At 43.9% G+C, this 144,179-nt stretch overlaps 1 long non-coding RNA gene across 1 annotated transcript; it reads left to right on the top strand.

The window, feature by feature from the left end:
• Positions 1–46,277: 46,277 nt before the first annotated feature.
• Positions 46,278–116,998, top strand: LOC149436035 (uncharacterized). Its single transcript, XR_016308339.1, has 2 exons — positions 46,278–46,460; positions 115,924–116,998. It is a non-coding gene; the product is annotated as an uncharacterized LOC149436035 (long non-coding RNA).
• The last annotated feature ends 27,181 nt before the right edge of the window (positions 116,999–144,179 follow it).

Below are 144,179 nucleotides of genomic sequence, written 5' to 3'. Positions count from 1 at the left end.
CAAAACCTGATCTCTATAAAAAATGAGTAGCACCCTCCTAGCTAGGTGCTAGGATGTGTATAGTTAGGTTAAGATTAGTTGCGTTTCTCTGCTTACCAGAGAAGCTGTCAGTTAAATTCAGTGTAGTATACTGCTTAACAGAGTGCTGTTATTGATTAGTCAGGTCTGCTCATGCTGCTCTGGTGCTGTTGGAGTTTGTCTGAGTTCTGCCCACCTTCGGGAAGCGATGAGAGCCTTCCAGAACATGGGAAGGGTCTAGGCAAATGAACGGCATGAATATGGATACAGCCCTGGCCAATAGCAAGGGAAAGCAGTCCCATTGGACCGTAGGAGTGGTATTTATGTTATAGGAGCACATGGGTCCAGGGTCTTTCCCAGGGGTGGATTGCACCAGCCAGGCTGGAGGCAGGCTGCACACTGCACTGCACACTGTGGCCCCAGGTGGGTCAACCTGATGGCCTGAATTTAGAGAGAGTGACCCTGGGTCTTCAGTAAGCTGAGGGGAGCTGTTCACCAAAGCTCTGTCTGGTATCACTGGAGGGTTTTGCCTGGATGATTGGAAGAAGGCAACCATTCTGTCCGTGAGCATTGTAAGTAATGACATTGAGAAATTTGAGGACTCTGTGTTCTTGCTACCTCCCCTAGTGCTTGATAGTCAGTGTGGGTCTAGAAAAAAAAGGACCACTGGCTAGTGTTCCGAAGAGTACTGTCCAAGTGCTACTACTGCAAAGGACTTTACCTAGCTACGTTACCTTTGGGCTGTCGCAGTCTGTCGTAACTAGCTTATTAGTTGAGGAGCTCAGCCCTATAACTAATACTGCTAAAGCGACTTTGCTAACTCATAAATCACTTGCTGCTATATGTGACAAAGGGAAGTCTGCTATCTATTGTCAGTCAAGACTTCTACAGTGCTCAACTAAGAGATCAGCTAGATATCCTCAGTGTGAATAGTTCTGATATGGAGTTTTCTACTACAATTCCCCATCCCTATCCCCAGTTCTACAATAATCTCTTTAAACAAAACATCCCCTAGACTGGACATTTAAGGTAAATAGTAGGGCAAAAAACATATTTCTTATTTTATTTTTGATATAGTAAGTAGCTTATGAACAGAACTCAGAAGGGTGAGAAACGAGAATGGGTAGCTACACACACACACACACACATAAAATTGACTCAATGACATTGACAGCAGTGTGACAACACCTCACAGACATGCCGCCACTTGCTTTTTTTTACCAATAAGCAGGAAACGTTCCCAATATCAGCAATAGCAACTTGTGATGTTAAAATAAACATCTGTAACACACACTGTCACCAGAGACAGGTATGTTCAGAGATTTATACTACAGTAAGCGCTGTTCAAAAGACAAGAATTCTTTTAGTTTGTATTAGAGCATTAGAGACAATTTTAACACATTTCAAAATATGGTTTAACCACTTGCCCTCCTAAGGATTTAACCCCCTACCTGACCAGGCCATGTTTTGCGTTACAGCGCTGTGTTACTTTAACTGACAATTGCGCAATCATGCAACACTGCACCCAAATGAATTTTACATCCTTTTTTTCCCATGAATTGAGCTTTCTTTCGGTGCTTTTTGATTGCCTGTGCTTTTTTCATTTTTCGAGCTATAAAAGAAAAGGCCGACAATTTTGAGAAAAAAAACATTATTTTTTTACTTTTTGATATTAAACATGTCCAGTAAAAAAAATGTAAAAATCTAATTTCATAATAAATTTAAGCCAAAATGTATTCTGCTATATGTCTTTACTGGAAAAAATCCCAATACGTGTAAATTTGTTGGTTTACATGAAAGTTATAGCCTTTACAAATGGCGGTATAGATACTGGATTTTTTATTTTTACTAATAGTGGCGATGATCAGCGACTTATAGTGAGACTGCAGGACCGCAGCAGGCATTCCAACACTGGGGGGAACTGACTTGGTGTCACTGGCATCCCCAGTGACACCAATACAGTGATCAGTGCTATAAAAAATCACTGACACTGTACTAATGGCACTGGGCAGAAAGGGGTTAACATGAGGGGCAATCAAAGGGTTAACTGTTTGCTGGGAGTGTTTTACTGGGGGGCAGTGTATTGGTGCTTCACTGTAAGGACACTGCTGTGCACAGCCATCCAGAGCAGTGTGCCCAAGCCAACAGGGACGAGGACTGTTAGCAAACAAAGCAGCCCTCCTCCCCATCAAAGATCCTCAGTAATCACTGGGTGCCGGCGGGTAATCACTGGCCAGGACACGGTGATTGACAGATGAGGCCGCGGGGATAAGAGGCACGCAGCTTGAACACGCCCCCTACCCAGAAATGTGAAATCACGTATATATACGTGATTTTGCGCACCCTTGTAGCAGTATATCTGCAGGGCTGTGGTTAATAATCAAAATGGTAAAAAATGTGGCAAAATAAAATATTTACAGAAAAAAGGTATTACAAAGAAACAACAAGCAACAGAAATTTAAAGGGGTGAAAAAAAACAAAAAATGCTTGCAAGTTCTGTTTCAGCAGACTTCAGTCCCAGAGCTAGGTGATATATTGGCTCTCATAACTTGACAGGTCTTTATTTGTTTGATGGTACATGCCTGCCAATGTACATATAATTGTCCAGTGTGAAATTAGCTTCAGAATGAATAGAAATTTTACAGGTTTCAGATGTCTACTTTACCTAGGAGGGATAAGGGGTTCCATTGGCTCCCCATATGGTCTGGCATAGGGGTATTTGGATGTTAAAAATTAACTGAGGAAAGTAAAAATGTCCTTACTATGGCTGGGATGTTGTTATTTCATGAGTTATGACACATACTGAAGGTTTAGAGTCTTTGCTAATAATAACCAGTAAATCAGGAATTTGTATTCCCCCCAGCTGAGCTACTTACGACACGTTATCTGCTAGTTCTTCAAATTTCTCAAGCTTGCAAGAATGTTTAATTAGGGTTTCCACCAGGGGCTGACTGACCATTTGGAAACTCGGGCTCTGCCAGAGGGCCCGGGGTCAGTAGGGGGCCCCATGAGATGCCCCTGGTACCTTTTTCATAGGCTTTTTTGAGTTTGGGCTAGGACACAGGGCCCATGATCCCCTATTGCCCGGGGGCCCCATGAGTTGTCAGTCCGCCCCTGGTTTCCACACCGAAATGTGGATTTGGCTAATAGACGTGAAAGGGTTTGCATATGTCCCTGTGAAGGATCTGATAAGGAGGTTCTGGCATGGCTAACAGTTTGTTTATTGCATCAACTGGAGGAGAAAGGAGGGGTAAGGTCACTGTGACTATGCCTCTCTCATGAACAAAATGGATGCTGTATACAGTTTTTCATGGGCCCATTGCACACAACCATTGCATCCTGCACATACTGGCTTATGTCACAACCATGGTACTCCTATCCTGCTCTTACTCATCCCAGTCATAACCTTGGAACTCCCTCCACTCCCCCACATACTGCTTCCTATCACAACCTTGGTACTCCTCTCCTGCACATACTGGTCCCTCTTATAACCTTGGCACTCCTCTCCTTCACATACTGGTCCCTGTCACAACCTTGGTACTCCTCTTCCCCACATACTGGTCCCTCTCACAACCTTGGTACTCCTCTTCCCCATATACTGGTCCCTCTCACAACCTTGGTACTCCTCTCCTTCACATACTGGTCCCTGTCATCACCTCAGCATTCCTCTAATGCACATACTGGCTCCTGTCATAATGTCAGCATTCCTCTCCTGCACATACTGGCCCCTGTAATGCTCTCTACACTTTTCTCCTCCACAGACTGCCAATAGTCATATCATTCTTATGCGTCTCCTGCAGAACTGCTACACTCCTTAACATATTAATTTAAATATTTTTTTTAATTTATGTATTACTTTAGGTAGCAATGACAAAAAATATATATATTTCATGCAGCGCTGGACATACATCAGGGTTAAGTTTAAGGGAATCCTTCTATATTTGTGCTGTATGTAGATTTTTTAAAAATCTAAAATACAAAAAATGCCCAGCATGTTTGTAAATGGCCTGTGGTTCTCTCTCTCTATGTGACAAATTGCAAACTGAGGAATATTTATACATACAATGGGTAAATTGTTAGCACTTCCACCTGGCAGTACTAGGGCCGTTGGTTCAAATCCCAACCACGGCACCACCTGCCTGGAGTTTGCATGTTCTCCCTGTGCTTCCGTGGGTTTCCTCCGGGTACTCCGTTTTTCTCTCACACTCCAAAGACATGCTGGTAGGTTAATTGGCTCCTGTCTAAATTGGTCCTAGTATGTATATGTATGAATTAGGCACCATAGATTGTGCCCCTTGAGGGTTAGGAACTGATGTGAATGCACAATATATATGTAAAGCGCTGTGTAAATTGATGGTGCTATATAAGTACCTGTAATAAATAAATATTAATATAAAACACTGTCTTACTAGGATTTCTTGTCTAAAGTATCTTTTGTCTCATGGCATAGGAGTGTTTTTTCCCCACATACAGTATATATTTTAACTTTCAGGCTACTTTGACAAGAAATGTAACTCCTTCAGTACTATTCCTGCCGTAAACTTTCGTAATCTCAGTAAATACCTTCCCTTCAAGCTTAGCCAAATGGAATTTAAATAAACACATACACAGTATATTTGAAGTTAATTTTATTTTGTTGGTGAGCAAACACTGACTATGTTGCGTGTTATTCTTTCCAAAGTTGTGAAAGAAAAGTAAAGCATTCCAATATTTTTTCGTATATTCTGAGTGATTTTTCATGACACAGTGACAACAAAAATATTACTCATGCAGTATTGATTATGCAGCAAGCGTTCAGCATCTTTTTTTCTCTCTCCCAGACACTCAATAACCTACACATGCTGTGTCAAGTGATATTAAAAAAACACAAATCCTATTAATTAACTGAAGTTGTCTGTCTATTAACACAAACAGTTTTTTCCAAGAGTTCTGACACAAAAATTAAAAAATTAAATAAATAAAATTGTATATATATATATATATATATATATACTGTATATACACACACAGAATATACTGTATATAACATGTTTTATATTCCTGTGTTGGTCATGCAGGAAACGTAATTACTAAAAATCAATATATTAGCCAAATTAAAAAAAAACACTAACAGAAAAAGCTAACTCAATCTTATTGATCAATCTATTGTGATTACTACTATTAGTGCTATTGTTACAGATGTCATGAATCTAATGGAGGAACTTTCTAATGGAAAAAAAATCTACCGATACTCTAAATATAATTTTGTAGCTTCCCTTTATGGATAAGCATGGCACGTTTCCTTGTATGCTGTACATTATTAAATATATATGTAGCCATGAAGATGGTGATGTAGATCTCTGAAATGTGTCGGGTTTTCATTCAGCCTTTAACAAACATTTTACATGTCTAGAATGGTACTTTTTTCAACCTCCTAATTTACTTTGGCTATGGAGTTTTCCCTTCCAAAGTATATAAAGTTGTGCAATCCTTAATTAATTCTTTATTATACACAAATTTGGACCAGTTTGTGTCTTTTTTCAGTATTAAAGCAGCCTAATACATTCATTTTGGTTTCCACTGCTTTGTGCTACGCTGTTACTCCACTAACTTTGACTCTGTCAGCAATAGTATCCACTACAATTCAAGCTAAATAATGGAAACGGGTTTCCAATTTGTTCCTGGCTGCTTTGCTACTTAAAGGCACCCAACCAAAACCCTAAGCTCAAATCATCCCCATTGCTTGTAAAACAGAACAAAAGACCATGTACTCCTGGTGTGCAAGATGCACTAATGATCTGCACTGGCCAAGCTTGCCATCCAGCAGCTTGCTTACCCACCCTAAAGCATCTATAAGAAAAGGAATATAGCATTAAAAGTGGGCCCATCGTCTTAAATGTTGCTAGTTAGCCTTCCAGCCAGTGGCTACATGTGCTGTGCTTTGCCCTTACACTTCAGGGGTTTCCCAAAAAAAGTGACTTTTCCCTTGCTTGCAGTTTTCAGGTCTCACCAGAATAAGAAGCGGCAGTTGCATCACTGCAACTTAATCATTTTCCAGGGAGTTGTAATTCTTTACTAGAAATCCCCTTTAAATCAGCCCTGAAATGAAAATGCAGACCAAATTTACTGCACAATTTTCTGTCACAAATAAAAGAGTTCTTTTGTACATCCCAAGTTGCTATACTGATATTTTTTTGCAGTTCTCTAAATTTGTGGGCTTATTATTGTTTTATTTCTTCTCTGTTGATCTCTGCTGAAGAATATAAATGTGTGGTTATATTCCCTTAAAATATGTATAATGCTGCAATGTGTGACTTATTCAGTTTCACATCACAAGCCTCTCTATTTCCCATGCAGATAAATCTCACTCCCAGACTATGCTCAGCTCCAGTAAATTTGTTTGATAGGAACAATTGCATCGTTTTAGTTAGGTACAGATAGTTTAGTATCATGAGCATACTTTCCAAACTTTGTAACATTAACAATGAATTATCTTTTTTTTTTCAAGAGTTTATGTTTTTGAGAAAAAGTGTTCAGATAATAGAAATCAGCTTTTCCTTATACAGCTCTTTCTGGAATGGGAATGTGCAGACCACTGTTCATTTTAATTAAGCTATAAATACTTTGCATACAGGAGATTTATGCTGAGTATAAATACAACATTAAAGACAATAGCTTCTAGGCTCAGCTTCTAATGCACACATTGGGTAGATGTTATTGCTATCATTTTATTTCTAGAAAATTGGATAAGATTATTGAGGTATGTTTTTTGAGCCAAGCAGAGATGTAAAATCAGAACTACTTTTTATGTACATACAAAAGAAGACGACCAATATGGCATATTTTGGAGAACTAGTTTCTCTTTAAATGTATGCAAACTTGTCCATTCTTAAGCAGAAATGGATGGTCAGGAAAGAGTGTCATATAGATGAAAATAATGAAAAACAAAAAAAGACCAGTTCTCTTAGCAATCACATGTAGACTTAAAGATGTGGAGTTTATTAACGTTTTTACTGTGCTGAGGTATGTTGAGAGTCCATTCAGAATGGATTGGGTTGCTGCAACACAATAAGCCTCAATGCAAGAAAATGTGGGAAGGAACCCATAGGTTTAGTACTTCAAAGTATTCTTCCTCAATACTGGAATGTGTTCTAACCACTTGCCCTCCAGAGGATTTACCACCCTTCCTGACCAGGCCATTTTTTGCAATGCAGTACTGCGTTGTTTTAATTGACAATTGCACGATCATGCGACGCTGAACCAAAATAAAATTTATGGCAGATGACCAAATTCCACTGAAAGAAGAGCATTCTTTCAGTGGAATTTGGTCATCTGCGCATTTTTATTTTTGGCGCTATAAACAAAAAAAGACTGACAATTTTTTTAAAAAAAACTATATTTTTTACTATTGGATATTAAAGTGGAGTTCCACTCACCCTGTCAAAAAATAAAAGTCAGCAGCTACAAAAAAATGTAGCTGCTGAGTTTTAAAAAACAGCCACTTACCTATCCCTCGGTCCCGCGGTGTGTCCCCCGCAGTCCATTTCACCGACCATCCTGTATTCCTGGAGGCTGGCATCTTCATTGTGGGCACCCGGCTGTGGCTGCTTGCAGCTAAACAGCCGGGTACCCACTGCGCATGCGCGAGTAATGCTGCGTTTCATGAATGGTCCTGTAGTCTTCTGGGACCTGCCACATGTCCCAAAAGACTACAGGGAGGGAGGACACCTTCCGTTTCCGAACGCCTAGGCGATCAGACCGGACGTGGGAGCGGGTATCTGTCACATTTGGTACCAACTCCCCCTCGCCCCCCAAAGGTTCCAATCCTTAATGGGAACCAGGGGAGCAGTCCTTAAAGCGGAACTTCCCCTTTTGGGTGGAGCTCCACTTTAAACATGCCCAGTAAAAAAAAAATTAAAAAATCAAATTTCATTATAAACTTAGGCCAAAATGTATCCTGCTACATGTCTTTGCTAAAACAAAATCCTAATAAGTGTAAATTAATTGGTTTATGCGAAAGTTATAGCAGTTACAAATGGCGGTATATATGTACTGGAATTTTTTTTTTTACTAGTAATGGCGGCGATAAGCGACTTATAGCATAACTGCAGGACTGTGGCGGACATTCTGACACTGGGGGGAACTGACTTGGTGTCACTAACATCCCTAGTGACACCAACTAATAAAAAGCACTGACACTGTACTAATGGCACTGGGCAGGAAGGGGTTAACATGTGGGGCCATCAAAGGGGTAGTTGTGTGCTGTTTTACTGTGTGCTGTGTGTGTGCTTTACACTGTAAATGCAATATTGCACCCAAATGAAATGTATGTCTTTTTTTCCAAAAAATAAAGCTTTCTTTTGGTGGTACTTGTCTTTGCTAAAAAAAATCCCAATACGTGTAAATTAATTGGTTCACATGAAAGTTATAGTGTTTACAGATGGCTGTATAGATACTGGAATTTTTTTTTTTTACTAGTAATGGCGGCAATCAGCAACTTATAGCGGGACTGCGGGACTGTGATGGGTATTCTGATACTGAGGAGAACTGATTTGGTGTCATTGACATCCCTAGTGACATCAATACAGTGAACAGTGCTAAAAAAAAGCACGGACACTGTACTAATGGCACTAGGCAGGAAGGGGTTAACATGAAGGGCGATCAAAGGGTTAACTGTGTGCTGTTTTACTATGTGGGCTGTGTATGTGTTTCACTGTAAGCACACTGCTTTGTATGGCACTGCTATGCTGGAGCTGCCACAGGAGAGATCTGTTTTGTTTGCGTACAGGTCTCTCCCCCGTCGGAGATACTCGGGTGCCGGCTAGTAATCACTGGTGATTGACAGCAGAGGCCGCAAATTGTGGCGGGGGTAGGGCGTGTGTGCAGCGCGTGCGCGCCCCTTACCCAGAGATGCAAAATCGCATATATATACGTGATTTTGCACACCCCTGCCGCCCTGTAGCACTATTTCTGCTATAGGGCGGAGGGGAAGCGATTAAAGATTTAGCAGATATTATAGAAATGATGATTATTCCGATGATGTGCAGTCTTTTTGTCCTTGAGTGTGTATGATTTACATCTGTTTGATTGGTCAATGGTAGATGCAGAAACTCAGTTTGGATTTTTTATCCCTTTTGAACACTCCTTGGCAGGGGTAGACTGACCATTCGAGCACTCGGGCACTGTAGGGAGCCCCATGAGATGCCCCAGGTACCTTTCATTGGTTTTTTTCATAGGCTTTTTTGGTATGGGCGAAGACACAGGGGCCCCATGATCCCCTATTACCCGGGGGCCCCATGAGTTGTCAGTCCGCCCCTGCTCCTTGGTAACTTTTTCTATGCATTTTTAGGGATCCTCATTCCCCACTGTATCTACAATCATTCGAGGCCCAAAATATCACAGGGGCTGATTTACTAAAAGTGGAGAGAGCAAAATCAGGTGCAGATCTGCATAATAGAAACCGATCAGCTTCCAGGTTTCATTGTCAAAGCCACTTCCATACCGAGCACTTTTACCCCCTTCCTGCCCAGGCCAATTTTCAGGTTTCAGCGCTCTCACACTTGGAATGACAATTGCGTGGTCAAACAACATTGTACCCAAACTAAAATTTTATCATTTTCTTCACACAACTAGAGATTTCTTTTGGTGGTATTTAATCACCTCTGGGTTTTTTTATTTTTTGCTAAATTAGCAAAAAAAGACTGACATTTTAAAAAAAAACACGTTTCTCTTTGTTTCTGTTATAAGTTTGCAAATAAATAATTGTTCTTCATAAATTTAGGCCGAGATGTATTCTACTACATGTCTTTGGTGAAAATAACCCAAATTAGTATTTATTATTTAGTCTGTAGGAATGTTATAGAGTTCATAAACTATGGGATATATCTGAAAATTGATCAATCCTGAAGTACTGACAGCCAATCTAATTTCTTAAGGTCCAAGAAAGTCAGAACAGTACAGATATCCCCAAAATGACTCCTTTTTGCAAAGTAGACAGTCCAACGTATTTCATAAGAGGCATGGCGAGTTTTCTGAAGTTGTAATTTTTTTGTCATACTTTTTTGAAAAATGAAGAAATTAAAAAAATGATTTTCACTATTTTTTTTTTACATACTGTCACCAGTGCAGTACAGCATCATCATATAACTGGAATGGCAGTGATCAGGGACACTGACTGGTGACAGTATGAAAAAAAAATGATAATTTTTTTTTTTTAAATATTTTTAATTTTTTATTACATTTTTTCTTTTTTTAAGATTTTTTTTCATATTTCACTATGACCAAAGTAGTATAATGTTACCATAGTAACATTGTACTACTTTGGGGAAGTGATCAGTATTTTTTTTTACACAATTTGCTTATAGCAAAGAATTACTTTGCTATAAGCAAGAATTTACCTGAATGAAATTGATTCATTCAGGGTTTTTTCTTTGTGCTTAGCTGTGATTTGGCCATGGCTAATCACATGACACAGCTGGGCTGTGATTGGCCCAGCTTGTGCATGTGATCTCTGTGACCATTCACAGCTAGACACACTCATATACAATGGATGGCATGAAAGGAAGCCATCCATTGTATACAACTGCCATGTGACCTGCTATGATTGGTCACACCAGGTCACATAGTACTGGCAACGGGGCCGGTACACAGATCTGTCATTGGCCGTGTTCGAGGTACACGGCCGGTGACAGATCACACCACAGCGCAGCCCTGCGGGCATGCACAATGCATGTTCCTGAAAGGACGCTGTATGGTGTCCACCCGGAGGGACGAGCTGTTCGCCCAGCCGCCATCTGACTATAGGCCGGGCAGAAACTGGTTAATTGAACAAACTTAAGTTAGCAGCTGATTGGCTTCCATGCTGCATTAGATTTTGCACTCTCCAGCTTTAGTAAATCAACTCTACAGTGTCTAGTCTGTCTATGTGCTACCACTCATCATCCCATTTACTAGAAATTACAAGTTCCATTTGCATCACTTGTGATGTCTCTTTATCAATCTGCTTCATATACAAAAATTAAAACAGCTGTCCATTCTCACTTGATGGATGCTTCCTTTGTACTTTCAGTTATCGGTGTAGTTTTACAGATTGGCCACCTTTAGCTGGTGTACCTGTTCATACTGTTGCAATCCCTCCATTATGCAGAAGTAAATCTTACAGTGAAAATGTCTTAGTAATTACGTAGAAAGATGTGGATATCTTGCACAGTACAGTATGATACTGACCAAACCAATAATACATTTGTGTAAGAATCTCTAAGAAAACCTAAAACACACCCTATGGTTTTTCAGCATCAGAGACATAAGTGGCAGAATAATATGAGTAAGGGTGCATATGTGCACGGTTTGGACAAATATGCATGGTCTATTTATACTATTTCAAATTTAAATTCCATCATTTTAGAAAGAACTGACTTATTTAAATAAGTAGACATGCTTTGATTTTAAAGAGTGTTGCATACAGCAGACACTTAGCATATTGAGTATAACTTGGATATCACCAGGTAACTTTAACCACATTTATCTACATCAACATTTTTGGAATTGTGGACTATATCAAAAGCAACCAATCCCTATATTTCCTGGGAAAAAAATCTGATCTGATTGGTTATTCTGCAGCATAGCTGTTTTTGCACACTGCTATTTATTTATCCCTCTTGACTATAGTTTTCTAGTACAACCTAGAAACTTTTTTATACTTTGGTCTAGATAACATTAGGTCCATGAAAAATGTATTGCCATTCAAATGTAACATATTCACTTACATATGCTATGCCACTTCACTTCTCTTATTCAGTGCAGACACAATGCTTATATTGACAAAAACCATGGAAGCAATCATATTTTAGTATACAGTCATGAGATCAGTAAAAAAAAAATAATTGACTGGATGTTATGCTTCATGCATAATCACTGCATTTTTCACTATCTTGTTAAATTAGCCTACGTTTGCCTATGTTGATATAGTCCTTGAAAGCCATTTTGTCCTAAACATGCCTGGATCATTACCATAACCAGCCAGAGCTGAAAAAGCCTCTCTTGTTCCTGACCACATGCTCATATTTTCTGGCATGTGCTATTTGAAATAATAAGAGTGTAAAAATTGTGCCTCTTCAAACCCTGAAGGCTTATATATCTTTATATAGTTAATAGGAAAATAAAAGTGATGCCTGCCACTTCTCCAAGACATTTCAAAATGCTTTCATAATTAAACTTTCTATAATGCAATAGGACTGTGCAACGGCCTCTTTGCAATGTTTTACAATTTTCTGAAAATCTACTGAGCACCACTGAGCAGTGAAAAATCCATTTATTTAGAATCTGAAAAATATGGAAATATGTTCTTCTTTTACAATAAATCTTCAAGTCACATTTTGATTCCCTTGCTTTATTGTGCTGGCACACAAGTACGGTTATTCATGGGTTGTAAACATACAAATGACAGCTGTGTTCAACAATAAGAAGCCCATATAAGTGACCACATAAAAATAAAAGCGATTCTGATTGAAGCAATCCATCTTTGCTTATGTTTGAACTTCTTGACAAGAATTTTGTCTGATATGAACAGTTCCATATACCTGAGTCACACAACACTGCTTTTCTCTTCTACTTTACACAAATATACATAAATTCTCTTCTCGGTACAGTTTCCCTTTTTCTTCTCTGCTACTGCTGTGCTTCAACATTTTAAGGGTATATATATAACTCCTATTTAGGTGAGCAACATTTAGTAGTCTTAAGGCCCAGGTATGGTGGCATCCCTAATGATCCCTAATGAATTGATATGTTTGAGAACGTACCACTTCACATCAATTTTCCAAAAAATAGCTAATCTCAATTCTCGAATTTCTGACATTTATTAAGCATTTGTGCAATTGTTATCACATTGGTGAGTGTACTTATAGTTCTTAACTTCCAGCCCAAAAAACTATTTATCCACCCTCTAAAGCAGCTGTCAAGTACCAGGAGCGCAGAGAAAGAGCACACGGAGACAGACTGCACAGAACCCGACATGCGGTGTTTATTGGGGAGTTTTTCGGGGTACAGACAAAAGATTCCTTAGTCCACAGATCAACACCAGACACAGCAACACAGTAGAATTCTCTGGAAGGCAATATGGGACAACAGGGGGCCAATAGTCCACAGGGTTCAACAGGAGAGAGGAGTGGAGGTTCCGTGGGAATTGGGGTTCATGGGGAGAATTGGGCTCAGTCTTTCGGGTAGCACGGGGTTAGTCCACTTACTGGACGCAGGGAGCAAGATATGGAGGGTTACAGTCCACACAGGCAGTTCCAGGCAGCAAAGGGTTACATCCGCCAGGCTCACGGGCAGCAAAGGGTTAAGTCCGCCAGGCTCACGGGCAACAAAGCGTTGTCTGCCAGGCTCACGATCAGCAAATGGTTAAGTCCGGGCACACAGCAGAGGGCAGTTCAGGCAGGTAATGGGTAAGTCCAGGCACACAGCAGAGCGGCAGGCAGGCAGGCAATGGGTTAAGTCTGGGCACACAGCAGAGGGAAGGCTGGTAGGCAATGAGTAAGTCCGGGCACACAGCAGAGGGCAGGCAATGGGTATGTCCAGGCACACAGCAGAGGCAGAGCACAGGGGGTGGTACACAGCAGATGGGCAGAGCACAGGGTAGCAATTCAGGGACTCACCAGCCAGCAGTGGCCCCAGCAGAAGTCTAGGCAGATAGGCAGCAACTCACCACGGGTCTTCAGAGGGCTGTGTGTCTTGGCTGCAGCTTCAAGACCACACAGACAATGTACAACCACATATCCCAGCTGTGCACAAAGCAAAGCACAGTTCAATGCATCTCCTAGCAAGGCCTGCAGCCATCAGCTGCTTTCTCCATCCTCCCTCAAAACTCTTCACATTCTAAGAGTCCTTCTTCCCACATAGGTCCTTTCCATTTCCCCAAGCCTCCAGCCCCCAGTGCCAACACATCTGGCTTTTCACAGCCACAGGAAGCCATGCTGTCTGGGCCCCCTGCCGAGATCATCCTGATCTTCCACCCCCTGCGGGGTATAGGAACTCTGAGATTTCATTAAGCAGACATGCTGACTGCTTGACACCCTTGTCGAGTTCAACAAACAACAGAAAAGCAAAACAACATTTCAGTTGTCATGCAAACAGTGTGCAGGAGCTGACAGGGGAGAGAACTGTTTTGTTTACCAGGAAATGCGTAATCATGTATATATAAGTGATTTTACGCACCCGTGCCGCCCAGTAGCAGTACTTCTGCTATAGGGCAAACAGGAAGCGGTTAAAGTGTGTCTACCCCAACAAAAAAATGCAAAACCCAACAAAAATAACAAAAATAAAATATAGTGCAGTTTACCAGTTCTTAGATGTAGCAGCTGCATTTGTTTTCTTTTTCATCATCTTCCTTTATTTTCACTTGTTAATCCTGTCAGTAGTACACTTCCCATCCTAAGTAGACAACACTCATTAATACCCTGGGAAATAAAGTTTTTAGGACTATAAAACATCCCCCGATTGTTGCTTATCCATAGCACCGGGAGGGTATTCTGTAGATCCCCGAGAGATCTAAGAACAATGCTAACTGATAATAGTCAGAGGAGACAGAAAGTACAGGAAATACTGGAAGTTATTAGGTCAAAGTATGTTTGGCAGGATCAGTTATAAAATTAACTGCAATTATCAAACAAATACAACAAAACCTTAAGGCAATCTAAAACCCTTAATAGAATCTTTGCATTAATGCAATATTCAATTAGTCTACCACATGGGTAGCTGATTAGCTTACAAGTTTTTTATTAACTCCTGAACTGTGATCATGAGATCTTTGTCAACCTTTCACAACCCTAATGAAAGATGTTTGCTTTTCCCAATGGATTTTATTCATATTATGTATAATGCAGTAGGAAGAGTCAGTCTCTAAGTGAAATTACTGTAAATTACCTTGCTGAGTTCTCTGTAATCCCTAGATGTTTTCCCAGAGTTCCCAAGAGATAATTTACAAATACTTATATTTATTTATTTATTTCAGGTACTTATATAGCGCTGTCCATTTACTCAGCGCTTTACATATACTGTATATATTGTACATTCACATCAGTCCCTAACCCTCAAGGAGCGTACAATCTAAGGTCCCTAACTCACATTCATACATACACATACTAGGGACAATTTAGACAGGAACCAATTCACCTACCAGCATGTCTTTGGAGTGTGGGAGGAAACTGGAGTACTCTTCTATTATCACTATATAGCAAATTGTATATACCATGTTTCCCGAAAATAAAACTGTGTCTTATATTAACTAGTTGCCAACCGCAGATAGCTGAATGACTGCTACACTGTGGCCGACCAGTTCTGGAAGGGCGTCATATGACGACCTCCCAGAATGCGCTCTCCTGCGCGCCCCCGGGGCGCGCACCCGGCGATCTCCGTGATCGCTGTGTCCTATGGACACAGCTGATCACGTGATGTGGTAAAAGGCCAATCACAGCGGCCTTTTACCACGTGATCAGCTGTGTCCAATGACACGCTGATTACCGGGAAATGCAATTGCCGGTTCTCGGCTGCACTTTCCTCACGCTGTCAGAGCGTGAGGAAAGTACTGCCAAGAACCAGCAGTTGTCAGAGCAGGAATCGGCACCGATCATCAGGGCACTGATGATCAGTGCCCTGATGATCGGTGCCCAGCAGTGCCACCCACCAGTTTCGCCCACCTGTGCCCAGCAGTGCACCCATCTGTGTCCAGCAATGCACCCGCCTGTGCCACCCAGCAGTGCCACACACCTGTGCCTAGAAGTGCCACCTACCTGTGACCAGCAGTGCCACCCACCTGTGCCCACCAGTGCAACCCACCAGTGCCCATCAGTGCAGCCCAGCAGTGCTGCCAGTCAGTACAACCAGTCAGTGCCCAGCAGTTGTGCCAGTCAGTGCCCAGCAGTTGCGCCAGTCATTGCCTAGCAGTGCCGCCAGTCAGTGCCCAGCAGTGATGCCAGTCAGTGCCACCTATCAGTGCCGCCTATCCGTGACACCTCATTAGTGCCGCCTATCAGTGCCACCTCATTAGTGCTGCCTATCAGTGCCGCCTATCAGTGCCCATCAGTGCTGCCTCATCAACGCACATCAGTGAAGGAGAAAAATTACCTGTTTGAAAAATTTTATAATAGAAACAAAGAAACTTTTCTTTTTTTTTGTTTATAGCGCAAAAAGTAAAGTGCCCAGCGGCGATTAAATACAACCAAAAGAAAGCTCTATTTGTGAGAAAAAAATTATAAAAATTTCATATGGGTACAATCTTGCATGACCACGCAATTGTCCATCAAAGTGCGACAACGCTGAAAGCTGAAAATTGGCCTGGTAAAGAAGGGGGTATAAGTGCCCGGTAGGCAAGTGGTTAATTTTAGGTTAAAAAAAATGGACTAGGGCTTATTTTCGGGTAGGTCTTATTTTTAATAGAAACAAAGAAACTTTTTTTTCACATTTTTTGCACTTTTTTTGTTTATAGCACAAAAAGTAAAGCGCCCAGCTGCGATTAAATACCACCAAAAGAAAGCTCTATTTGTGAGAAAAAATGATAAAAATGTCATATGGGTACAATCTTGCATGTTCGCGTAATTGTCAATCAAAGTGTGAAAGCTGAAAATTGGCCTGGCAAAGAAGGGGGTATAAGTGCCCGGTAGGCAAGTGGTTAATTTTAGGTTTAAAAAAAATGGACTAGGGCTTATTTTTGGGTAGGTCTTATTTTTATTGACGACCAAAAAAAATGGTACATTCATTCCAGTTCAACAAGTACAAGTATACAGTACAAATTACTGGTACGTTAACACCTGTCAAAAAGCCCCTCCTCTCTCTCTCTCTGCCTTCTCTCTCTCTGCCCTGTTTCTCCCCCCCCTCTCCCCCCCCCTACCTACTACATGAAGCTACAGTGCTGTCACCAGGGTCGGGGGATTACTTACTTACCTGCTGCATATTCTGCCCGCCCATCCAGCACTCCGAATTCAGCACCCATAGCAGGGATGTGGACCCGCCCCTCTGCTGAAACTCCGAGGAGGAGAGGTGTCCAAAGTGCTTGCCTCACTGTCCGTCCCCTCAATGCCTGCTTATTTCAGAATTCACATACAGGGATGGACTGAGCCTCTCATTGGGCCCTGCAGTGACCCAGGGCCCTCGGGCAGTGCCTAAATGGTCAATCTGCCCCTGGTTGAACGGGTCCGGTGTCACCCCATGGAAAAGGTGTCACTCGGTGCAGCGTGCACCCCCCCCACACCTGCCTAGGGACTCCCCTGCTCTTGTAACTACTTGTAAAAGGGCCTTACCTTGTAACAAGGGATGTTTCTAGGCTAAATACGGCAGCTCTCAGGACACATGCAAAAATTAGAGGTAGGTCTTATTTTCAGGGGAGGGCTTATATTAGCAGTACATCAAAAAGTACCGCTAGGTCTTACTTTCGGGGTAGGTCTTACTTTTGGGGAAACACAGTAGTAAAATATTTGGTTTGGGTGTACAGAATTTTTTCCAGTTTTATGCATGTAAATCTACTGTTCGGTATATGTTAATGTTTGCCACTGTCTTTCCCAAATCATGGAAGACCTGTCACTTGGTATAAATCAAAGGATCTATAACAACAATTCATAGACTGTTTTTAATCCACTCTGCTTTCCAATTATTCTATTCTTCATGATTCTCTTCCTCCAGTTGAAATATTCATACAGCTTTGTGCCACATAGCTTATAACTATTAATCAAGCAGCAATTGTGTTGGCAGAATCCAAAATGGACTGGAAGTGGCACATGGAAGTTATGGAAGACAGAAAGAAAAGATCTTTGACAGGTGAAGATTGAGGAGGGTGATGGATTAACAGAATACAGATTTGTTTATTTTGCAGTTAAACAGGTTTTGGATTTGTGACATTCTGTTCTAGCGAAAGCAATAAATCAGGTGGGGAGAACATGTAATAGTCCCACAGGGTGAAAAAGCTACAAGTGCAAGTTAGTGCTGTCCTGATTCTAATCATGATGTATTCATCCATGCACGCCAAGCTAGCAATGTCACCGCTAGCATAATTCATCATTTTCCCACAATTTTACAACATTCCAGCAAACATTTGTATAATTTACTCCAGATTGGATTCGTTACTACCTTATACTTACAGAATGAATGGCAAAAAATGACTTTTCAGTTTAGTTGTAAGACTCTAATTACTGTGCCCTCCTATCCCATTAAAGTGAATCTGACATTAAGCTAAACATCTTTCTAAGGGAAGCTGCCATTTTCTGCATTTTAATTCCAAGGCAGTGAAGCACCTTTTCAGCATCACCTCCAGTAAGTTGACAGCCTTGGAACTTAAATGCATCTTGTCCAACAATGGCAGCATCCAGCAGACAAGTTTTGTTTAATGACAGATTTAGGTTTTTGAAATGATTAAAAGTACAGACAAGGCACCAGCTGTCAGTGCAATAAGCCCAGTGTATATATGAAGGTAACAGCTGCTCCATTAGGCATGTGATAGGTTCATTTTAAGGACCCATTTATTTCTTTGTGGTGCTTTAATATGTTAACGTGCATTGGGCTAACACAACACATTCATTTGAATACATTCTAAAGTCTTAAAAATTATCCTTGATGCTTTTTTCTAATGTAACGCATTACCATGCATTACTGTGGGCTAGCATGTGCTAAAACATAGGCATGTAACTGTAGAGTGTTGGGGTGTACCATGCATTACTGTGGGCTAGCATGTGCTAAAACGTAGGCATGTAACTGTAGAGTGTTGGGGTGTACCATGCATTACCGTGGGCTAGCGTGTGCTAAAACGTAGGCATGTAACTGTAGAGTGTTGGGGTGTACCATGCATTACCATGGGCTAGCATGTGCTAAAATGTAGGCATGTAACTGTAGAGTGTTGGGGTGTAGCATGCATTACCATGGGCTAGCATGTGCTAAAACGTAGGCATGTAACTGTAGAGTGTTGGGGTGTACCATGCATTACCATGGGCTAGCATGTGCTAAAATGTAGGCATGTAACTGTAGAGTGTTGGGGTGTAGCATGCATTACCATGGGCTAGCATGTGCTAAAACGTAGGCATGTAACTGTAGAGTGTTGGGGTGTACCATGCATTACTGTGGGCTAGCATGTGCTAAAACGTAGGCATGTAACTGTAGAGTGTTGGGGTGTACCATGCATTACCGTGGGCTAGCATGTGCTAAAACTTAGGCATGTAACTGTAGAGTGTTGGGGTGAACAATGCATTACCGTGGGCTAGCATGTGCTAAAACGTAGGCATGTAACTGTAGAGTGTTGGGGTGTACCATGCATTACCGTGGGCTAGCATGTGCTAAAATGTAGGCATGTAACTGTAGAGTGTTGGGGTGAACCATGCATTAGCATGGGCTAGCATGTGCTAAAATGTAGGCATGTAACTGTAGAGTGTTGGGGTGTAGCATGCATTACCATGGGCTAGCATGTGCTAAAACGTAGGCATGTAACTGTAGATTGTTGGGGTGAACCATGCATTACCATGGGCTAGCATGTGCTAAAACGTAGGCATGTAACTGTAGAGTGTTGGGGTGAACCATGCATTACCATGGGCTAGCATGTGCTAAAACATAGGCATGCAACTGTAGATTGTTGGGGTGTACCATGCATTACCATGGGCTAGCATGTGCTAAAACGTAGGCATGTAACTGTAGAGTGTTGGGGTATCATTCTTGAGCTTTTTATGTGTAGGCTTCACATGGGTGAGCTGATCTGTACGCCACTGCGAATGGCCATCTTTAGCTGCTTGTGATGTACAGGTGTTCCATGCAACGGCATGCAGGCAGCCTGTTGAAACCAATTACATGTGCATCCTGATGTGTAAATCTCTGTGGGTTCAATGCACAGATTAGGACACAGACAGCCTGCTTTCTGATCTGTGCAGTGGACCCGCACGGATTGCGCACTCCAGGATGCACATGAAGGTCCAAGCAGGTCCATACAGCTGGCCACTTATCATTGATTTCAACAGGATGCTTGTACATTCCAGGCAAGTGAAAATGGCTCTTTGCACCAGCGTATGGATCAGTATACCCATGTGAATGAGGCCTACAGATAAAAAGCCCATGAATGACACCCTAACACACTAAGGTTACACACCTACGTTTTAGCACCTGCCCTCACATGGTTATGCATGTTAGTGTGTTACATTACAAAAAAAGTGTCAGGAACAATATTTAAGGCTTTAGAGTGAATTGAAACTAATGGGCTGGATCCCAGGTGGCTAAAAACTGCCCTTTGCGCAAACATACAGATCAATACACCCATGTGAATGAGGCCCTAAAGTGTAAATGGGCCCTGAGAGTTCCTACCCAAAGTAATACTTTAGTTCTGGGTTGATTCTGAAGAAGTAAATCACTACCAGCTTCTTATGATTATAGTTGACTCCCACACTTTTTTTTCTGATATTTACCTGAAGGATGGGATTTACATTTTTGCCCATCAGCTGTAGGTGGGAAACTCTTTTTGCTGCAATGAAAGATAGAGTTCATGACTGTGAGGGATAGCACAGCTCCAAACTTCAGCAGCTGAGGAATCATAACAGAATAAATGCACTCAATGGATTAGTCCAGCCCAGGGGCGGACTGACAACTCATGGGGCCCCTGGGCAATAGGGGACCATGGGGCCCCTGTGTCCTTGGCCAAACTCAAAAAAGCCTATGAAAAAGGTACCAGGGGCATCTCATGGGGCCCGCTACTGACCCCAGGCCCTCGGGCGGTGCCCGAGTTCCCAAATGGTCAGTCCACCCCTGGTCCAGCCACAACCACTGTTTGTATAGCAATAGATGTACTGGCTGTTTAAAGCTGAACTCTGAACACACAAACTTTCAATGAAATATACTCAGCAATAGCCACACAGAATATAACCACTTGCCCTCCAGAGGATTTACCCTCCTTCCTGACCAGGCCATTTTTTTTGCGATACGGTGCTACGTTACTTTAACTGACAATTGCGTGGTCATGCTACACTGCACCAAAATAAAATTTATAGCCTTTTTCCAACAAATAGAGCTTTCTTTCGGTGGAATTTGGTCGCCAGTGCATTTTTTCTTTTTGGTGCTATAAACAAAAAAAGACTGACAATTTTGAAAAAAAAACTATATTTTTGACTTTTGGCTAATAAACATGTCCAGTAAAAAAATAAAAAAATCTAATTTAATTTTAAATTTAGGCCAAAATGTATTCTGCTACATGTCTTTGCTAAATTAAAATCCCAATAAGTGTAAATTAATTGGTTTATGTGAAAGTTATTTACAAATGGCGGTATATATACTGGGACTTTTTTTACTAGTAATGGCGGCGATAAGCGACTTATAGCGTGACTGCGGGACTGTGGGGACTGTGGTGGACATTCTGACACTGGGGGGGACTGACTTGGTGTCACTGACATCCCCAGTGACACCAATACAGTGATCAGTGCTAATAAAAAGCACTGACACTGTACTAATGGCACTGGGCAGGAAGGGGTTAACATGTGATGCCATCAAAGGGTTAACTGTGTGCTGTTTTGCTGTGTGCTGTGTATGTGCTTTACACAGTAAGCACACTGCTTTGTATGGCTCTGCTCTACAGGAGATGACAGAGGAGAGATATGCATTGTTTACGTACAGGTCTCTCCCCCGTCGGAGATACTCGGCAATCACCAGGTGCTGGCTAGTAATCACCGGTGATTGACAGCCGAGGCAGCAAATTGTGGCACGGGTAGGGTGTGTGTGCAGCTTGCGGGCGTCCCTTACCCAGAACTGCAAAATCGTGTATATATGCGTGATGTTGCGCACCCCTGCCGCCCTGTAGCACTATTTCTGCTATAGGGCAGAGGGGAAGCGATTAAAGATTTAACAGATATTATAGAAATGATGATTATTCCGGTGATGTGCAGTCCTTTTGTCCTTGAGTGTGTATGGTTTACATCTGGTTGATTGGTCAATGGTAGATGCAGAAACTCAGTTTGGATTTTTTATCCCTTTTGAACACTCCTTGGTCTTGCTATGCAGAGCCATACATAGCAGTGTGCAGGAGCTGACAGGGAAGAGATCTATGTTGTTTATACACAGGTCTCTCCCCCATCGGTAATACTCGGAGATCACCGGGTGCTGACATGGAATCACCGGCCTGACCTGGTGATTGACAGCCGAGGCCACGAATGGCGGTGCGGGTAGAGTATGAGCCCTTTGCAGGCACACCTTCTACCTAGAACTGCAATATCATGTATATATACGTGATTTTTGCACACATGTTCCACCCTGTAGCAGTATTTCTGCTATAGGGTGGCACAGAAGCAGATAAAACCTCTTTGTGTTCACCAAATGCATTTGCAAAAACAGTTATTACCTTGTAAGTGTATCAATGACATCATTACTGTGCTATTTATAGCATGTGCAGAGAGGACAGTTGTGGGAGGGGCCCATCAGACTCCACCCCCTCTAGGCGAGGGTGGAAACAAGACCAGTAATCCTGCACAGGCAACAGTGACCAGTCTTTATTACAAAGCACAGAGGTAAAGTCTCACACTGGATTACTGCACAGATCTAGAAGAAATACACAAAGCACACCAAGAATCAAGTAAGAATACACATGACAAATGTATTTAGACAATATTCGCTTATCCAGGAGTTAAACTTGAAATATATTCCTTTGTTTCATAAGTAGCTTTTTTGGTATGACTTCCTGTACAATCAACATGAATGTTTTATGGACGATCCTGTCTTTCTTGTCCCATAGTAACAGCAGTTTTACAGATTTGAAGCCACAAGAGGAGACATAGCCGAAGGCAACAGACACAAACAAATCCTTATTGCATGTTCATTTGTAATTCCCTGGAGTGCCTGGCTGTCTTTATTTACCAAACAACTGTTATGTTCATTACATAACCAAACTTTGCATTTTCATAATCTGTGTGTTAGGGATGGTTCATTTACTGGAACTACTGGACCAAAGAAAGGTAATGAAAACAAAACAAACTGGTTGTGAATGAAGACAGCAGGATCTGATGGCAAAACATTTAACTGTACTAGAGGCATATATTTAAGAGCTCTGGTATGGGAAATACATGCCTGCATTCCCTGTAACCAATGCCCCTGTATAATCTACTCCATATCAACGAACTCTCTTCCTGCCACCAAAGACATGTCTTTACATATATTGGCCCCTTAAAGTGACATTGAGACATTGAACTCTCAGGTTTCAGCAGTCGATTTAATCACTTGCTGAATATACAGTACATCTTCTTCATCTTTTAATCCTTGTCTATGTTCCTGTTTAAGGTGGTCCCATCATTAACATTCCAAGCTTCTTGTTTCAGGATGGCTCCTTTCTCTTGTAGCATCCTATAGAGTCACCTTAGCATGCTGGGACTAGAGCTGTGTCTCCCTGCACTGTGTGCATCAATAAAAACCACACAGCACCATGGAATAGGATGGCAAAGCACTCCCCTGTTCTCCTCCCCCATCCCTTATCTAAACCAACAGACTGACTGGAGACTGCACTGTCCTTTGTTTACTCTTTCCTGTAGAGACCAGAAGTTCAGGAAAGTAGCACTGAGAGAACAGGAGCCTGCAGCATTGAAGGCTGCAAACTGGAAGTGCTAGGGTAAGAATTTACATAAAACAATAAACAAAAAAGTTTACTGGGGAATGTTTAGGTGTTCAATGTATGTTGTATTAAAGTAATTGTAAAGTATAAATTTTTTTTTCATACAATAAAAATGTTATACGGCGGGGGGTGGTTCTGGCAGCAGCCTAGATGGACGTTCTGTAGAGAAGCTCCGATACCGAGCGAGAGAGGTTAGCCACCCTGCAAAGCTCCCTAGGCACAATCGACCATGAGGAAGATAGGAAGAGCTCCCTCTCAGTCCCAATCGCCTCATTCTCAATTGGGCTGGCAACTTCCACCTATGTTCCGTTCCCAAGAAGGATATGCACCTCCGCAGAGCTCTCAGGCGCCTCCGTCTGCAGTCGCACAGGCCTCTGCCACGAGTTCTAGCATAGGGGAACCACTGACCTCCATGTGCGATATCTTTCAACAGATGCCACGGATGGCGGATTTACAAAATATTACAGCCGATATCAAAACCACCTTAACGTCGGCTATTACTGAACTTCAAGAAGACCTCCGCTCAGTTACTGACAGAATCCCAGACGCCGAACACACTGTCATACACCATGACACAGCAATAATTGACCTACAATCCACAGTGGCACTTCATAACACACAGCTATTCAAACTGCAACGCCACATGGACGATCTAGATAACTGTGGTCCCAGAAGGAACCTGAGGGTCAGAGGCATTCCAGAATCTGTAGCAGTAGTACAGATACCCCAGGCAGGCACTCCAAGCTTTATTTAGTGACCTGCTATTGCGACCCCTGGACTCCCCAGTGACTTTTGAAAGGGCACATAGAGCCTTATGGCCTAGAGGGAGAGACACAGATCCACCTCGAGACATTGTTTGCTGTTTCACTGACTTTCATCTTAAGGAAGAAACCATTCGTGCAGCTCGAGACCAAGATGAGTTTACATTTAATGGGTCTGAAGTCCAGGTATATCAGGATTTATCCCAAATTACCCTCAGTAATCGCAGAGCGCTTAGGCCCCTGTTAGAGTACTCAGGGAACGCAAGATTCAATATAGATGGAGGTTCCCATTCTGCATGGCAGACTCACACGGCTGTTCTCAGAGACCCGGAAGATCTTCAACAATTTTGCGATACCCTACTTATTCCATTCACGGCAGTGCCGGACTGGGACTGTGAATTCCGTATACCTTTTAGTGGGCAGGGTGGCGATTGGCAGGACCCCAGCACAACTTCCTGAAATCGCACAACATCTCGAAATCCCCATAGATCTCGCTCTTCTCGCCGGAGTCCCCGGAGATGAGCAACGGAGAACGCGGATAAATCTTTAGATCTCCCACAACCGTAGATGGGCATCCATTTTCTTTTTCGGTAGCTCTATACCTGGTTTGTTAACATGGATCAGATCTTCTCACTCGAAGAGTTGACTTGGCACACTCCTGTTTTGTTTTTTTTTTAATTTTCTTTCTGCTCACCCTCCTGTGTTCCCATGTAACTTTGTCTCAGGATGGAATACAAGAGTGAAAGGGAGTGTAAATGGAGGAGTGGGGAAGAACAAGAGGAAAGAAAGGAGAAATATTTGTGCGGGACTACTCCTGGCACCAGGAATGAAATAACAACAGATTTCTGAGAACCCTCTATCTGTATGTATACTGCATGTTTCCATTGTCCCTGCCTTAAGGTAGGACAAAATAGCCAAACATGGCTTCTTATGGCTCAGCTTTCTAGCATTTAGAGGAACCCACCTAGAAGCTTTAAAGTTTTATAGTGTATCTATGCCTCCAAGTTTTCCTTCCCCCCCTCACATTATCGGTAATGTTATTGTGATGAGTATATTTCTATACGCGTATTACTTACTTTTATGCTATTATGAAGATTCTTGTTGTCGGCTTATTACAAACAGTTATCAGAGGCCTGTCTTACATCACATGTGCTCTCTCCCATCGGAGATTTATTGGAAATGGAGAAATAGACTCCATAAATAACCTTATAGGTGGAACCAATATACTTCAAAAACTGAGTATCAGGCGATTATTGTAACTCCTGGTCTCTGATAGCGCTGAAGAGGTAAGACAGTCCTTCTGTTTCACATGTCCTTAAATGGCTAGTTGAGAGCCAACTGCATCTATTCCAAATACCACACATGAGAACTGTAATTTCCATACCTAGGGCACCCCAGGCACTGGCCGATTTCTGATGACTCAAAATAATTGAGAATGTTGCCTTTACTTAGGCTATACAGTATATCCTCAAAGTTGAATGTTGACAGATTGTGCTGATACAGTAATTACTGTTACCCCATTGTATTAAGCATAGTTTATTTGTTGTTAGCTCAATTTGTGTTATGGCTGATGTTTAAGCTAATCTGGCAGGGTGGCTTTCATGCTCTGTTTCTCCCGATACACTAAGTAATTTGAGACATCCAACTTAAGTCTTAGATTGTCTCTTGCGGTTGTCTACAACTTTTCACACCCCCCACAACGTGGCAGAACTCTATTAGAGGGACCATTGTTCCTCGGGATACCTGCCAACGTTGACCGTCTCCGGAATACCACCCCTTTTTTTTTTAGACGGATTGGTTTTTACCAAGGTCTTCGAGGAGTAGTAATATTCCTCCTCCTCCCTTTTTTTTTCCCTTCGCTCTTCAGTTCTTGTTGCGCGGGTGGGGCCAGTTGGCGGAATAAGTTTTTACATTCTTTCTCTGTGGTCACGGGGGCCCTGGAGAGAGGATTCCCAGAGCCTTCCCGGACTACATATACCTCATTGACATTAGCTACATAACTACAGAAAGTGCTCTCTTCTCTTTCAACTCAGAGAGATATGGCCCACAGTAGCTCTATGGCTTCTGACCTGGAATACAAATTCCTTTCTTTTAACATTAAAGACTTAAACACACCAGAAATGAGAATCATGGTCTTACAAGATCTCTGTAGAAAACACTGTCAGATAGCTTTTCTGCAGGAAACTCATTTCTGCTCTGACAATGTTCCCAAGCTTTCTGATCATTGCTTTCCTACAGTCTACCACACTACAAATCCCCTTGCCAAGACCAAGAGAATTGCTATTTTGTTTTCCCAGCACACACCATTCAAACTGGAAGACCAACTCACTGACAAAGGCGGTAGGTTCCTCTTCCTGAAGGGGACATTATCTGGCAAACCGATTACCTTAGCTAATATATATAGCCCTAACTGTAACCAGGTCACCTTTTTTAGACAGTTCTGTAATATCCTACTCAACTTCCAGAAAGACATTTTAATTTTGGGAGGTGATTTTAAAATCCCCTTAACTCTGATATTGGATACTTCCAATGGGGCTTCAGCCCTACCATACAGAGCTCTAAGAAGCATCAAGAAGTCCCTGACCGAGTTAAACCTTCATGATACATGGAGAACACTGTATCCTACATCGAAAGAATATACATTCTTTTCTTCTCCACATAACAAACACTCCAGGATAGATGATTGGTTTCTATCTCAATCTGATCTATATTACCTAAAGGAGGCAATAGTGAAACCAAAAGTTATTTCGGACCATCATTCTATTTCAATGACATTGAACTTTCTAACCAAGAAGTGGAGCACAAAACATTGGTGCTTAGATGCCTCCCTTTTAAAAGATTCAATAGATTTTAGTAAGCTCCAAAATGCTCATGGAGCTTACAAAACTCAGGGAAGAACTGAGGGAAACTTTGGATCTTAAAGCTAGACGCAGAATCACCCTACGCCGGAAATTTTTCTGTGAACATAGCAACAAAAGTGTCCGCCTCTTGGCATGTATGTTGGTCCCTAAACGGACCATGATAGCAGTAGAAAAAATCCACGGTGCTTCAGGTTTGGGGCATGCAGCCACCACAGACATAGCAAAACAATTTCAAACACATTATGAGCATCTTTATAATATCAGAGATGATGCAACCGTTTGTCTCTCAATGGAGCACAAATCTCAGAAAATATGATCCTTTCTCAAACAATTTGCACCCCCCGGCCCTATCGGTTACGGATGCTCAGACAATAGAAGCTCCCTTGACCGAAATGGAATTTCACCAAGCCTTGAAACTCCCAGCAAATCCTGCTGATTTATATATGAAAAACTATATCCTGTTGGTGAAAAACATCTCCCAGAACCTTTCACAGCGGCAGTCCCAACCCCTATCTTGGTTCGGGTAGGTAGGCAGCTTACCATGCTTACTGTATGTAATGCAGACTATTCCTATTTCTCTCCCCAAGCAGTTTTTTTTACACATCTTAGCAAAATGTTTAGCAGATTTATTTGGCACCAAAAAGCTCATAGCATTTGAATATCTATCCCTGCCTAAATCTAAAGGAGGGATTGGCTTACCTGACATTCAGAATTACTTCTGTGCCATCCAGTTGGTGAGAATAGTCAACTGGTCAGTTCACAGCCAGTCGAAAGACTGGGTGGGACTGGAACAGGCTTTCTTCAACACACCTCTGACCACCCTTCCTTGGACACCATCGCTCCACTGGAAAGCTATTACAAAGGAATATCCTTTTACTATGTCTACACTTTTACAATGTTTTTCTTCAGCTGTAGCCAAATGCCAAATCTCCTCGAACCTGGGCCCTCTAACCCCTGTTCGTGTGAACCCGGATTTCCCCCCCCCGGTTAGTCTGCCACTTTTCCCCCATCCTCAATGGCCCGAATCCTCCTTATTGGCACACTGTTACTTTTGTAGAGAGAGCAACCTTATTGGCTCAACACCATGATTCCCCAATATCTTTTCGGGCATATTTTCAAATTGGGCACTTCCTAAAATCCTAGAGTCACTCTATAGATTTTGGGCGGCCGCTTCTTCCTTTTGAATCCATTTGTTCTCGCAATACACCTTAGCGCCATACGATCTCCACCATCTACACACTTCTATATGCTCAAAGCTCCCTGTGCACAGGCCCGCCATGCAAAGCATGGGAAAAAGACTTGGATTGCTCTTTCAGTGAAGAGGAGTGGGAACGAATAAATATTAAGGCCCATAAAATACAAACTGAAAGAAAGATGGTGCAAAGTGCCACAAACTATACATAAATTTAACCAATCATCAACTGATAAATGTTAGAGGCGCCAATCTGAGGAGGGTTCATTCCTTCACATTTGGTGGTCTTGCACTCTTTTTATCAAATTACTGGCATAGAGTCCATGATATTATCGTACAAGTGACTAGTGACTCAGTAACATTCTCCCCAGCTCAATACTTACTTCATGTGAACAATCAACCACTTGATAGCTACAAAAGATCATTGACGTCTCACATGATAAATGCAGCTCAAATGTGCATACCTATACTCTGGAAAACAACGCGAGTTCCTACTTTGAGGGATTGGCTTGGTAGACTGAAAAGAATAGCCGAAATGTAAGAGTTGCTTTATATCTCCCAAGACAGAATAGCATCTTACACTTCCGTGTACACTTTTGATAATGTACGTCTTGTACAAAACACGTTAAGGAGGAGCCCTGCACGCCGTGACGTCACGCCGCCGGATCACAGGGGTCCAGCGGCCATCTTGAGAACCCAGCTGGTTAGTGCACAGAGCAGCTTTATGCTGCATGTATCTACTTTTTTGAGGATTATATTGTTATTTCATACCATCAATTCTTTGACCCATGGGAAATCATTTACAAATCTGTGTTCATTTCATTTTAACCAACACTAATAAATTTACTTCAATGTGAAATATTACACTATGGGCACCATTTCTTGCTCTGCACTGAGCACTTAATCCCCCAGGATCCCCAGGTGACCATCCCAGGGCCCGGAGGAGAGAAATCCATAGAAGACCCCCATAGCAGCTTACCATTAAAGGGGACCTCTAGAAGTGACATTCCATCGCCCTTATCCACAGAAGAGGTTATCCACTCCAGGCTGCATTCTTTCCAGGACAGAGGAGACCTCTGGCTTATTTGATATAAATGCGCATGTATATTGCGCCTCTGGTGAGTGTGCAATTTTTCCATTTTCCCTGCACGTCACCGGATCACATGTGTTACTGGGATTAGTGAAGTCACCCATCCAGAATAATTTTTTCCTGTACCATTAATACTTCCTGCACCTATATTGGACATTTATTGATGTATCTGTTTATTTACGTATAGTGCACGGTTGTTGGGATATATATCACATATTCCACATATATCACATATATCACATATTCCACATATTAAAGGGGTGTCACCTGAGAACAACTGACCAATCATCCAGTATGGGGATGGGTGCTAGACAGCCCCCGAGTTAATGACCAAGTCCCAACTGCAGTTTCATACTAATATCAATAACCTCCAGTATGTGCAGGTGGTATTCTAGCAGCTGGCAGATTAATATTCAGAATTATATTTCAAACCCAGGGATACCAAACACAGCGTACCCTTGTCATCCAGGAGGGAAGAGACTGCTTTCTTCCCCTTCCTATGTGCTAACATAGTCATGTATGACCTCGTTTGACTCAACACAAAATGACCTTTCCAAATATATACCTAATATTAATGTGCCCAGTTCCTGTTGAATGTTAATGAATTGTATGTAGACCGTTAGTCAAGAATACTGCTAGTTTCCTGCAAGACACAACTGACTTTCTGAACAGGATCAACAACATACAGCAATTACCATCTAACACACTTCTAGTGACTATGGATATAGTATCCCTGTATAGTAATATCCCTCACAAGGATGGATTAGCTGCATGTCACAGATCCTTATCATCCTCCCCAAACCACAAATACACTGCTGAGGATGTTACACAGCTCATTAAATTCATACTTACACACAACTACTTTACTTTCAATAAAGACATCTATCTTCAATGTATGGGTACTGCGATGGGAAGTAAAATGGCACCCCAATATACCAATTTATTTATGGCTGACCTGGAGGAAAAATTCCTGAACAGCATGGAACAAAAACCATACACATACTATCGCTATATTGATGATATTTTCATCATATGGACAGAAGGTGAAGAATACCTAAAACTATTTTACTCATTGATCAACACTTTTCATCCATCAATCAAACTAAAAATGGAATACTCAAACACACATGTCAACTTCCTAGACACCACAGTATACATCAGGGATGATACGCTTCACACCTCAATATACAGGAAACCCACTGACAGATGCAACTACCTCCACAGTTCTAGCTTCCACCCCCAACACACGAAATGTGCCATCATACACAGTCAGGCTATTAGATACCACCGAATATGTTCTGACCTAAGAGACAGAGATAAACATCTCGAGACACTAGCAGACTCCTTCCATAAGAAAGGTTACAAGGACAAAACTATCAACACCAGCATAAACACAGACTTGAGAACCCGAAGAGAAAATCTACTTCAGTACAAGGAGAAAAAAACAAACCGTGTACCTCTAGTAACCACATACAACCCAGCACTAGAAGGAATAAGAAAAATAAAGATTTACAACCCATCAGAAATAAACTAATCAGTAGGAAACTTCCTTCTGATTATGAGGTCACAAATAATGGAAGCAAACCCTGCAATAAGAAACGCTGCAAACTGTGCAACCAAATCAATCCATCAAAATGTGTCAGACACTCAAAAAAGATCTTCAATATCTCCGGCTCATACAGCTGCACCTCTAGTAATGTTGTGTACCTTATCCAGTGCAGAAAATGTAGCAAAAGATCTTATGTTGGCGAAACAGGACAGAAGTTGCAAACAAGGATGAATTTGCACAGACATACCATCAAGGAACATAAAGAAGATGACCTTTGCACACCTGTGGAACACCATTTCACACAACCAGACCGCACTTTGGGAGACCTCAATATTTTAGTTCTTAAAGGAAATTTCAAGTCCATTCAGGAAAGAAAAACTTTTGAACTAAGAATGATAATTCTATTTGACACATGAGATAACGGCCTGAATTTGGACATGGGATTCCTCAATCATTATCTAACAGTTTTATGACTATCAGCTCAAGCATGACTGCCTCTGCTAGTGTTGTCTCCCCCCCCCCCCCCAGACTTTGCTTTTGCTGTGTCTTATCTCTGTTTTTTTTTTCCCATCCCCTACATCTCTTCTAACATTCTGATAAATCTTTGTTTCAGTACTGCTTAGACCTGAAGAAGGGGACATTCCCCCGAAAGCTTGTCCTCAAAATTGTATGTTAGTGCAAATAAAAAAAGTATCACGGACAGTACTCAATTGTTCCTGTTTTACGATAGGGCAGAAGAAAGTGTCTCTGCCATACAGACATCCTGCCAAGCCTAATTAGCGGTTTACAGCTCTTGGAGCTTCATCTAGCTGTGTTTTATTTAAGATAAGAGGCCCGTTTGAAGTCTGTTAACACTTACAGCTACAGATTCCATTGCAAGAGGAGGGAGGAGGGAAGAGGGAGGAAAGGAGAGACAAAATGGCTGAGACCTTAACAAGATTGCTGTCGCATACAGAGTCCATGTCTCTATTGCGCACAATCGTCACAAGTATAAGGAGGGTGAAGAAGTGACACAGGTACTGAACTGTAACATTCTTTACCTTAGTACAGGGAATGCATTAAGGTAATAAACATTTCTGCTTTAATAGCACATTAAATTAGAAAATGCTGAGGGTTAAATATTACTTTAATCCCACACCAATAACCCTCTAATAACCTTGTATAATTCACTTACTTTCTGTAGGTGTATGCTCTATGTACATGCACAAGCAGGATCAAATGATGATGTCATAACACGCATCATGTGATGTCTTTGAACATAAGTTTGACATGCACTGACTGGCATGATGAAGGGAAAAAGGAAAAACATCCAATCACTCTTATAGATTGTTAAAGTATAACTAAAGGCAAAATTTTTTATTTTAGTTTTGGATAGAGTGTAGAGGAGTTAGTCCACCTGCCAGGTTTTATTTCTGTCCATTTGGGGTTATTCACCCTGTCTATTTTGGGTTGTCCCTAGAATAGTAATACAGAAGAACTCCTCATATGGAAACACTAGTTCTGGTGACCCTGGTGACAACCAGGGATTCCATCACTTTGGAGGGATTTTCTCTCACTTCCTATTTTGACTAAAGTAGAGGAAGCAAAGAGAAATCTCCCCAATGGGGCACAGATGACCAAAAAAACCTGTATTCAAAATATAAAATGTTTTGTCTTTATTTCTTATTTAAGTGACTCTGTTGGTTTAAAAAAACAAATTGAAATTAAAAAGCATTCTGTATTACCGTAAATCCAAAACAATTTTTTGTTTTTTCATAGAGTAGGGAATTGTCAGGTTTTTTTGTGCGTCTGTGTCCTTTGGATCGATTTCTTTCACTTCCTGTTTTGAGTAATAACGGGAAGTGAGAGGAGATCTTTCCAAAGAAAGGTAGTCCTATCTTACACAGCAGTCACTGAAGCACCATTGGAAGATTTCCCCTATATTTGAATTGTATTATTATTATACAGGATTTATATAGTGCAAACAGTTTGCACAGTGCTTTACAAAATGAAGGCAGACTTTACAGTTAAAATACAATTTGGTACAAAAGGAATCAGAGGACCCTGCTCGTTGGAGCTTACAAAGAGGATGTGATACAAAAGGTAAAGCTGTGGGGGATAAGCTGATGGAGAAAGTAAAAACTCAGTACATTAGTTAGAAGTAGGATAGGCTTCTTTAAAGAGAAGGGTTTTCATGAATTGCATAAAGGTGGATAGAGATAGGAGATAGTCAGATAGATTGGAGTAGGGAGTTTCATAGGAGGGGAGAAGCTCGGGGAAATCTCGGAGGCGAGCATGGGAGGATGTGACACAGGAACTAGAGAGCAGGAGGTCTTGAGAGGACCGAAGAGACCAGTTTGGTTGGTATTTTGAAACAAAGTTAATGATGTAGCTGAGGGTCAAGTTGTGGATGGCGTTGTAGGTTGTTGTTGTTTTTGTAAGTACCATGAATTTTATTGGTTAGGTAAGTGGAAGTCAGTGGAGGGATTGGCAGAGAGGGGTGGCAGACACTGAATGGTTGGCAAGATGGATGAGTCTGGCAGCAGCATTCATGATAGACTGAAGGGGGGATAGCCTATGTAAAGGTACGCCAATGAGGGGGGAGTTGCAGTAGTCGAGGCAAGAGATAACCAGGGAGTTAGAAGCTTTGTAGTGTCATTGGTTAAGAAGGGGCATATTTTGGAGATGTTTCAGAGGCTGAGGCAGCATGCTTTGGACAGGGTTTGGATGTGGGCTTGAAAGAACAGTTCAGAATCCAGGGTTACACCTAGCACCCTGGCATGCAGCATGCCGGGACAGGTTCATAGTTGTGCCATTGATCTTGACTGAGAAATCAGGGAAAAGGGGGAGGAAATATTGTGAGCTCAGTTTTGGATAGATTAAGTTTGAGGAAGTGGTGTGACATCCAGTCTGATATATCTGTTAGTAAATCAGTGATACGTGAGGAAATGATGTATGTGGTGAGCTGAAGGGTAGAGAGATAGATTTGTGTGTCACCAGCATAGAAATGGTATTGGAAACCATGGAAAGCTATCAGCTGACCCAGGGAAGAGGTGTAGATTGAGAATAGGAGAGGTCCAAGGACAAAACCTTGGGGGGACACCAACGGTAAGAGGAAAAGAAGAGGAGGAAGTTGTAAGTGACACTGAAGGTGCAGTGAGATAGGTAAGATGAGAACCAACGGAGAGTACAGTCACAGAGGCCAAAGAAATACAGTTTTTTGAGGAGGAGGGGGTGGTTAACTGTGTCAAAGGCAAAAGAAAGGAACAAGAGTTCTATCAACATTGGTTCTATCAGTTAGTAAATTGTTTGTGAGTTTTAGGAGAGCGGTTTCTGTGGAGTGTTGTGGGTGAATATAGACTGAAGGGGATCTAGAAGGTCATTCTCAATGAGGTGGCAGCTCAGCAGGTTGTAGACTAGACGTTGAAGGAGTTTGGAGGCAAAAGGGAGTAAGGAGATGGGTCTTAGGTTGTTAAGATTGGTGAGGTCCAGTGAGGTCTTTTTAAGTATCGGGGTGACTAGTGTATATTTTAGAGGGTAGGGGAAGATGCCATTATAAAGAGAGAGAGTGAAGATATGAGTTAAAGAGTGTAGGATAGAGCCAGAGAAGGACTGTAGTATTGCAAGGGAACAATCCAGGGGACAGGTGGTTAGGTGGGCATTAGAAAAACATTTAGTGACTTCCTCTTTGGTAACTTAGTTAAACAAGGGAAGTATTGATTGAACAGGTAGACAAGGAATGTATGGTGAGGGAGATATCTATACAATGAAAATCTCATCACAAATTGTATTGGCCAGGTGACAACAGTTATCTAAACTAACAGAAATACTAACTCTCCCTAGCAAGAGCACATAACACAATAAACCTGACTTCTTTTTCCAAAATGAAAAAATAGTTTAGATACCCAATAATAACACTTTACAGTCTGCTCTGCAAGAGAGCGACAATCAAGTTCACCGAAAGCATGACTGTAAGAATTGCAGGTTTCTATTTTTTGTGACAAAATTGCTGTTTAAATCATTTTTTTAAATTAAAAAAAAGGAAAATGAAAAAGGAGTTTAGAGGAACAGAATAGAAAAACTACAATGGTATAATGAGAAAAGTTAAAGTGTATATAAACTCTAGCAATGAACTTCCCTTGGTGCCTTTTGGTCTGTTAAATATGCAGTTGAAAGAGTCTGCTTATATCTGTTCAATAAATGGAAGAAATACCCATTCACCTACCAGACATGATATGAGATGAAAACTTCCTGTGCTCTCTGTCTGTGCTCTATTCTTATCAGCTATGTTGTAGTCAACTCTCTCTAAATCCTTGGTGCCCAACAAGCGACTTGTGGGACGCATGTGGCCCTCCAGCACTCAGTGTGCAGCCTGCTGGGCTCTAGACTTCCAATCATATCTGGAGCACAGCACAATGAGTGATGGTGGCTCCAGCGTGCTATAGGGCTGGAAGTGTCAGCAAGGAGCTGAATCAATCAGCTAGAGGGCTTTGGCTCCTGCTACCAATCATTTCAAAGGAGAACTGGCAAAAGGTATTTTAAACACAGTTCAGAACATTGCTTATGCAGTGTTTACATCGGACATGTAGGCAGGAGTAAGTCTTCTTTGAAGAATATGTAAACCCAACATTCTGATATGTGCCTACTGTACCATGTACTTGTATTTTCTCTTTCTATTGTTTCCTTTGTGTGAAAGCCCTACCAGGGGCTACCAGCCCCTATTAAAAAAATTATCACACTAGGCATGAGAGCAAAACATGGTCAATTCTCTAGCTGTGCTGGGAACTCAGCCTGCTCTCCTCCAATGATCAGAGTTCTACTCACACACCCACCCTGCACAGCCAATAGCGGGGAAATTCAGTATTCTGCTGTTTCTCCTCTCCCAGCTCTCTGTTCTCAGCTGCATAAGCGCCTTAAAGGGTATGTGTTTACCTATAAAACTGTGGGAAAAAAAGGTTTTTATAACCTGTATATATATCTCTGTACACAAATGTTTTGTCTTTTATTTCTATTTTAAACTGAATGGGTTGTTTTACTAGGTGAGGGTTTACAAATTACAATCACTTTAATTCTTACTCCCCCTGGTAGGAGAAGATTTAGAAAGGATGCCTATTTAAAGCATGGGTGGAGTCTACAAAAGAGAGACAGCCTGGAGTCACAGAAGAGAAAGCAATAAAGTGGGCATTGAATGTGCTCAATGTCTTTCATTTCTATTTTAACCATTTGCCGCCCGCCCTATGGCTGAATGGCGGGCGGCAAATGTCATCAGCGTTCCGGGTGGACGCCATATGGCATCCTCCCGCACATGCGCAGATTGCGCTCCTGCAGAGCGGCGCAGCGGCGCGATCTGTAACCGGCCGTGTACCTCGGACACGGCTAATGACAGATCAGAGTATCGGCCCCGTTGCCGGTACCATGTGACCTGCTGTGACCAATCAGTTGTATACAATGGATGGCTTCATTCATGCCATCTATTGTATACTAGTGTCTAGCTGTGAATGGTCACAGCTAATCGCATGCACATGTCATGTGATTAGCTGTGGCCAAATCACAGCTAAGCACAAAAAAAAAAAAAACCCTGAATGAATCGATGTCATTCAGATAAATGCTTGCTTATAAGAAAGTAATTCTTTGCTATAAGAAAATTGTGTAAAAAAAAAATACTGATCACTTCCCCAAAGTAGTACAATGTTACTATGGTAACATTGTACTACTTTGGTCATGATGAAATATGAAAAAAAAATCTTAAAAAAAAGAAAAAAAATGTATTAAAAAATAAAAAATAATAGAAAAATTAAAAAAATTAAAAAAAAATATATATATTTTTTTTTTCATACTGTCACCAGTCAGTGTCCCTGATCACCGCCATGCCAGTTATATGATGACGCTGTACTGCACTGGTGACAATATGTAAAAAAAAAAATAGAGAAACGACTTTTTAAATTTTTTTATTTTCCAAAAAATTATGACAAAAAAAATACAACTTCAAAAAACTCGCCATGCCTCTTATGAAGTACGTCGGACTGTCTATTTTGCAAAAAGGGGTCATTTGGGGGATATCTGTACTGTTCTGACATTCTTGGACCTCAAGAAATTAGATTGGCTGTCAGTACTTCAGGATTGATCAATATTCAGATCTATACCATAGTTTGTGAACTCTATAACTTTCCTACAAACTAAAAAATACATCCTAATTTGGGTTATTTTCAGCAAAGACATGTAGCAGAATACATCTCGGCCTAAATTTATGAAGAACAATTATTTATTTGCAAACTTTTATAACAGAAACAAAGAAAACTTTTTTTTTTCAAAATTTTTGGTCTTTTTTTGTTAATTTAGCAAAAAATAAAACCCCAGTGGTGATTAAATACCACCAAAAGAAAGCTCTAGTGTGAAAAAAATGATAAAATTTTAGTTTGGGTACAATGTCGTATGCCCGTGCAATTGTCATTTAAAATGTGAGAGCGCTGAAACCTGAAAACTGGCCTGGGCAGGAAGGTGTAAAATTGCCCGGTATTGAATTGGTTAAACTGAATTGGTTGTTTTACAAGGTGAGGGTTTACAATCACTTTAATTCTTACTCCTCCTGGTAGGAGAAGATTTAGAAAGGATGCCTATTTAAGGCATGGGTGAAGTCTACAAAAGAGAGACAGCCTGGAGTCACAGAAGAGAAAGCATGTGCTCAACCCTGCAGGGGAAGGGCTGGAGAGGAACGCAAATCTAAGACTTAGGACTGGCATTCTAAAACTGCTGACAGTGTACTGTGTGAGTACCCAGTGCTCCCTCCCTTCTCCATTAAGAAATATGTGACTGTTCTGAATTATCAAATTATGACCACATTTTGGAGACTGTGAATACTAAGGGAATAGAATGTTTATTTATTTATTTATTTATTTTTTAAGTAAAGACGTTACTTTTGCCAAAGAAAACCTCTTTGTGATGTTTTACCAGGAATTAGGTAGACTATATGATTATATTGGTGTAAGCTTGGTCAGCTCAGGAGGAGGTGGTGATGGAGGAAAATGAGTCTCCTACCTAGTGGTGAGAGAAAACCCCCTCATGTGTCACATGTCAGGTGGCCCGGGGTCCTGCTCACCTGTCAGGTTGCCCATACTCCTGTGTTACATGGGCCCCGGGTGGTCGGTTGGTCTTCTGGAGCCTCTATCTAGACCACAGGAAACATAGGGTGTCTAGGGATTAATGTGTAAAGTGAGCAGGGGGATGTGGCATGAAGGTCTAGGACATGCATCCTTGCATGTGAACAAAGTGTGGAGCGTAAGCCAGATGCCCTGAAGACCCCATATGTAGGTGGAATCCAGCTGCATGTGATAGCTATGTGGTCTACAGAAGTCATTTTTTATGATAAATGACTTCTTTTCGCCCTCCTGCATGATTTTTCATATATTTGCACAGTCATATAGATATGTGATAATTGACTTTGGATCTTTGATGGACATACCAGTAAGTATATTCTCTCTGCCCTATGAGTACATTTATATAGAGTTATAGCCAATACATACCTTTTATTTAATGATAAATGTTAATTATTAATCAAGTGGCCTTTTGATGCATAGGGACACACACCCTCATCCAGTCAGTAATGTTCTTTGCCACATGAGATTATTTTGGATACAAGGCTTAGTTGTTATTTTGACAGCTACGAGGAAAGAAGATGGGTTCCCCCGCTATCAAATTTGCCTCACATGACCTTGATATGGAAAGCTTGATGAGTAACCCTGCCAGCAACATTTATGGGTCCTATTACTTGGCCCCACTCCTCCTTCTCCTTGCTTGCCTCTAGCCCTCCCATAATCTCAGCTAGTTGACATTGGAACACTTGGTTGTCCTGCACTGCTTTTTACCAGGTCCCTCATGTCACCACTCTTTAGTCACAAGTCATCTTCTGCCAGATCTGAGGATCATTTTGCTAGTCCCAGCTGAGCTGTCACCCAAAAATGTAGAACCAGTAAACACTCCAAGCTCCTGCGCTTGGGGATGGACTCGATGCAGGCTACAACCACATTAAGAATGTCCTGGAACATACACACCTTGCTGCCCTCAATAGACCGGGGAAATCCAAATATACTAAATGAGGAAAGAACAGGCCTAGTGCATTACCATAAAAAATGTTTAATAAGAAATAAAGTAGGTGTTGTACTCACAAATGACAATAAAGTCAAGGCACCTCATAAAAGCACAGCTGGGTCAACACCGCGCTGAGTAACAGTCCGCAACAGGGAGTGTAGACATCCAACAGGCTAATGCGTTTCAAGGACTTGCCTCCTCCTCAGGGCTCTGTTTTGCAGAGTCTAAAACTACATGACCCTCCCCCATACTCTCCGCCCATCCACCCCCCCATACCCTCCCACCCCCCCCCCTCCCTTTTTAGGCATATAATTAGCCTATGAATCATTTGTGGTCTAAGTACCACCCTTGATTCCACTTTAGGGTGAAGCTCTTGAGCATGCCCACTTCGACCCATTTATACTCCCCCAGCATCTCGTCAGCTTACCCAAAAGGAGGAATATTTGAAAGAAGAAAAGAAAAGAAGAAAGAAAGAAAACAAAAAAACAGCCCTCCAAACATAAAGGAAAGAAAAAAAGAAAAGCAGACATCTTCCAAGGGAAAAAGAGGAGAGGAGGAGGGCAGCAGGGAGAGAAAAAAAAAAAAGACACACAAGGGGGGAAAAACCTCCCTTGACACCCTCCTCTCCCCCTCCCCCATCCCCCTCAGATTTCAAGTTCTCTTCTGGACCCCCTGCCACCCTTCACTTTCTATATTCCCACTTTCTTCCTCCTCCCCAATCCCATCCAGGAATATCTATATATTGCAACTCTAGTCTCTCACAGAAGTCCCTCAATTCATCAGGAAACCTTAATTTGGCAGAACGTCCATTTCTCCAACCGATTAAACATGCTGGGAACCCCCATCTGTATTGAACATTCTGCTTTCTCATTTGTTCTACTAATGGTTTCAAAGTTATTTTTCTTAACAATGTCTCTGCAGCAAGGTCCGCAAAAAACTGTATATTTAATTCACCATATTTTATAGCTGTTCTTCCTTTCATCCTCTTCCAGATCTCTTCTTTATCACAGTAATGATGAAGTTGAACTATAACATCTCTTGGGTTACCTTTTCTACCTTCTTGTTGGAGTCTCCAAATTCTGTACACCCCATATATTTTATACGGTTCCGCTGCAGTTCTTTCCATTATTCTGTCTAACATTTTCTCTATTGTTTCCCTCAAGTCTTCTCCTTGAGAGATCTCTGGGAAACCTCTTATCCTTAGGTTATTTCTTCTGAGCCTATTTTCCTGATCTTCAAATTTGTATAGCAGATTTCTGTATTCTTTTTTCATTTCCAACATTTGTTTGCCTATGGACTGGATCACTTGGGCATGTTCGTTTATTTTTTCTTCTGTCTCCTCTAATCTAGATAGCACCTACCCCAGATCTTTATGTAACTTCGCCATTTCCTGTTTTATAGATATTTCCAAACTTTTAAACATTCCTGCAATTTCTGATTTAGTTGGCAGATGTGTGTCCTGCTCCTCTAAGATCTCCTGCAGACTTGTTTTCTCAGCGTCTGCTTCCTCCAAATTTTGGCTAATATTAGGTAGTCCCAAGGACAATCTGGAGCTTTCTCCAATACTGTTTTCCAACAAACACTTTTCATTTGCTCCTTTTTGCCTCTCAGGAGTCTGTTTTTCCTGCCCGGGAATATATTTTTTAATTGAACTTGATTGTAGGGCCTTTGACCCGCCTCCTTTTGTTGCTTTGTTTTTCATTTTTAATATATATCTGATAATTTAGGTACTCCGATATCCAGATATCCACTTCTCCAACCATATATTTTTCCTTCTCCTCCTTCTCCTCTCCTTCACCTCCCCTATGTCCTCCTCTCCTCCATCCCCCTCCTTCCCTCACAGGAACTCAAGATCTTTTCAAAACTTCTCTCTTTTGTATAACCTTCAACCGATTGTATCCAAGTCCCTCATTAGTCACCAAAATGACCCCCTAAGTGCAACCCCCATAATCCAGTCCATCAGCATTTGCTTCCATTACATAGTAACTAGTTAAATCATTTCAATTATTTCAAAATATCTTCTGCCACTCTCACTCACCCATGTTGTTCTTCTTCCTTCACTTCAAAGAGGGGGGGGTGTGGCATCCAGCTGTTCGACCACAAAGGGGGTTGCAAGTAGATAGAGCTCTTAAATTCAGTTCAGCATTGGGGATCTTTTGGTTCTGAGGCTCCCCTGATTCCTCGTATAAGGAATGATTTCCACTTTAGGGGGTGAGGGAGATAGAGAGGACCGAGGCGGTGTGTGTTCCTCTATGCTGGCCGGCATCTCTCTCCTTCTGACACTCCTCCTCTACCGCCGGTCATGTGCCCGTCCGGCTTCCAGGACTCACCGCTTCCTCACGCTCCTCTGGATCTACCCGCTCGACCACATCATCCCTTCACTGAGGTCTGCGCGAGACAAACCAGACAGCCCCGGAGCCACTGCAGGTGAGTTCCCTCTGCTGTCCTCGATCGCCGTGCTTACTTGGCGAGACGCTGGAGGAGCTGGATGCCGTGAGATCTCACCTCGATCTCCCAATCAGCACCATGCCCAGGCTCCTCCCCTCATTTTTTAATGAAATCATTGAGGGAATATGAAGAGATGGCAAACTTAAAAATTAACCCAACTAAAACAGAGATTTTAAATATTAATCTTTTAAACAGCGAGAAAAATATACTACAGGAGGAATTTCCCTGTGTATGGAAAGAAAAAGAATTAAAATATTTAGGTATAAAATTAACTGTATCTTCCAAAAATTTATATAGATCAAATTATATCTCATTATTAAATGAGATTAAGGATGAATTAAGAAAACTAGGTGGGGGAACCCTGTCATGGATAGGTCGTATAAATCTGATAAAAATGGTAATTGTTCCAAAAATTCTATATAAATTCTAAATGATACCAATCAAAATACCAGAAGTATGGTTTAGAATAATTAAAAAAATGTTAACAAGATATATTTGGAGGAAAAAAAAGAATAGAATAAGTTATGAAATTCTAAGTAGAAATAAAGAGAAAGGTGGATTGGGAGTTCCAGACTTAAAAAGGTACTATAATTCAGTAATACTGACAAGAATTTTTAACTGGACACATAATTCACATGGGAAAAGTTGGGTAAAAATAGAAAATACACTAAGTCATACAAACCTTAGTAGAATTGTATGGTTACCCCCACAATTCCGAGGATTAGCAGATAGCAAAAGTTTTTTTCACACGAAATGTGTTAAGAGTATGGGATGTTTTACATAAACAAAAGGGGTGGGAATATAATTCACTGTTAATGCCATTATGGTCCACAGATTATTTTCCTCTGGGTAAAGAAAGTGTTGCTGGGAAGTGGATAAAGAAGGAAGACGCACGGTTGAGAGATGTAATGGTGGGGGAGGAAATAGGTTCATTTAAGGATTTTGGTTAACAATCAGATATTATGACAAGCAAATCTGTGGTTGTTTTATGTGTTTATCTTTTTATGGCTTGCTGTATAAATTTGTATTTTTTTTTAATTTAATAAAATATTTAAATAATAAAAAAAAAAGAAACTCCCTGAATCCTCAGTGGCACCCAAAGGTGAAGGTTTAAAAATAAGTGAAACAGTAATTATGGAACATTGTTTGATTTTAGAAATGGCGTGCATACCTTCCTGACCTCACAGACGAGAATTGGATGAAGCTGCTGAAACTTTTTTGCAAGATGTTATTAGTACTGCTGACAAGTTTACACACTTTACATTTATTCACCAACTGCACTACACCCAAGACAAGTTGAATCGAAAAGGTGTAATGACTCAAGCTTGTTGCAATAGATGTGGGGAAACCTCAGCTAATGTCTTACATATGTTTTGGTCGTGCCCTAGACTGTCTCCTTTTTGGGCTGAACTGTTTCATATGTTGATAAATCATCTGGGTTTACAAGCTCCCAGGACCCCAGACCTGGGCTTATTAGGTGTTCCTGATGAGTATGTCCCTCTAACCTATAGCCGTATTATTTTTTGATCTTTTTCCATGCCAAGAAGGTGATTTTGTTATGCTGTTGGACCTATTTCCACCTTCATTGTCATACACTTGATCAACCAGGTACTGCCTATGTACAAACTTATTTACAGTGCGTCCAGAAAGTATTAACGGAGCTTAACTTTTGCCACATTTTGTTATGTTACAGCCTTATTCCAAAATGGATTAAATTCATTTTTTCCCTCAACATTCTACAAACAATACCCCATAATGACAATGTGAATGAAGTTCGCTTTGAAATCTTTGCAATTTATTAAAAATAAAAAACTACAAAAAAACACGTACATAAGTATTCACTCAATACTTTGTTGAAGCCTGTTTAGCACCAATTACAGCCTTAAGTTTTTTTGAGTATGATGCTACAAGCTTGGCACACCTATTTTTGGGCAATTTCCCCCATTCTTCTTTGCAGTACCCCTCAAGCTCCATCAGGTTGGATGGGGAGTGTTGGTGCACAGCCATTTTAAGATCTCTCCAGAGATGTTCAATCGGGTTCAAGTCTGGGCTCTGGCTGGGCCACTCCAGGACATTCACAGAGTTGGCCGGTAGCCACTCCTTTCTTATGTGGGCTGTGTGCTTAGGGTCGTTGCCCTATTGAAAGATGAACTGTTGCCCCAGTCTAAGGTCCAAAGCGCTCTGGAAAAGGTTTTCATCAAGGATGTCTGTGTACATTGCTGAATTCATCTTTTCTTCAATCATGACTAGTCTCCCAGTTCCTGCCGCTGAAAAACATCCCCACAGCATGATGCTGCCACCACCATGCTTTACTGTAGGGATGGTATAGGCCAGGTGGTGAGCGGCGTCTGGTTTCCTCCAGACATGACGCTTGGCATTCAGGCCAAAGAGTTCAATCTTTATTTCATCAGACCAGAGTTTTGTTTCTCATGGTCTGAGAGTCTCTCAGGTGCCTTTTGAAAAACTCCAGGCGGGCTGCCATTTGCCTTTTACTGAGGAGTGGCTTCCGTCTGGCTACTCTACCATACAAGCCTGATTGGTGGAGTGCTGCAGAGATGGTTGTTCTTCTGGAAGGTTCTCCTCTCTTCACAGAGGAATGCTGGAGCTCTTTCAGAGTGACCATCGGGTGCTTGGTTACCTCCCTGGCTAAGGCCCTTCTCCCTCGATCGCTTATTTTGGCCATGCAACCTGCTCTAGGAAGATTCCTGGTGGTTCCAAACTTCTTCCATTTATGGATGATGGAGGCCACTGTGCTCTTCAATGCTGCAGAAATTTTTCTGTACTCTTCCCCAGATCTGTGCCTTGATACAATCCTGTCTCGGAGGTCTATGGACAATTCCTTGGACTTCTTGGCTTGGTTTGTGCTCTGACATGCATTGTTAACTGTTGAGCCTTCCATAGATAGGTTTATGCCTTTCCTAATCATGTCCAATCAACTGAATTTCCCACAGGTGAACTCCAATCAAGTTGTGGACACATCTCAAGGATGATCAGTGGGAACAGAATGCACCAGAGCCCAATTTTGAGTGTCATGGCAAAGGCTGTGAATACTTCTGTACATGTGGTTTTTTTTTTCGTTTTTTATTTTTAATAAATAAAAAAAGATTTTAAAAGGAACTTTTTTCACACTATCATTATGGGATATTGTTTGTAGAATGTTGAGGAAAAAATGTAATTTAATCCATTTTGGATTTTGGAATAAGGCTGTAACATAACAAAATGTGGCAAAAGTTAAGTGCTGTGAATACTTTCTGGATGCACTGTACAAGGGCCATGCTTGCCCAAGAAATTTATTAGAGTATTGCAATATCTGCAATCAAGACTGATACTTCAGTCTTTCAAATGGCAGACCTGGCTCCTTCACAATCCTCTGTTTAAAAATTGGGTCACTTTTACCTTCTTGTCTTATGTCCTGTTCCCAGAGTGCATTCCCTTCTGAGGACTTTAGGGTCAAGATTGACCTGTGTGATAATTATATGTTGTTTTGCATTTGTTTGTGGTCATGTTTATTTACAGATTGGTTGTCTGTTCTCTTGTGCCACCTACTGGTTAGATTTCAGAGCTGTGTTATTTAGCTAAGCCAGGATGTGATGTAAAGGTCATCGCTCCTCCCACAATAAAGGAAGTGAGATACAGGAAGCGAAACACCTCCTAGGAATCCATGATTCTCTACATGAGAGAAGCACCAAACTCTGTCTCCTTCTATCTGACGACATTAATGTCCATTTTTCCCTTCTGTAGGTAGCTAGGATTGTACAGAAGAGCTATATATTAGCTATATTGAGTGTTATTTTATCTGTGATGTTTATTGTATAGTGATTGTATGTTATCTTTCTTGTTATAGTTTTACCATTTATCTGCAACGTGCCAATAAAGTACAGATCAGTTAAAACCGTCTAGTATTGTGTGCACAGAGAAGGTTATCTGCTTGAATAGCTTCCCATAGACTCCGGAAGTACGGGGAGCGAGTTCAGGACATTTTGGGGTTTATTTACTAAAGCTGGAGAGTCCAAAATCAGACTCCCTTCTGCATAGAAACCAATCAGCTTCTAACCTCAGCTTGTTCAATGAAGCTTTGGCAATGAAACCTGGAAGCTGATTGGTTTCTATGCAGAAGTGAGTCTGATTTTGCACTCTCCAGCTTTAGTAAATAAACCCCCTTATGTCTGGAGAGAGTATGGGTGTGTATGTGTGCATACATTTTGGTGACTGATTTGTTTTTGTTTCTCTTTTCTGGCTGCATTACTCTGTTTATATATGTGGCTCTACTGTTCTCGGTTATCTCTGGTGACGGCTGCAGCGATATACAGGCGGCTTAAGTTTTAATGTCTTGTTGCTTAGATGCTGGGCTCTGCGCAGCCAACTCTTACACCATCGCACTGTTAGATGGTTGCTGTTCTGTACCTTTTAAACTAAAAATAAAAATAAACACCTGTTAAAAAAAACATGGTTTCATAACCATGGAAGACTGTATTTCACAATTGTGTATTACTAAAATAAAAATGTAATTGTCTTCTGCTGCAGTATATGGTAAATTGGTTGTAATGGCAGAACATTTTTCACTAAAATGCATTCCTCACATTATAGTAAAAAATGTTCCAGTATGTGTATCGCCCCCTCACCCTACCCTATACCTACCTGAGCCCTCTCTCAATCCAGTGCTGTGCCTGTCTGTAGCAACACAGGTCTCTCTCTTTCTCTTCACAGGACACTGTGGCAGAAGCCATTTGTTCCTGCTGCTATCAATAAAATCCTGTGAGGGATGGGGTCAAGCCACGCTATGCATCTCTATGGATGCACACAGCCCAGCTCGGGAACAAGCCCACATGTGCGCCTGCATGCCAGTGTATTGCTATGCGGAAGAGGTGGAGCCAATACCACTGCACAGAACAAGTAATTATAAACCTGTTATTTTTTTAAAAAGCCTTTACAACCTCTTTAAGATACAGCAAATATCAGACACTACTATGCTTGGATGATTCTGTATGTCTTTTCTTTTTCTAGTGATAAGTTTGCTTCCAGTTCATCTTATTATAAGCAAATTCATTGTTACTTGTTTTTCTTCCCCATAAGCATGTTTATCCACTGTTAGAGCTCTTCTGGCAGTCTTTTTGAAGTGTGGTAATCCTGAAAATGCAATTTAGCCCAGTAGCAAATAATATGTATGATATGCGAATAATTTGAAACTGCTTATAATATTAGTTTTCTTTCTTTCATAGGTTATGAATGCTGTTGGATTTGTCATTTTCTATACACTTAACAAAGTAGGACATATAAAGGTAGTTACATACCATGAGCTTAGATATAATGTAATTATGTACAAACATTTGATTCTCAAGCACTATTTTTAAATGTCTTTCTAGACAGCTGGTAGATTTTTAGTTTCTCAGTGACCAGGCTGCTGTCAAACAGGGGTGATCACAGATAAGAAGGCCAGGGCTATTCAATGCTTTGGTTCTGCCATTGTGAAGGCACTTATAAGTATGTCTGATTGGTCTGCACATACTCAATTTTAGTAGAGTGGCTCCACTTTAAAAAGAAATATAATAATAAATTAGACATGGTTAGTAAAGTATTTCCTTCCACTCTTACAGCATCAGAAGCTTCCAGGCCACACACACTCAAGCTACATCCTGCAGCTCATAATGGGTTCTATGCTTTTGAAACGTAACCCCATCTTTATGCAGACACAAACTGGCCTTCATCCCTGGCCCAGATATATAATTTCAGGAGGCATTAAACATATTCATTAAGTAGTCCTGTGCTCCAAGACTCTGTCTCATTCCAGTGGCCTAGAACCAGTTTAGCATCTTTACCACTTTTGGTGCAGCTGTTTACACAGCACCCAATGCCCCACCTTCCTTCCCTCTCAATCACTGCTCATTGTATGACCCTTACACTGTTTTTTTTATAGTGCTTCTGGAGATAATAGAGCCTCAGGCATCTGAATGCTCAAGGCCTTAACTTAAGACCTCTCAAATGCAGAACAGAAGAACATCTTGATTAGCAGGTCAGATTTATCAACATTTGCTTTCATTCTTTGCAGCTTAACAGTTTATTTGCATTCAAGAATCTTTTAAGCTCCTAGGGGAGCAAAGTTGTAAGCTCCATGCTATGCCTGGAATGGAAAGCCTCACCCCAAATTCACTCTTTTTGGTCTATCTGTCTACTTCAAAAGGTTGTCGCTGCTGAATACCCTCCACACCTCAACCACAACAGGAGCTCCTTCTGATTATGAAAAACTTTCCTTCAACCAAGAAGTATAACCTCTTTTACTATACCACATTGGGAACATTCATTCTTTTAAAAAGATAATAATTTTAAAGACTCTCTTGCACCTCCATACATTCTTGTACATGTAATATATTAGAAACGTTTTTTTTTAAAATCCTTTAGCTGGATCATTTAATTAATGCATGTATTAAGTGAATTTTACATAGACATTCTTTTTTTTATATTTTAGAAAAAACTGAGGTAAAGGGGCATAATAAATATTTGATGAATGTCACATTGACTACTTTATAACTGAAAGCATCCACGTTGGTGTCCACAGAAATGTTACATACATACAGTCATGGCCGAAATTGTTGGCACCCTTGATATTTTTCCTGAAAATCAAGTATTTCACACAAAAAAGGTATTGCATTAACACATGTTTTGCTATACACATGTTTATTCCCTTTGTATGTATTGGAACAAATATAAAACAGAGGCAGAAAAGCAAATATGACATAATGTCACACAAAACCCCAAAAATGGGCTGGACAAAAGTATTGGCACCCTTAACTTAATATTTGGTTGCACACCCTTTGGAAAACATAACTGAAATCAGTCGCTTCCTATAACCATCAATAAGCTTCTGACACCTCTCACCCGGAATTTTGGACCACTCTTCCTTTGCAAACAGCTCCAGGTCTCTCTTATTGGAAGGACACCTTTTCCCAACAGCAATTTTAAGATCTCTCCACAGGTGTTCAATGGGATTTAGATCTGGGCTCATTGCTGGCCACTTCAGAACTCTCCAGCGCTTCTTTGCCATCCATTTCTGAGTGCTTTTTGACGTATGTTTGGGGTCATTGTCCTGCTGGAAGACCCAGGATCTTGGACGCAAACCCAGCTTTCTGACACTGGGCCCTACAGTGCGACCCAAAATCCTTTGGTAATCCTCAGATTTCATGATGCCTTGCACACAGTCAAGGCACCCAGTGCCAGAGGCAGCAAAACAACCCCAAAACATCATTGAACCTCCACCATATTTTACCGTAGGTACTGTGTTTTGTTCTTTGTAGGCCTCATTCCGTTTTCGGTAAACAGTAGAATGATGTGCTTTACCGAAAAGCTCTATCTTGGTCTCATCTGTCCACAAGACGTTTTCCCAGAAGGCTTTTGGCTTACTCAAGTACATTTTGGCAAACTGTAGTCTTGCTTTTTTATGTCTCTGTGTCAGCAGTGGGGTCCTCCTGGGTCTCCTGCCATAGCGTTTCATTTCATTTAAATGTCGACGGATAGTTCGCGCTGACACTGATGCTCCCTGAGCCTGCAGGACAGCTTGAATGTCTTTGGAACATGTTTGGGGCTGCTTATCCACCATCCGGACTATTCTGCGTTGCAATCTTTCATCAATTTTCCTCATCCGTCCACGACCAGGGAGATTAGCTACAGTGCCATGGGTTGCAAACTTCTTGATAATGTTGCGCACTGTGGACAAAGGCAAATCTAGTTCTCTGGAGATGGACTTGTAACCTTGAGATTGTTGATATTTTGCCACAATTTTGGTTCTCAGGTCCTCAGACAGTTCTCGTCTCCTCTTTCTGTTGTCCATGCTTAGTGTGGCACAGACAGACACACAATGCAAAGGTTAAGTGAACGTCTCTCCTTTTTATCTGCTTTCAGGTGTGATTTCTATATTGCCCACACCTGTTACTTGCCCCAGGTGAGTTTACAGGAGCATCACATGCTTGTAACATTCTTATTTATCCGCAGTTGTGAAAGGGTGCCAATACTTTTGTCCAGCCCATTTTTGGAGGTTTGTGTGACATTATGTCGAATTTGCTTTCTTTCCTCCCTTTTTTTGTTTTGTCCCAATACACACAAAGGGAATAAACATGTGTATAGCAAAACATGTGTTAATGCAATACGTTTCGTGAGAAATACATGATTTCCTGGAGAAATATCAAGGGTGCCAACAATTTCGGCCATGACTGTATTACTTGTCCTTGTGTAGAACCCTCCTAGATTGGTGCTAGTGTAGCCATACCCCTGTAGGAGCCACTTGGATTTTGCCCAGGTCTTCCCCACGTTTGTCTAGCAGCCAGGCACAAAGAAGCTTCACAGCCAGGTGCACACACAAAATCACTCGTTGTCTTCAATAATCAGTCTAGAGGTTGGGGTTTTATAGTTTTATTATTTGGGAACCTGGATAGGGAGACAGGGATTTAGTAGGATACACCTATATATAACTATATACAACTGAGGATTCTATCTGATCTTTGGTTGTGCTCTAGGTGAAGTCCTTGCTGGGAGCAGATAGATGACCTCTCCTTGTAACTAGTAGCGACAGTAGCAGTAAAGTCAAGCAAAGTCCCTTAGTAGCTGTGCAAGTTGGACAGAGCTCTTTGGAACACTAGCCAGTGTTCCCTTGACTGGACCCTAAACTGACTAAAGCACATCAGAGGGGGGTTAACAGCAACAGTCTATGAGATCCTTAGCATGTCTGTACTCACAAGGCCCAAAAGAACAGCCATCAGCCTCTGCTCTGTGATATCATACCAGATCAGAGAGAGAGAGAGAGAGACACCCCTGTAGCCAGCTCTCTGTAGAACCAGGGTCACTCTCTTCAGGCCCTCAGGTTGCCCACCTAAAGCCGAATGGCAGCAGGTGCCAGGGGAGGCTGCGTACATTCCCGTGGCCAGGTACAATCCACTCCTGGAAAGACCTAGAGCTCAGAGTGCCTAAACAATAAAAAACTGCTTCCAGAATTCATCCCTGTGATTGGCTAGAGGGATAATAATATTCATACTGTGTTCTGCATGAGTTCCAGTTATTCACCAAGAACTTTCCTAGGTTGCCTGAATACAGAAGAAGTCAGAAGCAGAATTCCCAGCACTTAAACACACTGAGCAATTTTCACTAAACAATTGCAGCTTTCTGATAAGCAGAGAAATGGACTACCTTTCCCTAGCAGTTTTCTTATTGCAGTTTTCTTATTGGGCAGGGGAACCAAACAATATACACTAATGCAGGCCATAGACGGGTCGAAAATCGGCTGATTTTTAAGTCGGAAAAAAATCAGCCGATTTTCGCACCGTTAATGGGTTAATTGGTTTGGGGTTTTGGCACATATTTTCTATCGGTGAAGTTGGAAAAAAATCGTCCGGCAATGATGAGCAAATCGGTTGATCTTTTTACCGATAAAAAATCTGCGCATCCGAAAATGGATACAAATGGATACATTGTTGCAACTGCGATACTTTTTCATGTCAAATATAATAGCGGAGCTCTCTGCAGAGACAGAAGTAATTAAATGCCGGCCGTAGACGGGCTGAAAATCGGACGATTTTTTTTTTTTTTTAAGCGTTGTTGGTAACGTCGGCCTATTGAATGACCGATTTTTGTTTTGTTTTTTTGTTTTTTGAAATGGCCGGTTTTCGGCCCGTCTATGGCCTGCATAACTTTCTAATAATCCTAGCACCTACCTAGGAGGGTGCTACACTAGGATTAGGTAGATTTAATTCTGGCTCATTGTTTAATGGAGCTTTATTTTTGTTGTTAGATAAATTTAGTCTGTTTTACTATAATCAGTGTGGCTGAAATCCCTGGGTTAAGCAAATTCAGTTCTAACTCACTTTAGGCAGCTGCATGTGATTGGTTAGATCTGTTCTATGTCTCAAAGACTGCTGGTTTGATTGCTCCCTCCCTTTCCTTTCAGAACTCTCTGGTTAGTTCTGAAACATAGGTGTACAGTAATGTAAATGCACAGCATAAACATTTATACTGTCCCAGCCACACAGGTTGCTGTTGTAGAATTGGTATAAATAGTCTGAGACCTGAAGCAGAAATGTCTTGTCCTGGAGAAGGGAAGTCCAGCCTCCTGGACAGCCAGAATGTGCTTCTGCTTTCTGCTGCTCATCATGTTCCTAGCCCCACTGGCTGGGAACCCATTCTACAATTACTGAAGCTGACCAAAAGGATTTTTCTTCTTCAGGATCTAGTCTGGTATCACTGGAAAAAGAACTAGGAGATAGTGGAAGGGGGTGGCCAATTATCCAAGGACTTTTAGTGAGTACAGGCCTGTCTCAAATATCCCCGAGACTGTGTGCTGCTGCTATACTTTTTGCGATAGAGTCAACTTATTTCAGTTCTACCCAAAGGGATTGCGCTAGTTTAGTGTTTCCTGAAAAGCTCAGTCCAACATTTGTTGCAAGCAAAGATGTTTCTAAATGGAAGAGTAGAGTCGTCAAGTTGTTGTTGTTAGGGATTATGGAAGTACTCATCCAAGTGCAAGATTTCATTAAAGCATCAAAAATAATATCCCTAGACTAATTAATGAGCATGAAGAGTGACTGGAACAGTGTGTTTGACTGCAGTGCAACTACTGGAAAAAGAATCCTGGGCATTCACACTGCAGACCCTGCGGGGTTGAACACTACAACTGTATGAAAATAAAAAAGACATACCTACTAGTATAAAAAATGTCAGCATTGTCTTGCTTGCAGGCAATAGTCTTCCTACACTGCTCTTTACCAGTGCCACCATCTTGAGGTAAGATCCTGCAAACTGCCACCTGGGATGCATAGTGCAGAAATTTCACAGTTTGTAGGATCTTGCACATTTACAAAAATACTGTGGGGGCTCATGGAGAGACCTACATTATGTCTATGCATGTGTGGGGTCCAGATACCTCATCTTTGCCTAGGCAAGATTGAAAGACAAGAATTTAAAATTTAAAGAAAAAGGTATTGACTTAAAAAAACCTTTTTGTGTAAAAGGGAGGAAGAAGAAGACCGGAAACAGAACCTTAAAGTGACACTAAACACTGGTTTAAAAAAATATATTCAAGTATGTAATCTTAACTAAAAAAAAGTACCTTCTATTGATATCATCCTCCTCAAAATTTTCAAAGTCCTTTTTATCTGCTGCTGTGGTCTGACTTCCTGTTAAAGGGTGACTGTTTATTCTCCATGGTCCCACTGTATGTAAGAATGTAGCTACCCTCTCTTGCTCGATCCCAGGATAGACTTAAGAAAATGGGATTTGTAGTTTGCATAGAGCAGTGCATATGACCCTAACTAGCATGCACTGCTGGTTCCAAACAAATGGAAGCGAGGGGGGAAGAAGAGCTTCAGGAATTCACAGAGGGCATTACAAAAAGTCACAATAACACAGAAAGAAAACATTTTGTTTATAATAAGGTGAAAGTCTGCTCCAAGTGATATACTTGGAATTGTTGGACTTCGGAGATTTTAGCTATCTAGCTTTATGTCCCCATGACACATACTTTGGAAATGTGATCCTGCCAGGTCCTGAGACACCAATGATGTTTTAAGAAGTGTAAATTTGCAGCTAAGTACAAAAGCTTTACTGATTTCCACTGATCTTGAAAAACATCCCAGTGACGCATTAGAGGTTTATAAAGCAGTAAAGGCAGGTCACTTAGAAAACTAAGTAATCACTTTGTAAAGTGTATTCTCAGTTACCTTAGTAATTAAAGCTTAAGTTCACTTTTTGGGAAAGAAATTGCACTTATTGTTACAGGTAAAAAATGTGCTTTTATTTTTTTTTTTCTATGGAGCCTGCAGAGCACTGCACCCGTGATCGGTAGATCATGTGTACAATGTCAGGTTCCTGCAGACTCTCAGGATAGCTTCTGCCTTGTACGGACTGGCAGTTACTTGAGAGCAGGAAGATCAATGAACTATGAGAGCACTCACCAGCACCCTCGTAGTTCGCTGAGCAGCAGCAATGGATAATGGTACTTGTAGTCTATTCATTCACAGGAAATTGACAGGGTGTGCAGAGAGAATCACAAGGGGAAGGATCGGAGGGAGAAAGTACAGATGCTGGAACATGTTACATGTTCCGCCCTAAAAATGGATGGAACATTTAACATGTTCCAAAGGTGAACTTATCCTTTAACCGCCTCCCGCCTGCCATATAAGAAAATGACGGGCGCAAGGCGGTTCTCTCGTTCTGGGAGGATGTCATATGATGTCTTCCCACTCCCTCGGACACAGCGGATCACCGAACAATGGAAAGAGCTGAAGACGTCGGCTCTGTCATGTGATCAGCTCTGTCCAATCACAGCTGATTGCATGTAAATAAGGAAATGCCGGTTATCGACATTTCTCTCCTCACGAGCTGTCACGCTGACAGCTCATAAGGAGAGGAGAACCGGTAATCGGCATTCCTCAGAGGAGACATGTACACTGATCATCAGGGCACTGATGATCAGTGTGCCCTGATGATCAGTGTAGCCATGTCAGTGCCACCTGTCAGTGTCCATCAATGCCAGCTGTCAGTGCTCATCAGTGCCACCTGCCAGTGCCCATCAGTGCCACATCAATGCCACATATCAGTGCCTGCCAGTGCACATCAATGCCACATATCATCATCTGAGCTGCCTTTCAGTGCCACCTATCAGTGCAAGTCAGTGCCACCTATCAATGCCAGTCAGTGCCACGTATCAGTGCTGCCAATCAGTGCCACCTATCACTGCCAGTCAGTGCCGCCTATCAATGTCAGTCAGTGCTGCCTATCAGTGCGACTCAGTGCTGCCTATCAGTGCCAGTCAGTGCAGCCTATCAGTGCCATATATGAGTGCTGCATTTCAGTGCCCATCAGTGATGCCTGTCAATGCCCATCAGTGCCACCTACCAGTGCCTCCTCATAAGTGCCCACCAGTGCTGCCTATCAGTACCTATCAGTGCAGCCTATCAGTGCCCGTCACTGCAGCCTCATTAGCGCACATCAGTGAAGGAGAAAAATCACTTATTTACTAAATTTTATAACAGAAACTAAGAAAAAAAAATTTTTTTTCAAAATTTTCAGTTGTTTTTGGTTTGTTTAGCAAAAAATAAAAAACCCAGAGGTGATTAAATACCACCGAAAGAAAGCATGCTACAGTGTTGCATGACCGCGCAATTGTCATTCCAAGTGTGACAGTACTAAAAGGTGAAAATTGGCCTGGGCAGAAAGGGGGTAGAAGTGCCCTGTAGGCAAGTGGTTAAGGGAAGCTAAATTCACTCTGAATACAAAATCAAGTGCTGGGGAAAAATAGCATTTTTGCTTACACATGATTTGATGATAGAGGTAAACACAACTTCACCTTAACTAATAAGTAAACTACAGTTCAAAGTGTACAGTCTCCCCCTTTAGAAAATCAAGCCCACAGAACATAAAATTTTTGTAATAATTTACAATAACTACTGTAAAATGTCATTTGGCACAAGTCTTGCATCCCAAAATCTATAAAAGGAAAATTAAGACATTTAAATTCATTCCCATCCTGCCAATATTTTATTCATAGTGTGGCCAGTTCACACATTAAGCCTTTTCCCTCTGAACATCCATTATCTCTTTATAACCGTACCACCAAAATAAGGTCAGCAGTGTTCACATTTACTTTAACTGCACAAAAACATAAAAGCAAATCTAGAATCATAGAATAATACCTATGAGTGGCTGTTCCATTTTGTCATCTCAAAGGATAGCTTCATTGTAAATGTGACAAATGAAATCCATCCCAGACAAAGATGATTTAAAAAAACAAGGTGTTCATAAGATTCATAACTATAAAAGAATCCTATTGAAATGTGGCATAGAAGAACTGTTGTTTGGAACATACAAAGTTGTAGCTAACCTAGTACCAGTGGTTGTTTTCCTAAAATGAACATGTGCCCAGGTTATAGGCAATTAAATATGTACATAATCTAAAGAAAAGTAAATCAGCTTTTAAACAAGCCCTCACAGACCTTTGTAGCTGCAGGCATTGTCACAACAAAGGCACTGAAATATGCCAACACACTGAAACCTGCCAGTCACTTCCGGTTCCGGCACCGCATATGAGGGACACAGGACTGGTGGCTCCGGTCCCTCCGGCATATAAAATCGTCTCCCCGCTCCTGGAACACCTGCCACGAGCCCCAAGATCACCTTCCCTGCACCCCGGCAGCTCACTGCATGGAGCGGTACCTTCTGCCAGTTCCTCCCGGCTCCATCCCCGCTCCACGGCCCAACGTGTGCAGCTCTCCCTCTTCTGCAGCCAAAATGGCCGATGGAATGGAGACAGGTATGCCAGAGACACAGACACAAACAGTCTCAGCACAAATCCCAGCAGATATGATAGCACAGGCTGTGGCTGTGGATGAAGTTCATTCTGTACAAGCGGGGACAAACCAAGTCGCACGCACGCAATCAATTTTAGAAAAGTTAGACGGGTTAGAAAACCGCTCGCGTAGAAACAATTTGCGCAATATAGGCCTCCCTGAATCGTTTAGCTTAGGAGCTCTAATGGATCTTTGCTCTACATGCGTCCCCGCAGCCCTGGGCCTTGTCTCGCCATGCACAGTGGAAAGAGCACACTGCTTAGGCTCACCATCAAATGACAGACGCATGCCGCTGTCTGTAATTACCAAATACCTCAATTACGCAGATAGAGTGCCTATCCTCAATTCATTCCAAAACTCCCGCTCATTACTCGTTACCACTCATATCAAAATGGGTTCCAGTGACCTAGTCCTCTCTAACAACGCTCCCAATTCGCCCAGTAAACAATTTTTTCAAATGTTGTCCTCACGGATATCAAACTTTGTCTACCTTCCTCTCATTATAAGAGGAGACTTTAACCTCCTTTATGAACTGGCAGAAAGACAAATCGAAGAGCAACAAGCATCATCCGATGTCTCTCTCACGCTTGCCCTCTGCTCCTATTAGCCAATTTTGTAGAGGCATTACAGCTAACAGACATCTGGCATCTATCCCACCCAGACAGTAAAGAATATACATTATAATCCCATGTCCACCATACTTTATCCAGAATTGACTACTTTTTCTGCAATTCCACATTGCTAAACTACATTACCAGATCCACCATCCATGACATGGCTATCTCTGCTCACACGCCGATCTCCATCTCCCTGGATCATCTTAACATAATCTGTCCTCCTAGAATCTGGCACTTCCCATCTTCCCATCTTATTTGGCCGACGACCAAGATCTATTCCAGGTGATCTCTGCAACCTGGGCAGAATTCATGACCACTAACGGGGCCCACCAAACTACCCCAAATTTTTGTTGTGGGCAACAGGCAAAGCTGTGCTCAGGGGTAGAATATTAGCTTTCTCAACGACATACAAAAAAAAACTCCTACACAAATTCAAAAAGGCAAGCGAGACAGGGTCAGAGATATTTGACAGAATCAAATTTACATGAAAACAGGAAAATCTGGCTAGAAGCAAAAAAAACTATTTGACACTTGGACGACAGCACACGAAACCATGCACCAATCTTATTTGGACCTTCAGTATCACAAATTTGACAACACTCCGGGTAAACTACTTGCCCGATTATGTAAAAAACCTTTTACCCCAAGCCATTTCACAGCTTTGAAAGACTCCCAAGGCTCCCTTAAAGACACACCAGAAGAAATTATATCCATCGTAGAACAATTCTACGCTCAATTATACGGTCCAGGTCCAATAGACATTACATGTGTCAAGACATTTTTGGAACAACTCACCTTCCCACAAGTTGACCCATCTGCATTAAAAACTCTCAACGCCCGTTATCAACGTCGGACATCAACTCGGCAATAAACTCACTAGCCAATGGTAAAGTTCCGGGCCCCGATGGATACACCACTGAATTCTGTAAACTAACAGCCAAAATACTCACCCCGACTCTACAATCAGTTTTCCAGAAAATACAAGAAGGAAGCAACTACATCCTGTCGGGCTTTCAAGCGCACATAAAACTGAAAGCAAAAAAAGGCAAAGACCCCTCAGAACCCCGCTCTTATCGTACAATCTCCCTATTAAATCTAGATTGTACGATCTACAATCAGATTGTACGATCTACAATCAGTTTTCCAGAAAATACAAGCAACTACATCCTGTCGGGCTTTCAAGCGCACATAAAACTGAAAGCAAAAAAAGGCAAAGACCCCTCAGAACCGGGCTCTTATCGTACAATCTCCCTATTAAATCTAGATTGTACGATCTACAATCAGTTTTCCAGAAAATACAAGAAGGAAGCAACTACATCCTGTCGGGCTTTCAAGCACACATAAAACTGAAAGCAAAGAAAGGCAAAGACCCCTCAGAACCGGGCTCTTATCGTACAATCTCCCTATTAAATCTAGATGCCAAAATATTATCGAAGAATTGCAAATAGATTAGCTGCCATCCTACCCTCTCTTATCCACCCATCCCAAGCAGGATTTATCCAGGGGAGGTCAGCGGCTTCCAACATTCGTAAAGTCCTAGCCGTCCTAAACTATGCTAAACACAACCCACTTCAAGACTAAGCGATTATATCCCTTGATGCCAAGAAAGCTTTTGATAATGTAAACTTTACCTGGCTACAATTAGTTCTTCAGAAATTTGGCTTTTCTGGCCCCTTTTCTCACTTGATCCAATCTATGAATTCCACACCCATGGCACAAGTCATAGCAGCAGGACACATATCTAATCCTATTTGCCTACAGAAGGGGACGAGACAGGGCTGTCCTCTCTCCCCCCTCTTATTTAATCTAGCCCTAGAACCACTTGCATGTTTTCTACTATTCAAATCTCACCTCCACGGAATTAAGATAGGCCAACAGGATATTGTGCTATTTGCGGATGATATACTGGTCTTTACCTCTAATCCAACTCTGGACATAACCCAAATTCGCGATATATTCTCGGACTTCAGACACTGCTCAGGCCTTCATATAAATTTCTTCAAAAGCTAAATACTTCCACTATATCACGCTAGGCCTCCCCCTTGGACGCTAACAGTATTTACTCTAGCCAAAAACCATATTACGTACTTGGGTATAAAGATAGGGAAGCTCCCTCATCACTATATACACTCAACTATACACCAGCAATAGACAGAATCATAGGAGAAATGGAGATGTGGAAAGATCTGCCACTATCACTTCTTGGGACCTATTTAAAATGGTTAGCTTTCCAAAACTTTTATATCCTCTCCAGACCATCCCACTCTTACTCCGGCATGGAGACATAACAAAATTAACAAAGCTATATCTAAATTTCTCTGGAAGGGGCACCACCCTCGCATAGCATTACATAAACTCTATCTCCCAAGGTGCGAGGGGAGATCTGGTTTGCCAAATGTCAGAGTATACAATCTCTTGTTTATTAAGAGTCTGCTTAGACTGGCTGTCCCGGTCGTCCAAATATTCTAACTACCAGATCGAAAAAGATATGGTTCACCCATATAGTCTGGCTGCAATATTACACTGTAATGTCAACTCACTTCCACCTCACCTAACACAATTCACTTATTCGAGACAGCCTCATAGCATGGAGAGAGGTCAGACGCAAGTTAGGGGTATCCACATGGGTATCCTGGTATCTCCCAATTCAAAACAATCCTTCATTTCCTCTTTCACAACAGTATGCAGCATATGTAATCTGGAATACCCATGAACTTGTAAATGTATTGCAACTGTATGTTGCTTCTTCTGGATCACCTAAACCACTCCAACATACCTTGACAAGTCTAAACCTGCCTTCCCACCATTTTATATATGTTCTACAAGTACTGAACTATGTAAAAAATCTTATTCCTGATAAATCTGTCAGGTTTCGCAACTCATTAATAGATATCCTCATGCAAAGACGAAAGTTCAAGATATCGGACATCTACACCCCACTAAATCTACACTTTTCTAAACCCTTAGAACTTTCGTCAACAGCATTTTGGGTCAAAGAGTTCCATAACTCAATCACAGTAGACCAAATACTAACGGGATTCAATTCTACCTGCACCTTCATAACAAACAAATTTTGGTGTGAACAACTTAAGATCATGCATCGTGCCTATATGCCATGTGCCTTTTCAAAATCTACTCCAACCACATCACACTGTCCACTTTGCAACTGTTATTTGCCTTCTCTTAAACATAGGCTTTGGCTTTGTTTCACATATCCAGATTCTGGGACCAAGTAAACAGTTTTGCAGAATTTGACACTGGTATACAACTGTCAAAAGACCCGCTGCACCTTCTCTTCGGCAACTTGGAACATACATCCTCTAACCCCCTCAACTCGCAACTTACACTCATCAGAAAAAATAAGCCATGGTTAACAACCTGCTTTCTAGTGGCAAGAAGATCTATCTTAAAAAATGGGTCTCTAATACACCTCCAACCGTATCAGATATTAAACCAGATCCTAAATATCTTCTCCACAAGGACAAACTTGATCTACTTTCATCCTGCCCTCGCAAAGCTGACTCTTTTGCTAGAAAATGGCACCTATACATCGCCAGAACTCTCCCTACATCGAAACAACGAGAACTTCTAACAGGCACCTAAGTACTGAACACATACTACAAGTCCTACAAATGACCACATAGCCTACTGTTCCCATATGTATGGCATAACTTCTGTACTATTGTGATTGTAACTTATTGCTTCCTGACTACCCCCTGCTCAGATGTATGCAATATTCAAAATTGGTTTTACTCCAGCTACAACATGCACAGGTACCCAAGTTATATACACATAATACGAGACAACCACCTCCGAGGCAGCTTGCCTCCATATCTCCAAGTCACCACAAGAAAGCACATTGGTTCTTTCATATGCCGTCAGCTCCCATACATTCCTGCTTTTATTTCCAATCTCACCCTCCATTTCCTTTCTCCCCCCCCCCCCCGGTTTATCTTCCACCATTTTCGTTGTCCTTTTATTTTCTTAGTTCAAAGCATGCAAGCCAACATACCCCTGAAGAGCGGATATGGTACACACACTTTTCCAGTAACGAGCAACCTCTATCCAGGTCTCAAAACACACCTTCCAAGCCTGATACAGCCCGTACTATACTCATGATTATTAAAGCAAACACCCCATATGTCCCCCTACAGCGAGCTAAGCTCACAATGATGTAAATCATTTTATACTGTGTACTATTATTCTCTGCACCAATAACATGTATTGCATCTTCACGCTTTTGATCTTTGTTAATGTATAGACAAAACCCAATAAATATTTCTTTAAAAAAAAAGAAACCTGCCAGCCTTCCAATGATAACAAACAGTAAGTGTTTCTAAGCTGATAGAAAACAAGTGAAAGTGGACTTCAGAGTCCTTGAACCTTTTGTGAATAAGCACAGCTGCACTAAAACTGCATAGTGCTATTCGTTTTCATGCATGGGAAAACATGCTAAGGTTTCTAATGCATGCGGGTGCGTCTGCTGTGTTTTTGCCAGAGGAATGCACGTGACTTACACACAGCCCCACACCCACATAGATGTGAACCTAGCTTTAGAGTTGTGATCTGTGAGGATATTTGAGAATTAATTACTTCACAGTACATGAGGCTAAAGTGGTCAGTGAAGGCTTGTTTTAAAGCTCTTTTATGCTTGTTAAAGCGTATCTTCACCCTCCCCCACTCATTTTTTTTAAACCCCTGCTTACCAGGTTGTTTGTTCTTCAAAGTTCGGATACTCACCCACCCAGTGGATCCAGCTTTGTCCTGCAAGATCTTCGTCTCTTCTGCCACTGATCAAGTTCAGTCCATGTTTTTGTGTAACCTCATCAGGAGGCTGCAGGTACTAGGCATGCCTCCTCATCCATTTCTGAATTAAAGACTATGCCTTCTGTGATAGCTGATGTGCATATCCCAGAAGACACAGGGAAGTCAGTGCACTTCATTCCTCTAGGCCAGTGGTCTCCAAACTGCGGCCCTTTGCTTGCTTTTGTCTGGCCCTTCGAGTCCTATTCCATCCACTGCCACCAATAATTTGGCATGTGCCCTCCCATTGACACCAAGAATTGAGCATATGTGTTCCCACTGGCACCAATGAAGGGACACAATTCTTCTCACTGACACCAAAAATGGGGCACAATTCTTTCCAATGACACCAACAATGGGGCACAATTCTCACTAACACCAACAATGGGGCACAATCCCTCACAATGACATAAACAATTGGCTATATGTCCTCCCATTGACACCAATGACGGGGCAAAATTCCTCCTAATGACACAAATGATGGGGCACTATTCCTACCAATGACACAAGGACATGTTCTACTCCCCCTGTCCTCAGTCCGACAACCCCCCCCCCCCCCTTCGCAGTCTGAAGGACAGTATACTGGCTACTGGCCTTTTGTTTACAAAGTTTAGTGACCCCTGGTCTAGGCGATTGATGTTCATGGGGGGGAGGGGGTGGGATCGAAGCCTTTTCATTCATAAAAGGGAGGGAAGGAGGAGGGCAGATTGATTCTTAGGGAGAAGATCTGCTTTAAGAATATGTAAATGTTGATAGTGTAGCCAAAGGTGCACCTTTTTAACTGCAAACCTAAAGGGAACAACTTCGGTACTGCATAAGGAGCTCTCCAAAGTCCTCTACAGTCCTAAATTTTCACATACTGCTTATTATGTAGCCTAGTGGAAGCGACAATGACATACAGCAAACCATATCAACCAATGAGAACAGTTTATTAATCTTAGATCTGTGAAAGAAAAAAATTGGTTTATTGCTAACAATAACTGCATTTACACAATGTATGTTTTTTGTCCCTTGAATAAACCTAAAGGTCTGATAGCTTTGACATTGTAGTGTTCTTCACCCACAGTAAATCTGCACTGATAGCCTTAGCAGCAGGTACTGTTAACTGTTAATCTTTAAGAAGCCCCTGCTCTGAATGAGTTAAGGGACCAATAAACTGGTACAAATTATATAACAGCTCATTTCACAGCAACTGGAAAAACCTCACTACTGTGCTAAGTGGATCATGTATTTTTTTCTATTCTTTCCTGACTCATTATCATATATAAAAGCTCTGTGACTGCAGTACTCACTGACAGGCTCCCTCATAACAACAATATTGAAAGGCGGTGAATGGCTGCAGACACAGAGAATGAGATGAGCTTGGTTATCATCCCCCCCTCCAAAATTCAGTTGAGTGTATAATGTGTGAAGCCTGTACACCCAGCGGATATGTGCTTGTGTCTCCCCTAGTGAGCTTTTTAATCAACAGTAGTCTACTGCTAAGCATATTGATATGCCTTTGTTAGCAGTGGATTGGGTTTGATTTATTCCTATGCAGTACAACATATGTTGCTTCTGCTGCAGTAAATGATGTTTCCAATTTTAAATTAGTGTTTCAATTTTTTTGGCTTAGCGCCGCTTCTAAATCCTGCTCACAGTTCGTCTAGCTCGAGGGACTCATTTCTACTTCAACATTGCGATACCTTTTTGCATCCAATTTTTCCAAAAAACAGCATATGGAGCACAAAAGTCAATTTTCAGTATTCAGTAACATTGCAAAGAATAAATAAATAAATAAATAGATACAGTGGATATAAAAAGTCTACACACCTCTGTTAAAATGTCAGGTTGCTGTGATGTAAAAAAATTAGACAACGATAAATCATTTCAGAACATTTTCCACCTTTAATGTGACCTATAAACTGTACAACTCAATTGAAAAACAAACTGAAATCTTCTAGGGGGAAAGTAACCATACAAAACTAAAATAATGTGGTTGCATAAGTGTGCACACCCTCTTATAACAGGGGATGTAGCTGTGTTCAGAATTAAGCAATCACATTCAAAATCATGTTAAATAGGAGTCAATACATACCTGTCATTATTTAAAGTATCTCTGATTAACCCTAAATAAAGTCCAGCTGTTCTAGTAGGTCTTTCCTGACATTTTCTTAGTTGCATCCTACAACAGAAATCATGGTCCGCAGAGAGCTTCCAAAGTATCAGAGGGATCTCTTGTTAAACGGTATCATTCAGCAGAAGGGTACAAAAGAATTTCCAAGGCATTAGATATACCATGGAACACAGTGAACACAGTCATCATCAAGGGTAGAAAATATGGCGCAACAGTGACATTACCAAGAAATGGATGCCCCTCAAATTGATGAAAAGATGAGGAGAAAAAACCTGGTCTGGGAGGCTGCCAAGAGGCCTACAGCAACATTAAAGGAGCTGCAGGAATACAGTATCTGGCAAGTACTGGCTGTGTGGTACATATGACAACGATCTACCGTATTCTTCATATGTCTGGGCTATGGGGTAGAGTGGCAAGATGGAAGCCTTTTCTTATGAAAAAAACATCCAAGCCCGGATAAATTTTCTCTTATGGTCTGATGAAACCAAGGTTGAACTTTTTGGCCATAATTCCAAAAGATATGTTTGGTGCAAAAACAACACTGTACATCACCAAAAGAACTCCATACCCACAGTGCACCATGTTGGTGGCAGCATCATGCTTTGGGACCAGGGGCGGACTGACAACACATGGGGCCCCCAGACAATAGGGGATCATGTGGCCCCTGTGTCCTTGCCCAAACTCAAAAGCCTATGAAAAAGGTACCAGGGGCATCTCATGGGGCCCCCCACTGACCCTGGGTCCTGGATCCTGAGATTGGATGGAGGTAGATTGTATAGTTAGTCCTTTTATTACATAGTTTTGGTCAATCTAAAGTTAATCGTTCAAAGATTGTGTTATCAGATTGTAATGTCTATGATGAACCTAAGGCCACCCAATCAACCTCAAGAATCAACATAAACATTGTGTTCCTGAACAGTTCATGTTCCTTTGAATGAGAATTGACAGGGAGTAAGATTAGAGTTGAACAGGTCAATACTCCTGGGGTTGCATGTCACAGGGGGAGCAATAGCAATCCGGACAGGTTGTCAGATCTGAATTATCAGGTTTATCCCACAAAGTAATCAACTGGCTGGGTTATGGACATAAAATCTTCATCTTACCTGACAAAAAGTGGCAACATTGTGCCACTGTCATCTCATGTGTATCTTAAACTAGACATAGTCAATTATATATTTTTAATGCATGGATGGGACAAAGGGTGGGCGGGAGGGACAGCTGTTCTGGGTGCATTGGTTTACTGTAGGGATGGGGGTGCCTTCTTCCTCTTACAAGGTTGACAGCAGCAGTGATTTTGACAAGCGAGTGACTGCTGGCCATAGAATCCCCTAAACTTGCACATTTTTTCAGGCATCACCCAGGATAAGTCGATACCTCCAAGACTAAGATACTTCCAGGACTGAAAAGCTGGTCCAGAACTGACTCAATCATATAAAAGTGTATGTTTAAAGCAATTATGATTAATTTTTTTTTGTTAAATAACAAACATGTCTATGCTTACCTGCTGTGTGCAGTGGTTTTGCCTCTTCTCGTGTCCCCTGCAGGCTCTCCTGGCTCCTCCTGTCTGTAGGGTGCCCCCACAGCAAGCAGCTTGCTATGGGGGTACCCACTGCACCATGTGTCCATTCACAGACAGAGCCGCGGCTTTGCCCCACCCCCTCTCTTCTCATTGGCTTGCTGGCTGTGATTGACAGCAGCAGGAGCCAATGGCTACCACTTGCTGTCTCAACCAGTGGGGAGGCAGAGGCCTGGGACAGCCAAGACTGTTGTTCACATCACTGGATCGCGATGGGGCTCAGGTAAGTATTGGGGGTGCTGGAGGCACTGCTGCACACAGAAGGTTTTTTACCTTCATGCATTGAATGCATAAAGGTAAAAATCCTTCAACCTTTACAACCACTTTAAGCAGTAGCATTTTTTCTTGGTATGTACAGTATATATACACGAAGGCCACTGTTACTGTACCCTTCGGTAATCTGAGGAGCACACCAGGGATAGGAGGTGATGCAGTGATTGCAGGATCCCCAAATCATTTCCGACTTTAGGGAAACCCATAGGTAACCACAAGAAAAATACAGGCTGCTCTGGAAAAAGACAGTGTGGTTGTTTTGAAGGAGCACAATATGATGACACTTGAACAAAAATGAGCTGCATGGTCGAGGTGCCAGAAAAAAGCCTTTACTGCATCAATGACACAAAAAGGCCTGGTTAGACATGTCATGGTGTTGTCAGGCATATTGTAACCGGGATTTTTTGTGGCATTGGTGCAGTAAAAGCTTCTTTCTGGCACCTCGACCAAACAGCTCATTTTTGTTGAAGTATCACCTTATTGTACTCCTTAAAAACAACCACACCCTCTTTTTCCAGAGCAGCCTGTATTTCATTTGAGGTAGCCTGTGGGTTTTACTTGGAATCCCGGACAATTCTTCTGTCAGTTATGGCTGCAATCTTTCTTGGTCTACCTGACCTTAGCTTGGTACCAAGAGATCCCGAACTTTCCACTTCTTAATAGGTGATTTAACAGTACTGATTGGCATATTCAAGGCTTTGGACATCTTTATATGTCCTTTTCCATCTTTATAAAGCTCCATTACCTTGTTACGCAGGACTTTTGACAGTTCTTTTCTGATCCTCATGGCTCAGTATCTATCCTAGTCAGTGCTTCCACGTAAGAGCTAACAAACTCATTGACTATTTATACACTGACACTAATTGCAATTTAAAAAGCTATAGATGTGGGACATTAACCTCTAATTGGCATTTTAACCCGTGTGTGTCACCTTGTGTGTCTGTACCAAGGCCAAACATTCCAGGGTATGTAAATTTTTGATCATGGCCATTTGGGTGATTTCTGTTATCATTATGATTTAAAATGGAGCCAAACAACTATTTGATAATAAATGGCTTCATATGATCATCATCCTTCAATAAAAGAGCATTTTTTGGCATGATCAGTCATATTTTCAATATCAATGCCACAATTTCACAATTTCTGCCAGGGTATGCAAACGTTTGAGCACAACTGTATGCTGAGCACTATATATATATATATATATATATATATAGAATAGTGCATTGTATTACCTACTGATTACTTGTTAGAATTTAAAATACTTTAATCTCTGCCACCTGGTTAGCCAGAGCAGCCCCTCTTGGTGTTGCCTCCCAGTCTTTGTCTAGCCAGTATACAAAACCATTACTGTCAAATGGATGGCTCAGTCCCTGTGCCATCTCTCACCCTGTAATGTGCCAGTGTAAGTGTAAATGTCTATCACTACCTTATACGAGTCGCACCAAGAAAGGGGATACTGAGGATTTCTTCCTTCCTGTAGCAAACTATAATGAGATCACATCAGGCAGACATTGAGTGACTTCACCTAGGTATAATCAATTAAAGTGTCTTTAAACCCATTATATCAAAATGAATAAAAACATAGCCACACATATTATAAATTGATATTGAATGCTTTTTGTTTGCAGTAATTTCCTTACTTCACAGGAACATTTATTAACAGCCCCTCACTACCCTTCCTTTGCTGTTGTGCCTCCTATCATTAGGGGTGTTTCTATGGAGTCACTGCAGTGTGCACATTCCCTATTTTAGGGTTACAAAACTATATCCACAGACTGCACAGGGAGGCAAAGTGACTAAGGCTGGCCATACACTATACAATTTTCTGTCCAATTTCTGCCCAATTTCCTTTAGATTTACCTTCAACTATGTAGTGCAATGGCCTGCCTAATTGGATACAATTGAAAGTATTGTTTAGGTTTGACCTCATATTATATGGTTTTTGGTAAATCTAAAGCAAAAATCTCAAGAAAATTGTATAATGTATGGCCAGTCTAACAGAGAGGTCATTGATTAACTACTTGCCGACCGCAGATAGCCGAATGACGGCTACACTGTGGCCGGCCAGTTCTGGGAGGGCGTCATATGACCCCGGCGATCTCCGTGATCGCTGTGTCCTACGGACACAGCTGATCACGTGATGTGGTAAAAGGCCAATCACAGCGGCCTTTTACCACGTGATCAGCCGTGTCCAATGACACGCTGATCACCGGGAAATGCAATTGCCAGTTCTCGGCTGCACTTTCCTCACACTGTCAGAGCGTGAGGAAAGTACTGCCGAGAACTGGCAGTTGTCAGAGCAAGGATCGGCACCGATCATCAGGGCACTGATGATCACTGCCCTGATGATCGGTGCCCAGCAGTGCCACCCACCAGTTCCGCCCACCTGTGCCCAGCAGTGCACCCACCTGTACCCAGCAGTGCACCCTCCTTTGCCACCCAGCGGTGCCACCTACCTGTGCCCAGAAGTGCCACCTACCTGTGCCCAGCAGTGCCACCCACCTGTGCCAACCAGTGCCACACACCAGTGCCCATCAGTGCAGCCCAGCAGTGCCACCAGTCAGTGCCCAGCGATTGCGCCAGTCAGTGCCCAGCAGTTGCACCAGTCAATGCCTAACAGTGCCGCCAGTCAATACCTAGCAGTGCCGCCAGTCAGTGCCCAGCAGTGATGCCAGTCAGTGCCACCTATCAGTGCTGTCTATGAGTACCCAGCATCAGTGCCACCTATCCGTGCCACCTCATTAGTGCTGCCCATCAGTGCTGCCTATCAGTGCCCATCAGTGCTGCCTATCAGTGCCCATCAGTGCTGCCTCATCAACACACATCAGTGAAGGAGAAAAATTACCTGTTTGCAAAATTTTATAATAGAAACAAAGAAACTTTTTTTTTCAAATTTTTTGCACTTTTTTTGTTTATAGCGCAAAAAGTAAAACACCCAGCGGCGATTAAATACCACCAAAGGAAAGCTCTATTTATGAGAAAAAAATACTAAAAATGTTATATGGGTACAATCTTGCATAACCGCGCATTTGTCAATCAGAGTGCGACAGCACTGAAAATTGGCCTGGTAAAGAAGGGGGTATAAGTTCCCAGTAGGCAAGTGGTTAAATGAGGCATGCACATGCTCAAAGTGCATGAGGGGTCATGGGGCTTGTAGTCCCATTAGTAGCCATGCAAGAGATAGGATGTGAATGCTCCCCCTAATGGAAGTTGAGGAAAGCAGTCCCCAGAAGAACAAGATGCATTAATCAAATAAAAAGAAAATATTAGCTTTAGAAAATAATACTTTTGAAGACATTGAATACTTGAAAATATAGAACATGCTTTTAATACAAGGGTGAAACACTACTTTAAATGGATCTCAAGGACTGTTTTTTAATGGTAAAATGTATTTTTTCAATGATGTGGCTGCTGAATATTGTGACATGTGAGCACTTTATTTACGCAGACTTGTAAAAGCTCTGCTTTAATGGAGATTGTAAAGTGAATCATCTTGTGCCAGACACAGAGAAAACTGAATTCTACCTTGGTGTGTCCATTTTTTCAGATTTATTCAAACCTTCACTTTAACAGGCCCCAGCTGGCTGAGCACCCATTTCATCTACCTGAAACAGGTGCTTGTCCGTGATGGCTGAGAATGGTGAGAATAATGAGAAAAGTAATATATTAATACATTTTTTTTGTATCACTATTGCTAGTAGCCAAGACATGAACAATTATGTCATCACGAATATTTGTACATCGTTTCAATAAAATGCACTTCTGATTGTGACATGCACTGTATTTACATTGACACAAACCCCATACCTACAAGGGTTTAGTATTCTAATATTTGTTATACATTTTGTAAAAAAAAAAAAAAAGAGAAAAAATTTTTGAAAAAAATCTAGGTTACATTCTGACTTTGGGGTTCATTTACTAAAACTGGAGTGTAAAATCTGGTGTAGCTCTGCTGCATAGAAACCAATCAGCTTCTAGGTTTTATCATCAAAGTTTAATTGAACAAGCTGCCATGCACAGCTGCACCAGATTTTGCACTTTCCAGTTTTAGTAAATCAACAGCAATATATGCAGTATTGTGTAGTGAGGTAAGATAGCCTATTTATTTCAAATGGAATGCCAACACACCACAACCCAGGTTTTATTGGATCTGCAGTATTTCTGGGTACAACTGACCATGTGTGCATTGTGGTGCACTAAATCACACATGCACTGTGCACTGCCTATTTGCAGGGGGATGTCATTCAAAATGAATGGCAATATGCTTACCTATTACTGTATATTGCTGTAATGCAGAGTAAAACATGCACAACAGTCTGATACAACTGCCATGTAAAAAAAAGCGTTTAGCTGCGTTTTGCCATGTTTAGCGCCGTTTTCCCATGTTTTTTCCACATTTTCATTTTTTGCGGGTTTTTTTGGGTCAAAAACAATCCAAAATCACCGACATTGATCAATGTGTATAAGTCCTCATGCACACTGGACGTTTTGATAACGCTGGTAATGTTAGCTGTGTAAAGACACATTAAAAACATGATTTTTTTCAGCTTTTTTAGCGTTTTTGCATTAGCTTTTAGCAGCGTTTTTCTGCATTTTTTTTTTGGGTCAAAAAAAGTCAAAAAATACCAGTTTGTGGCGTTTTTCTGCGTTTTCATGCGTTTTTCAGCGGTAAAACACTTTACAGCTACAAAACTCCTCTAGAAACCCACTAGTCCGGGGGTTTTTTTCCCAGCCAAAAAACGTTGATTACAGTCTGTGTGTGCATGGACACATAGGATAACATGCTGGGGGGTTTACTAGCTGTAGAAAAAAATGTCAAAAGCCAAAAACAGCAGCTGTAAAAACGTCCAGTGTGCATGAGGACTTAGGGTTGGTTCATGCTGATGTAGTGTGGGATTCACAGTGATTCCTGTGCATTTCCCAATCCACATTGATTCACAATCACATTCCGTTCATGCAAACCTCTGCAGGTGTCTATGCTAACAACATCCCAAAAAGGGTTCACAAAACACAGTGCAATTGGCTGAATCGGATTGCAAGTGATCATCCATTCCTGTGTGGGGAAAAAGGGGTCCTGCACAAATTCAAAATGAATGGCTCAAATCTGCAAAAGAATTGCATGTGGTTTGAAGAGGAATGTGGTGCGATTCCTGTCTGAATCACATGCGATTTCCAGCATTGCATCAGTGTGAACCGACCCTTACAGCTGAACTCTTGATCTTGGCTTATATAAACACAAATTAATACAGCTCTGTAATTATTAAAGCGGTAGTAAACCGCAGTAAAGGGGACAAAAAAAGTCCCCTGCAAGGTAATATCATAATGTACTCGTATGCATGGCATACGAGTACATTATGTAAAACTTACCTTAAAACGAAGCCCTCCAGCGGTGTGCTGTGACGCTGTAGAGGCTTCCATCTTCCTTCCGAGTTCATGGGCTCCGGCTGTCTCACAGGCCAGACCGCGATGACGTCACTTGCTCTTTCTTCATAAATTTAGGCCAAAATGTATTCTGCTACATTTCTTTGGTAAAAATAACCCAAATTAGTGTATATTATTTAGTCTGTAGCAAAGTTATAGAGTCTACAAACTATGGGATTTATATTTGAAAATTGATCAATCCTTAAGTAGTGTTGGCCAATCTTCTTTCTTGAGTCCCTATAATGCCAGGACAGGACAAACTCCCAACAAATTGACCCCTTTTTGGAAAGCAGACAGTCCAAGGTATTTAGTAAGAGGTATGGCGGGCTTTTTGAAGTTGTAATTTTTGGAAAATTAAGACGTTTTAAAAATAGTTTTTTTCACAATTTTTTTTTACATACTGTCATCAGTGCAGTACAGCGTCAGCATATAACTGGGGTCTGGTGGGCACAGCAGGTGACAGATTGCGCCTACACGAGGGGCATTCTGGGGTGGACATCATATGACATCCACCAAGAATGTGAGAGCTCCGGCCCGAAAGTCATATGTCTATAGGCTGGGCAGGAATTAGTTAAAGAGGTTGTAAAGCTTTACATATACGCAATTAAGTGAACGGCCTCAGGTGATACACAGAGATGAGACAAATCCTCCTACATAAGTTGTACCTGTTTATCTACTGATATCTGTCTCCTACATCCATTCAAAGTGCAAAATTTACACAGGATCTCTTAGCTCTTTACACAGGAGCTCTTAGATCTCTATTACACACTGCTGAAGACCTCTGAGAGCTGACTGGAGGAAAGAGGCACATCCCCCTTCATATAGCACACAGGAACAGAACTGAGGCTGTCAATCACAGGCTGTACTCTCCCCTGTCACCATTTTTGTCTTGGTGTCAGTAAAACTCCTCAGAGGTGACTCACGCAGATAGCATGAGGAACGAGGCAGTGCACTGGATTTCATTGTCTATCTTTGCACTGATTTCTTTTTGTAATCCAGTGTTACTACAATTTGTTTAACCACTTGCCCTCCTGAGGATTTACCCTCCTTCCTGACTAGGCCTTTTTTGCATTATGGCGCTGCATCACTTTGACTGACAATTGCGTGATCATGCAACACTTCACCCAAATTAAATTTCTGTCCTTTTTTCCCACGAATTGAGCTTTCCTTTGGTAGTATTTGATTGCCTGTGCATTTTTTATTTTTTGCGCTATCACAATTTTGAGAAAAAAACAATATTTTATACTTTTTGCTATTAAACATGTCCAGTAAAAAAATTAAAAAAATCAAATTTCATCATAAATTTCGGCCAAAATGTATTCTGTGACATGTCTTTGCTAAAATAAATCCCAATACGTGTAAATTAATTGGTTTACGTGAAAGTTATAGTGTTTACAAATGGCGGTATAGATAGTGGAATTGTTTTTTTTATTTTTACTAGTAATGGCAGTTATAAGCGACTTATAGCGGAACTGCAGGACTGCAGTGGGCATTCTGACACTGGGGGGGAACTGACTTGGTGTCACTGACATCCCCAGTGACACCAATACAGTGATCAGTGGTAACAAAAAAGCACTGACAATGTACTAAACGCACTGGGCAGGAAGGGTTAACATGAGGGGCAATCAAAAGGTTAACTGTGTGCTGTTTTACTTGTGTCTGTGCTTCACTGTAATCGCACTGCTTTTCATTGCTGTACTGTGCACAGTCATACAAAGCAGTGTGCACAGGCTGACAGGGAAGAGAACTGTATTGCTTACATACATTCTTCTCCCCGTCGGAGATGATCGGCAATCACTGGGTGCCGACGAGTAATCACCAGCTAGGACCCAGTGATTGACAGTTACTGCTGCAAATGGCAGCGCCCCTTACCTGGAAATGCAAAATCATGTAGAAATACACCTACTAATAGTTGCAAAGCATATAAAAAACATTGTGTCAAAAAAGGAAACAAAAAGACAATTTTTTTTGACACAATGTTTTTATATGCTTTGCAACCTTGTATTAGGCTGGCCATACACTATACAATTTTCTGTCCAATTTCTGCCCAATTTTCTTTACATTTACCTTCAACTGTGTAGTGCAAGGGCCTACCTAATTGGATAAAATTGAAAGTGTTGTTTGGGTTTGACCTCATATTATATGGTTTTTGGTAAATCTAAAGCAAAAATCTCAAGAAAAGTGGAAAAATGTATGGCCAGCCTTAGTAGGTGTATCTCTGGGACTCAGGAATGCTGATTAGGGCATGTATTCTTTATTGATCAATGCCTATAAAAGACAGCATTTCTGATTCTCTCTTTGTTATGACTAAGCACGTGATCGTGTGAACAGCCATGTCTATGTCCTGGTGCTTTTTGTGTCCTATGGATCAATAAATAATTTGCACGTTTTTCATCAATCCTCCGGGGTGTGGCCAACCCTTCTTCTTATTTGCATGTCATGTGGTGACGAGCCAGGGTTTGCACCTGTTTTGGCTTGATGCTGATCGTTTTACCTGAGCGGTATTTCCTTTGTCCATGTGGATATAAGTACCTGTAATAAACAATAAATAGTTGGTTTAGTCATTAGATGGACCCCTCCCTTCTTCTTCATGTTCCCTCAGTAAGATAGTAGCCTTTATTGTGAGACACATTACTATCCCTTTCCAACTCAAATGACCAGTGAACATCTATGTTGTATTAAACGTCTATGTCTTATTAGATGTTTGGTTGTATAGTACTCCTGCAGGAAGGATGGGGGTCCTGATGGTTAGTACAGGCTGGAACAGAAACCGTGGTGCCCACAGGCAGTTGGGGCCTGGGAGTAATTCCCCCTGGAAAACCAGAGGGGCCCAGTTCCTCCTGGTTTGAACAGACCTACCTTGTCTGGCCAGGGGCCTGGGAGGCAGAAAGTCCGTGGAACAGTGCCCCCTGAGTGGTCGCCTCAGGGGTGCTCTTAGTAACACATGGGGGTGGGATCCCAAGTGTGAACCGTGCACATGGTCATTGCTCCAAACACTTTTCCTGCACTGCGCCTTTTAGGGCTAGGCCTTTTGGCTAAGTCCAGGGCAATTTTTATGCTACGGGCCTCAGGGCCTAGCCAGTGCACAATTGCACGGCCACTTTTTTATTATTACTTATTTATTTAATTTATTTTTCTTCCACGTTTGTTCACTTTTCACTTATGTGTGTGTTTTTTTCCTAAGGGGTGGTAGGGTGTGGGTCCTCGGGCCTACCCTGAAGTCTAAGGAGAGGATGTGTGGCCTTTTGCTTCCTTCCTCCCCTGTCCCTAGGGGGGTCTCTCTTTGGGAGAGCCCCCCTGACCAAGTACTTGGTGGTTGGCTTATGCTAGCCACAAGGAAAGGGGTCCGCCAGGCCTTTTGGCTAGGTGGACCACATGGGAACCTTGTCCCTGTCAGGAGCTTCGTGCCCCGGGGGATCAGGGTAGAGGTCCTACCCCTTCGGGGGGTGGACAAAGCACACCCCTAAGTGCACTTTTTTGTGTTTGTTTTGCACTAGCACATTTTTTGTTAACTTACGGGTTTTCGTTTTTCGCACTTACGCAGACTTAAAAAAAAAAAAATTAGAGAGTTGCCCACATGGAAGAAAAATATATTTTAAATATATTTTAAAAATATTCTTCCCAAATATATTGACATATATTTGAAATACTACAATTTTGGCCATATTCAATATATTTCAAAATATACTTCAATTAAAAAAAAAAAAAAAAAATATATATATATATATATATATATAGAGATATATATATATATATATATATATATATATATATATATATATATGAAAAATATTTTTAAAAATGCATCTTCAAATATACTGTATTTGTCATATGTTTTGTAATATATAAAATACGCATTTCAATGTGCATTTTATATATATATATATATATATATATATATATATCCTGTATGTTGAAATGCATTTGTATTACAAAATATATGGAAAATATTTTTAAAAATACATTTTCAAATATACTGTATGTCTTTAAAAATACATTTAATTTACATTTTTGGAATGCATTTACAAATATTTGTAAAAAAAAATTTAAAAGCATGCTTTTTTTATATGTTAAAAAAAATCTGAAGAATATATTTTAAAAAAATATATTTTTAAAAATATTTTTCATATGTTTTGTAATATATAAAATACGCATTTCAAATATGTGTCAATGTATTTGGGAAAAATATTTTAAAAATATATTTTGCTTCCATGTGGGTGATCTGTCTGTAGAGGGTGTTTATTCAGCAGGTGACCATACTGGCTGGATGGACCGAGGTCTAACAGAGGTATATCAATGCATAAAATGGTGCTTGAAACAAAACAATCTGACTGAGAAGTAAAGACTTGTTGGGAAATCTTTGGATTGAAGGTAAATATTGCAGCAAAAGCCGCTTTTGTTATTTTTTTTTTAACCTTGTTATTTTTGGCTGCAGTTGTACTTTGCAATGCAGTAGATTTATGTAAATAGTTTTGAGGCATACTAACGTACAGCAGGTGCAAGTATTCAGTTGTTAAACTATACTTCCCAGGGTGCTCTCGCAACCACTGTTTGCTCGCCTGTGATACGAAGTGTATATTAGACTGTTTCCGCTGGCATATGGAGATTTTGATTTGCTACTCAGCACGTTAATGCATTGTCACATGCAACACAAATTTAATCAAAGCAAACATATTGAAATGGCTTTGAAGAACAGGAACTCATGTGGATACACAGATGTTTACTGCTTCACTCATATCTCTGAACAATTAAAGTAGATGAGATTGTAGTATATATGCAGTGCTATATCCCTTTCTATCCAGTATTTAAAACCAAAACTACTTTAGCTGTACAAAGTTCCAACATGACTGACTGCTGATAAAATAGTCTAGTAAATGTGATAGGTCCTAAAGAGAGCTCACAGTCACTATGTGCATTTGGATTAATGTTACAGACACAGTATATTACTGTCAATTTTCATGCTAGCAAGCCTGCGCTAATGGATATTTAACTTCTGCAAATAAGGAAATGTCATGTTAACATGTGGAATAGGCAGATAAAAAGGCACAGCTTTACTATATATACATTTAAAGCATAGGCTTATTCCTATTTAGAGTAGCAGGTTTTCTGATATGCATTGGTGAAAAGCAATATTGTGGCCCCTTGGAAAACAAACTAAATAAATGAGTGACATCAAAAATGTAGGTGGTGCCAGCTTTAAGCCAGCAGTGATAACAGCTGCCCCTAAATAGTTAAATACACGTGTGATATGAAATCGTGAATAGGTAGGCGCTGAATCAATGAAACATGTGACAAATAATATCAAAAGTACTCTCACAACAACATAAAGTGACTTAAAGTCCCAGACAAAATATATAGAACATATGGTGAATGGCAGTCCCATAGGATAATATCCCATAGATCAAAAAGAATTTTCTTTTCCACCATGTGTGCACAATAAATTCCTCACTCACCAGAAATTATTGTCCCTTGTTAAGGTGGTGAAACAATGCTCTGTGGTCATGCAATATGCAGGTAGCCGACTGCAGGCTCTCATGGAACAGGCCTCCTGATCTCCTAATATGGAATGGTGATCCAAGGATCTCTTCTGCAGAAGAGACACGGAGGAAGAGACGGAGCCTACATGCTACTATCTCTATTGACAATTCGCGGGGAGACTCCTAGTTGCATACTACTTGGAGCACTACCAATATTTTGAGGAGAGCCTGGGATTGGGAATCCATCCAATATCCATTTGCCCTGAGCTATGCAACCACCTATCTGGTGGTCATTATCCTTTGTTCCTTGGATCACCATTCCATATTAGGAGCTCAGGAGGCCTGTTCCATGAGAGCCTGCAGTTGGCTACCTGCATATTGCATGACCACAGAGCATTGTTTCACCACCTTAACAAGGGTCAATAATTTCTGGTGAGTGAGGAATTCATTTATTGCGCACACATGGTGGAAAAGAAAATTTGTTTTGATCTACGGGATATTATCCTACGGGACTGTCATTCACCATATGTTCAATATATTTTGTCTGGGACTTTAAGTCACTTTATGTTGTGAGAATATTTTTGATATTATTTGTCACATGTTTCATTGATTTAGCGCCTACATATTCACGATTTCATATTTCTGATATGAATGTCACAATGGACACTATACACACATATGTGTGTATATGTGTATATATATATGTATATATATATATTGAGAATATGCAGCAGACAGGAGAATAGGTAGTGCACAGCAAAGAACTGAGAAAAATCAGGGGTAGAGGTAAAAATCTGGCAAATGATCCTCACTTTTCCATTCTATACAATACTAAAACAAGGTGTGGCTAGGTACCACGTCCACATTTTCCTGCCCTAGGCATATTGCTAGTCTAAGGCAGGCACATGGAACGTATGTTTACAGCACTTAGTTCCTGTGTGAAAAAAATATTTTTTTCCCCTTTATTTTCATGTGGTGATCCAGGCAGTAAGTCTGTTGTTTTTCAGATTCCTTTAACAGGCCAAATTGTCCAGAAAAGTGGTAGTTAGAGGGTTTTGATTGAATTCATTTATATAAAACATTTATCCCAAAAGGAAAAAAAAAACTGTGGCTGTAACTGCTTAGCAACCTCCAGACTGCACCATAGCCAAAAGATGGCTACAGCGCAGTCATCTAGTTCTTGGAGGTCATCTCTAAATGTCCTCCCAGAACCCTGCTCCCTGTGCGCCCCTGGGGCACGCATCAGGCACTCTCTGTGATTGCTGTGTCCTTAGACACAGCTGTTTACAGATCGAGGTAAAGGGCCAATCACAGTGGTCCTTAACCATGTGATCAGCTGTGTCCAATCTTAGCTGATAACATGTAAACAAACTTGTTGATTATTGTCATTTCCTTTCCTCATGTGCTGTCACTGTGCAAGGAAAGGAGTACCAATAACTGGCATTTCTGACAGCACACATTTACACTGATAATCAGGGCACTCATGATCGGTGCCCTGATTATTAGTGCAGCTCCATCAGTGCCCATCAGTGCAGCCCCATCAGTGCAGCATATCAGTACCCATCAGTGCTGCCTCATCAGTGAAGCCTCATCAGTGCTTTTCAGTACAGCCTCATCAGTGTCCATCAGTACAGCCTATCGGTGCCCATCAGTGCAGCCTCATCAATGCATATCAGTGAAGAAGAAAAATAACTTATTTTCAAAATTTTATAACAGAAACATTTTTTTTTCAAATAACTTTTAAAGAGGTTTTAATAAAGAAAACCTTTTTTTTTAAATGTTGGTCTTTTTTTGTTTGTTTAGCAACAATTTAAAAAAAACCGTGGTGATATCAGCCTAGATATAGACATACAGTAGATATAGATTTAAACATAAAACATCAAAAGAAAGCTCTATTTGTCTCAAAAAAAATTATAAAAGTTTCATGAAATTTCTGAAAATTGGCCTGGGCAGTAAGGGGGTGAATGTGTCCAGTATTGAAGTGGTTATAAAGGGTCAATTATAGCTCAACTTTAATTAGTAAGTAAAAGGATAAGTTCACCTTTTAGAAAAAAATCATAAATACACATTTGTTGCAGGTAAAAAAATGTGCATTTATTATTTTTGTCTGCAGGAGCCTGTAAACCATTGCATCAGCAATCAGCAGATTGCTGGTGCCATGCAGGTCTCCTGAAGAACTGCCAGTATATCTGCTTGCTTGTACAGGATGTACAGCAAGCAGATATACTGACAGGAAGAATGAATGAACTACCATGGCTCTTCACGGTGCTGTGGTAGTCAGGGGTGGACTGACAACTCATGGGGCCCCTGTGTCCTTGCCAAAACTCAAAAAAGCCTATGAAAAAGGTACCAGGGGCATCTCATGGGGCCCTCTACTGACCCCGGACCCTTGGGCAGTTTCCAAATGGTCAGTCTGCCCCTGGTGGTAGTTAATTGAGGACTACAAGCTGACAGGTACTAAGGTTGTCGGGACTTGTAGTCTCTCATTCACAGATGACTGCAAATGAGTGATGCAGCCATGTGGGCAGAGCCCCACATGGCCACGTTTTTTTTTACTTGACAGCTAGTGAGGGGGGAGAAGATCCCCTGCTAGCTGCTAAAGCAGGGATCGGGGGGGGCGGTCTGATCGTAACATGTTACATCCTGAATATGAGTGTAACATGGAACATGTTACAAAAGGTGAACTTATCCTTAAGTCCATCTAAATTTGCTAGTTTAACCCTTTGGCACCGACACCTCCCGGCCCTTTAAGGGTTTCAGAAGCCAGGAGGCGGGATGGGGTTTTAGAGTCATGTGACCGCTGTGATTCGCCGTCACAGCGGTCACATGATTGGGAAAGGTCCCGATCGAAAGAGGAGAGTCGGTACTCTCCTCTTTCGATCGGGACCTTTCCCAATCATGTGAAGTGTGCTGGGAGCGCACAGGGAGCGCGCTCTCAGCACATATGGTTTTCTTAATTGCACACAAATGTGCGGCCGCTCGGCGTCAAGGCCCAGATGCCAGGAGGCCACACATTTGCGTGCAATTAAGAAAAACATATGTGCGTGAAGAGGTTAACATTACCCTCTCCCTAAGACTGACTATGCTGCAGTCCAAGGGTGGCTCCATTGCTCCCACATGTATAGTAGAGACTCCCTAAAATATATCACCAGGTGAAAATAATGTAAAAGAAGCCTAAAAAAAAAGAAAACTAATGCAATGACCACATTTAATGAATGATAAAATAAAATGTATTTTTGTTTTTGGGTTTAATACCGCTTTACCTCCAGTACTTAACCATAATCCTTTTACTTATATCCCAACATTTAACGTTGCTTTAACATGAGAATAATGACCTCATCTAGCGTCACAGCTGTCAGCCCAAACAATAAGCTGCAAATATTGTAACACGGAAACATTATGATCCATACAAATTGCCCATAATATACTGCAACTGATGACATAAAGCTGACATACCATCGTGTAACATCAGATACATTTTATTTGCCCTACAATGATAGTGAAAACAGGAGGTGATGAGATGTTTTCCTGATTTGTTTACACCTTAGCCAACACAAGGTACAAAACAATATAGCGGCTGCTGGTAAAATGTGACAAATTCCACTCGAAATATTTGTTACTTTTGTTGTGGCTAACATGGTGTCTATTAAGTGACAAGCCAAGGTGCCAAATTGTGTTTGGTTAACTATATGTAACTGCTTTTGTTTTTTTCTGTCATACATATCAAATCTAATTGCACCACCTCCACAAACATGCTACTAATGTGCGCTCTTCAGCATGCCAGGTTTACCTGACAGGGAGCTCAAAATGACAAAAACGCATCAGATTGACTCCAGATCAATAGGACTCAGTAGCAGTCTGTAGTAACTGACAGACCTGCGGCGATGCCTCACAAATTGTTACTGACCCTTCCTGGCCAGCACTGATGGAGTTAATGAACCTTTGTCAGCTGGCTATTGATTTTTATGCCTGAGAGTTCTCAGTGAATATTGCAGTCATTCCGCAAGCTCTTTTTATTATATGTCTTGTGTGTCACTTACTTCCCTTGGTTGAACACTTTGAACCGAACGGTGATTATTTCAGTCATTTAGTTGAAAATATTATCTATAACAATACTGCCAATGTTCCTGTCAATGCAATTTTTAGAAAATGAATCCTGTCCATGTAGTTTTATGCTAGTTTTCTGCAGGTGAAGTGCTGTCTGTGTGGTGATATTTAACCGTGGCAGAAAGGTTCAATCTAGAAATGAGCCAGGACAGAAGCAGTTTAGAGTGAAAGAGACAAGAGAAGTGTAGTGCCATTCCTTTTTGATATAGACACACACATACAGTTGCAAGAAAAAGTATGTGAACCCCTTGGGATTACGTGGAGTTTTGCATGAATTGGGCATACAATGTGCTCTGAACGTCATCTAAGTCACAACAATAGAAAAACAGTCTGCTGAACATAATACTACACAAACATTAGATGTTGCCATGGTTTAATTGCACATAACATGTAAACATTCACAGTGCAGGGAGGAAAAAGTATGTGAACCTTTGGACTTAATAACTGGTTGACCCTCCTTTGGCAGCAATAACCTCAACCAAATGTTTCCTGTAGTTGCAGATCAGACCTGCACAATGATCTGGAGTAATTTTGGACCACTCCTCTTCACAAAGCTGTTTCAGTGTAGCAATATTCTTGGGATGTCTGGTGTGAATCGCTCTCTTAAGGTCATGCCACAGCATTTCAATCGGGTTGAGGTCAGGACTCTGACTGGGCCACTCCAGAAGGCGTATTCTGTGCTGTTGCAGCCATTGTTTTGTTGAATTACTTGTATGCTTTGGGTCATTGTCCTGTTGCATCACCCATCTTCTACAGAGCTTCAGTTGGCGGACAGATGGTCGTACGTTTTCCTGCAAAATGTCTTGATAAACTCTGGAATTCATTTTCCCATCAATGACAACAATTCGTCCAGGCCCTGAGGCAGCAAAGCAGCCCCAAACCATGATGCTCCCTCCGCCATGTTTTACAGTGGAGATGAGGTTTTGATGTTGGTGTGCTGTGCCTTTTTTTCTCCACACATAGTGTTGTGTGTTCTTCCCAAACAATTCAATCTTGGTTTCATCTGTCCACAGTATATTTTCCAGTAGTGCTGTGGAACATCCAGGTGCTCTTTTGCAAACTTCAAACGTGCTGCAATATTCTTTTTGGACAGCAATAGCTTCCTCCGTGGTGTCCTCCCATGTACTCCATTCTTGTTTAATGTTTTCCTTATTGTAGATGTGTCAACAAAAATGTTAGCATGTGCCAGAGATTTCTGTAGGTCTTTAGCTGACACTCTGGGATTCTTCTTTACCTCATGCAGCATTCTGCGCTGTGCTCTTGCAGTCATTTTTACAGGACGACCACGCCTAGGGAGAGTAGCAACAGTGCTAAACTTTCTCCATTTGTAGACAGTCTGTCTTACCGTGGACACATGAACATCAAGGCTTTTGGAGATACTTTTGTAACCCTTTCCAGCTTCATGCAAGTCAACAATTATTGATCGTAGGTCTTCTGAGAGCTCTTTTCTGCGAGGCATGGTTCACATCAGACAGTGCTTCTTGAAACCAGTAAACCCAAAACAGGTGTGTGTTTTTTAAGGGCAGGACAGCTGTCAGCAACACATCCAATATCATCACACTGATTGGAGTCAAGGTTGGCTCACTCCTGGCTCCAATTAGCTCTGGGAGAAGTCATTAAGCTAGGGCCTCACATACTTTTTCCTTCCTGCACTGTGAATGTTTACATGTTATGTGCAATTAAGCCATGGCAACATCTAATGTTTGTGTAGTATTATGTTCAGCAGACTGTGTTCTTCTATTGTTGTGACTTAGATGACGTTCAGAGCACATTTTATGCCCAATTCATGCAAAACTCCACGTAATCCCAAGGGGTTCACATACTTTTTCTTGCAACTGTATATATAGTCAAGTCCATAAATATTGGGACATCAACACAATTCTAACATTTTTGGCTCTATACACCACCACAATGGATTTGAAATGAAACGAACAAGATGTGCTTTAACTGCAAACTGTCAGCTTTAATTTGAGGGTATTTACATCCAAATCTGGTGAATGGTGTGGCCAGTGGGAAGATTGCCCTTTACATTGGAGGCCAGTGGGAACAATGTCCTGTACGTTGATGGTCAGTGAGAAGAATGTCACTTACATTGGAGGTCAGTGGGAGAAGGAGGACACGCTCTCCCTACGAAGCAGCATTTTCAAGCCTGGGCCTTGCCTGCTAGCCCAGGAACCATGGCTGATCCAGGAGGAGGCCCTGGGTGGGATCCCCCTGATGACACTGGGCCTAGTGAGGAGGAGGAAGTGGAGGACCTGACTGTGGGTCCAGGCCCTGGTGAGGGTGTGTACAGACAGAGGATTATCGATCGTTTTATGGCAATTGGAAGAGCTGAGGAAAAACTTAGTTTTGAAAGCTGAGCACAAATATTTCAGAGACAAATACTGCCAGGCCTGGAGTAAGAACAGTTTGGCAAAAAAGCCAGAGTTACAGCAGATGGAGGAAAAAGTAAAGAAACAATCTTTATTGTTGGAAAAGTTGAAAGCCAGAAGTGGAGCTTTTGCAGAGAAGTTTGATAATGAAAAGAGATTTGCCAGCCAGACATTAGCAAGTCCTGTGGATCAGCAGCCTCAGGTAATGGATGACCTGGATCCATCTACCTCTGCGTCTCTCCCCCCATGTCAGGCTGCGGAGTTGTCAGTGGCGACCAGCCAGGGGGTGAGAGTGAGCAAGGAACCCTGAAGTTCATTCAGCAGATGGAGTCATCCCTGAGGGCAGACAAGTTTGCCTTTTCTAATGATCCATCAGAAGTCACTGAGGATGGCCACAGGAGGTATACACCAGCAAAGCCTGTAATGGTAGAGAAGTCCCAGTACACCAAGATGGCTGCTTCCAACATGTCTGCCCCACCAACTGTGGTGGATGGTGTCCTGGCTTAGGAACAGAAAGGGAAGCTCTGCAAACAACCTGCTGTGGAAGTTTCTGCTGTGGAGAAATCCTTTGCAGACACAGAGGGAAAACCCCTGACAGACCATCAGAGGAATGTGGATGGATCTGTGCCAAACACCTCGGACATGGATTTTGTTGTTCCTGCCTTTTCTGAGACCAGTAGTGCCTCTGGGAATGCTGAAAGCAAGATGGCCACTGGCTGTAAGGAGTCTGCTGTACCTGAACTCCCATGTGTTCCAGAGCTGATTGATGCTGGTGGGGGAGGGGAGCAGGGCATTGCACCATGTGGAGAGCAAACATGGATGTCTGTGATGTTTTACCTGCTGTTGTGTCTGAACAGCCCGTACATTCCTGGGCTGAAAGTTCTGATCTGGAGGAGGAGATGACAACTGGAGCTGAAGTTTCTATCACTGCAGCAGTGAGTGTGAACATTGCTGTGAAGATTATGGATGTGTCAGCCAATAATATGACTTGTGAGACTGGCAAAACAATGGATGTGGTGGATGGTGGTGAAGGGGTTAATGTTGCTGACAGGAGTAAAAGTTTAATTTCTCCCCCTGCTCAGCAGAGAGAGGATTCATCATCCAATCTTGTATCTGTACAATCGGTATCTGCTAGAGTTTCACCAGATGTTTCCAAACACACAAATGTTTCTGCTGTTGGGAGGAATGTGGGGAGCTATGCTTCTGTTTTGGGGAGTCGCTCCAAGGGGAGTGGAGGGAATGTTGGAAATTCTAGTAGTCACAATTTTGGGAGGTTTGGTGGTGGGATGGTTGGTGGGTTCAGGAGGAGGAATGTTGTGCAGTTGAGGTGGGAGGGGGAGGGAACCCCACCAGTAAGGGGAAGGGTGGCTGAGCTGATTTTGGAGATGGGGTTTAAAGCCTGTGATGTTTTTGCTTTGATCTGCCCAGTTGGCAGTTATGAATATGATTTGTCATTTCTGAAACCTGAAGGTCTGTATATTTTTGGGGAGAGATATAGGAGGTGCCTTCAGCAGTGGAGAGGTTTGGTGGCAAAGGTGGTTTCAAGGCAGCCTTTGAAAAAATTGGTGACGATCCTGGTCCGTAATGAATCCATACCAGAAGCTGATTTGGTAGTGTGGCTACGCCGATATGGCGAGGTCCTCAACCCACTGAGGAAGGTCCTGGAGGAGCATGGGATATGGACAGGGGCCCCTGGACAGTGTTGCTGCAATTGATGGTGATGGGCAATGTGGTTCAGCACCTGCCCTGCTCAGCCTTTCTGGGGAGGGACAGGCTGGCCATTTTCTATCAGGGTCAGCTTAAGGTTTGCAATAAGAGAGAGAGGCCATTTTGCAATGTCCTGCACCATCAAGAAATGCTCACTGCGCCAGGATTTAGGCCATTTGGCCAAAGAATGCACTCAGATTCAGTGCAATTTTTGCCAGCAGCTGGGTCATCCATATAGTCAGTGCCCAGAGGCAATACACAACCTGTCAGGATTGGAGGCTGAGCTGCCGAGGCTGGATAAAAAAGATGAGGCACCTGATACTAGGGAGGAAACTGTTGTTGCCCCTCTTGTGTGTGTTCCGTCTGTTGTGTCAGATTCTTTTTGCCCTAGTAATGTCATCCCTGAGTCTGTTCCTGTCCCTGTTCCTAATCCTACTGTATGTAGATCCTCCAGACTAGCGGAAGCTGCTGGGGGGGCGGGTTTAGCGGATCTTCCTTCTCGGCCTACTCCACCTCTGGTACCTGTCGCACGTCAGTGCAAATGTGGTCAGGAGATTGTGGGGGTGCTGGAGGGGGGTGGAGCTGATGGGGCTAAGGAAGGGGTGTCCATGTCCTATGTCTCGCCTCCTGCTGAAGGGAATTCAGCTGATTTTGGGGTGGGAGAGGATTAAGGGGAAGAAAAAGAAGAAGAAGAGGATGAGAAGAGCTGTCCTTTCTTCCTCAGAATCAGACAATGGAGGTCTCCCTCTTGGCAACACCTGTCATGATTGCAGCGTCAGACCCCAGCCCTTCTCACCAAACTCGTGACCGAAGGACTAGCCGATCTAAAACCGCGATGTCACGTGCGTAACAATCCCACACCCAGCTGCACCCTGCACAACGATTTTCCCGCTAATTGGACCACAATCGATGTACCGGCAGCCTGAGCGATTGTTACTGGGTCAGGTTAATTACGCAATTAACCCTTCACACTGCCACCACCTCCTTTTTGTACAGAGAAAGAGGAAACTCGGCGATATCAGTTATAACACTATAATGGTTGAGGTAATCATCTGTATAACATGGTTATACAGAGGGTTAAACAATCACAGTAGCGTTCTCTTTAGAGGCAGGAATTCGTAAATTGCAATATAGAGCTATAGAAACAGTTCAACACTTTCAGAAGGAAAGATTTATTACTAAAAGGTCAAACGGGTGCAATAAAAATATTTACAGAAAGAGATGTAACTAAGATATATATATATATAAACATACAGAGACCAACAGCACAGCAAAGAGATATCAGAGAGAGGTGAAAGGGTTAAAGTACTTGCCAAGGTCCTGGGTTAGCAGATCCAAGTTTCAGAGCAAAAGGGCATGGGTCTCCCCAGGTGGTATTGATGTTAAAATGGGAGATGTCTTCAACTTAGCTCTCTTAGGCCTGATAGCCTATTTTGTAGTTCCCCACCATGGGGTGTCTCTGAAGTCAAGGACCAATACCCCGTTTAGGCGTGTAGGTATGGGCGGATACCTCAACTAGAGCCAAAATCTCCCATAACTCATATTTTGGCCCATAACTTTCCATCTGCACAAGTGACATTCCACCCGCAGGTAGATTATTATGCAGACACGTCTGAGGATTGATTAGATATGAATTATGAAATTATACACTGAACAGTTCACGAGATCTTTTTTACGGCTTTCCTATGTATTTGAGACAATGCGAGTGACCTACCAAACTGTTCGCCTTCTCGTGGCCAATCTGACGATATGTCCGGTTTTTATGTAAGTCTCTCATATTCCAAGTTGTGAGACATAGGGGAAAACTGGATTTTAACAAGTGTTAGCTGGTCCCGCCTTCCTTGGAATGTCTTGAACTCCAGGGAAAGCTTGCCTTATCTTATACAAGGTGTTACATTTTACAGGTTCTTCGGACAGCTAGGCCCCAGCTCCCTTGGGGAATGTATAGCTCCTAGCCCCCCTGCTGGGCCCTGGCCTCCTGTGACACTCCTACACACATACACACTGGCCAAATGTCGCTGGGACTCTCAGAAAGGGAGGGGGAGAATGAGGGGGAAATATATTTGTCAGGATGGTTAACCCCTTTGCCAAGATGGTGCTTCTTAACGAAATGGAGGACTGCGTCAGTCTCTGGGTATACGCTGTTACACCTCCCCCCTCAGGTGGTTGCATTGGAGGGGACTGCAATTTCCCTCCTGACACAACCCACTTCTGCCGCAGGCTGGCCTGACCAGGGCACAGGGCCACTGTGCCCAGGGGTTCACCTTGGGGTGATATGCACTGCGGGAGACCTAGGTTCCTTCTGAAAAGGAAGCTGTTCCCCCCAGCAACACTGCTGTAGCAACCAAGTGAGTGGTCGCGGGTGAGCACCAGTTGGCTGTGGCTATCCGAATACCGTGGCAACTGCTGGGGTTCCCACCTGTTCACAAAACACTTCGGCTCAAGGGTGTCATCTGCTAACATATTAATATGTAGCTTCTTTTCGAGGTAGAGAAGGAGATTTCCCTCTCCCATCTTCTTCCTCAGGCCTAGGACTACATTTGGCCCGAAGTTAGTGGCGCCTGTGTGCACCGAAACCAGACAGGCGAATTCTGGAACTCGCCTCCCTGATGTGTCCACAGGTACCTTCATCCAAGATGAACAGTCCTCTTTACCTGCTAGCATCCAGGACACCAGTTCCTCCAGTTTCCTGTCTGCTAGGTCAGTCACAGGTCCAGCTAAGCCATGATAGTTGCACCCAGGCATCTTACCGTAGCCAGCTGCACCCACGACTGACGTAACCTGCTTTTTGGCCTGGGGAGCAGACCAGGCCACAACTGCCTCAGTCTCCCCATGCCCAGACCTCTGGGGGTCTCTTTCTACCGGTGGTTCCCAAAGCTGAACTACTGACATGCCCCTCTGACAGTTACCCTTCTCGACTGTCAGACTATGCACCAGCAGTTGGTTCCTGACTAGTGACAGGTGCCCAAGTTGCTCTTCCCAGACAGGGTCGAACACCGCAAGGCCTCTAAAGTGGGCAACTGCACCCAGTTCAACTCCGCATTGCAGGTCATTCCTGACCCCTGGGGAGGTGGTTGGTGCGTTCTCAACCCCAACTAGCTTTCCCGTGAATTCAGGCAAGCCACATGGGGTAGTGAAGGCTGACTTGTCCTGAGCCTCCTGCGTTAGAGATGGTGGTCCATACCCCCTGCTCATGTCCATGATGGTTAAACAGCGGGCACCTTCCGGATGCTTCATTACCTCATGGCCCCCGGGCATGGGGTGTGCCACACCCACAGGGCTGGCACTCAGTTTTCCAAGGTCCTCAAAAAGCCTGGTCATCGGATCCTGTTTGGGGATCGAGACTATCGGGGATGCCCAGACTCGAGCTGACGCCTGGATTCCTGACTGCGCCATTCCCTCTGTCTCTTTGGCCCATTCAGCCTGCACCTCCTGAATCCAGACACCATCTATCAGAGGCATTGCCAGCAGCTTCGGGACCTGAGTGGCAAGGAAAGGTGATTGGAGCTGAGGACTGCAACCCTCTCTCTGAAATCCGAGTATCAACCCCAATAAGGCCCCTTGCACTCCCAATCCAAGTGTGCTGTCCTTGCCTAGGACACATGTTTGTATGCCTGATGACACACCTTGACAGGTCAGATCAGATGACATGCTTTCAAGCTTCCAGCCCCCTGTGGATAGGCCATTCTTCCTGTCAGGCCTGTGTTTACTCTTCCCAGCAGGGAAGTTCACACCTAGCCAGAGGCTGAAATCCCTGTGTGAATGGCTTTCCAGTGCTGGCCTGAATGTGGGACTACAAGGCCCAGCCAGCTGTTGTTTACCCTCCTCAGCAGGGAAGCCCTCAGCTAGCTGACCTCTGAAGTTCCTTTGTGGATCACTTTTCAGTGCTGCCTTATGTGTGGAACTACAAGTCCCAGCCGGGTGTTGTTTACCCTCAGCAGGGCAGCTCACAGCTAGCTGACCTCTGAAGTTCCTTTGTGGATCGCTTTTAAGTGCTGCCTTACGCGTGGAACTACAAGTCCCAGCCGGATGCCCAGTACCATGCAAGGCCAACAGCTGGGCACTTATCAAGGCACGATCTTTTGGGCCTGGGCAATGAACAGGCCTATCCAGACCATCCCTTTGCTCAGCCCCCAGAGATTGTACCTCTGCCCCCTTCGCAGCACTGTGGGTGACCCCCAACACTGAAAATGCATCATTTGTTTCACCATGACCATCATAATCATCGTTAGCATTACCAACATTCTCATCAACATTACTGACATTATCAATAACAGTGTCATCGTCATCGTTATCATTCTCATTATCAACAGTTACGTTTGGAATATCAATGACACATGAGTTCGATACCTCCCCAGCCAAGGGGATTTCTTCTCATTCTCCAGCTAATGGAGAATCCTGTAGCCCCACTCTATTCCCAGCCCCCTCCCTCTGTCCATCCACAGGTTGACCAGACATTACCCCAATATCTGCACACAGTACCTTGGCATGTCCAAAGAGTTCCAGGGGGCCCTTCTGGGTATTCTCGGCAAGGGCATAATAAGAAACAAGAGTGCCTAGGTCAGCACCCAACAAAACAGGTGTGGGAATTTAATCCGAGACCCCCACCTCCCTCATCCCCCTTCCCGCACCCCAATCTATGAATACCTTTGTACAGGGTATGTGTGAACGGATCCCCCCAACTCCTGTGAGGGTAAGGAACTTTCCTGGGATGAGGTTCCTTTGCTCAATCACCTGTGGTCGGATCAAGGTGACTTCTGCCCCGGTGTCCCGGAAACCAGTTACAGACCGGTTGCCCACAGTGACTGGCTGCAAGTTGGTGGGGGTTACCCGCATCTTCTTGCGGACAAACCGCATGGAAGAAGAGTTGCTGGCCGGCTGGCCAGATGATGTTGTCTGCTTAGGACACTGCGTTCGGAGATGTCCAGCTTTCCCACAGGGGAAACATCTGCGGTTGTCAGGAAGGGATGGCTTGGCTCCAAGTGCTGCAGGTGTGGGCAGAGGGGAAGCTTGACTCACCAACGTGGGAGGATTTGCTAGGGGTGACTTCCCTCCTTTCCAGCCGTTCGGAGGAGCCTTGCGACGGTCAGACACTCTCGTGTGGAGGAAGGTATCTGCCAAATCAGCTGCAGCTTTAGTGAATGCTGGTTCTCTCTCCAAGACAAACTGTCTGACGTCGGCCGGGCAGATGTATAAGAGTTGGTCTCATATAATGAGATCTTCCAAAGACTCGTAGGAGTCGGCTTTCAGTCCTTTAGTCCACTGTCGGAATGTGGTGCGTAAGCGACTCGCCACATCCGTGTAAGAGTCCCCAGGCCCCTTCTGCATTGACCTGAACCCCTTGCAGTACACTTCCGGGGTCATCTGGTACTTCCGGATTATGGCAACTTTTAAAGCTTCATAATCGTCATCCTGCCCCTCTGGCAATTCAACAAACGCGTCCAGGGCCTTGCCTCGTAGCCCTGGTGTCAGGTACCGAGCCCATTGAGCTGGGGGCACATTGTACTGACGGCATGTTTTTTCAAATGATAGTAAATACGTGTCAATGTCACTATCTTTTTCCATCACTGGAAACTTGGCTGCGCCCACGGCCAGAGTGGTGTCCCTGTGCTCTAGGGACCCGGGGTTCTGCACCTGTCGCTGGGGCTGGAGCCTTGCCATCCCCAGCTCATGCCGACAATCAGCTTCCCTCTGCACCGCCTCTCTCTCAGCCTGGCGTTCCGCAACCTCTGTCAGCCGCTGCTCGGCGTTCCTCTCCGCCGCTGCTTGGCGTTTAAGGAACTGCAAGTAGGCCAGAGGATCTGTCTCCTGGATGCATTTCAGGGCTTCCTGCATCTGAGGAGAGTCTCTGCTAGTTACAGGCACTCCGGTGCTGGCCCACTCAGGCAGTGGTGTGACGATACCATTCGGTGATGCCCATCCTGCGAGGCAGTCTCTGAGCCACTGGGAATGTAGGTGGTGGGAACCCTGTCATGCTCAAGTTCCCCAAAGTTCTGATCTGCTCGGCAACCGTGCTCCTGTAGATCCCAAATCAAATCTTCACGGGTTTTGCGACCAACGTCCATTCCCCGTGAGGCACATTCCGCACTCAAATCACTTTTGCTCATTTTCTTGTGTTCTGCGTCACCAGGCATAATTGCAAGCAAAGATAGAATAAAAAGTAGTAAGAGGAAGGAGCTGTTGCTATATGTCTCTCTCTCTCTATATATATATATATATATATATATATATATATATATATAAATATGCACCGCTTGTTTCTAAGGACTGTTTCCACAAAGGTTACAATCCTTCAGTGCAGAGCTAGTTTTTAACACTGCACTGAAGCTCTTAATGCAACTATCCCACGTACGCTGCCAGCCAATATGTCACGATCGCAGCGTCAGACTCCAGCTCTTCTCACGAAACTCGTGACCGAAGGACTAGTAGATCTAAAACCGCGATGTCACATGCGTAACAATGCCACACCCAGCTGCACCCTGAACAACGATTTCCAGCTAATTGGACCACAATCGATGTACCGGCAGCCTGAGCAATTGTTACTGGGTCAGGTTAATTACGCAATTAACCTGTCACACTGCCACCACTTCCTTTTTGTACAGAGAAAGAGGAAAATCAGTTATAACACTATAATGGTTGAGTCTCTGGGTATACGCTGTTACAACACCTTTTCAGTTTTGTCAGGTGATGAGATGTAGTCTGATTTATCCATTTCTTTATCATCTATGGATGATGGGGAGTCACATAACCTGAAGACAACTGTTTCGGGTGATGAGAGTGCAGTAGAGGTTAAGAAAGGACTACCCCAATCATCCTGATGGCAGTTCCTGCTCCATTAAAGGTGGCGACCATTAATGTCACCAGCATTAAATCTACAAGAGCTTGTGATATGACCTTACTTTTGCTCAGTGAGTTTGATGCTGAGATTTTATTTTTGCAAGAGACCTGGCTTAATATATTGGCTGATGTCTATCTAGCAAAAAGGGAGTGGAGATGTGGTCCCTCCTTTTGGTCTCTTGCAGCTGAGCCTTGCAGTGGAGTTGCGGTGCTTTTTAAAACCAATATGGTAACGTGCTGGCAGGTAATTGAGATAGAAATGGGGAGATGCATGGTCTTAGACGTCTGTTAGGGGAAAGGGCCTGCGCCTGATCAATATCTACAGACCTCAGTCAAAATGGGACAAGAAATGCCTCCTCACAAAGATCAAGCCCCTCCTTTTTACGTCCCAGCAGGTTGTCTTTGGAAGTGACTTTAACACCATAATTAAACCTGAAGACAGGAGAGGCTTCATAGACCGACTGGGTTATGATAGCATTTTTCTCTGAGATATGATTAGAAAGGCAGGCCTGGTAGATGTGCTCGTTAAGCACTGCCCTGGCATCACTGGTTTAACATTTCAGAGAGGGAATAGTCAGAGCAGAAAAGACAGGTTTTTTAAAGGAGAACTTTGCTTTCTCAGCTCCTCAGTTGAAAGCGGTGGAGTTCTCTGACCACTGTATGCTGTCTGTGACTCTGAATGTCTCGGACACTCCACCCTGGGGAAGGGGTGTCTGGAAACTGAATTCGGCTCTCCTAGAAGATGTAGAGGTAAGACAATCCTTTGAGATATTTTCAGGCACAGGTTTCTATTCTGGACCTTTTCAGCAGTAAGTCAGAGTGGTGGGAGCTTGTGAAACAGAAGGTGATTGGACTTTTTAAGGCCATAAGTAAGAAGAAGCAGCTTGGTATATATATTGCCTACCAGCATTTGTGGAGGAAGCTTGATCGTCTTGTCTCGTATGGAGGAGATCCACGGGAGATCTCTGAAGTGAAGCTTCTTCTTAGGAAGTGTCAATACGACCGGCATGTCTCCTTGGTTCTGGAGAGGGATAATGGGAAATATCACTCGCCTGATCCTTACCAGAACTGTAAGCATGGCATAGCAATTAAGACGGTCATTGGCCTGAAAGACAGTATGGGTTCCCTGGTGAAGTCCAGATCAGGGATCTTGGAGATCTTTGGATCATATTATGCAGACCTCCTGGGAAGAAAGGACCTTAGCCAGGATAAGATGGAAAGCTTTCTGGATTCTACTCCAGGATTGGGAAATGGTACATTGCTTTTGATTAATTTGACAGAATCAATTTCAGCGGTTGAGGTAGTTTGTGCTATAGACAAGCTGGCTACAAAAAAATCGTCTGGGCCAGGTGGATTGACAGCTGAATCTTACCATGGTGTTTTAAGTCCATTCTGGCTCCCTTTTTGGCGGCAGTTTTAACAACTGTCTAGAAGAGGGTTCTCTCCCTCCCTCCATGAGGCAATCTGCTATGATTCTTCTGTCAAAAGGTAAAGACCCCTCAATGATTGAGAACTGGCACCCCATCAGTCTTCTCAATGTTGATAGAAAGATCTTGGCAAAGATTCTTTTTTGTCGCTTGTCATCAGTAGAAGTACCCTTTCACCAGTTTTGGCTGTATGGGAGGCTTTGGAGCGATGCAGGGTTGCTGTATGGAGAAAGTACTTGCTGGCATTGGATCAGGCAAAAGCTTTTGATTGTGCGAATCCTGAATATCTGTGGTTGCTACTTAGTAGATACAGCCTGCAGGAGAGGTTAATAGATTGGCTGAAGACATCATATAGAGGAGCTGAGAGCTTCCCACTTGGAAATGGTTGTGTTGGACAGTCTTTTGAGGTTGGCTCTGGTGTACACCAGGGATGTCCTTTGAGCCCCCTGCTATATGCTTTCGCAATCGACCCCTTTGTAAGAAGGCTAGAGGGTGCATCATTGCGCAGGGTGCCTTTGGGCATTGCTAGTGTGCCACCTTTGGAGGTCATGGCCTATGCTAATGATGTGTCTGTTATTATCTCTGGGACTGAGGAGGCTCAGGAGGTGCTCTCTGTGGTACAGCAGTACACGGAGACTTCTGGCTCTAAAGTCAACCATGAAAAGAGTGAAGTTTTCTGAATGGGTGAGGAGAGTGAAAGCTTCGAACTTCCATATGCCTTCCCAGAGCCCCAGCAGGAAATTAAAGAGTTTGGCATCAAATTTGGTCCTGGTGAGTATGGTCATCAAAATTGGCAAAGCAGGTTAGTTGATGCCAATGCCAAAGTAGCGAGCTGGTAGAGATGGAGGCTCTCCTTGCGGGAGAGGGTTGACTTGATTAAAACTTACCTGATCCTGATATTTTTATATATCAGCTTCATCTGTATCTTGCCAGTATCTCTCTATGCAAGGGTCAACAGCTGTTTTTTCCAACTGTTATGGGGAGATAGGCTGAACCTGACCAAACGCAATGCAACTTACCTATCCAGGTGGAAGGGTGGCCTAGGAATGGTCAACCCGATGGTTTTCTTTACTTTGCTCTTTTTAAAGCACAATCTTGGTAATATGTTAGCAGAGACCCTGCCGGGATGGGTGGGCATTTTTCAATCTTGGTTTAAGCCTTTTCTGAATTGCTGGGAAGATGGCGGGCCCGGGCCAATGAAAAGTCTAAGAGTCCAACATGGCAAGCTCCCGGTTTATGTTGCCCCATGTCTGAAAATACTTCAGTAGTGGCAGGTGACAGTGGAGGATATCAGGTCCCTTCCCAGGAAGCTTCTGGGGGACAGCATTTTGGCTTCTGCTTTCAGTGTGTCACTGGCCTTAAAGGATTGCCCAGGCTCCGTAATGAGGGAGGGATTGCATTTAATTCATTTGGAAAGAATCCCTTTGAAATGTAGGGATCAAGCCTGGCTGCCTTTCCATGGAAGGCTCTATGTGAGAGGGAGCCTGAAGCCCTGTGGATGATCAGGATTGTCCTAGAGCGGAGTGTGTTGGTAAAGTGGAGTCTATGGACCATTTTCTTCTCCAGTGTCCCTTTAACATAGAGGTGTATAAAAGGGTGGGGAGGGTTCTGGGCATCCCCTTTCTCTATCACATGAGTTATGCAGAGTGGGTGTAAGGGGCATTCCCAGCTCGCTGGGACTTTGATTTGAATACACTTTTGTAGTTAGTATAGTTATTCGTTACTTCACATGGAATATATGGAGTCAGATTACCCTGCGGAAAAAGTCCTCCCTGTTGAGGTGGTTGTGCACGATATTTTAGGTGAGGTTGGGAAGATTCGGGGTCTTGAGAAGGGCAGGGAGCCTCAGGTGGTCTGGGTAAGGGTATGAAGGAATATCAGACCTGCCTTTGGTGAACTGTCCATCTCTGGGTGAGGGGCTCTTTTCTTATGCTGTTCTTTTCACTCCCTTAGTTTTTGTTGGTTAAGATCTTCTTTTTGAAAAAGGGCTGCATGCATAATGGAGGCGGGGTTGTTTCTTGACCTCTCAGGTTTGATGTCTGGTTAGTGATGTGAGTTGTAGTAAGATTTATTTCCCCCAGTAATGACATGTTCATTTCTGAGAGTTTTGCTTTTGTCTGACAGCAGATTTTGCTATATTTTAGTTTGTGTAAATATGTATATAATTATTTATTTTTGTATATTCTGTATATGATTTTATGTTTATTGATTGCAAGACTTTTAATAAAGAAAAATTGGGAACAATGACTCTTTCATTGGAGGTCAGTAGAAAGAATGTCCGTTTTATGTTTGTGGTCAGTGGAAAGAATGTTTCTTACATTAGAGGTCAGTGGGAAAATGTCCCTTAAGTTGGTGGTTAATGGGAAGAATGTTTCTTACGTTTGTGGTCAGTGGGAAGAAAGTCTTTTACATTGGAGGCCAGTGGGAAGAATGTCCATTACATTGGGGATCAGTGGAAGAATGTTCCTTATGAAGGTGATCAGTGGGAAGAATGTCCCTGTCAGGGCTCCCGGGTATGACCAGAGGTGTGTGACTGACGCAGGGAATCGCAGACTTCCGATAAGTTATAAACAATTTATTAACACTAACAATACAAACATAAACGCAGTGCAATACTAAAACATAACACAGTGCAAACGAACCAAACCAAACCACCCACAGATAACAGTACATACAGTGCAAGCGTCGTCAGGCAGGCCGGGTCAATATCAATCGGGCAGGTAGATACAGGGGGAGCAAGCGGAGAATAGTCAGGTCACGAGCAGGGTACAGCAACTAACAGGCAGGTAGGTACAGGGGGTCAGGCAGAGAATGGTCGGGGTCACAAGCCAGGGATCAGAACAGGAGAAGTCAGCAGAGGTCAGAATCAAGCCGGGTCAGCAACAAGACAGGAACAGGAACAGGAGCAGGATGCAGGAACAAGATACAGGGCCCAGGAAAAACACAACACCAAGGCAGAGTCTGCAGGTCTGAATGTCCCTTAAATACACCAGTATAATTAGTTCCAGGTGTTTGACTGGCTGCAAGGTTGAGTCTCTGATTGCTGGGAGCACCCGCTGGCCAGCCCTGGTACTGCAGCTCACAAGGCAGGTGAGTCCCACTATTGCTGGCTAGTCCATTCCTGACAGTACCCCCCCCTCAAGGAGCGGCCTCAGGATGCTCCAAACAGTCCTAGCTGGGCAAAATGTTCCACCGCCCGGGTCTGGTAACTGGCGGGATATCAAAGACTGGCACACCGGGCAGGACTCCGGGCAGCGGCACACCGGGCAGGACTCCGGGCAGCGGCACACCGGGCAGAGGCACACCGGGCTGGACTCCGGGCTGAGGCACATCGGGCTGGACTCCGGGCAGAGGCACATCGGGCTGGACTCCGGGCAGAGGCACATCGGGCTGGACTCCGGGCAGAGGCACATCGGGCTGGACTCCGGGCAGAGGCACATCGGGCTGGACTCCGGGCAGAGGCACATCGGATTACCAGGTGAAGCAGCAGGCATCGGGCCCCCAGGCGGGGCGACAGGCATCGGGCCCCCAGGCGGGGCGACAGGCATCGGGCCCCCAAGCGGAGCGGCGGGCCCCCAGGCGGGGCGACAGGCATCAAGCCCCCAAGCGGAGCGGCGACAGGCATCGGGCCCCCAGGAGGGGCGACAGGCATCGGGCCCCCAGGCGGAGCGGCGGGCGCCGGACCCCCAGGCGGAGCGACAGGTCTCGGACCCCCAGGCGGAGCGGCGGGCGCCGGACCCCCAGGCGGAACGACAGGTCTCGGGCCCCCAGGCGGAGCGGCGGGCGCCGGACCCACAGGCGGAGCGACAGGTCTCAGGCCCCCAGGCGGAGCAGCGGGCGCCGGACCCCCAGGCGGAGCGATAGGTCTCGGGCCCCCAGGCAGAGCGGCAGGCGCTGGACCCCCAGGCGGAGCGACAGGTCTCAGGCCCCCAGGCGGAGCGGCGGGCACCGGACCCCCAGGCGGAGCGACAGGTCTCAGGCCCCCAGGCGGAGCGACAGGTCTCAGGCCCCCAGGCGGAGCGACAGGTCTCAGGCCCCCAGGCGGAGCGACAGGTCTCAGGCCCCCAGGCGGAGCGGCGGGCGCCGGACCCCCAGGCGGAGCGGCGGGCGCCGGACCCCCAGGCGGAGCGGCGGGCGCCAGACCCCCAGGCGGAGCGGCGGGCACCGAGTCACCAGGGACGACAGTGGGCACCGAGTTGTCTGGCAAGACTGCGGGCACCGAGTCATCTGGCAAGACTGCGGGCACCGAGTCAACTGGCGGAACAGCGGGCATCGAGTCAACTGGCGGAACTGCGGGCACCGAGTCGTCTGGCAAGACTGCGGGCACCGAGTCGTCTGGCAAGACTGCAGGCACCGAGTCGTCTGGCGGAACAGCGGGCATCGAGTCAACTGGCGGAACAGCGGGCACCGAGTCGTCTGGCAAGACTGCGGGCACCGAGTCATCTGGCAAGACTGCGGGCACCGAGTCGTCTGGCAAGACTGCAGGCACCGAGTCGTCTGGCAAGATTGCGGGCACTGAGTCGTCTGGCAAGACTGCGGGCACCGAGTCGTCTGGCAAGACTGCGGGCACCGAGTCGTCTGGCGGAACAGCGGGCATCGAGTCAACTGGCGGAACAGCGGGCACCGAGTCGTCTGGCAAGACTGCGGGCACCGAGTCGTCTGGCAAGACTGCGGGCACCGAGTCGTCTGGCAAGACTGCGGGCACCGAGTCGTCTGGCAAGACTGCGGGCACCGAGTCGTCTGGCGGAACTGCGGGCACCGAGTCGTCTGGCAAGACTGCGGGCACCGAGTCGTCTGGCAAGACTGCGGGCATCGAGTCGTCTGGCAAGACTGCGGGCATCGAGTCAACTGGCGGAACAGCGGGCACCGAGTCGTCTGGCAAGACTGCGGGCACCGAGTCGTCTGGCAAGACTGCGGGCACCGAGTCGTCTGGCAGAACTGCGGGCACCGAGTCGTCTGGCAAGACTGCGGGCACCGAGTCGTCTGGCAAGACTGCGGGCACCGAGTCAACTGGCGGAACAGCGGGCATCGAGTCAACTGGCGGAACTGCGGGCACCGAGTCGTCTGGCAAGACTGCGGGCACCGAGTCGTCTGGCAAGACTGCGGGCACCGGGTCGTCTGGCAAGACTGCGGGCACCGAGTCGTCTGGCATTGGATCGTCTGGCTCGACAGCGGGCATCGGGTCACCAGGTATGACAGCGGGCACTGGGTCACCAGGCATCAGGTCATTTGGCTCGCCAGCGGGCACCGCGTCATCTGGCAAGGCAGTGGGCACCGAGTCACCAGGTACGACAGCGGGCTCTGAGTCAATTGACACGACAGCGGGCACCGGATCAGGTACCAGATCATCTGGATCAACAGCGGGCATCGAGTCAACTGGCCTAATAGGATCATCAGGCTGGATCAGTTCATTATGCTGGGTAGAAGCATCCGGCTGAGTAGAGGCATCCGGCTGAGTAGAGGCTTCAGGTTGAGTAGAGGCTTCAGGTTGAGTAGAGGCTTCAGGCTGAGTAGAGGCTTCAGGCTGAGTAGAGGCTTCAGGCTGAGTAGAGGCATCAGGCTGAGTAGAGGCATCAAGCTGAGTAGAGGCATCAGGCTGAAGAGAGGCATCAGGCTGAGTAGAGGCTTCAGGCTGAGTAGAGGCTTCAGGCTGAGTAGAGGCATCAGGCTGAAGAGAGGCATCAGGCTGAACCACGGAAGGCAGGTTCTCAGACGGTAGGCTCACCGGTTTGGATACTGGCCGGATGGTACTGGTTGGAAAGAATTTTCGCTTTTTTCTGGTTTTAACTACTGGGGCACTGCAAGTAAACGCAGGTCTGCAAATGAATGGAGCAGCTGGAGACAGAGAAGAGCTGGAGGATGGAACAGGGGAAGGAACAGTCGCTACAGAGGGCTTCTTTACAGGGTTAAAGGCAGGATAGGTGCAGCGAGTGGGAACAGGGTACTGACATGCGGTAGATAGCCAAGTATACTGGGCTGTAACTGGAGGAGCTGTTGGGAATACAGGAGTAGAGCTTTGAGGAGATAGATTAGAAGCAGGACTGGGTCTTTGTAAGCTGACTGAGGCTGGGTGTAACAAATTTGTCCATGTCTGCAGTATGGGTTGAACAAAGCTGAGCTTACACAAAGCCTGTCTGGTCAATGACTGCACTGCGTTTATACAATCTCTTAGTACCTGTGGTGAACATGTGGAATAACGCTCCAGAAAGTAACCCACCTCATCCTCTAATAACCATACCAGGGACTCTACCTGGTCTGCATTAATGGTGGCAAAAATTCATCCCTGCATTCGGGGGAACCAGATGAAACCAACTCAGCACAAACCTCAATCAATGGCTGCACCTCAGAGAACTCTGTGCCCTGATCTACTAGAACATGAGCGAGCCGTATACCTTCTAGCAGTTCATCCCCGGTATACTCCTTCAGAGTTTGATAAGCATACTCCCTGTCATCAAACACTAGCAGATATAAATACGCAACCTCATCCAGATCCATCCTTCCCATCAACAAACCAAGATGGCTTCCCTGTGCAGCCACTTCTGGTCAGGATTGGCCTTGGTGTAATGTCAGGGCTCCCGGGTATGACCAGAGGTGTGTGACTGACGCAGGGAAACGCAGACTTCCGATAAGTTATAAACAATTTATTAACACTAACAATACAAACATAAACGCAGTGCAATACTAAAACATAACACAGTGCAAACGAACCAAACCAAACCACCCACAGATAACAGTACATACAGTGCAAGCGTCGTCAGGCAGGCCGGGTCAATATCAATCGGGCAGGTAGATACAGGGGGAGCAAGCGGAGAATAGTCAGGTCACGAGCAGGGTACAGCAACTAACAGGCAGGTAGGTAGGTACAGGGGGTCAGGCAGAGAATGGTCGGGGTCACAAGCCAGGGATCAGAACAGGAGAAGTCAGCAGAGGTCAAAATCAAGCCGGGTCAGCAACAAGACAGGAACAGGAACAGGAGCAGGATGCAGGAACAAGATACAGGGCCCAGGAAAAACACAACACCAAGGCAGAGTCTGCAGGTCTGAATGTCCCTTAAATACACCAGTATAATTAGTTCCAGGTGTTTGACTGGCTGCAAGGTTGAGTCTCTGCTTGCTGGGAGCACCCGCTGGCCAGCCCTGGTACTGCAGCTCACAAGGCAGGTGAGTCCCACTATTGCTGGCCAGTCCATTCCTGACAGTCCCTTATGTTGGTGGTCATTAGGAACAATGTCCCTTACATTTGGTGGCCAATGGGAAGAATATCCCTTATGTCGGTGGTCAGTGGGAATAAGGTCTTTTACATTGGTAGTAGGAAGAATGTTCCTTACATTGATGGTCAGTGGGAACAATAACCCTCACATTAGAGGTCAGTGGGAAGAATGTCTCTTATGTTGGTGGTCAGTGGGAAGAATGTCTCTTACATTAGAGGTCAGTGGAAAAATGTTACTTAAGTTGGTGGCCAGTGGGAAGAATGTCTCTTAAATTGGAGGTCAGTGGGAAGAATATCCCTTACATTGGTGGTCAATGGGGAGAACGTCCTTTACGTTGGTGGTCAATGGGAAGAATGTTCCTTACGTTGGTGGTCAGTGTGAAGAATGATCCTTATGCTGGTGGTCAGTGGGAAGAATGTCTGTTACATTAGAGGTCAGTGGGAAGAATGTCCCTTATGTCCGTGGTCAGTGTGAAGAATGTCTTACATTGGAGGTCAATGGGCAGAATGTTTTTTACATTGGGGGTCAGTTGGAAGAATGCCCCTTTCGTTGGTGATCAGTGGGAAGAATACCTCTTACATTGTTTGTCAGTTGAAATAATTAATCCTTTGCATTGATGGTCAGTGGGAAGAATGTCCTCCCTCAGTGGTGGACAGAATGTCACCTTTAAATTAGCAGCATTTGGTTGAAATGTTTCATTTTCAGAACGTTCACACTAATGGCTAGTGGAGTCAAATTGATGTTCTCTATTGACTGTAGTGAGGAGAAATTTTAAAGGAGCAGAATATAAATTACAGTATTTCCAAAACAAAGAAATTCTTTCTATGAAAGTGGCTTTCATTTGGGAAATTTCATATATTGTATATTATAATGAAACCTATAATACGTCTGAGAATCCAGTGCTGAAATGAAAATCTGTGTAGGTCCAGCTGTACAGAGAGCTAAAAGAAAAATCATAGGTGTCATACAGCTGGTTCTGCCAAGTGGCACTGGACCTGGAACTATGCAGAATCAAATAAGAGGTAAACTAGCCTCAGTTCAAGGAACTTCTAGCAACCTCTGAAGGAACTCTTTTTGTCTCTATCTTGTGACTTTGATCAAATGCCAATACAAAGTAACAATTAACAGATGCAAATAAAGTGATTGAAGTAACATCTAAAGCAGGCCATAGATAGTTCTAAAATCGGCCGATTTTCCGTCCCAAAAAAAATCAGCCGATTTTCGCATCGTTAATGGGTTCATTGGTCGGCCATTTTTCTGGATTTTGTCAGATTTTTTTGATCGGTAAAGTTGGAAAAAAATTGGCCGATTTGCCGATCAGCCGATTTTCACGGCAATGATGGGCAAATCAGCCGATCTTTTTACCGATAAAAAATCTGCGCATGAGCAGTGACCTGCAAGAAAAAGAAGAAGAGGAGGAAGAAGTGAAAGAAGAACAAGAGAAAGAAGAAGAATTCCAGTCCGCTATTATATTTGACATTAAAAAGTATTGCGGTTGCAACAATGTATCTATTTGTATCAGAAAAAACATCTGTATCCGAAATGGATACAAATAGATACAATGTTGCAACCGCAATACTTTTTAATGTCAAATATAATAGCGGGGCTCTCTGCAGGGGCAGAAGTAATTAAATGCCAGCCGTAGACGGGAAGAAAATCGACCAATTTTTTTTACTGTTGGTGGTAACGTCGGCCTATTGAACGACTGATTTTTCGTTTTTTTGTTAAAAAAACGGCCGGTTTTCTCCCCGTCTATGGCCTGCATAAGCCTAGTATACACTAACAGCGGGCTGAACGAAAAAACCTGAAGAGTTTAGTAGGAGCCACTGTACTAACAATGCAATGTTAGTACAGCTATCTCTCCCACATGTGCTATTGTGTTCTGATAGCTGTGCTGATCATCAAGATTTTTTTTGGTCATGTCCCTTTGACAGAAGCCGGCCAAGCGTCAGGCTTCTGTCGGACTGGCTGCCATACACACAGGCCAAATGTTAGCCAGTTTATATTGAACCGGCCGATGTCGCCCGTATGTACAATCCTTAAAAACAAGTACATATCAAAATAGCCATGTCATGTGAACAACTCAACATATCATAACAAATATTCACTGAAGATCCTTTGCATGGAGCAGCTTATAGGCTAAGTTAAAGTTCACTGTAATTATTGAGATCTGACAGATAGTTCTAATTGAGGTAATAGGAATGCATTGTAATAACACTGGGCTATAACTTAAAGACACAGGGATTCAGGGAAAAACTTTTCAAACTAAATGCCACACTTTAAAACGATTTATGATTTTTTAAACATTACAAATCAATTATAATGTTTTTTAGGCCCTAGGCTGCCATTACACCTTTATGTTGTGGAAACGTATTGAAACACAAGTTTTAGCACCAGTTATCGCACAATGCAGCAACACAAGGGTAATTTAATGCACCTATACATTAGACTTGTGTGTTGTTGTGTACTGAATTGCCAGAAGTAGCACAGGTAACGTTTTTATTGTGCTGAGGTATGTTGAGAGTCCAGTCAAAATGGATTGGGTTGCCATAACACAATAAGTCTCAATGCAAGAAAATATGGGAAGAAACCCATAGGTTTAGTACTTCAAAGTATTCTAGCCACAGCCCTGTCTCAATACTGGAATGTGTTCTAACCACTTGCCCTCCTGAGGATTTACCCCCCTTTCTGACCAGGCCATTTTTTGCGATTTGACTCTTTCAGTGGTATTTGATTGCCTGTGCGTTTTTTATTTTTTGCGCTAAAAACAAAAAAAGAACAACAATTTTTAGAAAAAAAAACAATATTTTTGACTTTTTTCTATTAAACATGTCCATTAAAAAAATTTAAAAAATCAAATTTCGTCATAAAATTAGGCCAAAATGTATTCTGCTACATGTCTTTGCTAAAAAAAATCCCAATGCGTGTAAATTAATTGGTTTACGTGAAAGTTATAGCGTTTACAAATGGCAGGATATATACTGGGATATTTTTTTTTTTTTTTACTAGTAATGGCGGTGATCAGTGGGACTGCGGCAGGCATTCTGACACTGGCGGGAACTGATTGGTGTCACTGACATCCCCAGTGATACCAATACAGTGATCAGTGCTAATAAAAAGCACTGACACTATACTAACGACACTGGGCAAGAAGGGGTTAAGATCTGGGGTGATCAAAGGGGTAACTGTGTGCTGTGTTTGTTTTCTGTGTGCTGTGTGTGTGCTGTGTTTCACTGTAAGCGCACTGCTTTGTATGGCTCTGCTATGCACAGCCGACAGGGGAGAGATCTGTATTGTTTACATACAGATCTCTCCCCCATCGAAGATACTCGGTTTTCACCGAGTGCCGGCGAGTAATCGCTGGCCAGGACCCGATGATTGACAGCTGAGGCTGCGAATGGTGGTGCGTGTAGGATGCGTGCCCCCTACTCGGCAATGCAAAATCACGTATATTTACGTGATTTTGTGCACCCCTGCCTCCCTGTAGCAATATTTGTGCTCTGACATGCACTGTTAACTGTGGTACCTTATATAGACAGGTTTATGCCTTTCCTAATCATGTCCAATCAACTGAATTTTCCACAGGTGGACTTCAATCAAGTTGTGGAAACATCTCAAGGATGATCAGTGGGAACAGAATGCACCAGAGCTCAATTTTGAGTGTTATGGCAAAGGCTGTGAATACTTATATACATGTGTTTGGTTTTTTTTTTTTTTTTAATTTTAATAAATTGCAAAGATTTTAAAAGGAATTTTTTTTCACACTATCATTATGGGGTATTGTTTGTAGAATGTTGAGGAAAAAAATTAATTTAATCCATTTTGGATTTTAGAATAAGGCTGTAACATAACAAAATGTGGCAAAAGTTAAGTGCTGTGAATGCTTTCTGGATGCACTGTACAAGGGCCATGCTTGTTTTTTATTTTTAATAAATTGCAAAGATTTAAAAACAAACTTCTTACACATTGTCATTATGGGGTATTGTTTGTAGAATGTTGAGGAAAAAAATTAATTTAATCCATGTTAGAATAAGGCTGTAACATAACAAAATGTGGCAAAAGTTAAACGTTGTGAATACATTCTGGATGCACTGTATATTCTTCAAAAGCCACACAGGATATAAATCCATTTTGTGTGCACAAAATGCCTCTGCAAGTCCAGTTATTAACTTATGAATGTATCTGTGACATAATCACTGTGCTAGCAGGCTCCATCCAATACAGGTGTAGCACCCTCCTAGTTAGGTTGCTGTAGTTGAGATAAATATAGTTTTTGGCTTCCTTGTAGCAGGGGAGCAGTAATTATTTGCTTTTGGCTGTTCTGGGAGCTGCTGGTGCAGGTTTAACTACTCCCCCCTGCATTCCAATGAGTGGGTGGGAGAGGCAGACTCTGGCCTGATTGTTCATATATCCTCAGCCAGTCCCTGGTCAGGAAAGTGACGTGAGAGGTGTACAGTATAAATAATCTGGGGCCTAGAACAGCAGTCTCTTGTTCCTGGGAGAAGACCCAGCCTGAGGGCTGAGGCCCCCCGGGCTGTCAGTTACAGAGCAGAAGAAATTCTTGTTGGGGTCCCAGCTCCAGCTTAAGTTTCGGGGACCCACTTCAAGAGCCCCTGGAAGCAATGCAGGTAGTTTGAATTTTTTTATGATGGTCTATTGTCGCTGGGGATGTCTTTTGTTGTTGGTGGGGGATTTATTGTTGCTGGGGGTCAATTGTTTCTGGAAGCGGTCTACTGTTGAGAGAGGGGTCTATTGTTGTTGGCTGCTGCAGAGACTGTTGATGTTGGCTGCTGGGAGGTCTGTTGTTGCTGCTGGGGTCTACTGTTGCTGGGGTAGTGTTTTGTTGTGGGGGTCCAATGTTGCTGGGGGAATCTATTGTTGCTGGGGAGGATCTGTTGCTGCAGGCTGTGGAGGATCTATTTTACTGCTTTTTATATTATTAATAACAAACTATATATAAATTACTATATATATATATATATATATATATATATATATATATTAGCACCAGAAAATTATACTTGGCTCTTTTTCTCTAAAAGGAGTGGGTAGGGGGTGGAACCAAGGGACAGTGGAGGTGGGTAGAGAGTTGGAGACAAGAAGTAACTCAGAAGGGGGGAGTTCCTGCATTTATTCTCTGGGGAAAAAAAAGTACTGTGGTATCCTTTTATGAAACTGAGATCAGCGGCGATCCTAAGGATCATTGCTGATCTCAGATCATTAGTGGTTTAGTAAACAGAGATGATCAGCAGAGAACATGTTCTCCGCTGATCATCTCTGCGCACAGACAATCTGTCACTGACAGAAACAGAAATGACCGGTGTATGAAGGAGCGATGTCAGCCCTTCATTGGCGATCTGTGTGAAAACTCTCCCTCCAGATTCTCCAGCCCAGAGGTGGAGAATCGGGGAGAGAAGAGTGAATCCCAGGAGAAATGAGGAGGAAGATTATTGACTTCCTTCTTCCTTAATCAGAGCCCCCAAGACAGTGGAAGGTAGGTAAGTGTGTGATTGTGTGCGTGCGTGCAGTGAGATACTAAGTGATTTCTTCTGAGAGAGCCGCAAATGAAGCTGCTTAGTAAACTGTGTGTTTAACTGATCTCTTACTGTAATCTCCTGAGATTACAGTAACAGCAGCCGTTTTCTAGAGTTCAAAGCATTTGTAGATCACTTCTCTCCTCATTAGAAGAAGTGATCCACACCGCTTCATGAACAGGCATGCAGAAGAGAACTGTCTCCTCTGAGAATGCCAGAGAACCGAGCAGCGGTCATTTACCACTGCATGATAAAAGGACACCTTTATTTGTGGCTCACATTACATTAGTATAATGGTCATAGGGAAGAATTTCCTCCTTACGGATAGCTAAAAAGATACATTTTTGTCAGTGGGAATTTATCTAAGAGGCAGAAGTTGCGTTACAGTGACTGTTTTTAAATTGTTTGGATTGCCATTACATTGGACAGGGTTGTGTACCACATCAGTGAACTCGGGAAGGCAACTTACCCTCAGCCACTGGCTCTCCACGATGCTCAGTGCAGAAACCTCTGTCACATGAACGAAAATACTGGTGCAATGTAGCCAAATGTCATCTCACTTTATTAGGTCACACAGTAGTATCCTAAAAGCTGTCTGGTAACCTTTGTCCACTCACATAGCCAACACACCACATGGGTGAACCTTAAAGTGTTACAACAGTAAAATCAGTCTGTATATGCAGTAAAGCATGCTTGTCATACTCACTGTGGAACCTAAGGGGTTAATCCTCTGCATTGTGTAAATAGGCTGTTTGATCCTGTCTTCTCTGCCCCTCCTCTTGTTTAAATGTCCACCTGGTAAAACAGACTGAACCCGTAGCCATATGCCCATGCTCAGTTTGGTGGGTAGTGCTAGAGAGTTTTTTTTTTATCTTGGGAGAGTGCATGTGATCAGCATAGGGCCAATCAGCACTGTCCAGACAGAGGTTCAGTGGTTTTGCATCCTCCTAGAGCAGAAAGAAAACTCCTCCTACAAGCTTTAACCAATGCTCAGCTGAAGTCACAAGACTGCTATATACTGCTGATGAGAAAAGGTATTTAGCAGTTTATATTTACTAAAATAATTGCATTCCCATGTTCTGTGTACTGTGGGAGACCGGATATAGTGAATGCAGGGTCCTGGGTTTAGTAACACTTTAAAAATGCAATTTATTGAGCTTCCATTTCATGGTGCATAATTGTAAAATGCAAACAAAAAGTGCAAAAAATGTGCACGAAGTGCAAAAAGAGGCATATCCGAAGAATACAAAAAGAGACTTCTCTACTGAGTGTAAAAAGAGACATATCCACCAAGTACTAGGTCTTTTTGCACTGGCTTGATATGCCTCTTTTTGCACTCGGCAGATATTTTTTTTGTACTCCGTGTATATGTGTCTTTTTGCACTGGGTGAATATGTCTTTTTGCACTCAGTAGATATGTTTGGGGGGTTTTGTACTCATTGGACATGTCTCTTTTTGCATTGGGTGATTGTGTCTTTTTGCTCTGGGTGGATATGCCTCTTTTGCACTTGGTAGATACAGTGCTCAGCATAAATGAGTGCACCCCAACAGATTTGTCAGAAAACCTTTACTTTCCTTTCAGAATCAGCATTTTCTATGGGACACTATACTGCAAAACACTCCCACAAATGAGGTCCTGAAAGTCTTAGGAGCAAAGCTAAATTTTAGACAACAAAATCCTAATTAACAAGAATTTAACTACAGGTGAGTCTAAATATTCATTAAACAGGTGTTCAGCAGACAGTTGATTATAAAAGGTCGTTCCTTAATAAAGAAAACCTCTTCCCATTTCATTCTGTCAGCAATGGCACCACATGGAAAAGAAATGTCACAAAGCCTGAAAAATAAAATAATTTATTTACACAAGGTGAAGGCTACAAGAAGATCAGCAAAACTTTACTTATCAGTCAGAATACTGTAGCAAAAGTGATACAAAAATTTAACAAGGATGGAACTGCAACCATCTCACAGAGATGTCCAGGCCGTCCATGGAACTTAACATCTCAACAGGAGCATCTTCTGATGAGAAGGGTTGAAGAAAATCACCTTGCAAGTTCACTGCAGTTAGCTAAAGAAGTAGAAAGCCAAACTGGGGTGATTGTTTCCTATGACACAATAGAGCGTACACTGCAGAGGAATGGCATGCATGAGTACCGTCCACAAAGGAAGCCTTTCCTAAAGTCCATGCACAAAAAAGCCCACCTAGAATTTGCCAGGGCCCATGCTGAAAAAGAAGAAGACTACTGAGACTCAGTACTCTGAAGTGATGAGACCAAGATAAATGTTTTTGGAATTGATGGCTTTAAAACTGTATGGCGTCACAAAGGTGAGGAGTACAAAGACAAATGCATGGTGCCTGCAGTGAAACATGGTAGTAGCAACATCCTTCTGTGGGGCTGCATGAGTGCTCCTGGTGTCAGGGAGCTGCATTTCACTGATGGTATCATGAATTCACAGATGTACTGCTCTATATTGAAAGAGAAGATGCTACTATCACTCTGTGCCCTTGGTCATCATGCACTTTTCCAAAATGACAATAATTCAAAACACACAAGGCCACTGTTGCATTTCTGAAGAAGAACAATGTGAAAGTGATTCAGTGGCCAAGTATGTCTCCTGATTTGAGCCCAATCGAACACCTATGGGTAATCCTGAAGAGACAAGTTGAGCATCACTCTCCATCCAGCATCCAGGCCTAGAAAACTTGGAATGTTCATTCCATGCCTAAAAGAAAAAGATAAATGTTGCAATATGTTGCCAAATTGTTCATTCCTTGCCTAGAAGACTTTGTGCTGTCCTTACAAATCATGGAGGTCATACAAAATACTAGATGTAGTAGTTTTTGTTGTGGGGTGTATTCATTTTTGCATCAACTAATTTGAGTAAAACTGAAGATTTTGTAATCTAAGTTATATTATTACCTTAATTTCATGTAATGAGCCAAACAAATGCTCTATAAAAATCAGTTTTGTCAAAAGTTTGGAAAGTGTTCTTGTGGTTTTGAGATATTGATTAAAATCTTACTTTTCCAAAGGGGTATACTCATTTATGCTCTGCTCTGTGTGTCCCTCATTGCACACAGTAGATATGTCTTTTTTTACACTGTGGATATGTCTCTTTTTGCTCTCTGCGGAAATATATATATATTTTTACTTGGTGGATATGTCTCTTAATGCACTCAGTAGATATTAATCTTTTATATTTTTGTTCTCCGTAGATATTTCTCTTTTTGCACTTTCTCGCACATATTTGCAAGAGGAGGACCTGATTCCCCTATATAGATCTTTAGTTAGTCCTCATTTAGAATACTGTGTCAGGTACTGGAGACCTCACTTACAAAAAAAATATTGATAATCTAGAACAAGTCTAGAGACGTGTGACAAAAATAGTGAAAGGTCTGGGGGATAAAACATATCAAGAACAACTTCAGGAACTTAACATGTACAGTCTGGAAGAAAGAAGGGAAAGGGGAGACATGACTGAAACCTTTAAATACAACAAGGGGATGAATAAGGTTCAGGAAGGCAGTATTTTCAACATGAAACCAACATCAAAAACACGGAGACGTGACCTTTAACAAACTGGAGGAAAGTTCAAAACTAATCTCAGAAAGTATTATTTTACTGAAAGAGTAGATGATGCTTGGAATAAACTTCCAGCAGAGGTAGTGAGCCAGTCAACAGAAATAGCTTCAAACATGCGTGGGACAAGCATAGATCTATACTCAGACAAAAAAGTTAACAAAAAAAAAACACAAAACAAAAAAAAAGCAAACAAAAAAAAAACCCAACCCCCACAAATAATAAATAAACAGGCGGACTTGATGGACCACTCTCTCTTTTTCTGCCATCACTTTTCTATGTTTCTATGTTTGCACTTTAACATAAAACCTTAATAAATTGTATTTCTGAGGTTCAGTCATGTGCCTTTCCATGTGACTGAGCCAAATCTCTTTTAGTGCTGTAATCCTGTGACCCAGATGCGGCCGACAGCCAGCTAAAGTCTGCTGTTGGCTGACGTCACTAAGCCATTCCAGACTCTGGAGGGATTCACCCAGATTCCTGACCAGAAGCTGGCTCAGGCTCTCAGCTGAGAGCCTGAGCCAGCTGCCCCCACCCCTCTATAGCCTAAAACTCCAGTGAGCACTGGAGGGGCATTGCAGAGAGCTGATGACTGATAATCACTGGATCTCTGCTCATTGAAGACTGAGAACTAGGCAATCAGCAGGGTAGCAGGGAACAGATGCAGCATTGGATCAATCTTGCATCCACCTAGAAGAGTATGTATTTTTTATTTTAAAATCCTGCACTTTTAATACAGTATCATTGTTGGCCATGCACCTTCTAAGGGGCACGAAGTGTATGGTGTTAGGTGGATTGGACTGATTTGGATAACCTATGTTGACCAGCAGATCTTGTATGGCAGAAATCACACAACACTGCTCATGCTTTACTAATTTCTGTGGCTTGCATCTATACTTTATTGCTGTCTAGTCTGGATGCTCTGCAATCCTTGTAACATCACTTCCTATGTAACACAGCATTATACACAGGCTTTCTCATATACAGTAAATCTCTCCACCACAAGAGACTGAAATTGGCAACAACTAATCCCTGTCTGTTTGATTGTGTATAAATCCATAAAAAGTGGCTTCTTTCACTTTGATCATAGTATCTAAAAAAATTTTGATTTAACTGTCATAGAGGAAAAAATCAAATCATATTTCTGTTTATAAGGTGATTGAAGTAGCCTGAAATCTATGTGCTTTCCTGATGTATGACAAATATATTATCTGTAAATCCCCACCTGGTTGAACAATGGTTGGTAAATGAATCACAGCTAAAGACATATGTAGAGCGTGCCAGTCTGTGAACATACTGACATATGCTGAGGTGACATTCAGCTGATTATGATGTAACACAGTTGTAAAATGGGTCACAAATCACCCGTTTGAAATAAACTTATGGATCTTCCAGCACCAATACAATTTGTGGATAAGAGTCATTTTAAAGACACCTTTAAAAAAAAATGCATGTATTTTGGCAAGAAAAAAATATGCATTTATTTATTTGTTTTTTGGGGTTTTTTTGTATAGGAGGTGCCTGCATATGCGATCAGCAGATCATGGGCGCAATGCCAGACTCTTACTCCAGCTCTATGTCTGTACCGCAGTATGGGCTTTCATTCTGGGACCAGGAGGAAGTGCCAATATATTCCATTGAGAACTACAAGTCCATCTGCCTTGACTTGTAGTTCATTCATGCACAGATCTCGAACAAATTTAAAATTGGCTGCAAGGGAGAAGAATGCTGTCATGGGTGGGGGGGCTTTTTTATGTTTGCTTGGCACCAGGTTACATGTTCTATCCCTCATACAGGTGTAGCACTACCCCCTTAGGAGTCACTAGAGATTTGAGTCCCCCTATAGTCCTGCACAGCGAGGCAACATGCATTTCCTTCCAGCCTTGCACTCCAGAGACAGTAAACAGTCCTTGAACTTTGTTTTTTAGATTTTATTAGGGGATTTGAACTTGGATGGGAATGAGGGGGTGCTCAGAAGGGTTCTCTTCTTGGAGAGCTATCCAGCTTCTCCTGGTGTACCACCTCAGACCCTAGATGAAATCTCCTCTTCATCCAGCTGCCTGAGGGAATCCCTGGGCATAAGGACCCAAAATCTGACTTTTAAGATCAGTAGACCCAAATGGAGGCTAGTCAGGTTTTCCACCCAAATGCACTTTCCCCTTATCTGGTCAAGAGAGGTGTGGGATTACTCACTTACGCTGGGCTGGCTCCTTCCCCACTTCCCAGGCTGTCCTCTCTCAGGGGACGATGAGACTGAGAGATCCTCCTTTCCAGCTCCTCAGCCTGTAGGTAGACGCCTCTCCTGGACCCCCTCCCAGGCTCCACACACCATATTGCTTACTCCATCTTACACCCAAACTCTCCTGCTCCTAAGCAGGCTCAACCAATCTTTTCTTTGTAATTCCATTATTTCCACAATTCAAATAGAGTACAAACAATGACTGTTCACAAATGGGTACTTAGGCATTACAATCATGTATGGGTTAGGTAAGACTTTAGAGCTATAACAGGTAGCAGTTAAACAGTAGAATAGCACCAAGTGGGTTATTAGGTTTCCATGAGACAGAGCCACGGCTCCGGAATAGATCACATGGGTGCCCAACTACATACAATAACTAGTGAAAACAAGATAGCATGATCTCGGTGATTCTATGAACACTACAGGAATAAAACATGGCACAAAAGCCAATAGCTGAGAGTTCCCAAATGGGGAAGGGAGAAAGTAAAGCAAGTAAGTGAGAGAGCAAAAGAGGGGAGAGAAAAGAAAGGATGGAGAATAGGAAGGGAAGGAAAGCGGAGTCATCCCTCTCCCAACACAGGATACAGCAAAACAGGCTTCACTGGAATGGAGGACTTTTGGGTGAAGTGAAGGATTTTATTCCTCTGGCTAGGAGTGAATCTCATACTATGCTCAGATTCCCATTTTGTGAGAAAGGGAGGTGTGTAGTCCTCGCCAGGGTGCATTAAAGTAGCATAAATAAGGGAAAGGGAGTGGCGAACTGGTTCCCTTTTATGGCATATCGATTCAAATCCAGTTAGTGGGTGATTGATGCCCGGGGAGAGAAAACCGATGGAGGAAGTGTTGCAACTGAAATCCACCCCAGAAGTCCAGGGGGGAGTCAACCAGGCAAGTAGGATCTGTGGTAATCAACCTCCCTTTTGATGTTAAAAACTCAGATAAATGGGAGTAACCTTGAACTTGAAGGAATGAAATTTCCCCTTTTGAAGGCCAGGAATAAAGTCCGGGTTGCCCACAATAGGAATCATAGGTGATGGAAGTGGAGAGGCTGTAGTGGTACGGAATGTCGCCTGTGCAACCCAGTGAGTGCTACCAAGAGTGGGATGTGTACACAACTCCTTAGGAAGCAGGGACGTAATCCAGGGCCAACTCTTTCGATACCCTGGTAGTTCTCCATCTCCATGAAGACCCAAAGTTTTGCATCTCCATGACAATGCCAGTCGATTACCCTGGCAAGCTGCGCAGCCTTATAGTAAGGCTCAACCACTTTTAAGTTCTGTCATGAGCCCATGCCAATCCTCCTGCTTGGGGATTGGTCAGGATCCCTTGAGAGTGCAGACCAGCTCCTCCTTATCCTCACCCACTGAATTCTAGAGACTTCAGGGAACTGATCTGCAGAGCCTCTCAGCCCTGACTCTCTGACTATTGTACAGGCTGCTATCCAGCCTCTAACTAAACAAATAATTAACTAGCATTCCCTAGCTTTTCTTGGAAGGTGCTACACAGTTATTAAATGTAACATGTTGCAAAAGTTAGAGTTATCCCTTAATTGCCCAACAAGATTTCAATTTTAGAATAAATTCCAGCCTTGAGGAGGAAACAGAGCTCTTAGAATAAACATCAAAAAGTGTTCTAAAACAACAATACCCTAAGGAGTTTATGGAGATTATGATATGCATTTATTTGATAAAAATGCATGAACAGTGGTTCATTATGAATTTTCCATTTACACAGTTCCCTGGGTCACTGTGTTTCTGAAAGTGTCAGCACAGTGCTCTCACAATGCATTCTTATTTCCCCAATTGTCTGCGTATGTCAAATCAAAATGGTTTTAGCATATTTTCCTGTAGTCTCACTTAGCATATTAGCTGTTTCTTTCAGGCAATTGCAATTTATTTTTGTTAACATTTCGATAGTCCATTAACATGGCAAGACTAAACTTTTATTTCATTTGCTTTCCAAATCACATGCTATTTAAAGTGTGCTGTCTGAATTTGTTATTTTTGTAGTGGTATATTAGCAATTGATAAATGCCAAGGGACATGGTCAAAATATTGTTTTCCCTGACAAAACTTGAACAAAAGAAGAAACAAGTAATTACAAGTTATATGATATAATGTTTGTCCTTGTTTCTTGAATGCTTTTGCCATGAAAAATCCTTATTATTTGCCCCAAATTCAATGCTGTGCTTTTCTACATAAAAATATAATTATAACAGTGCTTTGCATTAACCATTTGCCCTATGGAAGATTTACCCCCCTTAATGACCAGGCCATTTTTTGCTATTCAGCACTGTGCTGTTTCAACTGATAATAATATATAGTGCAGCGCTGGTGTATTAATTAAAAAAAGAACATGCTAAAATGAATACAAATAAAATAGTTCATAAAGTCCTTCCACAATTAAGTGACCATAGGTGTATGAAGGTCTTCCTCCTTATAAAGGTGACTGGTATCGGATAGAAAAAATGCGCACTCACCGACCGCACATTTTAAATGCGCCTTTGTGCACTCTTATGCAGATGACCAGCCAGACATGCAGATCCTAAGGACACATGGACCATCCCTCTCAAATACTGACATCGGCCTTGGGTGCAGTACCTCCAGGTATATAGAGCCCTTTCGTTCCAAAAGATAGGCAGGCAGGGGTCCCCCTCCTGGTTCCAGGTACCCCAGAAATGGTAGATGCAGATCGTCGGCGCCTGTAAACCACGTGACAGAGCACAACGGGAGGGGCGGGGACGCCAACCAGGAGGGGGACCCCTGCCTGCCTATCTTTTGGAACGAAAGGGCTCTATATACCTGGAGGTACTGCACCCAAGGCCGATGTCAGTATTTGAGAGGGATGGTCCATGTGTCCTTAGGATCTGCATGTCTGGCTGGTCATCTGCATAAGAGTGCACAAAGGCGCATTTAAAATGTGCGGTCGGTGAGTGCGCATTTTTTCTATCCGATACCAGTCACCTTTATAAGGAGGAAGACCTTCATACACCTATGGTCACTTAATTGTGGAAGGACTTTATGAACTATTTTATTTGTATTCATTTTAGCATGTTCTTTTTTTAATTAATACACCAGCGCTGCACTATATATTATTATTCTTGCTTAAAGGTCCAGTGATTCCTTAGAGTGTTCCAGCAGCTGAACTATGAGCGCTCGCTTTACCCTTATGCCATAATGTTTCAACTGATAATTGCGCGGTGATGCAATGCTGTACCCAAATGAAATTTATGTTCTTTTTTCACACAAATAGAGTTTTTTTATTTTTTTGTGATGTAAGCAAAAAAGAGACAGAATATTTTGAAAAAAAAATTGTAATTTTTTACTTTTGGTTATAAAAAATATACAGTATAGTGAACTGAAGTTAGTCATACATTTAGGCCAAAATGTATTCTGCCACATTTCTTTGGTAAAACAAAAATCCCAATATATGTATATTAATGGGGTTGTGTGAAAGTTATAGCGTCTACAAACTATGGTATATTTATTGGAATTTACACAGCTTTTACTTTCCAAGTTTTTAAAAAAAAGTTTACACAAAGTTGTCAGTGAAATGATATATTGCTCACACATGCCATAGCTATATATGGAATAACACCCCAAAACGCGTTCTGCTACTTCTCTTGAGTATGGGTATACCATATGTGAGAGACTTTTTGGCAGCCTAGCCACATACACACCCTTAAAATCCAAATATTAGAAGTGAGAAAATATGGGTGCAGGCGCTAAAGAGCGCTATAAGTGATACAATATAGTGGTATCGTCTAATTATGACGTATTGGTATAGTGAACACAAACATAAAGTGAATAAATAAAGTGATTTTCAGTGATCCATGTATGACACAAAGTCCAAATGCAAAAAATAATAAATATTGGTGAAATCCGTGACTCAGTGGTTGGAAGCTTTTGTATAATATTGCACTAACCAGAAGCGCAATATAAAAGCACATTTGTATATAAATCCCGTCATGGTCATCTGGATGCGGATGGGGATATTATGAATCATCCGGCACACGTCAGCACGTCAGGTGATTAGCAGACCTCACTCACAGGTTCCAGGGGCATCATGTCCAATATTAAAGACCAATGCTGGGCATATAGTGGGTGTGTTGTGGGACTCCACCTTAGGGGTTCGTTAAATAACGAGTCAGAGAAAGAATCTGGAAGCCTCCAGGCTGAAGATGTCAGAGGCTAGTGGGGAGCTCCAGGACATTGCAGAGAGAGGGCAAGTATAGCTCCGCTTTAATGACTCAGAAGTAGCATGTAAAAGGTCACCTCCAGGTCCTGGAATGTGATCTACACTCCATTAGATTCACTTAAGATCGTTCTTTGGTAGATATTTTCTAAAGTGAATCTAATGGAGTGTAGATCACATTCCAGGACCCGGAAGTGACCTTTTACATGCTACTTCTGAGTCATTAAAATGTCCACTTGGTTTGTTATACGATATGATAATAATAACAAAAAATATGCTCATGGTTACATTTTTATTTGTCTTAATATTAATTGCTTTGGTTACTTAAATTGTGTTTGCCAAGAGATGAATCTTAATAATTATATTTTTAAATATCGCTGAAAGTGGAATACTAGCATAATTAGCATAAAAAGATTAAATGGGAATTAATCTTTTTCACTCATTTAAATCTAGATTTTATCTACCACTGTACAATTTGTAATATTTGTGTGCAAGAAAAAAAAATACTTCTTATAGTTTTCTTTATGTATTTTTTTAGGTTTTTTGATTAACCTCTTCAGGATGCACTCTGGTTCAAGGGTCCTATGGATGATTCTAGGAGCAAGGAGATAAACATACCGTAAATGGAGTCCAAAGAGCTGAATCACTGAAGAAAACAAAATGGAGTACAGTTACTGACATGCCCTGAAATTTAACCGTAAATAACCTGAAATAGCCTAACATAAGCCTCCCTTTGTCTGAATCCCAGAGAATAACCTAACCCTTAAAATTGGTCCCTAACCCGAACTTCTTTAACACTTAAATAATAACCTAAAAATCTTGAAACTTAACCCTCTAAGACTTAACCTGGCACTAACACTTAAAACCCTTAACCTACATTAAAATGAACACAATCCTTAGATTTCATTTTTAATTCCTAAAACCCTAACCTTAAAGTGTGTCTCTAAGCAAAAGGTTTTTGATAGTTTTGGATGAAGTATTAGACCCTCTAACAAGTTTTCATGGCTGTCTGTTCCTCCACTGGGGAGATTATTCACTCTATGCTGGTGAACACTGTTACTGAGAAGGAAAGTGAGGAGAGATCTAAAATTTATTTTCAATATTTTTTATTATTTTTATGAGAAAGTTTACCATTTTGAGGTTGACACATGAGTACACTCTTCCCCTTGCACATAAAAAAAAATGCGTTAGATAAAGAGAGGATTAAAGAAGGTATAGGGCACACTTCCGATCTCTGATTATGTGCAGTGACATATAAGTCAACCTAGATAACATCAAATATTAGAACAGATGAAATCCGTGGATCCCAAATTTTTTCAAACCGTTTTGAGAGCTCTAAAATTTTAGAGTTGTCACCAGAATTAGAGGTTCTGGGAACAACAGTATAAGACAGGAATCCCCCGCACAACATGGAAGATGTCCTCTAAAGACATGTAGTACCACTTGAACAGGAAGTGAAGAAAAAATTCCCCAATGATACAGACAGCAGGCAAAAAATGCCAAGAGTTTTATGCTTTCCATGTTCTATTAAAAACAAAAAAATGTTTTGGCTAAACCTACACAAATGATACTTAAATATAACCAATAAATTAGCCTTTGACTAACTCCTATAATGCTACTGCTGGAACCTGAGTCATTTTATAAATGCTAGCATATACAGTATATTTGAGTACCTGCAAATTTGCACAATGTAGCTCTGTTCTTGGTTAGGGCAAATTGATTTACTCATCACTATTGTAAATTTACTATTGCATATGGCTATGGGGCTTTAAAGCAGCATCATATCTGTGTGTGTAGATGCATATGTGGCTGTGATCACCTTTCTGCCAGGAGATTACTGAACAAACTGTTATTGTTGTCTTTTTTATTGTCTTGTTATTTTGACTTGTGCTCAGCATAAAAGCAATCAAAGCTTTGCTAAATGTTATATGCAAAGGGATATTACGCACTTACCTTAGCCAATAGTCAGTTTGGACAGTTTAAAAAGGGTCTTTCAGACACAGTGGCTGGTAAAGTCACTGACTGTATATGCATAAACAGAGAGTGACCCCTCAGTTTTTAAATGTATCTGCTGGATTTGCGAAATATTGATTATAATCATAAAAAGTAATCATTCTCTGTGGGAACATTCATATTAATTGGGCAGACTTCAATTTGCCAAGAATTTTGAAGCGTAATTGAACAGGTTCCTACTTTTTTGCTGGTGGACTGTGGGAGCTGGTGAGCTGGAGGGACCCTATTGCAAAGACATTTTAATTTTTTTATCCCATGTGCTTTTTTTAGTTTTTGGTCAGGAGTCATAAATGCTTATAATTTCTGTTCTTATTGCTTTTTATGACTTGATTAAATAGATTAAATAGATATACTGTCACATCCTGTCTTGGTGACCTTTCCTTAGTAAAGGAAAAAGTGAAATTTTAAAGTCACTGGAACAGGAGTGCAGTAGAAGAGGGGACATTTGTTCCAATGACAACTGTCAAAGATAGAGGTCTCCTCTCGTTTCTAGTTGTATCTCTGAGACAGGAAGAGAAATATCCATATAAGGGAGAAATGCCACCAGCACACCAAAGTACTCCAATATGGGTCCAAAGCTTTAATAAGCAATCACATAGTTACAGCAAGAGCAACGTTTGTCACATGGCTGATGAAGGGGTCCTGCGAGACTCCAAAACATTGCTCTTGCTGTAACTATGTGATTGCTTATTAGAGCTTTGGACCCATATTGGACTACTTTGGTGTACTGGTGACATTTCTCCTTTGTGATGCCTCTCGGTTCCAGCCAATGCTCACTGCACAGCACCCACCTACATGTATAGCCACTCTTTGATGCAGGAACGTGTGCGTTGGGGATTTGGAATATCCATACAAGGGGCACAGCAATACAGCTCTGGCAAAAAAAACTCTTCCTATGGTATTTATATCTAGAAAAACATATTTTGGCTAAATCGACACTGAATTTTTGAGCTGGTCAGATTGTTTGGGCATATATACTGTACATGGTGCATCATGGCAAGTCAGCAGAGATTCACCTTATTCACTAAGCTTACAAAGTGCAACTTCAAATTCACCTCATTCACTAAGCTTACAAAGTGCAACTTCAAATTGAACAGTCTATTTGCCTTTAGTAAATCAACTTCTGTGTATGAAAAGTGAATTGAGCCACTGTGCTTCTTGTTCAGTCCATTACTTCCCAGAGTGGATACTATATGTCATGCTGAAAAAAAGTAGCCTATGGCATTAGTGTCTTCATGTCCAAGGGTACTTCTAGCTTTTTATAAGCCAGGGTTACTTTAGAGATATGCACTCTTAATAAGTGGTAAGCAGTGGAAAATTGTAAATTAATAAAATAGTGACATCTTGCCATTTAACACGTCTGTGATACATTTATGTCATACTGTCAATTTTATGGCACATCGTATTAATCAGCTAGTACAATACTGAATTCCTTTTCAGTTTTTTCAGATGACGCTAAATTAAATTACACAGCTTCTTCTTTGTATAGTTATTCCTTGAAGCCAACCTCTGATTTATGAAGTAATGTACATTTACATTTTATAATTGTTTAAACTCAACCACCCGAGACACATGATTATGAAAAAACAATACATGCCCTGGAGAGCCCTGCTGTAATTATTAAATGGAGCCACACAATGTGTTGCAGCACTGATAGGTAGACTGCATTAAAGCACAATAAGAATGCCTATGTGCCTTTCCTAATATAATGTATAATAAATGAATACCTGTCCTAGGTTACCAGATGCACATTTACCAGCTAGCTAGCTAAATAATATATTGTACGTTTAAATATTTTGAGTGATTTTAAATAAAATGCAGAATGTGCAACCCTGCTCATTTCACTTGCACATTCTACTTATAGAACAGCAAAATATCACACTTTCTCCCTTTTTGGCATAACCTCCCCCACCCCCAAGCTCCCTTGTATTTGTCTTCCTTTTACATTCTTCTATGTGCCTAATCTTCCACAACTACGATTACCCAAATGACTTATTCTTAGTCATTTTATTAAACATCCTATACTTGAACTGGTAGTCACAAATTTCCCAGATAGTGACACAGGGCAACTCTCTGGACCAACTAGTAGTACAGGTCACAAATTTACAGCTCTCCATGAACCCGCTTGGGTGAGGTTCCATGGCTACATGGTCAGACAACATTTATCAATAGTGATAAGATATAGTGTATGTAACATAGGGAATTACTGGTTAGCTTTGGCCTAGGGGACGAATACAACCATGTGGTCCTTTCATGAATTATACAGATTCACATATTTCAACATCAGCTTTCTTTGTGGCTATTGGCATTTGGTAAAGTGGCATCTCAGAGCAGCAAAGGAAGGGCTGGAGATCTTCCTTCTGCAAGATATTGTGGTTACAGGTCTAAATAGGGAGCAGGTAACTATACAATGTCCAGCATGTGTCTCTGACTATTTAATGTCTGAGATTACAAATCAGAGACAAGAATATTATTGGACTTCTGAGGTACCCAGGGATTACAAATGATTCATATCTGAATGGTATAGAATCTCCATCAAGAGCCATCAGCTCAACATATCTCTTCTTGGGGTCTCCCGCCCAGTCCTTCTCTAATCTAAAGCCAAGTGACAGCTATTTAAAAGAGACATCCCTTAACTTTGTAGAAATCTTCCTGATGCATCTTGAAACAGTGAAGGAAAATCTCCCCAGAAAGATACATACAGAAAAAACATTTAGCGCCACCCCCAAAGGAGCCTTTTAATAATTGTGGGTTCTGTGCCTCAACTTCAAGAACAATCTCGGACCCCTCTGACACACCTGGTTGAATAAAAGTACTGCGAACACAAGTGTTAAAGACACCAAAAGAAAAAAGATAATACTTTACTAGAGATTACAAAGTCAACAGGAGAAAAAAAAATGTAGACTGTGGGTATTCCCCAAATTGGAGGGTGTAGCATAAACAGAGATACAAAGATATGCAATAAAATGACCGACCATGACAATGGACCTGACTGCAGAACCAACACACCCTAGGTAGGCCAATGATCCCAGAAGCATGAGGGGGAAAAAGAGACCTATCATCAGTCAGCTCCCTCTAAGCCCTGATGCCACAGACAAAGAAAAATTATAAAGCACAATTTATGAAACCTGGGTAAGAGTTCCCCTTCAAATTAAGCAATTGCTACATTAAGAGGAAAAGGGTCAACCAGTGACAGGCTCTGCAGACTGAATCCCTTGATTGGAGGAGTCCTTCAGGTAAGGGTGTCTGTGGTCTTCAACTAGCTATGAAGGGGCCAAAAGGTATTACTGTGCAATGGGAACCAGCAAAGTGAATAGAATAGAAAAGGTATTTCCCAGAAAAAAGTCTTTAGGTGGATAAGGAGGGGGTAATGGTGTCTGCATGCAGTGTCTATGCTGTGTTAAAGAGAATGTTGGACTTGCACCTGCTCACCACTGCTCTGGGAGGTGACACAAACGAAATCTGCTGTGGAGGTTCAGGTTCCTAGCAGAGTAGGGTGGCACCGGATTACCTCCTGACAACTGACCAGAACAGTGGGTAGCAATACTAGGTGACTAGGAGTGGCGGTCTTGATTTCCTGATGACTCTGCAGTTCCTGGTTGAGGGACACCCCACGGTGCTGGTTGATGCAGGGCTGCCGAGCAGGTTCACTACTCTGAACTTTGGTGAGCTGCGGCCTAGTCATGGGGGGGAGACACATTCCCCTCTGCCTGGCTCCAAATCCCCATGACAAGCAGCTCAGCTGCTGCAGAAAAATATATAGGCTCCCCCAGAATGCCCTTTGTTTTACTTTCTTCTGGTAAGTGTAGTCCAAACAATGCTGAAGAATATAACGTTACTAGGTTGTGGGACTACAAGTCCCAAGATCCCTGCTTGTCAGACACTGTTCCCACTCTAATAACAGAAAATTATGTGATTACCATGAGTTGACACTACAGGGGGAAAGAGAGGTCACAAATTAACTAAGATCTCTATGGAATTGGCTACAAAAAAGAAAAAAAAAACTATCAAAAAATAAAACTCAGCAGCTACAAAAACTGTAGCTGCTGACTTTTAAAAAACAGCCACTTACCTGTCTCTCGATCCTGCAGTGTGTCCCCTGCAGCTCGGTTCACAGGCTGTCCTGTATTCCAGGAGGCCGGCATCTTCAGTGTGGGCACCCGGCTCTGATAGCTTGCAGCTTCACAGCTGGGTACCCACTGCGCATGCACGAGTAGCGCTGAGCTTCATGAATGGTCCTGTAGTCTTCTGGAACCTGTCACATGTCCCAAAAGACTACAGGAAGGGAGGGAGGACACCTTCCATTTCCAATTGCCTAGGCGATCGGACCGGAAGTGGGAGCGGGTACCTGTTAAATTCGGGTACCTGCTCCCCCCTGCTCCCCAATCCTTAATGGGGAGCGGGGGAGCAGTCCTTAAAGCAGAACTTCCCCTTTTGGGTGGAGCTCCGCTTTAAGAAAATTAAAGAACCTCAATATCTTAAGTAACAAAGTAAAGTCAAATATGTGCTATATTTGTGGAACTTAAGGTAGTTAATCTATCAATTCTTTATCTTGCTTAAAGTATCCACAAAGGATGACGGTTAGTGGATGGAGATGAGGCTGGACAGATTGAATGATGATTGTGATTAGAGATGAGCGAATCGAAGTATCCGAAGTGGAATTCGAGTCGAATATCGGAAAAATTTCGATTCGTGCCGAATCCGAAAAACAGCCTAATTCGGACGCGCGAATCGAAATTTTTCCGAAAATGGCGGCTGACATGTGCGGCGACGGAGCGGGGATGTCGGGGAAGGCGCGCAGACAAGGCGCGCTGCCCCATAATGCATTCCTCAACGACATGTGATCGCATCAGCCAATCAGCAGCCAGCCAGCCAGCACTGTGTAATGGTCGAGGTATATATAGCGGCCATTTTGGAAATCTTCATTTGCCTGCAGTCATTGAACAGAGGCAGACCGCTCTGTACTAGGGACAGGGACAGAGTTAGGGCCACAGAAACGAGAATTGGGGACAGAGAGAAGTTACTTAGGGACAGAGAACCATTACTCAGGGACACAGACTTGTTAATGAGGGCCACAGAATCGTTATTTAGGGACAAAGAAACGCTAGTTAGGGCCACAGAATTCATACTCAGGGACAGACAGAATTGTTACTCAGTGCCAGAGAATTGTTACTTAGGGCCACAGAAACGTTATTAGGGCCACAGAATTTTTACTCAGGGACAGACAGAATTGTTACTGAGTGCCAGAGAATTGTTACTCAGGGACAGACAGAATTGTTACTGAGTGCCAGAGAATTCTTACTCAGGGCCACAGAATTCATTCTCAGGGACAGACAGAATTGTTACTCAGGGACAGACAGAATTGTTACTGAGTGCCAGAGAATTGTTACTCAGGGACAGACAGAATTGTTACTGAGTGCCAGAGAATTGTTACTCAGGGACAGACAGAATTGTTACTGAGTGCCAGAGAATTGTTACTCAGGGACAGACAGAATTGTTACTGAGTGCCAGAGAATTGTTACTCTCACAGACACAAAATTGTTACTTGCACAGACACAGAATTGTTACTTGCACAGACACACAATTGTTACTCAGGGCCACAGAATTCATACTCAGGGACAGACAGAATTGTTACTGAGTGCCAGAGAATTCTTACTCAGGGCCACAGAATTCATACTCAGGGACAGACAGAATTGTTACTCAGGGACAGACAGAATTGTTACTGAGTGCCAGAGAATTGTTACTCAGGGACAGACAGAATTGTTACTGAGTGCCAGAGAATTCTTACTCAGGGACAGACAGAATTGTTACTGAGTGCCAGAGAATTGTTACTCTCACAGACACAAAATTGTTACTTGCACAGACACAGAATTGTTACTCGCACAGAGACAGAATTGTTACTCAGGGCCACAGAATTCATACTCAGGGACAGACAGAATTGTTACTGAGTGCCAGAGAATTGTTACTCAGGGACAGACAGAATTGTTACTGAGTGCCAGAGAATTGTTACTCTCACAGACACAAAATTGTTACTTGCACAGACACAGAATTGTTACTTGCACAGACACACAATTGTTACTCAGGGCCACAGAATTCATACTCAGGGACAGACAGAATTGTTACTGAGTGCCAGAGAATTCTTACTCAGGGCCACAGAATTCATACTCAGGGACAGACAGAATTGTTACTCAGGGACAGACAGAATTGTTACTGAGTGCCAGAGAATTGTTACTCAGGGACAGACAGAATTGTTACTGAGTGCCAGAGAATTGTTACTCTCACAGACACAAAATTGTTACTTGCACAGACACAGAATTGTTACTTGCACAGACACACAATTGTTACTCAGGGCCACAGAATTCATACTCAGGGACAGACAGAATTGTTACTGAGTGCCAGAGAATTGTTACTCAGGGACAGACAGAATTGTTACTGAGTGCCAGAGAATTCTTACTCAGGGCCACAGAATTCATTCTCAGGGACAGACAGAATTGTTACTCAGGGACAGACAGAATTGTTACTGAGTGCCAGAGAATTGTTACTCAGGGACAGACAGAATTGTTACTGAGTGCCAGAGAATTGTTACTCAGGGACAGACAGAATTGTTACTGAGTGCCAGAGAATTGTTACTCAGGGACAGACAGAATTGTTACTGAGTGCCAGAGAATTGTTACTCTCACAGACACAAAATTGTTACTTGCACAGACACAGAATTGTTACTTGCACAGACACACAATTGTTACTCAGGGCCACAGAATTCATACTCAGGGACAGACAGAATTGTTACTGAGTGCCAGAGAATTCTTACTCAGGGCCACAGAATTCATACTCAGGGACAGACAGAATTGTTACTCAGGGACAGACAGAATTGTTACTGAGTGCCAGAGAATTGTTACTCAGGGACAGACAGAATTGTTACTGAGTGCCAGAGAATTCTTACTCAGGGACAGACAGAATTGTTACTGAGTGCCAGAGAATTGTTACTCTCACAGACACAAAATTGTTACTTGCACAGACACAGAATTGTTACTCGCACAGAGACAGAATTGTTACTCGCACAGAGACAGAATTGTTACTCAGGGCCACAGAATTCATACTCAGGGACAGACAGAATTGTTACTGAGTGCCAGAGAATTGTTACTCAGGGACAGACAGAATTGTTACTGAGTGCCAGAGAATTGTTACTCTCACAGACACAAAATTGTTACTTGCACAGACACAGAATTGTTACTTGCACAGACACACAATTGTTACTCAGGGCCACAGAATTCATACTCAGGGACAGACAGAATTGTTACTGAGTGCCAGAGAATTCTTACTCAGGGCCACAGAATTCATACTCAGGGACAGACAGAATTGTTACTCAGGGACAGACAGAATTGTTACTGAGTGCCAGAGAATTGTTACTCAGGGACAGACAGAATTGTTACTGAGTGCCAGAGAATTGTTACTCTCACAGACACAAAATTGTTACTTGCACAGACACAGAATTGTTACTTGCACAGACACACAATTGTTACTCAGGGCCACAGAATTCATACTCAGGGACAGACAGAATTGTTACTGAGTGCCAGAGAATTGTTACTCAGGGACAGACAGAATTGTTACTGAGTGCCAGAGAATTGTTACTCTCACAGACACAAAATTGTTACTTGCACAGACACAGAATTGTTACTCGCACAGAGACAGAATTGTTACTCAGGGCCACAGAATTCATACTCAGGGACAGACAGAATTGTTACTGAGTGCCAGAGAATTGTTACTCAGGGAAGACAGAATTGTTACTGAGTGCCAGAGAATTGTTACTCAGGGACAGACAGAATTGTTACTGAGTGCCAGGGAATTGTTACTCTCACAGACACAAAATTGTTACTTGCACAGACACAGAATTGTTACTCGCACAGAGACAGAATTGTTACTCAGGGCCACAGAATTCATACTCAGGGACAGACAGAATTGTTACTGAGTGCCAGAGAATTGTTACTCAGGGACAGACAGAATTGTTACTGAGTGCCAGAGAATTGTTACTCTCACAGACACAAAATTGTTACTTGCACAGACACAGAATTGTTACTTGCACAGACACACAATTGTTACTGAGTGCCAGAGAATTGTTACTCAGGGACAGACAGAATTGTTACTGAGTGCCAGAGAATTGTTACTCAGGGACAGTCAGAATTGTTACTGAGTGCCAGAGAATTGTTACTCAGGGACAGACAGAATTGTTACTGAGTGCCAGAGAATTGTTACTCGCACAGACACAAAATTGTTACTTGCACAGACACAAAATTGTTACTTGCACAGACACAGAATTGTTACTCGCGCAGACACAGAATTGTTACTCAGGGCCACAGAATTCATACTCAGGGACAGACAGAATTGTTACTGAGTGCCAGAGAATTGTTACTCAGGGACAGACAGAATTGTTACTGAGTGCCAGAGAATTGTTACTCAGGGACAGACAGAATTGTTACTGAGTGCCAGAGAATTGTTACTCAGGGACAGACAGAATTGTTACTGAGTGCCAGAGAATTGTTACTCGCACAGACACAAAATTGTTACTTGCACAGACACAGAATTGTTACTCGCACAGACACAGAATTGTTACTCGCACAGACACAGAATTGTTACTCAGGGCCACAGAATTCATACTCAGGGACAGACAGAATTGTTACTGAGTGCCAGAGAATTGTTACTCAGGGACACCTAATCGTTGAATTAAATAGTATGTCAGACAACATGCAGAGGAGTGGCAGAGGAGGCAATGTTTTAGGAGCGAGCAGACGTGGCAGCAGAGGAAGGGGTCGAGGCAGCAGTATTCGCAGCCAGAGGCCAGTGCTCCCGGTGTCATCCAGCGGTCGTGTCTCCACCGACAACCCTGCCGTCATTGATTGGTTGGCTCGGTCGTCTTCCTCTTCCCAGGTCACCTCTGACACCTACAGCCAACGGTCGGTGGGTACGTCAGACACAACCGTTAGTTGGCATGGCCCGGGACCAAGCCCACTGAAATCACGTGTCCTCTACCTGCCCCTGTCCTTTGCTGTTCCCTCACCAAGCGAAGTATCGCATGCTGTGGGCTCAGCCCCACTGTACAGTGAGGAAGAGCTAACAGAGGGCGGTCAGGAACGGGGGGAGACATCGGCCTTTTCAGCAGCCAAGCGAACAAGTACTGGCGAGGAGAGTGGCTCGGTAGCCGGTCTAGAGACAGGTCTGTCTCCTGACCCAGACGCAGCCGAGGGGGCTAGTAGTGAGGCGGAGACCCTACTTGATGATGAGGAGGTTGATCGCACTTGGCAGCCTCGTCGTCATCAGGCAATTTCTTCCGCATCATCAGGAGAAGAGGGTGGCAGCTTGGCAGCGAGCAAAACAGTCGGTGGGTTGCCCAGGAGACAGCAGCAGGGTCGCATCAGTGTCAGTGGAGCCAAACGTCCACGGAGTAGAGCACCAGCTCCACTGCAGCCTACCACCACGGCCAGTAGTGGTGCCGGTGCGCACGGAGGAAGTAGCAGTCAGCCAGTGAAGAGTAGCGGGGGCAAAGTTTCCTACTCGGTGGTGTGGCAATTTTTCCTCAAGCCGCCCGAGGAAGTAAACGTAGCCGTATGTCGACTATGTGGCCAGAAATGCAAGCGTGGCCAGGGGGCCCATGTTGGGACTACAGCGTTGCGTCAGCATATGCAGCGTCACCATTCGGTGGCCTGGGAAAACCGTGATAAACATACGGCGGTTCTGCCTGCCCCAGCCCCCGCTCCATCACCCGCTCCGTTACTTGCTCCGTCACCCGACGTCGTCAATCGCCCTCTATCAGCCAGTCAAGGCTCCAACACCTCTGCTGAGGGGAGTTGTCGCTCATTGGCATCTTCCGCTCGTTCAGATGCTCCTTCTCCTGCTACTCCTCTTCTCGGATTCCGTCAACAGTCTTTCTTGGAATCCGTATCCAAGAGACAACAGTTTGCGAGCACGCACCCGACGGTGCAAAAGCTGAACGTCCTCCTGTCCAAGTTGCTGGTGCTGCAGTCCCTCCCTTTCCAACTGGTGGACTCAGCACCTTTCCGAGAAATGATGGCTTGTGCCGCGCCGCGGTGGAGAGTGCCAAGCCGTCATTTCTTTGCCCAAAAGGCAGTGCCAGCCCTGCATTCACATGTAGAAGAGATGGTGGGCCAGTCTTTGAGCATGTCGGTCTCTGCCAAAGTGCACGGCAGCGCCGACGTGTGGAGCTGTAACTACGGTCAGGGACAGTACATGTCATTTACGGCCCACTGGGTGAACGTGGTGCCGGCACAGCCGCACCAGCAACTTGGACAGGTCACGACGCTTTTGCCTCCACGTTTGCACGTCCTTGGTCCAGCAAGCATGTCCGCCTCTACCACCTCTTTTTCCGCCGTGTCCTCAGCCGCCACCCCCGTGCCAAGTCCCATTACCCGACCGGCATATCACATGTGCAGGGCGCAACGGTGTCACGCTGTGCTGCACCTGGTATGCCTTGGCGAACGTAGTCACACAGGGGAGGAACTGCTGAGTGTAATGAACAGAGAAATCGACAGATGGCTGTCTCCGCGCAAACTAAAAATCGGAACCATGTTGACTGACAACGGAAAGAACATGGTGTCTGCTCTGCGTCAAGGAAGGTTGTGCCATGCGCCATGCATGGCTCACGTGTTCAATCTGGTTGTCAAGCGGTTCCTAAAATCCACCATCCCACTGCAAGACATCCTTAAAATGTCACGTAAACTGTGCATGCATTTCAGCCATTCCTACACCGCAAAGAACACCCTCATTGAGCTGCAGCGGCAGAACGGAATTCCACAGCATCGCCTGATCTGCGACGTTGCAACAAGGTGGAATTCAACCCTACACATGTTAGACCGCCTTTACGAGCAGCGAAAGGCCATCACCGATTTCCTGATGTTACAAGCGGATAAAGGTACTCCCCTGTGTAACTTAGATGTCAGCCATTGGCAGCTCATGCGTGACACCTGCCGCTTGCTCAGGCCCTTTGAGGAGGCCACGCTATTCGTGAGTCGGCAGGACTATGGGATGAACGACGTCATTCCTCTGTTGCACGTCCTGGAACAAATGCTGTTAACAATGGCTGGTCAGGGTGCGGTAGACGTGGCGCACAGATCTCAACGCCACATGACCCCTGTGGGGGCAGGACAGGAAGAAGAGGAGGAGGTAGAGGAGGACATTTGTGCTCAGGAATTATTGAGTGAAATGGGTGGTTTTTCCACTCAGCGGACAGGAGTGGAGGAGCAGGAGCATCTGGTAGAGGAGGAGGAGGAGGAGACAGAGGACCCAGACGCACCGTGGCAGTATGCTGTGGAGATGGAGGCAGGGAGTCCCTCGCATTCCTTGGCACAAATGGCCCATAGCATGCTCGGTTGCTTGCGTAGCGACAGCCGAATAATAACCATCAGACAGAGGGATGACTTTTGGCTGTCCACCTTGTTGGACCCTCGCTACCGGTCCAAAATGGTGGCCTTTTTCACACCTGCTGAGAGGGAGGCCAAAATTACGTACTATAAAAACCACCTATGTAGTCAGTTGGTCTCTGCCTTTGTGCGCCAACGTCCATCCTCAGACACTGTGGGCCCTGTGCGCTCGCGTTCCGCTGGCATGGCAGCAGGGGAGGGGTGGGGTGGTAGGAGCAGTGGCAGCTCCACCAGCAGTGGCTGCCTCAGTCTGCAGTCGATGATGAGTAGCTTTCTTCACCAGCGCAGTGAGGAAACTACTAACCAGCCGCAGCAGCAGCAGCAGCATCAGGTGGACCTGGAGCAGGAGCTCAAACAACAGGCTTGGGCCTACTTGGACAGCACCCTGCCAACCGAGGTAGACAATCCCCTTGACTACTGGGCAACGAAACTTGACCTTTGGCCCCAACTAGCTGAATTTGCCCTTGAAAGGCTGTCATGCCCGGCCAGTAGCGTGGCATCGGAGCGCGTGTTTAGTGCGGCAGGAGGTATTGTAACTCCGCGGAGGACACGACTGTCCACCCAAAGTGTGGAGAGACTCACGTTTGTGAAAATGAATCAGGCGTGGATTAGTCTGGATTTCAAACCACCAGTTCCTGACACAACTGACTAAATCCGCCATGAATCATGCCTCAAACATGTGCCACTTTGAGGTCTCCTCACACACTGCTGGTGTGTTGAATTTTTTGACATAGGGTGCTGGCAGATTATGGGCCTCCTATAGCTGCTGCCAGGCCCCTAATCTGCCATAGGCCCCTATATACCGCTTCCTCATGCTGCTGCCAGGTCCAGAGTCTCTCATGGGTCCCTGTACGGCCTCCCATTGCTGCTGTCTCCATCGCCACACTCTGCCATGTGCCACTTTCAGGTCTCCTCACACACTGCTGGTGTGTAGAATTTTTTGACATAGGGTGCTGGCAGATTATGGGCCTCCCATAGCTGCTGCCAGGCCCCTAATCTGCCATGGGCCCCTATATACCGCCTCCTCATGCTGCTGCCAGGTCCACAGTGTCTCATGCCATGTGCCACTTTCAGGTCTCCTCACACTGCTGGTGTGTTGAATTTTTTGACATAGGGTGCTGGCAGATTATGGGCCTCCTATAGCTGCTGCCAGGCCCCTAATCTGCCATGGGCCCCTATATACCGCCTCCTCATGCTGCTGCCAAGTCCAGAGTCTCTCATGGGTCCCTGTACGGCCTCCCATTGCTGCTGTCTCCATCGCCACACTCTGCTGCCATGTGCCACTTTCAGGTCTCTTCACACTGCTGGTGTGTTAAATTTTTTGACATAGGGTGCAGGCAGATTACGGGCCTCACATAGCTGCTGCCAGGCCCCTAATCTGCCATGGGCCCCTATATACCGCCTCCTCATGCTGCTGCCAAGTCTAGAGTCTGTCATGGGTCCCTGTACGGCCTCCCATTGCTGCTGTCTCCATCGCCACACTCTGCCATGTGCCACTTTCAGGTCTCTTCACACTGCTGGTGTGTTTAATTTTTTGACATAGGGTGCAGGCAGATTACGGCCTCACATAGCTGCTGCCAGGCCCCTAATCTGCCATGGGCCCCTATATACCGCCTCCTCATGCTGCTGCCAAGTCTAGAGTCTGTCATGGGTCCCTGTACGGCCTCCCATTGCTGCTGTCTCCATCGCCACACTCTGCTGCCATGTGCCACTTTCAGGTCTCTTCACACTGCTGGTGTGTTAAATTTTTTGACATAGGGTGCAGGCAGATTACGGGCCTCACATAGCTGCTGCCAGGCCCCTAATCTGCCATGGGCCCCTATATACCGCCTCCTCATGCTGCTGCCAAGTCTAGAGTCTCTCATGGGTCCCTGTACGGCCTCCCATTGCTGCTGTCTCCATCGCCACACTCTGCCATGTGCCACTTTCAGGTCTCTTCACACTGCTGGTGTGTTAAATTTTTTGACATAGGGTGCAGGCAGATTACGGGCCTCACATAGCTGCTGCCAGGCCCCTAATCTGCCATGGGCCCCTATATACCGCCTCCTCATGCTGCTGCCAAGTCTAGAGTCTCTCATGGGTCCCTGTACGGCCTCCCATTGCTGCTGTCTCCATCGCCACACTCTGCTGCCATGTGCCACTTTCAGGTCTCTTCACACTGCTGGTGTGTTAAATTTTTTGACATAGGGTGCAGGCAGATTACGGGCCTCACATAGCTGCTGCCAGGCCCCTAATCTGCCATGGGCCCCTATATACCGCCTCCTCATGCTGCTGCCAAGTCCAGAGTCTCTCATGGGTCCCTGTACGGCCTCCCATTGCTGCTGTCTCCATCGCCACACTCTGCTGCCATGTGCCACTTTCAGGTCTCTTCACACTGCTGGTGTGTTAAATTTTTTGACATAGGGTGCAGGCAGATTACGGGCCTCACATAGCTGCTGCCAGGCCCCTAATCTGCCATGGGCCCCTATATACCGCCTCCTCATGCTGCTGCCAAGTCCAGAGTCTCTCATGGGTCCCTGTACGGCCTCCCATTGCTGCTGTCTCCATCGCCACACTCTGCTGCCATGTGCCACTTTCAGGTCTCTTCACACTGCTGGTGTGTTTAATTTTTTGACATAGGGTGCAGGCAGATTACGGGCCTCACATAGCTGCTGCCAGGCCCCTAATCTGCCATGGGCCCCTATATACCGCCTCCTCATGCTGCTGCCAAGTCTAGAGTCTGTCATGGGTCCCTGTACGGCCTCCCATTGCTGCTGTCTCCATCGCCACACTCTGCTGCCATGTGCCACTTTCAGGTCTCTTCACACTGCTGGTGTGTTAAATTTTTTGACATAGGGTGCAGGCAGATTACGGGCCTCACATAGCTGCTGCCAGGCCCCTAATCTGCCATGGGCCCCTATATACCGCCTCCTCATGCTGCTGCCAAGTCTAGAGTCTCTCATGGGTCCCTGTACGGCCTCCCATTGCTGCTGTCTCCATCGCCACACTCTGCCATGTGCCACTTTCAGGTCTCTTCACACTGCTGGTGTGTTTAATTTTTTGACATAGGGTGCAGGCAGATTACGGGCCTCACATAGCTGCTGCCAGGCCCCTAATCTGCCATGGGCCCCTATATACCGCCTCCTCATGCTGCTGCCAAGTCTAGAGTCTGTCATGGGTCCCTGTACGGCCTCCCATTGCTGCTGTCTCCATCGCCACACTCTGCTGCCATGTGCCACTTTCAGGTCTCTTCACACTGCTGGTGTGTTAAATTTTTTGACATAGGGTGCAGGCAGATTACGGGCCTCACATAGCTGCTGCCAGGCCCCTAATCTGCCATGGGCCCCTATATACCGCCTCCTCATGCTGCTGCCAAGTCCAGAGTCTCTCATGGGTCCCTGTACGGCCTCCCATTGCTGCTGTCTCCATCGCCACACTCTGCTGCCATGTGCCACTTTCAGGTCTCTTCACACTGCTGGTGTGTTAAATTTTTTGACATAGGGTGCAGGCAGATTACGGGCCTCACATAGCTGCTGCCAGGCCCCTAATCTGCCATGGGCCCCTATATACCGCCTCCTCATGCTGCTGCCAAGTCCAGAGTCTCTCATGGGTCCCTGTACGGCCTCCCATTGCTGCTGTCTCCATCGCCACACTCTGCTGCCATGTGCCACTTTCAGGTCTCTTCACACTGCTGGTGTGTTTAATTTTTTGACATAGGGTGCAGGCAGATTACGGGCCTCACATAGCTGCTGCCAGGCCCCTAATCTGCCATGGGCCCCTATATACCGCCTCCTCATGCTGCTGCCAAGTCTAGAGTCTGTCATGGGTCCCTGTACGGCCTCCCATTGCTGCTGTCTCCATCGCCACACTCTGCCATGTGCCACTTTCAGGTCTCTTCACACTGCTGGTGTGTTAAATTTTTTGACATAGGGTGCAGGCAGATTACGGGCCTCACATAGCTGCTGCCAGGCCCCTAATCTGCCATGGGCCCCTATATACCGCCTCCTCATGCTGCTGCCAAGTCTAGAGTCTCTCATGGGTCCCTGTACGGCCTCCCATTGCTGCTGTCTCCATCGCCACACTCTGCCATGTGCCACTTTCAGGTCTCTTCACACTGCTGGTGTGTTAAATTTTTTGACATAGGGTGCAGGCAGATTACGGGCCTCACATAGCTGCTGCCAGGCCCCTAATCTGCCATGGGCCCCTATATACCGCCTCCTCATGCTGCTGCCAAGTCCAGAGTCTGTCATGGTCCCTGTACGGCCTCCCATTGCTGCTGTCTCCATCGCCACACTCTGCTGCCATGTGCCACTTTCAGGTCTCTTCACACTGCTGGTGTGTTAAATTTTTTGACATAGGGTGCAGGCAGATTACGGGCCTCACATAGCTGCTGCCAGGCCCCTAATCTGCCATGGGCCCCTATATACCGCCTCCTCATGCTGCTGCCAAGTCCAGAGTCTGTCATGGTCCCTGTACGGCCTCCCATTGCTGCTGTCTCCATCGCCACACTCTGCTGCCATGTGCCACTTTCAGGTCTCTTCACACTGCTGGTGTGTTAAATTTTTTGACATAGGGTGCAGGCAGATTACGGGCCTCACATAGCTGCTGCCAGGCCCCTAATCTGCCATGGGCCCCTATATACCACCTCCTCCTGCTGCTGCCAGGTCCAGAGTCTCTCATGGGTCCCTGTACGGCCTCCCATTGCTGCTGTCTCCATCGCCACACTCTGCTGCCATGTGCCACTTTCAGGTCTCTTCACACTGCTGGTGTGTTAAATTTTTTGACATAGGGTGCTGCAAGATAACGGGCCTCACATAGCTGCTGCCAGGCCCCTAATCAGCCATGGGCCCCTATACCGCCTCCTCCTGCTGCTGCCAGGTCCAGAGTCTCTCATGCCATGTGCCACTTTCAGGTCTCTTCACACTGCTGGTGTGTTTAATTTTTTGACATAGGGTGCAGGCAGATTACGGGCCTCACATAGCTGCTGCCAGGCCCCTAATCTGCCATGGGCCCCTATATACCGCCTCCTCATGCTGCTGCCAAGTCCAGAGTCTGTCATGGTCCCTGTACGGCCTCCCATTGCTGCTGTCTCCATCGCCACACTCTGCTGCCATGTGCCACTTTCAGGTCTCTTCACACTGCTGGTGTGTTAAATTTTTTGACATAGGGTGCAGGCAGATTACGGGCCTCACATAGCTGCTGCCAGGCCCCTAATCTGCCATGGGCCCCTATATACCGCCTCCTCATGCTGCTGCCAAGTCCAGAGTCTGTCATGGTCCCTGTACGGCCTCCCATTGCTGCTGTCTCCATCGCCACACTCTGCTGCCATGTGCCACTTTCAGGTCTCTTCACACTGCTGGTGTGTTAAATTTTTTGACATAGGGTGCAGGCAGATTACGGGCCTCACATAGCTGCTGCCAGGCCCCTAATCTGCCATGGGCCCCTATATACCACCTCCTCCTGCTGCTGCCAGGTCCAGAGTCTCTCATGGGTCCCTGTACGGCCTCCCATTGCTGCTGTCTCCATCGCCACACTCTGCTGCCATGTGCCACTTTCAGGTCTCTTCACACTGCTGGTGTGTTAAATTTTTTGACATAGGGTGCTGCAAGATAACGGGCCTCACATAGCTGCTGCCAGGCCCCTAATCAGCCATGGGCCCCTATACCGCCTCCTCCTGCTGCTGCCAGGTCCAGAGTCTCTCATGCCATGTGCCACTTTCAGGTCTCTTCACACTGCTGGTGTGTTTAATTTTTTGACATAGGGTGCAGGCAGATTACGGGCCTCACATAGCTGCTGCCAGGCCCCTAATCTGCCATGGGCCCCTATATACCGCCTCCTCATGCTGCTGCCAAGTCCAGAGTCTGTCATGGTCCCTGTACGGCCTCCCATTGCTGCTGTCTCCATCGCCACACTCTGCTGCCATGTGCCACTTTCAGGTCTCTTCACACTGCTGGTGTGTTAAATTTTTTGACATAGGGTGCAGGCAGATTACGGGCCTCACATAGCTGCTGCCAGGCCCCTAATCTGCCATAGGCCCCTATATACCGCCTCCTCATGCTGCTGCCAAGTCCAGAGTCTGTCATGGTCCCTGTACGGCCTCCCATTGCTGCTGTCTCCATCGCCACACTCTGCTGCCATGTGCCACTTTCAGGTCTCTTCACACTGCTGGTGTGTTAAATTTTTTGACATAGGGTGCAGGCAGATTACGGGCCTCACATAGCTGCTGCCAGGCCCCTAATCTGCCATGGGCCCCTATATACCACCTCCTCCTGCTGCTGCCAGGTCCAGAGTCTCTCATGGGTCCCTGTACGGCCTCCCATTGCTGCTGTCTCCATCGCCACACTCTGCTGCCATGTGCCACTTTCAGGTATCTTCACACTGCTGGTGTGTTAAATTTTTTGACATAGGGTGCTGCAAGATAACGGGCCTCACATAGCTGCTGCCAGGCCCCTAATCAGCCATGGGCCCCTATACCGCCTCCTCCTGCTGCTGCCAGGTCCAGAGTCTCTCATGCCATGTGCCACTTTCAGGTCTCTTCACACTGCTGGTGTGTTTAATTTTTTGACATAGGGTGCAGGCAGATTACGGGCCTCACATAGCTGCTGCCAGGCCCCTAATCTGCCATGGGCCCCTATATACCGCCTCCTCATGCTGCTGCCAGGTCCAGAGTCTCTCATGGGTCCCTGTACGGCCTCCCATTGCTGCTTTCTCCATCGCCACACTCTGCCATGTGCCACTTTCAGGTCTCCTCACACACTGCTGGTGTGTTGAATTTTTTGACATAGGGTGCTGGCAGATTACGGGCCTCCCATAGCTGCTGCCAGGCCCCTAATCTGCCATGGGCCCCTATATACCGCCTCCTCATGCTGCTGCCAAGTCCAGAGTCTGTCATGGGTCCCTGTACGGCCTCCCATTGCTGCTGTCTCCATCGCCACACTCTGCCATGTGCCACTTTCAGGTCTCCTCACACACTGCTGGTGTGTAGAATTTTTTGACATAGGGTGCTGGCAGATTACGGGCCTCCCATAGCTGCTGCCAGGCCCCTAATCTGCCATGGGCCCCTATATACCGCCTCCTCATGCTGCTGCCAAGTCCAGAGTCTGTCATGGGTCCCTGTACGGCCTCCCATTGCTGCTGTCTCCATCGCCACACTCTGCCATGTGCCACTTTCAGGTCTCCTCACACTGCTGGTGTGTTGAATTTTTTGACATAGGGTGCTGGCAGATTACGGGCCTCCTATAGCTGCTGCCAGGCCCCTAATCTGCCATGGGCCCCTATATACCGCCTCCTCATGCTGCTGCCAAGTTCAGAGTCTGTCATGGGTCCCTGTACGGCCTCCCATTGCTGCTGTCTCCATCGCCACACTCTGCCATGTGCCACTTTCAGGTCTCCTCACACTGCTGGTGTGTTGAATTTTTTGACATAGGGTGCTGGCAGATTACGGGCCTCCTATAGCTGCTGCCAGGCCCCTAATCTGCCATAAGCCCCTATATACCGCCTCCTCATGCTGCTGCCAAGTCCAGAGTCTGTCATGGGTCCCTGTACGGCCTCCCATTGCTGCTGTCTCCATCGCCACACTCTGCCATGTGCCACTTTCAGGTCTCCTCACACACTGCTGGTGTGTTGAATTTTTTGACATAGGGTGCTGGCAGATTACGGGCCTCCTATAGCTGCTGCCAGGCCCCTAATCTGCCGTAGGCCCCTATATACCGCCTCCTCATGCTGCTGCCAGGTCCAGAGTCTCTCATGGGTCCCTGTACGGCCTCCCATTGCTGCTGTCTCCATCGCCACACTCTGCCATGTGCCACTTTCAGGTCTCCTCACACTGCTGGTGTGTTCCATTTTTTGTCATAGGGTGCTGGCAGATTATGGGCCTCCCATAACTGCTGCCAGGCCCCTAATCTGCCATGGGCCCCTATACCGACTCCTCATGCTGTGACGTTGCAACAAGGTGGAATTCAACCCTACATATGTTAGACCGCCTTTACGAACAGCAAAAGGCCATCACAGATTTCCTGATGTTAAAAGCAGATAAAGGTACTCCCTGTGTAACTTAGATGTCAGCCATTGGCAGCTCATGCGTGACACCTGCGCTTGCTCAGGCCCTTTGAGGAGGCCACGCTATTCGTGAGTCGGCAGGACTATGGGATGAACGACGTCATTCCTCTGTTGCACGTCCTGGAACAAATGCTGTTAACAATGGCTGGTCAGGGTGCGGTAGACGTGGCGCACAGATCTCAACGCCACATGGCCCCTGTGGGGGCAGGACTGGAAGAAGAGGAGGAGGTAGAGGAGGACATTGGTGCTCAGGAATTATTGAGTGAAATGGGTGGTTTTTCCACTCAGCGGACAGGAGTGGAGGAGCAGGAGCATCTGGTAGAGGAGGAGGAAGAGGAGACAGAGGACCTAGACGCACCGTGGCAGTATGCTGTGGAGATGGAGGCAGGGAGTCCCTCGCATTCCTTGGCACAAATGGCCCATAGCATGCTCGGTTGCTTGCGTAGCGACAGCCGAATAATAACCATCAGACAGAGGGATGACTTTTGGCTGTCCACCTTGTTGGACCCTCGCTACCGTTCAAAAATGGTGGCCTTTTTCACACCTGCTGAGAGGGAGGCCAAAATAACGTACTATAAAAAACACCTATGTAGTCAGCTGGTCTCTGCCTGTCTGCGCCAACGTCCATCCTCAGACACTGTGGGCCCTGTGCGCTCGTGTTCCGCTGCCATGGCAGCAGGGGAGGGGTGGGGTGGTAGGAGCAGTGGCAGCTCCACCAGCAGCGGCTGCCTCAGTCTGCAGTCGATGATGAGTAGCTTTCTTCACCAGCGCAGTGAGGAAACTACTAACCAGCCGCAGCAGCAGCAGCAGCATCAGGTGGACCTGGAGCAGGACCTCAAACAACAGGCTTAGGCCTACTTGGACAGCACCCTGCCAACCGAGGTAGACAATCCCCTTGACTACTGGGCAACGAAACTTGACCTTTGGCCCCAACTAGCTGAATTTGCCCTTGAAAGGCTGTCATGCCCGGCCAGTAGCGTGGCATCGGAGCGCGTGTTTAGTGCGGCAGGAGGTATTGCAACTCCGCGGAGGACACGACTGTCCACCCAAAGTGTGGAGAGACTCACGTTTGTGAAAATGAATCAGGCGTGGATTAGTCTGGATTTCAAACCACCAGTTCCTGACACAACTGACTAAATCCGCCATGAATCATGCCCCAAACATGTGCCACTTTCAGGTCTCCTCACACTGCTGGTGTGTTCCATTTTTTGTCATAGGGTGCTGGCAGATTACGGGCCTCCCATAGCTGCTGCCAGGCCCCTAATCTGCCATGGGCCCCTATACCGCCTCCTCATGCTGCTGCCAAGTCCAGAGTCTCTCATGGGTCCCTGTACGGCCTCCCATTGCTGCTGCCTCCATCGCCACACTCTGCCATGTGCCACTTTCAGGTCTCCTCACACTGCTGGTGTGTTCCATTTTTTGTCATAGGGTGCTGGCAGATTACGGGCCTCCCATAGCTGCTGCCAGGCCCCTAATCTGCCATGGGCCCCTATACCGCCTCCTCATGCTGCTGCCAGGTCCAGAGTCTCTCATGGGTCCCTGTACGGCCTCCCATTGCTGCTGTCTCCATCGCCACACTCTGCCATGTGCCACTTTCAGGTCTCCTCACACTGCTGGTGGGTTCCATTTTTTGTCATAGGGTGCTGGCAGATTACGGGCCTCCCATAGCTGCTGCCAGGCCCGTAATCTGCCATGGGCCCCCGTACCGACTCCTCATGCTGCTGCCAGGCCCGTAATCTGTCATGGGCCACTGTTGTCGCTTGTTGGCATATTCCGCTCGTTCAGATGCTCCTTCTCCTGCTACTCCTCTTCACGGATTCCGTCAGCAGTCTTTCTTGGAATCCGTTTCCAAGAGACAACAGTTTGCGAGCACGCACCCGACGGTGCAGAAGCTGAACGTCCTCCTGTCCAAGTTGCTGCTGCCAGGCTCGTAATCTGTCATGCGCCCCTGTACCGCCTCCTCATGCTGCTGCCAGGTCCAGAGTGTGTCATGGGCCCCCGTACCGACTCCTCATGCTGCTGCCAGGCCCGTAATCTGTCATGGGCCCCTGTACCGCCTCCCCATGCTGCTGCCAGGTCCAGAGTGTGTCATGGGTCCCTGTACGGCCTCCCATTGCTGCTGCCAGGCCCGTAATCTGCCATGGGCCCCTGTACCGACTCCTCATGCTGCTGCCAGGCCCGTAATCTGTCATGGGCCCCTGTACCGCCTCCTCATGCTGCTGCCAGGTCCAGAGTGTGTCATGGGTCCCTGTACGGCCTCCCATTGCTGCTGTCTCTATCGCCACACTCTGCCATGTGCCACTTTCAGGTCTCCTCACACTGCTGGTGGTTTCCATTTTTGTCATAGGGTGCTGTATGGCCTCCCATTGCTGCTGCCTCCACCGCCACACTGTGGCTCCACACTCTGGTTTTGGCCCCGTGACTGCCCAAATGAGTGAAGTGTGCGGTGATTCTAAGATCGACGGCACTCATCTGCATGTCATACTGACTGACAGTATTATTTCTCTTCCCCAGCAGACTCCAAGGGCATTTAAATTAAAGGTACAGTGTTCTGCACTAATATTAAGTCTCTCTGAAGCCTAGAAACACCCTTTTTTAAGTTAAATTCACAGCGAATTTATTCGACTCGAATCGAATATTGTCCACGAATTCGCCGAATCAGTCGAATCGAATTTTTCATTTCTTCGCTCATCTCTAATTGTGATGTCTGTTGAGTCCTGTAGAACCTGCAGATACAACTAAAAACCTCCTTTAAAAGTAAGCACTGCAGAACAAGCTAGAATTTTATAGCCAATGGCCTATTAATGTCTAATGTAAAGGTGCTTGCAGACATTAGAGGTACCCTAGTTAGTTAGCAGGATCCTATACATAGTCATATTGAACAGTTGTTCATGTACACTCTATACAGAGTGGAGGAGGGAACGCACAAAGAATCCTTCCAGTTCTTACTTGTCTGAGAGAACAATGGGGTTGATTTACTAAAACTGGAAAGTGCACAATCTGGTGCAGCTCTGCGTGGTAGCCCATTGGCTTCTAATTTCAGTTTGTTCAGGTAAGCTTTGACAAGAAAAATTGAAAGCTGATTGGTTTCTATGCAGAGCTGCACCAGAGTTTGCACCCTCTCTAGTTTTAGTAAATCAACCTAAATATCTACCATATAGAGGTTCTTTTCTGGCAGAAAGACCCAATCAAAGGTGATGTAAAAAGGCTGATATTGGAAGTGCACGACTCCCATAGAACAGTGTTTATAGATTTTTATTCGTTAAAAAAAATAAAATAAATAAACCATCAGATAAAAAAGTAAAACCCAAGGAATCTCCCTATTGGTGAGAAATATTTAGGCTTGCTACTTCTTGTGCAAAGTGCCACTTCTTTGCTAAGTGCCTGGCACTTTCGACATGGGAACCAGGGGTGTATTTACCGTGAGGCAAATAACGCGTTTTCCTAGGGCGGCATTTTTAAGGGGGGGCGCCCCCCGGAAGAAGGGACACATGTAGCAGGTGACCGATCACCAGGGCCGATCTTCAGGGAGTCCACCTGGAGGGAGACAGGGCAGGAAGCCAAGCAGGGGTGATCATCTGATAGCAGAAAGCTGACCATGGCAGGGAGAGCTCACATATACATATTGATGAAGTGTAGGAACTCCAGCACACAATATCTGCTGATCTCTGCCCGATCTTTTGCTTATACCTCCGCTGACAACCGCCCAGCTGTCACTTGTCCTCTGCTCCTCTCTCTTTTTTCTCCTCTCTCCACCCTCCAACATACTCATAACACTCTCCTTCTTTGCAATAATGCTCTCTCTCCTCAAACTCCCATTTCTCTAACCCTCCTCTCCACCTCATAACCTTTTGCCCTCTCAATTTTAGTGCACGTATCACTTCCTGCTCTGAGCCCACACAATGTCACCACTTCCAATTCACTGCAGCATCTGCCCTTGTAAAAATTCCATTTACACTTTACCGCCCTCACCCTCCTAGTACTCCTAACTTCTAGGGATATCGCCCCAAACCCTGACCATCCACCAGCTAACTCTCACCCCCCAGAATTGGCAGTCTACCTTCTCTGGCAGCAGCCATACCTCTCAATCTCTTATCTCACTCCCCCTGCTTCCATGAGTCAGTCCCCCCTTTATGTGTGCCCTCTGGAATGCCCTCTCAGTCTCTAACAAACTTGCTTCTGTCAATGACCTTTTCCTCTTCAAATCCCTCAATCTACTTGCTATTACCAAAACCTGGCTCCAGGAATCTAACACTGCCTCTCCAGCTGCCCTCTCCCATGGTGGCCTCCTCTGGACTCGCTCACCCAGGCCCAGCGTATGAAAAGGACTTCTCCTCTCCCCACAAAGCACCATCCAGGTTCTTCCTACACCTCCCTCTCTTTCCTTCTGTTCTTTTGAATTGCACTGCATTTGTCTTTTTTCTCCAGTCTGTCTCAGGATTTTAGTAACTTACCGGTCTCCTGGCCCTGTGTCATGCTTTCTTGATGATTTCTCCGCATGGCTACCATGCTTTCTCTCCTTTGAAGTAACTGCCATCCTCCTTGTTGACTTTATTATTACAATCAATGTTAACACCTCAGCCACTTCTCAACTACTCAAACTAACCTCTTCTTTTAGCCTAATAAAATGGACACAAAATATCACTCACTCCAATGGCAACACCCTCAACCTCGTATTCTCTGCACTCCCTGCAACCTCTCCAATATCCCTTTTCCTCTCTCTGATCACAACCTTATCAGTTTCACACTCTCCCTGTCCCCTACCTCCTATGCTTCCAACCTGCAAACAGTTACCTGCAGGAATCTTCACCACTTCAACGCTTCCCTTCTTCATCCCACCACTGATGGCATTTATGATAAAATCGCACCTCTGTACTGCCCAGACCTGGCCACTTCTGCCTACAACAACATACTGCCATCCTTCCTGTACACACTCTGTCCTCTCTCTATACACAGAACTAGGCCTCACCTGTTACAACCCTGACAAACAGTCAACACCAGAAGTCTCAAGAGACACAGCCATGCTCTTGAGCATGTGTGGCATAAAACTAAATCCCTGCAAAACTTCTACAAATTTGCCCTTCGAAAATACAACTCCTGCCTCCACACTGATAAACAAACCTACTACACCACTCTCATCAAAACCCTCTCATCCAAACCGCACCAACTCTTTTCTACCCTTAACCTCCCTACCAGTCTGATTATGTATTTCTGTGCTCAAAGCGGTACATTTTTTTTCAAGGAAATATGTCGTTTTTTATTGTAGGCCTGTAATTTTTAGGAATAACTCACTGAAATCTGTCTGAACAAGAGTCTAGTAAACATCCCAGGTATGTTAAAATTTGAAACACGAAATCATAAATTATAATTTAATAAATAATCATAAAAAATAATAATATAATAATAAATTTAATTCAATAATATAATCAAACCAAAAACACTGAAATTTGAAATATAGCGCCAAGTTTGCGCATCACTGAGCAAAGTCGCAAAATCGTTTTCAGTGTCTGATGATGAATTTCACCACGAATCATTATCACTCAATTCTGCAAGTGGTTCTAATTTACTATCGCTGTTTTCTAGCTGCTCTAAAACCACTTTTGACCTAAAGGGACGCTTTTTGAACGCCATGGACATTTCTCAGTTTCCAGACAGAAAGAACGGTAAAAATGCAGGCAGGGCACAAGACAAAGCACTAGGGACAAAATGTATGTGAAATGGTTTGATACAGGAATGTTTTACTATGTGATTTTAGTGTATTTAGTGAATGTCACTTTTTCACATTTTTAAATTTCCCGCCGTTCCATCTCCGTACGTCCCGACGCTCGCAGGGAACAGAACCTGGAAGACAGATGCCGGCATCGGCCGGAGGACATTGCCAGGGACACTGCAGGAGGGACATCACAGGAGCGCAGGACAAGGTAAGTGCAGAAGAGATCCCAGAGCAGAGCTGCATGGTATTCCCGAGTGTAGCTCGGGGTTACTGCTTGTGGTGTTGAAACTTTACCCCGAGCTACACTCGGGAATACCTCCATAGAGATTAATTCCTTACTTAAACCCCCACTGTCTCCAGCCACCAACTTGCTTACTGTCCAGGAGATTGACAATCATTTCAAACACAAAATTGATGCAATTGATGATGAAATATCCAGCTTTCTCCTCCAACCAAGACACCAAGTTCCACACCACACTCAACACTTTCCTTCTTCAACCATATTACCACTGAGGATGTTGCCAAACTCCTTTCCACTGCCCACCTCAACACTTGTCCCCTGGACCCTGTCCCCTCACAATTACGGCAACCACCTTCCTGCTCCATCCTAAACTCTATAACCCACATCTTTAACCTTTTCCTCTCCTCCGGAACCTTTCCCTCCCTGCTCAAACATGCACTCATCACCCATCTCCCTGCTCCCATTTGCCTCTAAGCTTCTTGAACGCCTTGTCCACAATCGTATGAGTTGCTACCTCACTGACAACAACCTTCTCAATACATTACAGTCTGTCTTTCACCAGCAACATTCCACTGAAACTGCCCTATTAAAACTCACCAATGACCTTCCAACTGCTAAAATCAATGGCCAGTACTCCATACTCATACTCTTAGACCTTTCTGTTGCCTTTGATACAGCTGACTACCCACTGCTCCTCAACAAACTCCACTTCCTTGGCCTCTGTGACTCTGCTCTTTCCTGGTTCTCCTCCAACTTATCTCAACACATTATCAGTGTCACATACAATAACATCTATTCTGCTACTCATCCTCTTTCTGTTGGGATACCCCAAGGCTCTGTCCTTGGGCCCCTCCTCTTCTCTCTCTATACCTCTCCTCTTCCACTTGTCAACCTCCCATGGCTTCCAATACCATCTCTATGCTGATGACACCCATATCTATCTTTTGACTCTTCTACTCACCCCCTCAATCTCCTAATTTATCACAAATTTACTGAGCGACATATTGGTATGGATGTCACACCACTTCCTCAAACTCAATCTTTCTAAAAGTGAGCTTGTAATATTTCCTCCTCCCTGATCCCCACCCCATGACTTTACCATTGAGATCAACGGTACAACCATTTGTCCCTCCACACATGCCAGGGTGCTAGGTGTAATCCTAGACTCTGTCCTCTCCTTCAGTCCCCACATCCAACCACTGGATAAATCTTGCCGCCTTAACCTCCCCAACATTTCTAGAATTCACCCCTTCCTGACTAACAACACCACAAAACAGCTTATTCACTCCTTGGTTATTTTCCGACTTGACTACTGCAACTACCTCCTCACTGGCCTACCCCTACACAGGCTATCTGTCCTT

This window comes from Staurois parvus, unplaced genomic scaffold (genome assembly GCF_062004578.1).
Source record: "Staurois parvus isolate SC_StPar_1 unplaced genomic scaffold, SC_StPar_1.0 ptg001432l, whole genome shotgun sequence".
NCBI lineage: Eukaryota > Metazoa > Chordata > Amphibia > Anura > Ranidae > Staurois > Staurois parvus.
Note: the sequence above shows the minus strand (reverse complement) of the source record. Positions and strands in the feature narration are given on the sequence as shown.